At 37.5% G+C, this 144,179-nt stretch overlaps 1 protein-coding gene and 1 long non-coding RNA gene across 2 annotated transcripts; one reads left to right on the top strand and one right to left on the bottom strand.

Moving 5' to 3' along the window:
• Positions 1 to 45,869: 45,869 nt before the first annotated feature.
• On the bottom strand, positions 45,870 to 110,007 carry LOC121169728. The gene is made up of 4 exons (XR_005885909.1): positions 109,873 to 110,007; positions 71,402 to 71,531; positions 49,078 to 49,131; positions 45,870 to 46,091 (listed from the first exon to the last, which is right to left on the bottom strand). It is a non-coding gene; the product is annotated as an uncharacterized LOC121169728 (long non-coding RNA).
• Positions 110,008 to 110,164: 157 nt separating this feature from the next.
• On the top strand, positions 110,165 to 112,291 carry KIF2B (kinesin family member 2B). Its single transcript, XM_041001056.1, has one exon. The coding sequence runs from the start codon at positions 110,165 to 110,167 to the stop codon at positions 112,178 to 112,180; it is 2,016 nt and encodes a 671-aa protein (XP_040856990.1). The 3' UTR covers positions 112,181 to 112,291.
• Positions 112,292 to 144,179: the final 31,888 nt, after the last annotated feature.

Here is a 144,179-nt window from a genome sequence, read left to right as displayed (position 1 = left end):
AATTTCAATAAGGATGCAGTCCTAATTACTGTTTTGTTATAAGCAGTAGTCATATTTCATACCACTACATTATATACTATCTACCATATTATATGAGAGTAATAAAATATGAGGGAAACTCCAGCTCCAAGGTGAATACTGAATTCTATGTTATATTTGCTTCAGTTCTTGCTATCAGTTCTTGATGAGAGAGGGGACACATTTTGTCAATGACTCAAAAAGATAAACACAATAGATGTAAAAGAAAAAAGGCAGTGAAAACTTTCTCTAAAGTAAAAGCTGTAGAAGTATAGAAATATTTAGAAAATACAGTTTTGTCAGGTTGAATCAAGTGCATTTACTAAAATGATTCCTTAATTGCATATTGCATAGACATTGCTGAGGTAAGTTTAAAATTGTGTACTTGACATGTGTCTTATTTTCTTGAGAGCTGGAAAATAACATGCATATAAGGTGAAATGGAAGTAACAGAACTTCATTGACTAAAACATTCAAGAACTAAAATAGGAAACAATTGAACCAGTCTCATTCTGACTTTCCTGGGTTTCTTTTACATAAAGTGCCTTGATCTCCTGAAAGGAGAACCCATTGCCCTAAGTCACACCAAGCCAGCAGGTAAACCAGGATCCTCTGATGACGTGTAAAGGCAAACTTTTATCTAAGCATTAAAAAAAAAATCAAAACCGGGAGTAGAATAAACATAGAAAAAAAGAGACTATAATGTAACAAAACAAGAAAGTACAAGCAAACACAGAAATTGCTTAATCTAAAAGGATCCAAAAACTTCAGCCTCTTAGGAACAGTTCACGGATGCAATTATGGATTTTCTCACAAAGTCAGAGTAAACTTAGGTGGCAAGAAATACAGCCTTGCAAATTCCAATTTTCTTGTAGTTCAAAACTATTTCTAATATTTAATAATAAAAATAATTTATAAATATTTTAAAGCTTTTAACTCCAGGATCATAGAATGAATGAATATTGAAATAATGAATAAAGAAAATGATCAGGGGTTGGTTTTTTTCTTTTTCTGTTATACTGAATGCTGCTAGCAAAATGCCATGGATGCATTCATATTAGAAACATGTGGTAATATTTGCTTTATAAAATAGTGATTAGAATGGGTGTTTTGTGAGACATTCTTGCTTGATATTTTTAGCTCTAGGGACATTCTAAAAGCAGCTGAATGTTGTGTTATGATTCAAAGGCCTCATATCAGTGACAGATCAAAGTCATTCTGATAGCAAATTATTTTCATTCTGTGATAGAGCTAACAACTCTGAAGTGTCCACTGAGTTGACAACACATCTCTAAAAAGCTTGTCATATTCCTTCATCTAAATATTTTTTGATCTGCTGTTTTCAGTTTCAATGCACACACATTTGGTTCTGGCCATAGTTACATATTACATACTTTATGGAGCCAAAACAAATTTAGCCTTGATCAAATACTTCAGCAGGCAAGATAATCTGATTTCCTTGAAGGCAGAATTAGGCAAAAGAATGTTAGGATACCAACATATCAGGCTACTATAAAATGATATAATGTGTGTGGTCTATAACAATTTTTTTCTCTGTAGGAATTAATACTACACATGTGTCCAAATCTGGTAAGAAGGTCTTTAAAGGGAAATTGAAATCTACAAAATACATATCTCCATAAAATTTTATACCAACAAATTCAAGAGTACTTCTGTGAAAGCTGCTGCTACCTTGTATTATTTAACTCTTCCATCTCCTTTTAAAACCTAACCTCAATCATAAACCGTATATCAATTCTGTTTCTGTAATTTTACCATGAGGAAGCACAAAACTTATGTCCATTAATACACCCGAGGAATAAAAATTCAAGACAACATAAAAACTTGTTAATCAAAATATATTCCTTAGACTCTTACAGGGAGTGGCGCTCTGGTGTCTTGAGTTAAATCAACATTTGTAACCACAGAGCCCATATGAGCTCTAGTTGAAGTTCTGGCTGTCCCAAATCCAATTCGGCATTCTCGTAATGCACTTGGGACAGCAGTGAGAAATTACGCCGGGACTTAGGCCCCTGCACCTACACGGGAGACCTCGGAGAAGCTATGGCTTCGGACTGGCTCTTCCTACCCATGGCTGCTTTTTGAGGCATGAACAAATAGATGGAAAATATTTCCCTATTTGTAGCACTGCGTTTCAAACAAATAAATCTTTGGAAACATAGTATCATAAAGGGAGTCTAAAACTGGTAATTCCTGTGCTCCGTGATCACTAAAATACAAAGGTGTCTTTGGAACAAATCTGATGCTTGAAACTTAAAAACACATCTTGAGAGTTGCTTAACATTCTAAAATGTTTTGACCTAATATTCAAATATATAGGGATATGTTTAATATTTCCAAATATTTTCTAAATTTTAAATAATCTACTTCTAACTGTATGGCAGATAGCCATTCCTGATAGCCCTTATACTTGCATTGTGGAATGAGCTCCCATATGACTGAGCTGTGTTGCCACCTATAGCAAACAGGAAGAAAAAGACATTTGTATATTATTTCTCAAAAGTGTTTGGGAGGGATTATATCTTAAGTAGAGCAGCAATGACATGCAAATATTACATATACAAATACAAATATAGCATATTACAGAAACATAACATTTAAGCTATGACATTTTATTTGGTCCTTAAATTAGAATGAAAGCAATGATTCGTTTTGATAATACACCAAGGGAATCTGAGGTGTTCTTAGATGACCAAGCATAAATGAGAAGCTCAATGTTTAATTGAAATTATGGCACACACATACTCTTTCCCTCAACTTCTTAGTGTCAGGATGTATATTCCTTAATTGATCTTTTCTGAAAGAACATGGCAAAATTTCTCTCTACTCCTATCTTCTTCTTGCCTGATTAAATCTCTTTTATTGAGAAGTCTTCTGAATAGTATGTACACTTTTGAGTTCATACCACTAATTGGGTTTCTTTAGAATGTAAATTGAATCTTTGATTTCTATATCTATGTTATATTTGCTTGTGGAAAACTAAGTACAATGTGTAACTGATGACTTCCTTATAAGCATTAAATTAAATTAAATGTTTGGCTTTATCATGGAGAACTCCTAGCCAAACATGCACCTGTCAGGTTAAACAGATTTACCTTATTTTCCTTAGTAAGTGTGGTGAACTCAGAAAATAATGACTGATAGCATGAGATTTCTACCAACAATAATGATACTCTTGACATTATTGTAACTTTGTGATGAGTCTCATAAGTTATATTTTGGTGTTTTTTTTTCCTTAAGCATAATTCTGTTCTTGTAACACTTGACATGGCTAGCAAAGAATCAACTCCTTGAAAAAAAGGCCGCTCAAAAAGATGAATAGTTTCTTGTCGATCATTCCTGAACACTAAGTGGATATAGATGAAACAAGTCGATACAATAAATAAAACAGGTTAAATAGAGAAACTGGTAAATCTTACTCTGTCAGGGATAACAGTTGCAAAAGGACAATGTAAGTCACTATGTCAGGAGTTAAGGTGCATAACATACAGAACTGCCTTTGATGACACTGAACTCTTGTTGGCACACAGCTAAACAGCTACATTTAAACATAACTGGAGGTGTGCATTTATTCTTGCAAGATAAAGTCGTCTTCCAATATTAAGGAAAACTGAAATTTCCCCAAGATGGCTCTGTACACTCATGTTGTAAGAACAAGGTAGATGATACAGTAAATAAAACAAGACTCCTGCAATTAGAAGTGGAACAGAAAAAGGAAGCTAAACAGGAAGAAAAAAAAAAGTAGAGCTGTGCTCCAAGTCTTTTAGACTTTCAGCAGAGAAGATGATTCAAAGTTTGACTGCTAGAGAATAAAATGGACATAATTTAACTTTTGGAAGAAGCCGGTTAAATAAGAGCTGAGATCTGATCTTTCCATTTGTGACAGACACAGAAAAACACTCCTTTCTTTGTTTAGCAAGAAGAAGCAAGCATAACCTTTACTGAAGGAATGAAATAAAATGCCCCAAAACTTAATGACTAAATGGCTGAAATCTTTAGTCTGTCTCTTCACTGAGTCCACACTCCTCTTCAGTCAAGTCAAACAAGATGTGTATGGGGCAAGCAAGTTCACACAGCTAGATTGAGGCAGCAGATGTGTGTTGGTGAAGAGAGTGCAAGATCATAAACACGCCTTGTACAGGAACAAATCACAAAAGGGGAAGTAAACGTTACTTAGACTAAATGCTCAATGAGAAACAAAATCACGTCAAAATAGGAAGACTGAAAATCAAAACTTGTGAACAGACTGAGAGTTAGAAAACCGGTTGACAACTATTTCAATCTTTTTAAAGTGGTAAAGTGAAATGAGAGCAAGTGCTAAGCACACTCAAAAAAAAAAAAATCAATGAACACAATTTTTAAGTAGAATGAAAGTTAATTACAAAATAAAGGAGTAATTAAAGAAGTGGTTGATAACAAACAAAATGTATCTTCAATACCAGAAATTAAAACCACAATGGGATTCTTAAATTTAACTCACATTTTGGGACTGGACTTACAAAATCTTCAATAGGCACATCATGCAAAGCTTCTTGATATCACAAACAAACAAGCAAAAGTCATACTGACATACTTTAACAAAAACCACGGAAGTTATTATTAGAGATGGAAAATAATGGAAATTAAACATGTGAATTTTCTGCAATGCCACTAGAAAACACTTTATTTCATTATTATCCTATTTTTTTATACCACAAGAAGGGGTAACTAAACAGACAGAAAAAAAAAAGACAGAGGTCCTGAGAAATGTGTAAAGAAGCTCAGATGACATGATTTGTGAAAAGTAATGACAAGAAACAGAGCTTCAGAAATAGTTTGGCTACATATTATATACGAGCATAGTCAGACTCAGTGACACCAGATGATGTATATTATACAGGATATACCTATCAGTAAGCTGCGGGTGAAATACCTACCAGAGCTTTGGATGCAGCTGAAGCTTCCATTTCTCAACAATTAGATGGGAAGATCCGGGAAAGACCTGCCATATTCCGTGTAGACCACTGAAAGGCTACGGACCAGAGCAACGACCGACAATCTCTACACAAAGGGGAGAACAAGTCTCCAAAGATCTAAATGACCTACGAGCTATGCAGCAAGTTGTCAGAATATAGACCTATGTTCTTTATCAACTGGTCAACTGCATTTTCCAAAAATTTTTAAAGGAAAAATGGATAGGAAGTTACAAAGAGTTCTCATATATGCCTTCGGATGACCTCTTCTAGACACAGTTTTCCTAGTTATTGATAACTGCATGGGTGTATAATACTTGCATAAAGAGTCAATACTGATATGATTGGCTACTACAGGACGTAGCTTGCTTCAGGGTTCCTTATTTTCATGGTATACTCCACGGGATTTGACAAAAGTAACATGAATGTGTCTCCATCACTCCAGTATATTGCTATGGAAACCTCTAGTGTCCCGACACTGATATAATCTCCTTACCTCTCCATAATTCCTTTAATAAATGTTGGTCTTTTGACTCTCTTTATACCATTACCTTTTTTGTAGACTTCCTTTACACAGACTGGTTTTTCAGCCTCTACTTTTGGGGATAACCTAAGTGAAGTGTATGTGTTAAAATATTGAGGGCAACAAATTAGTTTTCAATGGCATATCTGACCCTTTACCTTTGCTGCTTTCCACTGCTGCATACAAATATTGCACTGTAAAACAGTGGCAAGATGATGAAAAACAAAATCATGCCTTTAAATTGAGAAAACAATACAATATAATTGACTTAGTAGAGAATGTAGGAAAGTAATTGAATACACAAAGTATCATGTTGGATATCACCTGGGATAATTCTCTTTAGAGTGTGGAACAAAGCATCTCTGTACTGTAGCAAAGAAAGAATAGTAGATGACCCAAATACAAAACTGAAATGGCATCTGAGTGAAGTAAATTATATTATTGAGAATCCCAGAATTATTCTTTACTCAGTTCTTGTAACCGTGACTAGCAAGCTTGTGCTATAGGCAAAATGCTTAGAGACAGAAAAATCTGAAACAAAACTCAATACACAAGTTATAAAATTTCACTTACACCATCTCTCAGAACCAAGGGAGAAGAGAATTGGGAAGTGAGGGAAAAAAAGAAATGTGGGAATTTAATTTAGGAGAAATGATGCCTTTAAAAATTAAATAGCGATGGGCTACTGCTGAAGTAAACCTCATGGAAAATTTCTGGCCAGTGGGAGAGAAGCAGCATGTTCCCCTCTAACAGGAGATCATTTAAAATCAGCTCTTTGTAGGAGAAGGAATAAAAGCTGCCCTACAGGCAGTAGCAAATAATTATGGACAATAGTAATGTCTCCAACTAAATACCATCCAAAACATGAGGAATGCTATCAAGTGTTCTTACAGAGGAAAAGACACATTTATCAAAACAGATTGAAACAGATAAACTCCCTAAGGAGGCAAAAGACAAACAGAAGAAACCTGAGAACATTGAGGAAAAACATGCAAAGGAAGAAACAATTAGACTGACCCCAGAAGAAAATAAGTATTTTATAGAATGCATACACACATATATGTCGATGTGTGTATGTATGTACCTATATGTATATGCACACTGCACTTAATATATGGACATATATATGTATGAATATATACACACATACTTATGCATACATGTAGCTACATAAAACATAATTTTTAAAAACCCGGTTACTCTTATCCTGGAACAGGTGTTTGGTGAAACAGCGAAAACACCTGCATTCCATATCCATGTGCTTGGGTTTGATACACAACCCTAGCTCCCAATTCTAGCTTCCCATCAAGGTAGACCAAAGTAGTGATGGTTCAAGTGATTGTGCCCCTGACACCCACTGGAAGACCCGGATTCGTTTCTGTTCCTGGCTTCAGCCAAGTGCTGTCTAGGACGATGCAGTTATTTGGTGATGAAGTTGTGGACTGGAACTATAGTATGTCTATCTCTGCCACTTAAATGCAAAACAAATCTCCTGCGGCATAGCAAGAGTTACAGAAAAGGATGGTGACTGGCAGTTAGTCTCATTTCATGATCACTGAAATTCTGCCATACATTTGAAATAGCTTATGCTTTGATAACACAATGTGATCATTTTAGGTTTGAACCTTATGGAATGAAGCAAAAGCATAAAATCAAGAGGCAGCTTTGATCTAATATCACATTGTACAGTAAATATAATGAAGATGATCATAAAAATTAGAAGCAACAGTACAGAAAAAAATCCTTTACCTTCCAGTCCTGTCATCTTTTCCTTACATGACGATGCTTGTCCTTTTAGACAATCACATCTTAACCATGACAACAGACTTGAGAAAGGGAAGTAAAACCCTACAACTGCTCAAAAAATTTAATGGTCTTTCACCACACATCCTAGGATGCACTGAAACCGGTGGCTCCTTCTCAATATTGTCATCCTGTGACATAGCTTGTATATCAGGTAGCATTCACTATTTGAAACTTTTTTTTAAAATGTCTAAATAACAAATATATCGCAACAACAGAACAATCCTTCACTGCTCACTTTGATGGATGCCTTCTTCCAAATTCACCAAGTAACTTCTTTGGCACTGAGATGATTTACCTGACACTGGCATGATTACTTATGCATTGAAATGAGAATCGGTGAATCACTGTTCAGGAAACAATGGCTCCCTCTTTTCACACATGCCCCAGCTACTTGATCAAGAACTACCCACAAATTTCATGAATACTGGATTACAAATGAACTTCAATGCATGGTATCTTTAAAATGCATCACTTTTATGACTTCATTTCAGGGAACAACTCCCCAGTGTCTTCTTCAACTGACTCCTTTACTTGATTAAAAAGGCAGTATCAGCACTTTACAGCATCTATTTAATCAATAGGCACCTAACTCTGATGTCTGCTCATTTTGTAAAATCCAAATTAAGATCTGTTCTTCAAAGGCACCTGTTTACACCTTCACATTTCTTGACGAAAGTATGACAGCTGAGTATGACCAAAAGCTGTTAAAATTCCTGGCACGCACATGATTTTGTTTTGTGGAATCAGAGAAATCAACAAAACAATGATCTTACATCAAGTCTCTCGTCTGCTTTAAAATCTACAGGGAGAAATGGCTTTATTTATTAGGATTCTAAAATTTCCAATGATAGAACTTGCAACCTTTGGCCATTCTCAGATCAAATGTATTAGTCATTTGAATAGAAAACTCTTATCTCCGTGTCTGGGTTGTTTATCTATCCTGTGGCTATTAATCATACCTAAACCATATAGAAAAGGTTTTCCTAAAGGGATAGTTGCTAAAAGGGCTAGTTTCTGCACACCTGTCCCCTCCTGCCTCCTGTTGTATCACGTTAGATTAGTTAACTATAGGAAAACTTTGGGCTCTGGTAACTCCCTGCCTACCTGAAACTTCATGCATGGCTCTCAATCTGATTGGAGGATGAGAGGTTAAAAACCCTTGACTTCTCACAACTCGGTGCAGCAGCTCTTGGCGTGTAGCAGGAGCTGTTGTCACCAAGCTTGGAAAATAGACTCCTCCTAACATCCTACATCCGGGTCCAATGTGATCTCTCTTGCACTCCGCAACATCCAACAGGATAAAGGCATAGGGATCTAAGTCATTTGCCATCAATTTCAGGGTTACAATGCCTACAGAAGAGAAAAGATCAGTATTGTCATTAGAATATACAGGGACTTTCTTGATAAAATGTGGGCAGTATTAGTCTGCTTCCTTACATATTTTACACCCTGAATTTCTGAGATCTGGGTCCACAGCCCTTGAACATGCAGGGGTGAAGCTTCTCCCATGCATTAGAGAGTGAACTGTTCTTCAACTGTAGATGTTTCTTTTGTCCCCAGCTAAAACTGAAGACTAACACCTGTCTGGATACTGTGTTTCACATCCCGCTCTTGTTAGTATCACTCTCCCTTACTTCTAAGTCTAAATTCCAACTGAGAAACTTTGCTTTTCGTATCCCTTTATGTGAGTAGGTTAACTTATATGTGCTTTCTATACAAGTATGTTAGAATGAAATAGTAAAAGCAGGAGACAACAATTAAAACCTTCCAGGTGAAAAAAGATAAGGTTGAGAGGCAAGTATAAACTTTTAAACAATATGTTGCAAACATATCTAGATGTCACTAATGGTTTCAGGTTAAGATACTATATACAGGGGGCAAGCCCCAGGATCTGGACTAAGTGACCCAAGACCGACTGATTAGTCATTCCAAGGGTTCAGGAACCTGGTCCCCACCACGCAGGTGAACCACTGTCCCTGGGACTCACGAACCCAGACCCCAATATATATTAACATATAATTTATACCAAGAAAAATAATGAATTTAAATCTCTTACTATAATGTAAAGAATTTTCAGAGGATGTTGATAAATTAGCTGCTAAATAATTTCCCTTATTGCCTTAGCTGGATCATTTAATGTGAAAATTAAGGAAAACTACATTTTGAGAATACTCAGATATTTACTATTTCACACAAACACATAAATGCTCTCAACCTAAGACATACTAGATATTTGTGGAATTTTCTGCATTTGTTTGACAATTGAGCCATTTTGTATTAAGTAATATAATTGGGGGTTAATGATGTGTAATCAGACCTAACATTTTTAGGGTTTCATTTTTTTTAAAAAAATCATAACAATATTATGTAGATTACAGGATTTTAAAACCAGTGTTTCAGATATTATTTTAGAGGATGATATACTAGACGTTGCTGTACATTCCTCTCTAAGGGAAATAAATCGCACAGGACATTATTGTTCATCAGCATCACAGAAATGGGTCATGGCAGATGCTTGCTTTTAATGCTAACTCTTCTACATGGAACAAATGTCACTTAGAATTTTATCAAATATACCATAAACACATTTCATATCAGTGTAAGTATGTAGTCTAACTGAAATGCATCGATAGGGTTTCCTATCACTTACTGAAACAGGATACTCTCAGGTCACTTGAATTACTTGTAGAACAGATCTACTCAATGATTTTCACAGATGCTAAGAATTGATTTTTCTTCCAAGCTTACAGCCCTTTGTGGTTTGATTATTACCACTCAATTCCACAAGCAACTCATTTATAAATATGCCACAATACTTCACTCTCTACACTATAATTTAAGTTCCCTACTTTGTACCTGTGTTAGCTTTTTTTTTTTTTTTTGGTCACATTAATCTCCAGTTTAATCTTTAGGTACCCATAAATTTTATTTAATCCAAAAGCATATGTGCTGTTGTTAGCTTTCACTTGTGCGTGTCAGGACTTAATTCTATTCACTTTATATCAACACTCATATTACAGTTCTTCAAAGCCCAGAGTTGCAGACTAGTCTTAGTCAATGTGATCATATATCCTAGAAAATTTAAATCTCTCCTATGCTAAGAAAAGAAAATCATGTAATAAATTTTGTGATAATAACTGTTTAAGCCTTTATTAGAAAATAAGCTCTATGTAATATAACCTTTTCTTAAAGCTGAATACAACTCTAGTTGAATACAACTCCAGTTCTTGGATTTTAGAGTATCCAATTGTATCACAAGCCTCAACAATGACACAATGTTCATGCGACAAGACCACACAGAGCCTTCCAGAGTCAGACAGCTGTGCTCTGCAGACACCTGCCTGGAAACCTGCCTGGACAAATGGCTACTGAAAGGCAAGTTACTGGCAACCTTTCCCAAAGCCTACTAATCCCTCTGATTGTCATATTCCTTCCAGAAGAGAGGGAGGCTTGCCCTTCTTTATTCTCCTCCATGTATGTGAACCACTATGTAAAGTCAATTTCTTATAGATATCCTGCTAATTAGTAAGTCTGTAATTTAAATAATAGAAATTATTTCTCATGCTATAATAATAGAAAAAAACATCTTGCTTTTAAGAAATAAAATGAAGGGACCCAGTGTGGTAGCCTAGTGACTGGTGTCTTTGCCTTGCACTTGCAGGGATCCCATGTGGGTATCGGTTCTGGTCCTGGCCCAGAGACTTGGGACCCTATACCCGTGTGGGAGACCAGTAGGAGGCTCCAGACTCCTGGCTTCAGATCAGCTCAACTCCGGCCATAATGGTCACTTGGAGAGTAAATTTACACATAGAGGATCTTCCTCTCTGTCTAGCCTCCTCTCTGTATATCTGACTTTGCAATAAAAATAAAATAAATCTTTTTAAAAAAGGAAATATTATGAACATGGAAGCTCTTAGCTGCCTCTAATGTAAAAGTTTTCTGACTTTTGGGCTGTGTGACATTTCTTGAGCTGTGAAGTTTGATTACAACATTCAAACAACCTAGATTTTAATGTAAATTGACTGATCCATTAACCCAGACGAACGATGGCATTTTAGAATGTTAAAGAACTTGGATTAGCTCATTTGCAAAGGATATTTATTCCAAATTATGTTTATTTCAATATTTAATTCACCTTCATCCAGGTTTCAAAGGAGATTAAACAAAATAATCTTAAACTATGGATTTCCAAATACACTGGATAAATAAAACAGCTCGAAGCAGAGACCAGTCAGTCTGATTATTTAATGTTTCCATTAAGCATAATTTCTTATTGGGTCTGTTAAGCCCTTTTCTTCAAAGAGGTAGAGACCAGATATGAGGATGGATTCTTGAAAAGTGTTACATGAAACAAATCTCATTCATAGTCATAATTTCAGGTTGTAAATGCTGATTGAGGACAATGAAAAGCTTCATTCAGCCCAACTTACACTTATAATTAATTCTTAGACAAGGCAAAGCACATTTCTTAGAGATGTTGTGCTGCATCATGACAAAAAAGCCAAGCATTTATTCTATTTAATAAGAAACTGATCAATCAATAGTTATTTTTGAAAGTATCGTTGTACATAGCTCTTAATGCATGTTGGGATATGCCCTCCCTTGCCTGTTACTCTTGTCTCATATCCACATTTATTAAATAAATCACGAGGTGTGCTTCTCACACCCCTTGGAAGACAATGTGTTGAGGCATCTCCACCTGGCCTGCTTGGAAGTGCATGTCTATGAAGCAGTCTATACGTTGACCATTATATTTGCAACTTTTTAGGTGAAGTCTTGTGGCTACAGATTCAATATCTACTCTAATGGAAATTTTAATTTCAAATTTTCTTTATCAGAAACTATCAATTGTATAGTTCCAAGAATATGCACATTTGAGAATTTTCAAATGGATGTTTTAAATTTATATTGTGGCATTTATATAATCTTGACTTTCTCTAATGTATTTTTTTTAATTCCTTAACAATCTTTTTAAAGAAAGATTGTTTATTTTTATTGGGAAGGCAGATACACAGAGAGGAAGATCTTCTTATTGTTCATTCCCCAAGTGGCTGCAAAGGCTGGAGCTGAGCTGATCTGAAGCCAGGAGCCAGGAACACCATCAGGATCTCCCATGTGGATGCAGCGTCCCAAGGTTTTGGGCCATCCTTGATTGCTTTTCTAGGACACAGGCAGGGAGCCAGATGGGGAGCAGGGCCGCTGGGATTAGAACCGGCGCCCATAAAGGATCCCATTGCATTTAAGGCAAGAACCTTAGCCACTATGCTATCACACTGGGCCCTATTCCTTAACAATCTTAACAGATATTTGACTATTTTATGTGTCTATTTAAATAATCAGATTTTGCTTTACTTGATAATACAAATAGTTTCATTCATTCCATTTTCTGAGTGTCTGATACTTGCTCCACTGTTTCTAATTTACCTCTGATTTTCTCTAATTTTCTTATGAAGGAGTAAGCTCATTATAAAGTGTCCACCTCTCAGTTTTTCCATTATATCAGTTAACAATTTCTCTACATGGACCACATCTTCCTAATACATGAGTATCTCAGATTGTTCAGTTATAAATATTTAATCTCATATCTTCCAAACCTTTTATTTTCATTTGTTTGTAGGGCAAAGAATTATTTAGAGCAAATATATGTATATACATGTACACAAACATGTGCACACAAACCACACACACGCACAGACATGCAAAGAGGGATCACTCATCCACTCAACAACTCCACACAAGCCATAAGACTCGTGACTGAACCAGCCTGAAGCCAGGAGCACACATCTCCACCTGAGCTTCTCTTGATGGCGTGGACTTCAGCTCTTGAATAATCACCTCTTACAATATTGTCACATGGTATTTAAATATTTGGATTCATTATCATAGGATTCAAATGCACTCAGCCTTAAAATTCTTGCCAATGTAACACCTTTCATTTAGTAAAATAAGTACTTAAATTACAAATTAGAAATGAAGAGTATTTAAGTTTCAAACAGCTAGCACTGGGTTTACTTTTATTATTTTACTATCTATTTACCTATTTCATTTTTTGTTTCTGTAAGTTTTAAAATGATCTATTCCAAGCAGCATGTATCAGATCTTATTTGTTTTAATATAGCTTGAGAATTTAGGCTTTTTAATTAGCATCTATTGTATAGTTACCTTAGTCTTGTGTTTTCATCTTCCTTTTCTCATTCCTGATTTATTATGCACCCTATTCTTTAATTTGTAAAAATTTTTCCATTTTATTGTTCTATTATTCTCCCAACATTTTATTGTGTAATATTTCTCTATTTTCTGTTACAGTTGTTAGCTATAGTTTTGTCACTGGTAGTTTTTTATAAATGTATTTATCTTAACTGAGTTAAAATTTAGTCACTAAATTCACCTTCTTTTTGTTACAGTAATGTATGCTAGTGAGTTTGAAATACAGACTTTTCAGAGCTTAGGCCTGTGGGTGCAGTAACTCTCCTGAAACAAAGGCATAAGAAGTTACTCTCTTTGCTATTGAAAGATCATTTCTGGCTATCTATGAGAGCTCTTAATTCCTACACCAAAACTCAAAATCCCATGGTTAGCCACAGTCCCTTCCAACCACACACACACACACACAAACACACACACACACACACACACACACACACACCTATTCTGCTGCCAGGCTTCTTAGAACACCTACTTGGCTAAATTTTATTGAAATTCATTATTTGGATTTTAAATAACATTTACAATATGTAAGTAATAATTTTATGTGTTAGCGAAGAATGATTTCATATTTTCTGTTAAACACAGAAGTTTCTGTCCAATATTGTTTCTGCCACACGGAGTTATTTATCCTTGCAAGGTTAATTACAACCTGTAAATTGTTCGACATGAATAGAATGAGTCTTTTCTCCTTTCCTGTGCTACCAACCTATTGACATCACTCAAGGCCTCTGCCTCTCATATGGGCTACTCCAGGCTGCTCTACTTCTGGTCTAGCTGCAAATGTAGAATTACCATATTCTCATTATCAATATGTTCTCTTTTCTGAGGCCAAATTCCTAACAACTCACTACATTTCTACCACAAAGGCTCTTTTCTCCATTCAATGTAGCATGCCCCTGTTCTGGTAAGTACTGTCACCATTGATTCAGTTGGTAAGCTGCAAATTTCACTTCCATACATGGCTTCTTTCTTATCTCTTCTGTTTTTAGATCACATGTGTCCACATCTGTTTTATTGTCTCCTAAGTCTATATTCCTCATTTATAGAAAAAGTATTTATAATAATAATCTTGCCTTCAAAATCATATTACCTATAGATGTAATAACTATAGGCATTTTAAAAACAGATAAATAGCATTGTAAAAGGATGCACACAGCAATAAGAAATTATAGAGAAAATAATCATTGAAGTTTTTTTTTATAAACAATATAAAATTATATCACCTGCTTGGTAACTAAAGCTAATTCTTTTTTTTTTTAAGCCAGAAGTACTGGAAAATTCTTCTTGGTAATTCAACTAAACTTCCATATGTTCCTAGCTCAACAGACTTAATCAACACACATAATAAAAGAAAACTTCCATTTTCACATGTGAATATTCATACTCATAATTCTAACTTTCCATACTTGGAAGGATTAGAACTACAGCTAGAAAATAATTACTTGGAAATAGAAATTGTGATTGGCTACACATGATGAAAACCTCCTGTGAGCCATGAAATTGAAGGAATTACAAGATCAAATGTTTTTTCAACACTTCAGTTACATCTAAAATAATCTAATCCACATCTAATAATGGCCTTGTGCATGTTAGAACTGAAAAGAGAATTTTTTTTACATTGTCTATAATGGTTTTTAATGGGAAATATTAATTTAAATTATCAACACCTTAATACATATTATAGTGCATGTCAGCATTAAATGACTACTGATTATTATGCAAAAATTAACTTCAGAAGTTGAAATATGTGACAGGTGTATTCAATCTGAGTGATACCAGAAGTGCTTATTTTGTAAGCACCAAAAATATTACATACTAAATATGCTATAGTTAGATTGATTCACTTAAAACTGTGAGCAAGTGTGGAGAATGGAATAGATGGATAGACAGACAGACAGACATATAGATTGACTGATAGCCTAACAAACAAGATCTGGAGGAGGGGACTAATAGTTCTTTGAGCATTGTACTTGACCTCTTTGTGCGTAGCAATAAAACTTGGAAAATCACTTTTATAAGCTGTTTTGTAAAATCTTTGTAATCACAGAAAATTTACACAAAATCTCTGCTTTTTATTCATTCCCTCCTTTAGGATAACTGCTGCCTTGTCACCTTAAATTATGTGACACCACCAATCTGCACTGCCCAGGATTTCTCCCATCTTCCTGGATGTTGTGTACCTGGCATTTACTTTTAACTCTGTTGGTTATACTGACAATTTCCTGGTCACTTGACTGATCTTTAGATAACTATGTTGTTGGAAATATTTTTAATTTCATTTTATTTGAAAGGCTTAGAGACGATTAGATCGCATTCCATATTCTTTAGTTAAATTTCCAAAATGCCATTAACAGCTAAGGCTAGGCTAGATAGAAGCCAGAATCCAGAACCTCAATTCAATTTTCTCCCATGATGAACAGGGACAGAGAGCTGAACAGAGAGCTGTTGCCTGCCAAGGTGTGTATTTGCAGGTATCTGGAGTCAGGAACACGGGAACACAGGTGGCACTTGAGCTCACACACTAAGACACTGAATGGTGTCTTAACTAACATGCCAAAAAACCTACCCCTGGGTTAGATATTTGAGAAGGATGGTAGAGAATTATCCACACAACCCACTCTGCTCAACTTAATCATGGGGAAGCAGTATGTACCCAAGAGATTTTCTAGAAATGCTTCACCAGTATACAGGGTTATATTACCTTGTCTTTGCTCATAAAAATAATACCAAGTCCTACCCTCTAGAGAAATCTGACTTGTCAGTAGCAGTCTCATCTCTCTGACACTTGCTCCTTTATAAGATAGAAGATTCAGCCTCTTTCTATTTCTCAAACGTGTTTTTTTCATTGGTAGCGCAATCCTGTTTTTCCTTCCTTCCTCCTTAAAACGTCATCTCATTTATACAATTATTCCTCCAAGAAACTGCCCCCCGAAAAATATCTAGTCAAAACAACATTGCCAATGTTTTCACCTTTTAGAATAATTGTATTTCATGATTTTGAGCAAAAATTGTCCCCCTTCCAACTTAATTACAAGCTTTTTCAGTCCTTAGCATAAAGACAACAATTCACAAGCTGAGCTATCCACAGTAAGTTTAATTACCCAATAGATAGTCAAATGTTGTCTTTATTATAATGAGCTGGGGGAGATGTATAAATCTATTAAATTATGTAAATTAGTAAATAATGGGATAATAAGTAAACTGAATGCAATTTTAACTGCCTTGTGTGTTGCCCAGTTGATGTAAAAGGCAGAAGTAATGTTTTTTAGAGAATATTATCAGTTTCATTCATAACAGCTTTAGTTACTATCTGAATCATTAAGGTGTATGAGCAGACCAGCTCATAAAGCTTGCATTGGAGATTCATAGTACAGAGTTTAAAACAATTACTGACCAGGAAAATATTCATGTTAGTCATTTTAAGTTACATTAGAACATTTGACAGTATGAAATGTTCTGTTTCCTTATGATGCAACCTAATCAATGAAATGTACAGAACTCTCATTTGTTGGTAAGAACCTTATGCATAGCGAGAAAATTTGGAAACTGGAACTCTAAGTAGCGCATAAATGTCATCTTGATTATGGCTTTTGCGACAGAATTGACTTAATTTACATAGATTATTTTCGATTCTAGTTCTATAAAATGAAGATAAAAAGATCCTATCTGCCCTATTTTGAATTCCACAAAATGGCAATATTTTTCTCCCCAAATATACACCTAATATGCTAAAACCCAAGATTCTTTTCTTTCAATCAGTTGCAGGTACTTCATATGAAATTACCATAACATTACAATATTTCAGTATAAATACATCTTCCAAACTTCCACCATAACTGGGTAAATCAGCAGGTTGTATCAATATTGTTCTCAAGAAAGTTTAGACAAGGTCTTGAAGTTGAGAATTCCCCTAATATGGTTTAGAGATAATTATGTTTTCATGCATTCTTCCAGATTTTTCGATGCAATGTGAATTTTTTCTTACATTTTAAAAATCAAAAAGTCTTTAAAAATTACATGCAATATATGGAAAACAGTGTCAGATTTAAAAAAAATGTATTGAACCAAAATAAACTCTTCCAGTTTCATTTTCCATAAACTAATCCAAATGCCATCAAGCATATATATTGTTTTATTTATTAGAAATTACTTATGGTTCTGGTGGCAAATTTCAATATCCATATACTACAAACACACAAAAGTCCAATGAAAAGACCATTATCTGAGAATAGCTTCCTTAACCTACAATTTCCTTATTCTCATTCATCTCAAGGATTCTAATGATTTACATGTTTAAATAACATATGACATTTTCTAAAACATTGTAGTGTAACCATTCTCCGGATTTTAAATCAGTTTTTAAAACGTAGCTTTGCATAAAAACGCTGAGTGGGTTTGTGTGTGTGTGTGTGTGTGTGTGTGACTGAATGAGGGAAGAGAGGCAGCAGCAAGCCAGGGTTCCATACCAAGGGTCTCGACATTGTTCAGCAACCTGGTATGGTGAGTGTCCCTAGCCCTTTATGAAGCTGAGAGGGGAATCTTCCCCACTCTACCCCAACCCATTATATAGGTCCATTATTACACTACGGAAGGAATTTCAAGAATCTCAGAAGCAGAAAAGTGGAGGGCCCACATATCAATCTAAACTTCTGGCAGACTAAGTTGCCAGTTCTTTGTTGAGATGCTTGTGTGGTCTGTCAGCTGGACTCTCTTCATTATTTCTTTTGATTAAACCTTGTACCAATCTTCAATGAACAAATCTAATCATTGTATATAGAAATGATTCTATGATCCCATCAAATACAGGATGGATTGTTTTTGGCATGTTAAAATATAAAACCTTGAGTAATTTGGAATTGCTGAAACGTTAAGTGATGTCCATAGATTAATAGAATCTGAACATTTACCCTGTTTATTATTATTATTATGATGATGATGATATTCTCTACTGCCATTTAGCATCACACTTTAAATTTTTCATAAGCCATTAAATAGCCTTTGAAAATATAATTTTAATGACCTCATATTTATCTACTATACCAGTCTCCCATACTTTATTCATGAGGCCTCTTTTTTTTAATCTATTAAATGTGGTTTTCTTGAAATTCATGCTTACCACCAGCTATTCTCTTAAAAACATATTTTTTTCTTACTAATCAGTGATACCACATCACACCATAATCCTAGGAGCTGACACTCATAATTACTCTAAAACGATTCTGTTTGTATGGTTGTACATTTTAATGATTTTTTTTTTAGAATACTTATATAAAGCTCAGGGGTAATTAGTTAAAATCTGAGGAATATTTAGTACTTGTGTCCCTTCATTGAGAATCCCTGGATGCTCATGCTAGCAGTCTTCAAAGATGACTGGGCCATCATGTATACGGATCTTTGGGGCCCAGATTCTACCATTTTAGATAGCTAGCATTTTTTCAATGCTTGAAGAAATGTTGCTTTTGATTTTTCAAGTCTTAAGTTTTATGTTAAATTCTGGAATAATAAGCAGATGTCATCCAGACTTCTTAATCTAAAGGACTGCTAATGCCTGGTCATCGCTACAACTGCCTGGAGATTGACACTGGCCCTTCAGGAAACATTCCCATGTTACTGTCTCTCTCATGCCTTGTGATTATTTCCAAACCACACTTACAAAAAGATCTGGAGATTTTTGCTGAATCACAATCATCCATTCGAATTTTCTGGTTTTTATTTTTTTCCATGACTGTTTCCTTTCTATAACCCCCGGAAAGCCATCTTCCTTTCCTTTCCCTTCTCTTGATACTTTATGTAACAAAGTCAATCATTGAGACTGTGTACCCACTGTGATACATAAGAATTGAAGGACCCTATGAAGGAGACACATTTCACAGGAGGCATTTCTCCTCCAGAATAAAGAGAGGATTGCCAGTGAAAGAGTTAAATATACCCTGACACTATGATACTGGATTTTCTATCATTATCTATACCTACAATTCCATGATGTATTTAAATGGAAGAATATTAAACTCATAACTGCTGTTAAAGGACAATTCTACAGTAATAATATAGGGTGAAATAATGGGAGGAGAAATAGAGAGCCACCAAAAGGAAGACAATGGGGGGAAATCTCTATATCTATCGAAATATATCATGGAAAATAATAATTTAAAAAATATTTAAGGAGTCCACCAAGGGGACAAGCTTTAGAATGGTAGACTTTTGGTGCAGACTCCCAACCATGATACTGAGCTTCCTTCACAAGAGGTCTCTACTTGGCTGATATCATGGACAGCCATCAGCCTAATACAGACCCTTGGCAGGACAAACCCTGAACATACACATAGCTATCACTTTGTTTTCCAACCTCCCTCTAATGCTACCCCAGTCCTTTAAACTCTCCTCCTGATTGCCTGTGAAGCCAGCAAGAATATATTTTGGATCAAAACATTTCTTTTGCTAAGTTGCAAACTTTTTAGGATAAATCGCTCCTAACCAGATTCATTTCTGGTGAATCGGCTCTGAAGGGGTAAGCTGCAAAAGCCTGATTGTTTGTCTGGCAGCATTTATATTTTTTTATATATTTAAATATATATATGTATATATTTCTTTTTCTTTAGAACACAGATTATATATTTCACAGATCTCAGTGCACAAGTAAACCACCTACTTTGCCTTTTTTTAAAAAAATAAATCTATAGCGCCTTATGATTTTAGGAAACCCTGTCAGAATTCTCTTTATTCAATATTCTATGTCATTGTTGACATCACTTATGATCACTTTTTAAACGTTTCTGATCATCAAAGACTAAGGATACCATGAGGAGAGGGGTGCAGGAAGTGAACTCTGTTCTCAGATCGAATATATTCAGGAACATTATGAAAGGGATTACTTATTGACATAGACCTTGTGAGGGAGTGTGTGGATTGTGAAGGTAATGCTAATCGGACAAGAAGGTTTGTAATTCTAGGCTTGGAATAAAGCACCAGTTACCAGACCTGATGCACACACCGAATGGCTCCTGACGTTACTCAGAGCAGCAGAAAGCGCACAGCATCCCCTCAGGGAGAGCGCCACGGTATAAGCAGCATATGGCCTTACAGGATAAAAATGTGAGCTTCACTAAAAAGAGAAAAAAACAGCAAGCTGACAAACAGCATGAAATAATTTTGTCACATCATACAATAATCACATGAAATGTCTGAATTGAAACCAAAAACACAAGCCATATGAGCAAGTCCAAATGGATTGAACTCATTGAAGACTGATTCATGAAAAGGGACCAAAAGTTAATTCTTCGTCACATCTAAAAAGCTGTGATTTAGAATACAAAATATCAAAACAAAGAAGATGAGAAGATGTACCAGAAAAATGCAATGAAATGTAAGGATTACACTTCTGACAACAAGCAATGCATCGGGTATCTCAAAGAAGCACTGCAGGATACAGCAAAAATAATCTTGAGTCTCAGGTAAACATTAAATATTTTAACATACTCATATCCTATGCAATACTCACAGTGATACATAAAAAGTACACTGTTTATATGAAACATAAATTTAGCTGGAGTTTCTGCATTTTATGTCACAACTCTATTCCCTGCCCACCAGCAATGTTTATCCTGAGGAAGTACCAGCTAAGCATGTGAGCCTAAAATCATTTTATTTTTGTATTTTTTTCTTAATTTTACTTATGTGAAAGCAGAAAAACACATACATAAATAGATGAAAGGGGAAGAGACTGAGAGAATGAGGCAGACGGGCAATGGGACCTCATCAGTTGATTCATTCCTAAATGCCCAGCAACAAGGAAGTCAATCCAGGTTCCCACAGGTGGGCAAGAAGATACAATACATGAGCCCAAATCCATCTCCCAGGTGTATGCTACCAGGAAACCGAGCTCAGGAGCAGAACTGGGTGTGCCCAAGCTCTGAGAGAGCAGTGCACCGAGTGCCATACCAAACGCCTCTGCACACTGTCCTTCCAATCGGATGTTTCACTTCACTTGATCTCTGCTCACTTTCTTTTACCTCCAAGGGTGATCTATTTGGATAGGAGCCAAGACGACCCTGTGTGTGAGTGTGGCTGAAATCTGTTCATACAAACACACATTCTTTGCCCCTATTAATTCTAGGAGGGTAGCCCCTGCATCTACCTATCTTTGCTTTGCCACCAAAATGCCCCATTCAACCCTTTAGGTTTTCTATTGGAAAATAGACACAATTTTTCTCTTTCTCTTAATGTTTCAAGGGATGCAGATTACATGTATGATCAATACATACTATAATTTTCATGCAGCCTTCAGTTTTTCACAATACTTCTTATACATTTACAATGTAAGAAATAATCTGAAATCTCTATATAAATCTTTTTAAAATATACACAAAAATGTAATAGAAAATATACAATAAATCAGAAGCAACCAAATGATTCAACTGAAAACTATAAGAGTTAAAGCAAGTAATAGCTTATAATATGGTTATATAATTTGAATCAATATTTCCAATCTTAAAGTCTTCAAAGTACTCATTACTTAGTCTTTCACTTTTTTTTTCTTGTGGGTAAAAATGAGATGAATTAACATTTTATGATATTTTGTAAAGTACCATCTTTTTTAAAAAAGCAAAATATGCTTATTATAGCAATATGGAAGCTACAGGGAGGGTTTTAGGCTTATGTGCTTGGTTTTAGAATTCTAAGGTTCAAAGAGAGAAGGCCTAATGGTTAAAGAAAAGGCTTTATTTTAGGGAGGACAGATGGGTGTAAGGTATAGAGAGAAAACAGGAGTAGGGCCTCCAGCATGCAGGCAGTTGGAACCTGACCTTCTTCCAGTATAGCAGCAAATAGTTGCTCCACTAGCTTTTAGATGGACATCCACTATCCACAGGTTACAAAGTAGTTTTGCTACCAAATAAATCCATTTTATTTCTATATTCCATGCACCTGTTATAGTCTGTTCATATTGCCCAAAAGTGTTCCAGTGATAATGCATAACTGTACTGCCCATAGTTATCAAGTGTACTTTTTGTACTATCCCCGCAATACTTGGCATGTCCAGTGAATAATGAACATTATTTTTTCTTTTTGTGATTGTACTGTATTGTATTATTTTTGTAATTTTATTTTTGATGATTTGTGTTTAATTGATTGGGGTAGAAAGGGTCAAGGATTAGGGGAAAGTGGGTGAGACCATTGTTCCCAAATTTTCTTTTCCTCCTTCCTGTAGCAGGCAAAGGGGGTAGATAAGGGGAGAAGTCACACCCAGCCTTCCAACTGCCTAAGTATGTAGGGATGGGGAATGGCCACCCAATGTCATCCCAGGGTTCCCGACGTAGAACATGCTCTGAGAGGTGTACTCAAGTGGTTTCAATAGTTCTGAAATGCTAACAATCTTGCCGATCCAAGGATGAGGAAATCCTTCCAAGGTTCATTGGCTGATAGTTGACTGTAGAGCATCCATTCACCCAGGTATTTGCTCTGACACTTGGCTGGGATAGTTGTCCAATTTATTCTGCCTCCTTCCTCTGCTATGGTACCAGATGTCTTCTGCAGGCTCCAATGGTCTGCCTTACCCTCCATGTGCACCTGGATATAAGGTCCACTGCTTTGTCTTTTCTACTAAAGAGGCCCAATTCTGACATATGCACTCTATGGTCAGTCCACTAATCCTGCAATTCTCCCATGGCTGGAGTTCTGAGTCCAGCGGTTCAGTTAGAGGTCTCCAAAGAAACCTTGTCTGAGGTGATCCCCAACTTGACTCTTTTGTGTGTGCTTGCCAGTATGGAGTTCAGGTGTTTGTGACCCACATCAGCCTACACACACACACTGGTAGCTGCAATTGCTAGGTCAGTTCTGTCTCCAGCTGCATCTCTTATACAAACCAATGGATGCTGCAGTTCAGACCAACCCATCCCATTATACACTTGTGGGAATTGAAGCCTCATTGGAGCGACTGGCTAATAACTCCCATCTGGCCCGCCCCCAGTCCTGGATCCTGTGCTGGCCAGTATGTGCAGCAGACAGGTCTAATCTGTTCCACATCTCAGTCAGCTCTTATACATGTCAATGGTTGTTGGATCTTCACTTAACACAACTGACCTCACTATCCAGCCCAGACTCATGGCAGCAGGTGCCACCACCTGTCTAGCCAGGACTGCCTGCAGCCCTGGTTCTCATGCTAACCATTGGAAGTTGCAACCCAACAGAGAGTTGCCCATATTTTCCCTACTGGACCCACTTCTACTCACAGATCTTCCACTCTCTAGGTGGTTTTGCAGTCTAGCTTGACAAGATTTGTCCCCCAGTCCCAGCCCTCTCCAGCTGATGCTGCAGCAAAGTTCAACCAGCCTGAGCTTACTCTGGCTCATGCAAACACCAGATGGTATAGTTGGTCTACCAACAAATCTAGCTCTCCCCATAACCCAGTTCACATGCCTGGCAACTAGTGTAGTAGCCCTTCCCAGCTTGATCCACCCTGTCTCAGTTCTCATGCTGCCAGTGGGAGCAGTGGCTCAGCAGGTGAGACTCCCCTACAGCCCACCCACTGGTTTTTCATACTCACCCACCCAGGTCTCATATGTGCAGGTACTATAATCTAGTGTGGCATGGACGACCTCATGTTGGCATTTGCTGGCAGGTTGTAAAGTCTTGGCCTGGTTTGTCCCAGTTCCAGCTCATGCTGGTGGGTACTACATCCTAGACCAACCCAGCTAGTCCCCAGTCTTAGCCCGAATGTGAACTGGCTGATGTTACGGCCCGACCCACTGAGTTTTGAAATGCTCACTTACCCATCCCTCCCAACCTCCCCCACGCCAAACACCTCAAGACACAAAGCTATAAAAGGCCCAATTTTCTGAAACACTGGACCACTGCCGTTTGTTACCTCCAGCTGCATGCCAGCATTTGACCACCCTCTTCAGATGTATTTCTAAGAAATTTGATTTGGCTGTAAATTCCTATCCAATCTCTTCCCCCTCTCTGTTCTATCTCTTAATAATAGGCTAATAGGCATCAGTACCACTTTTAACATACATACTCTGCATAAACTGATCACAACATATCTTTTCTCTATATTAAACCCCATGGTTTGTATCTGTATGCCTGATTTAGAAATTTTACATTTTTCGTTAAAGTTAAGATATCAGAAAGATAAGCCTAAATGCACTTATTCTGTTTTAATTCACAGGGTCTACTATTCATGGAAATGTTTTTCCTTCCTACTCTTCTGTAAATAATTAAACCATATATGTCTGAATGATGTAATCACATAAACTTCATACAAGTGCTCCTGTGGGTATGAAGTGGATCATTTAACATTGGGTACATTTAAAGATGACAGATTTTTCTAGAATTCAATATTTCTAGTGTTTACAATGTATTTGTTTTCTAATTTTATTACTCAACGTATCAACCAACCACTATTATTTTATGTATCACATTAGGGTGTTTAATTCATGAGCAAATAGATACAATTAACGTTTGGGGTAAGCTCAATTGTAGCAAGCATTCTTACTTCAGAGGAGTTATAACTAACAAGGCTAAAGATACACAAAAAATCTACCTTTTAACTAATTGCAACTAATTGGAGAAGGTATTCACAGGGTTTGAAAGATAATTTATCACTTCCTAAAAGAGACATTTGAGATCAGTATTTCTAATAATTGAGAGTGTATTATAGCACATTTGCTTCTGTTTCCTGTAAATATTAAGTAAGACTGTTGTCAGGTAGCCTTATTAAGGTGTTAATTGATTTCCTTCCCTCTGTTTCCTTTTCCAATTTCTTCATAATGCTAGTCTCTTAGCCATTTACGATTAAGAATATTTTGTCATTCAGTGCCAATACAATCTTTTTCTTTGATCTTGTTGTGATATTTATTCTTTTGTTTATATAGAAATTATGTATTCAGGTAATCATATTCAATTTTCTGGGAAAAAAAAAAATATGTCCAAGGAAAAACATATTAGAATAGAAAGGTGAAGACCAATACCTGATAGAACTTAAATAGCTCTCAATATTGTTCAGACATGAAGCGCCTTCTTTAAGGACAAAGAAATATGTTAATCATTAGGATATGTTAACTTGTCTTTTGTCAGTGTAAAAAGCAAAATTTGCACTCAGAATGTTCATTGCTACTGTTTTAATCTAATTAATGACATACACTGTGTTATCAAATTTTGTCTCCATGTTCACTTTCCCCCCTCATCTTCCCTTTTATTTATACATGAAAAATTTTCTTAATCTTTTTTAATCAGTTGCCTTCTTGCTTTCTTCCTGCGGTGGTCAAGGGGTTACTTAGTTTCTTCATTGTCTCTTACTGAGCAACAGTTTCTATTATTTAAGATTATTCTTAGGTTGAGTCTTTCTGAATCTGATGCCACATGACTTGGTTTCTTTTTATGCTTTCATTGTTCTACTTCATAACTATACACTTCTTCAGTCTATGTGCTCTCAATATTGCTTTTCTTTTGCACCAATTACTTAAAAGGAAGCATTTTCTCCTTTGCCTGTTAATTCTCAATAGGTAGTATATTTTTTTAACTAGAATAGAATCAAATATTTGTAATTATCTGTTCAAATAATTTCTGCACAAAAGAAAATTGCCAGTTTCAAAGGTTAACTTGAAGAATTACAGAATTAGTTGCACTGTGGTGAGAAACCAGGAAACAGGGTTCACTGACAAAACAATTTCTCCTTTCTACAGCTGTTTTTTAAATCATTGTTCCGTTTAGGAGAATCATTGAAGTGAAGTCAGCCTCCCTAATTCTCAGACCCACTCTCCTTTCCCATGAACTTCCTTTTCCTTACAATACCCTCTGAGCAACAGGGATGCCGGACATGCTGCCTGACCACAGCACCTGCTGTACTTCTGTGTCCTCCCATATAGGGTCACGCTTGGCTGCAGTAATTGCCTTATGACTTGCCAATACGTAATCCTTGTTAAAGTGGAAACTGTATGGGTTGGAGGAGAACAATCCAGATATATAACATATAATAAATATGCAGAAAAAACTAATACAGAAGAGTCAATGTGAGCTAAAATTTATTTATGACTAACTTTTGAGTGACAGTAAAATGTAACAGGAGCCCAGAATGTTTCTCATCTTGGTACAGTGATGAGTGATGCAATGCCACAGCTGCACACTGTCCCCACCACCACTACCTTTACTTATACTAATGTAGGCGGTTCTTGAATGAGAATCAGCACTGTGGTGTTACCACCCAGTGGATTTCCTGTTACAACTTCTGAGCTTAAAACTTACTATTTTCTGGGAAAGCGCAATGTTTAGAGGCTCAGATCGCAAAATCTGGCTATATATTAAAGGTCAAGCATGTTTGACTTTCACTTGATGCCCCAGTCTCTCAGCCAACATTAACACAGAACATCTATGACATTGCCATGTGAAAATCCTTCTGGCGATTTTAATTGTAGCCAAGGTTAAAAGCAATTCTACATTCTTAATATTGCTTTTACATTCCTAAGCAGTATAATCAAGTGATGCAATCCAGTAGTATAAAAAGCGGAGGGTAAGTATTCAGGGTGCCTATTACAGATAAAGTATCCAAAGTAGATTAGTACAGCTAAACAAGACTCCCTTTGTCAACTGTTGTGGCTACAATGTATGCAGACTGTATGAGATAAGTTCACCATCATTTTCACCCATGGGTTGCAATACAATATTACCAATTTGAACTTCACTCTTATCATCCAAGAAAGATGCTACATTGAAATCATTAAAATATTTTTTAAGAATTTATTTATTTGAAAGTCTGAGACAGAGACACGGAGACACACAGAAAGAAAAACTTCCCATGTGCTATTTATAATCCAGGTTGCCGCATTGGCCAGGACAAGGGCAGACTGAAGTTAGGAGACAGCAACTTCATATTCAAGCCTTACACATAAATAGTAGGTGCACCAACACGTGGGTCATCTCTTAGAGCTTTTCCTAGGCTATTTACAGGGAGCTTGAGCATGAATCTAAACCATGGGAGACATACTGTCATTGCAACAGCGTTACCGGCTCTGTCACGGCACTGGCACCTAAAATATCTTACAATTATTAATTTGTCTACTTTATAATAGTTGATTTACAAGGTAGAACCGAAAGGATCTGTGCTGGGGCAAATGATTGGAGTGCAGTTGATTGTCTGAGAAAATATTAGAGAATCTCTTTGAGAACCCAGGGAAAAACCATAGTGCATCAATATTCTACTTCTCAGAAATGTGCACGATTTCTTTTGAATATAGGTGTTTGGAGAGTAGATGAGATTTATGTGGGACCTTTAAAGAAGTGGAATAAAAGCCAATACATAGGAAACAGCGAATAAGACTCAAAATGTAGGGAGTTTATAGACGTCACTCAGAAACTTTCCGCTTCACAATACAGGTTGTATCCTCTTCCATCCCTAACTCTCCTTTCTTCACATTTAAAACCATAATTACTGTCATTGGAGCATATATATTTTCAAGGATATTGTGAGAAATGCAATCATACACGTGAAAATTATTTAGGAAGTATGAATATCTATAAATATCATCCATCACAAACGTTCTACAGAGTTTCCTGTTTTCAAAGACATGGCACAACATTTGTTCAAGAAAACAAAATTTTAAAAATAGGCTTTCATATAATAGGTAGGATGTGTTTTACTTCAACAAAGGTTATTTGCTTCATAAAAAATGTACATATTTTGACTTCAGTTTCCATAATATAATTGAATCCTCTTGGTCATCTTTAAAGCATTATGTATTATCTTAGTCCACAGGGTTCCTTCAAGCTGAAAACGCTGCTGTGCCAGTATCAAGGCAGACAGAAATATTCTGTTCTTTTCTCCATTTCTCTCATCTGCTCCTGCTAGTGAAGAAGTCTGAACAACCCAGCAGGATGAAACACCGTGCTGAGTTCCTTTAGAGTTTGCTTTTTATTTTACCTTCTCCCCCTCACATGGTAAGTCTCTACAACTTAAGGCTGAAAAAAAGTATGTGGGTTTTCTCTGTACTGCACCCTGGATTTCAGCATTATAACTCTACGTGCTTATCATTGCACCCTAATTATTAAACATAAGCAGCACAACAGCATGCACTAGCCACTTCAGACTTCCTTTCTGCGGAGAGAAATACCACTAACCCGTGGTTGACAACAACAAATATTTCTTTTTCATGAACTATGGCTCTATTTGGCTCTACTTGATCAAGTTGCATGCATTTTTCACTGAAAAGCTTCTGTCTAATGAATGTGTTGTTTTTGTGCCAGTGGTCAACAATGGGAAGAGCCTACGCATAAAGATGACAGCATAGCAGCTTCCACTGATCACAATATGTCCTATAACCAAACCAAAGGCAGGGAGCTGGGAATGCTTCATCTCCATGATATGCATGAAAATCACATGATGTTGGGCAGTGAGGTGTAATTTTAATGTAAGGGCAGGGTCAGTGGTTGCAGAAAATAATGCAATTTTATATTGGCTGGGTAATATTTGTCATTCTGTAGAGATTTTTTAGCAGTAATTTCAACTATCTTATTAGCTTCAAGTACAGGCACAGAGAAGAAAGTCTCTGACCACACATATGTGCTTTCACATAATCACATACTTACCTAAGTCTTTAAAATGCAAAAGATTCTTTGTATGGTCACATTATAAAAGATTTCGCAAGTGGGAACACAGTAATATGCTCACTCACATTTCTTATTTCTTTAACTGACCACAGACTACAAAAGATGTATGCTTCTCCATCCCTCTTATCCCAACTAGTATTCAACTCCAAAAAGTGTGTGAATAAACAATGCAAAGCACTAAAAGCAATTACTAAAAATACAAGCTATGTAGTCCTCAGCAGGTTACTCCCCAAAAGTCTGCAACAGCCTGGGGTCTGGACCAAACCGAGGCCAGTTCTGTGGTCTGATTTTTTATAATCTATTTTTTTTGTATTTAAAATGTATTAATTTGGCCATTTGGCTTTTCATCACATGGTTTATTAAAGTCATGTCAATTTTTCTGAATCAACCTATCATATGATATCAACTGCTATTTTATAAAATCTATTATTCAAAAATGGTATCCTGCAACTTATAAAAATAGGCAACATTGTCATTTTAAGTTGAGATATCTTATTACATAAAAAGATAAACTTAAAAAGTTGAAATATTTTGCAACTACATGAATATCTCCAAATCCAAGACCAAATCTACTGCTGAGTCTGCTGAGTACATCTCTCTTCTTCATACACTGACCTCTGTACTTTTCATTAGAAGATTAATAACATGTATCCTAGCAACCATACTGGGACCCAAAGCACTTGGGAAAGTCTTGGCAACATTCAAAGGAAAGATTCAGAGATGAGATTGAATGTCAAACTACATGCCACTTGGCTTCTAAAAGGTATTAATAAGGCTGTCTAGAAGGAATAAGAAAAATTAAGAAAATAAGATACAGAAGAAGACAGAAATGCAGAGGAGGAGGGGAAAGTCCCTAATTGGGTGGGTAAATGTTCAATTATCATAAAGTAGTATGATAAATTTGAGCAAACGTGAATACACATATAACAATCAGCTGCAATGTCTGTCAATACAAGGCAGATTTCAGACTCCTCTTGAAAGCTCAGGTGAAAAAATTTAAAGAGTAATTAGGAAGGAAAAGTAATGGTGATGTTTCTTCAATTTAAGGCTTTTCGTGTCTGCATAGATTTTGAGAGACACATCTATACAGCGTTTCATGTACAAAGAAACAGGAAGCTTTCAGGAAAGCAGACTGCTCTATGAAGTTCACAAGTTACCAACCCTAGATGTCTCATGGACAAATTTTAAGAAAGAAATGGGTACAAAGGGATTGGAAGAAATTATAAATTACTCTATCATTTTTATCCATTTGGACATTGGAGAATAATTCTGAAAAGTAGCTTTCAGTTCCTATTGGACGTAGACAATTCAGACGAGGCAGAATAAATTTGGTGAGACAAGCTCCAAATTTGAAAGTTGATCTGCAAAGTCCAATAAAGGGAACTAAGCAGACAATCTACAGAATGTTGCTGCTGAAATGGGACACATGGGCACACAATTTGTACTTTGAATTCCGAGGAATTTAAAATTTAGCAATCCAAGTTTTATCATTCTAATCAAGGGCAAAATTTAAAATTAAAGTAGCTTGCCATATACTTGTGTTTGATTTACACCCCCCGTGAATTACAGTATTATCTCAACTCACAATTTTGATCATTTTAGTCACATTCTGTGATTCAGAAAATTCTCAAAAGAAGTACAATTGAAACTTTTTCAAAAAGGTGCTTTTCAAAATATTAGATGTCAGAAGTTGAGTCATTGGCTCTCATAAAACATGAAAAAAATGAAAATGAAATCAAAAACATCAAAACACATGGAATGCAGCCAAAAAAAAAACAGTATGGAATGGGTTGTTGAAATTACAATTTGCATGATGGTTATTGTTGTTGTTCTAATTCATAGTGGTTGCTGACCTTATTTCATGGCTTCTCATTTAAGGGAATGTATAATGATGGAGTAATTAAGAGACTACCATATCCAGATGTGGAGATACAATGCAGTATGCATCCCTGCTTCCAAATCAAAGATGGACTCCCAGTGAAACTGTTGGAAATGAATAGACAATGGGATGCTGGACTGTCTGACATTGTCGGTACTAGTAATAGTGGGGCACATCTAAATAACAGACTGATGGAATCATGAATCCTTATGAAGGACTATACTATTGTAGCAACATGGGGAAAATCAGTTGGGGGGGATGGGAGTTTGAAGAATTCAAAAATTCAAAATAAAAATTTAACTAATAATATATATATGGGCACCAGTTCTATTCGCAGCAGCCCCGCTTCTCATCCAGCTCCCTACTTATGCTCTGTGAAAGCAGTTGAGAATGGTCCAAAGCCTTGGGACCCTGCACCCATGTGGGAGACCTGCAGGAGGTTCCTGATTCCTAGCTTTGGATCGGTGGGCACAGCAAAGCCACTGTGGTCACTTGGGGAGTGAATCACAGGAGGGAAGATCTTCCTCTCTGTCTCTCTTCCTCTCTGTAGATCTGACTTTGTAAATAAATAAATAAATATGTATATATAGCTTTAAAAATAAAAAAAAGGAAACTTTCACCTCTCCTATCATTTGTCTACAGTGGCAATTATAGAATGCTCCTCAAAAGTCCCTTCAAGGAAAGATTTACTTCCCAATGAGAGGAAAGCCATCACTGTGAGTTTGGGGGGGGGGGCGGGTCTGTCTTAGCTTTACATCTATGGTCATACTCTTGGGATCGACCACCTGCCAGTGGTAGCTGAGGGAAAGCTATCACAGAGACATCTGCCAGCTCATTTCTAAGCAAGTTTTTCTGCCCCAATGCTTTCTTTTACCTTGGGATTCTTTCATCACACAACATGCACTCTAAAGCACCCAGGGATTGGCAGAGATTTTCTAACTTTGCACTAAAATTTCACAGACCTCACCCATTTTCTCCTATTCTCTTTAATAGATTTATTCTTCACTAACAATAAACTGTAAGATTTTTTAAAATTTAAATAAGATTGAAAACAGCTGTTAAAAGTCTGCTTTAAATTTGAAAAGACACACTGCGTTGAAATCCCAGATATCTTCAACTCTCTGGTACTCAAATACACCATGTTCATACTCTATTACAAGATGCGGCATAGTGTAATTATACTGCTGTGTAACTCCCCTCTTTAAACCAAATTAATCAGATGAAATTTACTTTTTCCACTGATACCTCTACTGGATTTGTAGGACACATTTTTAGAAAGCAACACTCATTCCTCAAAGACACTTTGCCATTTCAGAAGAGCGGACTGCCAGAGCAGAGTGCTAAGGATGGGGAAAAGGTCTGACTGTTATAATCAGTCTCACGTGGACGAATGAGCCATCCTTTCCCTACATAAAGAGATGCTAATCACTTAAATGTAGAACTTTTGCTCAAATTCCAGCAGAGAAATTCATAAAAATATCAAACTCAGTGATATTTAGTACTTGGGTGAAGAATTTAAATTGGAAACCTTTCTTGAACGCTACATTTCAACAACCTCTCTCCATAAAAAAAAAATGGATAAAAATGCAAAATAGGATAAATCCAATGAGGGAATATAATTCTGAAAAACGGTACAAAAATGAGGCAGGCATTTTATAGAAAATTCCTGTAAGAATTACAAATGGTATAGGAAAGGGCAACCAATAAATCAGCTTTTTTGGTTGCGTTTTGGTTTCTGAAAGCTTCTGTAATGAGATTGATGGCTTTCTCTGGAAATAATGCGGGGTTATTGTGATACATAAAATACAAAAGAAACTTTCATGAAGAAGATAAAATTTACTGTATAATCCTAAATCTCCCAAAGATAAAAGCAAAAAATATACCATTTTGTAGGGAGGCATACTTTGCTATTTAAATCACATTTTAAGTAAAGCAGCTAATGAGACATCTTCCTTAAATACATACCATGGACTAAAAGAAGATGGAATTTATGAAGTTAAAGTGTATTTGTGGAGACTAGATACACTGTCATTTATGGACAAGCAATACGAATAGTGAAATGAGAACTTGTATTCCAACCTTTATATATTTCAGGAAAACAAGAGAGCCAAAAATATGAAGCAAACAGCAAACAAACTTATGGAAAATTTTGTCTTGTCTGGGCCATTATCACTGTTTATCCTTCCAGTATTACAACTACAGTCCGAGATTTGCAAATGAAAAAGGGCAACAATGGTGATCCACATGTGGCCATGCACACACACACACAGGTCCAGAAGATAGGAGCCTATCCCATCCAGAAGAGACAAATAAAAATGCAGGCAACACAATCAGAGGGCAAAACAGACACTGGTGAGAATCTGCCAGATGTGGCGATAACCATTGCATAAGAACTTCACGTTTGCCAATAGTACAAGTGAGACTGATGAATGATTTTCCAGGGTAGAAGTCTTAAATCTGAAGAAAACAAAGTAACAAATAAAGCTGAAATGAATGGGCATCCAGAAAAGAAGTCGAAGGAAGGAAATGGTACCCAATGAAACTTACTGGCACAAGGAGATGGCTGGGGTTTCTTTGGATAAACATTTCTATCTACAGTTTGTAAATTCCTGGAACGCAAGCAATGCTTATTCTGTAGAAAATTATGCGTGTCTGTTACCTTTATGAATTGCCAATAAGAATGATCAGTAAATATTAGCATTGTTTTTTCTTTTGTTTCTCAGAAATGAGAAACAAAATCATACACCTTAGGGACACACTAGACACACTAGGGAAGACTTGACAGAAAGACATCAGTGTTTCTAGAAATTTGTTGTCTTTCTGTCAGAGCTGATGCAGTTGGGAGCAAAGGTTTGTCCTAAGGAGGACAGCCAGGGCTCCCACCGGGGCACCAGGCTCATTTACTGGCTGGGATGCCGGATGCTGTCTCCCAGTTCCTGAAGACCGGGGGGCAGGGAGCGATGGCTCCGCTCGCTGGGTTTCTGTTCCTGTTTTCAAGCTTTGGCCTGGCAGCCCCAGATCCAGGCATTACAGTAACCTGGGGAATGAACGAGCAAATGAGAATGCTCTTCCACATTTCTGCTTCTTAAACAAGAAATATTTTTTTAAAAATAGAAAGATGGCAGCTTCTTCATTGTTGTTATAATTTCTACGAAATGTATATCTGAAAATGGACTGTTACTAGGCTTTTTAAAAAAAAGTTTATTCATGTATTTTATTTTTATTGGAAAGTGAGAGATACAGAGAGGAAGAGAGACAAAGAGGAAGGTGATTCACTCCCCAAGCGGCCACAACAGTCAGAGCTGTGCTTATCCAAAGCCAGGAGCCAGGAGCCTCATCCACATCCCCCCACGCAGGTGCAGGGTCCCAAGGCTTTGGTCCATCCTCTACTGCTTTCCCAGGCCACAAGCAGGGAGCGGGATGAGAAGCGGGTCTGCTGGGATTAGAATTGGTGCCTATATGGGATCCTGGTGCTGCGAGCTGAGGACTTTAGCCACTAAGCTACTGCGCTGGGCCCTATGTAGGCTTTTTAATGAGACTATTTTCTTACACCTGAGATGAAACGAACAATAAAGAGTTTCAAAAACATGTACTACGAGAAAACGGTGATATAAATGTATCATTATCAGATTTTGTCCAAAGATAATTCTTAAATACACTTGCATAGGATAATTTGTATTGCTTCTCTACAGATAATTTGACTGAAAAATTAAATTGCTGTGGTGTATTTGAATATTCCCATTCTGTCCATCTTTTTGTTTTAACATTGAACTTGTTACTTTAACCATTAATATTTATTTCTGTTTTAAAAACCAACATGGCCCTTTGCTTTTTCTCCTGCTTTGGGATTTCGGGAGTGCCAAGGCTTCAATCAATAGAGACATTAAATAGCAATTTTTACATTTTATCCTTTGCCTTATGAAATCAAATGTAAATGATATTACACTTAGTTGTATTACAGATGATCAAAAGAGGGCTCTATGGAATTTGTAATGTTTAATTAGCATACTTTTATACGTTCTATTATATTTTCATTATAAACTAGCTTCTAACTTTCTCTATATTATTACCAACTAATTCTAAGTATAGAAAGCACTTTAGTATTAAACTTCTAAAAACCCCAAAATAATTTCATGATTCCCTTCCAATATTTTATGGATGCATACATGGAAAAAATAAACTTTAGAGAAGAGAATCAGCAAGTACCTTTACATCAAAAGTTATCATATCATTATCACTCCTACATTGTTCAGGTCTGGAATTGAGATCTTTGCAGTCATTTTCATTCTATATAACAAGAATTATTTCATGTAGATAACTTCAACAACAGCCACAATATTCCAGCATCTCACAGGAACTATACCTTGTGTCAGGAATACAATGCAACCTGGTCTGAGGCATACTGGTTGCCTATGAAGGCAAGATCCTAAATACCCTGCTGGCCCTAGATTCAAGATTGCACCAGCATGGGTGCAATTATGCAAAAGTAAAGTTTAGACTTCCTTGTCAGCAGACATCTGGCAACTGCTATGGACTAAACCCAAGGCATACGAAATGGCTAAGCTAAGATCATCTACAGAGGAACTCTCCAGGTTACCCTCACCTGTGTGTGACCCAGCATCATGCATCTGTATCCATATCCTGACTTTAAGATGTTGCCATAATAAACATTTAGACATCAGGCAGTTTTTAACCTTTGATGATGACCACTCTAAGAAACTTCCCTAAAGAAGCTGGTTGACAAGGCTCACTTGCCCTGAATGTGATAGTTATTACCTGTCAGGAAAACAGAATGCACCTAAAGACAAGTTCATTTTGTTCCCTTCTAAGAGCTCATCACGTCCTCCTGGGATGCTCCGCATGCTGGTTTGATATGGACACACTGTAACTCTCAACCCTTTTTCAATTAGCCTTTGTAAAATAGTCTCTGGCATGTTTGTCTGCTCACTCTGTTATACATGAGGATAACTTTGTTTAAAGGACAATAGTTTGCAAGAATAAATAAGACTATATATATTTTACAATTGATTATCCATCATAATAACATTACAAATAAGTATCTGAAGGAAAGTTTAGCTTTTTATCCCATTTTTACAGGTAGTCCTCATATGCTCACGGATCGGTGACTTTGTTTCATATTACCTAGAAGATGATATGCTTGAAACATATCACCAGTGTTTCAAATAGTAGGAAAAGAATATGCTTTTTTAGCAATGTGCAAAGATATCTCAAGCATTTGCTTAGGGTAAAGGCAAAATAAGTAAACCTGGTATTTCATCTCATATAATGAAATGCACTTTTTCCTAGCCAATTCTCTGATTCTCCAATAGCAACAAGGAAGCTATAAATCAACTAATTCTTCCACTAACACCATGATTTACATTGAGATATCCCAGATTTAAGGGTTCAGATCTATAGGGTGTCGCCCCAAAGCATCATGTCCCATATACATCTGGGCTACAATATAGGGATTCCACAAACCCCCTAAAGTAGTATAGTTACCTTTCTAGAAAGACACAAACAAACAAAAAGTCTCACTTAGTTTCACACTACATGATAAAGGTTACAAATGGTATTTCAGGTGGAAAACTCCACAGGACCTTATCAAATGGGAATCTGAGCATAGGAACCTGTGTTCTGTGAGCCAAGCCCCTCATAACACCAAAGGATGTGAAAAAAAGACATCCTTTTGAAAGAAGACAAAGACATGGACAATTTGTCATTTTTACACCTTGGGTGAATTGGAAAAGGATGAGACTGCTGTGGAAAACAGAATGAAAGTAAGATTTACAATTTCAGACAATAGGTTAATACGAGGACTATACAAGGAAATCAAACAACTTAGCAAGAATAAACCAAACCAACCTCAGTTTGGAAATAAGGGAAGGTAGATATTTTGCACAGCAATTAAGAACTATGTCCATGTCGCCAAGTGCCTAGTGTTGAGACCTAGTTTGCTCCTGATTCCAGTTTCCTACTGATGGCAGGTCACAGCTCAAGTTTTTCAGTCCCTGCCACTCACATGGGAGACTAAGAGTGTTTCCAGCTTCTGCCTTCAGTGTACTTCAATCCTGGCTATTGCAAACTTTTGGGAACTCAATCAGCAAACAGGACATCTGTCTGTCTTAGTTTTTTGCCTTTAAAATAAGGAAATAACATGATAGATTAGAAAGGAAGATACAAAGAGGCCAACAAGCACAGGCCAAGATGCCCAGCCTCACCAATCATCAGTAAATCAAGTCTCCAAGCCCAGTGGATGGTCACCTGCTTCAATCAGCTTGTTGCGACTACCAACAAAAAGATGAAAGCACACAGGTGGCAGTAGGACTCAGAGACAAGAGAGGACTTGCACAGCTTTAGTGGTGGTATAAGCTATGACTAGCCCTCGAGGAAAACAGCATTAAGATTCCTTGAAAAGCTAAGACTAGAACACCCATGTTATTCATTCATGGGTTTTTATGTAAGGGAAATGAAATTACCCTGTGAGAAAACATCTGTACTTTTCATGTTATTTTGGCATAATAGTATCTAACCAGGCAATCAAAATAACCTGATTTTTAATCAATTGATGAGTAGATAGAGAAATCATATATAATAAACATAAAATCATACATTTCTGGTCCTATGTGGTAGCCTAGTGGATAAAGTGCTCGCCTTGCAAGCGATGGGATCCCAGATAGGTGCCAGTTTGTGTCCCAGCTGCTCTACTTCCCATCCAGTTCCTTGTTTATGGCCTGGAAAAGCAGTAGAAGATGGTCCAAAACCTTGGGACCTGCGCTCATGTGGGAGACTTAGGAGCTCCTGGCTTCAGATTAGCTCAGCTCTAGCCGCTGTAGCCACTTGGGAAGTGAACCCATGGATGGAAGATCTTCCTCTCTCTCTATAAATCTCACTTTCCAACAAAAATAAGTAGATTAAAAAAAAATAGATTTTATGTATACAATTCTAAGAAAATGATACTTCTTCCACATTTTTTGCCTCCTAGCTTTGTGATAACTTTCAATTCACTTTACAATCATGAGGCTAATTGTCCACACAACGAAGAATTTATGAAGTAGAGATTGTTGTTACTCCCCTCCACCAGCACGCACACACACTGGAACACTATCCACAATTTTAAAAGATAAAGCAGTGTCATATACACTAATGGGTGCATTTGAAGTCACTGTGGTAAGTGAAAAAGGCCAAGCACAGACACACAGATATGACAAATGATCTCATTCACAGGCACAATACATATGAGTAAGTTGGGCTTGCAGCCAGCATTTTGGTATAGAGTTAAGTCACTGCCAGAGACACCAGCACGCCATACAGGTGCTGGTTCACGTTCTGGTTTGTTCACTTCTGATCCAGCTCCCTGATGCAGTACCTAGAAAAGCTCTGGATTTTCCAGTCTAAGGGCCCCTGACACTGGAATAGGAGATCTCCCTGAGCTCCTGGCTTTGGCCCGCACCAGTCTTGCAGTTGGGACCATTTGGGAAGTCGGTTGAGGAGCATTCTCCCCCTATTTCCCTGAGTCTCTGTGACTCTGCCTTTCAAATATATTCCTCCCTTTAAAAACAAAAGTTAAATTCATAAAAATGAAGAGATTTACAGTGTTTATCAGAAAGAAAAGAGAGGAAAGGAGCAAAGTGGAAATGTAATTTATATGCACTAATTCATATTTAGATGTTAAGAAATTCTGGACTGTAACAAAGAGCAGGAACACTGCTGATATTGTTAATGCAATGTATGCTTTTCCAAAAACACTAGAAGAAAGGTATTTTGATTGTTTTGTTAACAGAAATACTAAATGCTTCAGTAAATGCATGTTTTCCTTAACTAGACATTGCAAAATATATCATGTATACATATATCATACAGTGCCCCATTTATATGCATCCTTTTAAAAAAGATGTGTCTTCATTTGAAAGATTTATGGAAAGAGAGAAGGATTTTTAATATGCTAGTTTACTTCCTAGAGGGTCACAACAGCCAGAACTGAGCTGACTGGAATCCAGGAGCTTCTTCCAGGTCCCCTACATGAATACAGCAGTCCAAGGGCTTGGGCCATCTTCAAACTGGAAAGGGAGCAGCCAAGACATAAACCGGCACCCATATGGAATGCCAGCACCTCGGTCATATGATAAGCATTCAAATCCACTGCACCGGTCCTAACATACATAATTTTTCTATATGAAACAAAATTTTCAAGAAAGAAATATGCAAAACTTGCAATATACATACATACAGTATCTTCTCTAAATTTTTTACATTTAATTCTAGTAAAAATAAATTTAAAAGAAAGCATGTTAAAGTTTAATGGCCATGTTATTACTCGTTACAAGACTTTGGATGGCTTTTATTCTATTACAGACAATTTCGCTTTTAAATTATTCCTGTCTACTGAGTTCAGTATTACGAAAGTTAAGAACTATGACTAAAAAGAGTATAATGTTTACAAGAGCTATGATGTTGTTCTTAACGTATCAACATCATTAGAGAAAGTTATCAATTATCTGTAACTTAAGCACAAACCATTTGCTGCTAGTGTGAGATACTTATTTGCAAAAAGACATGCTTGCAACTGAACAAGTAATCTGACTTAAGTGAACTTTTAGATAGTTTTGTTCTTGGAAAGAGGAGAATTGAAGATTTTTGTTTGTTTTTGGTCAAATACTTTGCTGTCTGGTACAGTAGGCAATGCATATTTGATCTTTTGGTTTCAAGGGTGGGATACTTCATAATGACTTCAAAACAGCAAAAATAAATAAATAAATAAATAAAGTATAATCCACATATTTTCTTTGAATAATAAATTCTCATAGATGGTCTATTTCTGTCATTGATATGGAGAGATACATATGCTGAAACCCGTTCTCTTCTAACCATATCATAAAATACCGGCATGAAATCAGCTCCTGGGCTCATCTACTTTTAAGGATTTTGTTTTCCTTCTTGTTTGAAAGGCATACTGTTAAAGAATGAAATTTTGAAATGGCCCCTACACACAGAGCCAGGTCAGCCCAGCTTCTGGAACTCCATCCTCAGCTCCCACCCGGGCATCAAGAGATCAAACACTGGGGCCATCATTCACTACTTTCCATGCACATAGCAGAGGGCTTAATTCTGTTAAAGTTCTTAATCATGCATAAAAAATTACAAAATTAAGTTCTGCCAATTTGCAGTTCACTGGAAGAGCTGTTTAATCTGGAGGGCATTTCAGTGTTTCTTCATCAGTTTAAGAAGGTTGTCTTTGCTGTTTATTTTCCTTATTATTTATTTGTCACAATGAAACAGTGCTCAGGTTGAAATCACTTGCTCTGCGACAGCAACTTATCTAGAGGTGTGAAGTCATGATTTCTGGTACATGTGTCAAGCAGAACACAGCTAAAGTACTTTCTCACCAGAAATCACCGACATTCAGCATGGTTATCCAATTTTCAAATGCGTGACAAATGTTAAAAATCTCAGGCTCCTTACGTAACAACTGAAAATCATACTTTGAAATGTAACAGCAATATCCAAACTAATCAGGTATGTCTGTCCCACTTTTTTTTTTTTTGTCACTAACTACTATCTACTATGAACTGAGACTATCAGAGACCAGCTCTGGCTGACTCGAGAGCTTGCAAAGGATGCATGGCTCGGCGAGAAGATAAGAAGGAAAGAGATGAGACGTGGACCACTATGGCATGATGCTCATGATGGACAACTCAGAAAAGTTGTCTTTTTTATGTATACACAGATCATCACAAGCTTTTGTGCAACATCCAATTGTTTCACTTTCACTTCATTATAAAAGAATGATTACAAAAGCAATCCTAAAAGGCATTGTTATCATTTTATTTCAGATAAAATATTTTCAACAAGCTCTTGCTCATTCAAACCTGCAGTGACCTGGCTGAAGCCAGGAAGTCCACAACTGGCAGCACATACGCTTACACAGCGACAAGTGGTTTACTTATATCGAAAATCAATTTTCACTAAACATAAACTAACATTGTTTAAATTACCAAGAATGCAGAATAAAAAGGAAAGCTCATAAATGAAAGGGATTTATAAAGGCATATGTCATAGATTCTTTATTAAATCTTATAATCAATCATGCATTAATTACCATTATCTTCACCTAGTACTGATTCAATTGTTTTTTGTTCTTTTATTAAAGGGCAGTGAAAGGGATCAGGGCAACCCAGCCTTTCTACAGAGGGCCTTTTGCAAGAAACTTCTTTTTATCTTTATAAACTGTTCTCTTTCCCTAAATATGAGTGCCAATATATGGTAGAAGTTTTAAGCCATTTTGGGGGGGGTCACAATATTTTGTTACCCTTAAAAGATTCCCCCTATACTTTCTGCTTTCCGTGGTAAGAAACCAAAATGCGTCCATTCATGTGTTGTAACAGTTCGAGGCTGCATGGTAAACAAACTGTATGTACCTCCATGACTGCCATCTGTTCCAAGATACCATCAAGCCATTTCTTAAGGCAAGCATTACTTATATTAGGGCAAGCTCCAGGACCAAGCTGGACACAGAACAGGATGTTTGAAGACACTGTGGGCTCAATTGTACTATTGTGTACTTTAGCTGTGTGTCATTGCCTTACGTTGCTAGAGACGCTTTTACCATAACATGATTGATCAGTTTGAAGTGTTACTCTAGTTACAGGAATAGTCTCACATTTGTAGAAAAACTGCAACACCCTCCTCAGGAGAATTCTATGAAATATCAGAGAGGCGATTGAGCATCCATACAATGGGGTGAGGCAGCAATGAGGTGACCAGAGACATTCTGCCGGGCCTAGCCACGCAGCCAGAAACTCCTCGTAGCCTTCCTAACTGAGGAGCGGTGCTAGTTACACCCTTGCTCCATCAGTTCCAACAGCACAGCTCCCCACAGAGACGGTGCTAAATGCTGTGGCTGCTTCAGTAATCAAGACAGACCTATTCGCAATTTAGTAAATGTCCAACTATAAAAATGTCAGTGGCCATGGAAGCGTATACTGAAGGCAACTAGAGAAGCTAATAAATAACAGTGGAAGTAAACCTGAATTTGGGAATTTGAAATAGGCAACAAAAAGGTCTCAATGTGACTGAAGTTAGCTAGAATATCTGCAAAGTTATATGCAACAAGGGTTTTTGAAGAATTAATATTGGAATAGGTAGGCAATCTACTAGTGACAGAAATCAAATGATTTCTGAAAAACATGACCAGAAATGTTCTAAAGATTCTGTTTGTGGCTATGTCACAAAACAAGCAATTATGATTGGCATAATCATAAAAATAATTTTTTAAAGTGTAATCAAAAAGAGTAAAAAAAAGCACAATTAAATAAAGTGTAGAAAAATTAAAGTGAAGGGCTAAGGGGTGACATTTTTAGTTATCAAATTTTTTTTAACTTAAAAAAGCTGTTATAGTTTAGGAACTAGAAGTCAAATAAGTATAAAAAAGAGAATAATTTGTGAAAGGGCTTACAAAAACAAAATAATTTGAAAAGCTAAAATAAGCCTAAATAACAACAGTGTGATGAGGGTGGGGGGAAAAAAAACTCAGTAAGCATAAGAGAATCAGTGAAAATATTTTAGGGTAGGAAAAGTACCCAGTCATTCTGGAAGCAAAATTGAATTATGATTATAATCTGATCCTAACTCTTAAACCCTGTTGGGGCTGGCACTATGGCCCCACAGGCTACTCCTTCACCTTCAAGCATCGGCATTCCATATTGTACGTTGGTCCTGGTTAGAGTCCCAGCTGCTCCACTTCCCATCCAGCTCCCTGTTAATGGCCTTGGACAGTAGCAGAGGATGGCATGGGTCCTTGGACCCCTGCACTGATATAGGAGACCCAGAAAAAGCTCCCAGCTCCCAGCTTTGGATCGGCTCAGCTCTAGCTGTTAGAACCATTTGGGGAGTGAACCAGCAGATGTAAGATCTTTCTCTGTCTACTCTGCCAGTCTTCATTTCAAATGAAAATGAATCTTAGGGAAAAAAAAAAAAACCTGTTGGTGAGGTTTAAGGCTCAGACTCTGGCAGAAGGATATTTAGTAATGTCAATAACTTATAACCATGTAGCCAAAGGCATATTCCACAGCTTTATTTTGTATATGGGAGAATTGTTTAATGCAAAACAATTTATTTCTTCAAATAAATAACATGTGCTTGTCTTTTTTAACAATTCAGCATTTACACATTAATCCATCAATACGATTAGTTTTATTTCCCATTAAGCTCCCTCATGTGGACATAAAAACCCATATTCTTACAAAATTGCTGCTTTAACTGGGCAGTGCAACACAAACTAGCTTCACTTTTCCCCATGTTTTACTGTTAATGAAATTCAAGTTGACTATATTATCGATACTTCTTAAAATTTGGTGGTCTCTGGGAGCATTACATAAATATCATGTCTTTTCCAATTTAATTACAAGTGGAAGTGTGATATGGCTACTAAGGAAAACATGAGCTTTGAAATTAAGAATGACCAGCCAGCAGAGGGGCGTTATGCTTGCTGTATATGCACAGTATCACACAGTGGAGTTGTAATAGAGAGTATGAGAATTATTCCAGAGTTTCAACAACATATAGTTGGGGTAGAAGCACCCTTCTGCTCAGTGGTTTAAAATTCAACGTGCAAGATGCTTGAGTCACCTCTACACTCAGATAGAAAAAAAGGAATTCATAAAAATTATAATCTAATTTCCCTGATTACCTACTTCAGTAAAAAGTTCAACAGCGGGCATTGAAGAGGTAATTAAAATCAAGATGTTCAGGGAATTAACTTCGATAGCATTAGAAGAGAAGACATAATACTCTAGGCTATATTGTGTTTAGTACAACATGTGTAATATGATTTTGAGGAAAGAATTGAAAAATTGAGAATAACAGACCTTGCTGTTCTACAGTATCTTGGCATTGTGACAGCCGACACATCTGGCATTATAAACCACTTTTACCTGTTTATTAATAGTCCATCAACCAAGTTCACACATTCATGCCCCACCATATTAGAGCTGGTTTTTCTAGGAAAAATGCCAAGTATAGGACATACGCATTTACATTTAAATATCATCTTCTTAAACCAAAGACGCTAGATCAGAAGCAGAGCAGCTGGGATACGAACCCATGCCAATGCGTGATGTTAGCTCCTTAGATAGAAGCTTGTATTCTTGCACTGTGGCATCGGCACCTAGAATGGTTGGTTTGTTTGAGACATTCTGTCTATATACTTATTGCTATGGTTCTGCTTCTTGGCTTCACTGACTTCATCCATTCCCTAAAGCCCAATTATCCTTCTGGTTTATAACCTCTTATTGGATTTGCTTATATCGTTCCTTTTTTATTGTAAGTGTCCCAGAAACGAGCTGATCTATTTAATAAACAGCTATGCAACCTTGAGAAAGCAACATCCTTGCTGAGAGTGATGCTAAAACCTGCCTCAGAGGGCTTGGAAAATTAAATAAATTCTTGTATGTAAAGTGCTTACTATGTAGTCATTTTACCATCATTATTATTGCCATACAAAGTGTGCAATCATAAGCCACAAGAGCCATCACAAAACTTGAGTACCTTCCTGAAAGCTAGCAGATATACCTACAAAATTCCACAGAGTCAAAGGATAAAAGCTCAGCAATTTTCCTTCACATATCCAACAGCCACCTTTCAAATCAACCTCTCAACATGACACTTGATCTTGGTGGAGCAATACGTGGAATTAATTTACAATACCTGCTTCTCAGCTATACTTTCTCCTGTTGACACTTACCAACCAATTATCTTTACTGGCCTAGCTTTATCCACCCTCACCCTACAGAATCCATTCAAATCATATTTTCAAGACATTGAAATTAACATTTTTCAGTTGTAGTGGACTCCCTCAACAGCAAGTCTCTGTCATAATATATTTTCTGTGACTATGTAAAAATCAGGGAAATGACATCTTGGTTTGACTCTTCAATTCAGTAATTAGCCAAGTCATCCCAGGAAAAAAATTTAAACGTTACATGGCAGAATATATGATCAGATTGTCAACAGCCTCATTATTAGCCAATCACTCAATTGTGTACTTTTAGGATCTCTTGTCACTAGGTAATATATTACCAAATTAAAAAAAAAAATCAACTACAAAGGCAGTAAGATGTTGCTTCATTCAGTATATGTTTTGCACTTCTTTAATTCCATGGTCCTTTTCACGTGGCATTTCAATCTAGTGGTCAATTTGAATGCATGGAAGAATTTTTTTCTCATAAAAATAATCAAGACCTTTGAGACAGTGAGTGAAGTTGAAGAGCAAATTATGACCAAAGGTTTCTGCTGGCAGGTATGAGACTCTGACCTTATCCTTTCTTTCTCTTCCCTACAGTACAGCTACATACAATTGGGAATACTCTTGTAGGAATCAGAGAAAGCATTTGCCGTGCAGTGTTTTGTATTAGAGTTCATTGTACTTGGCCCAACTAGCATCTTTATGGCTCAACTACAAGAAATCCCATCTAGCGCTCAGATACACTTGCTGCTGGGAAAAGACAAAGGGGGAAATTTTTGCTCAGCAGCCCAACTGTGATGTCTGTGAATACCAAGAGACAGTGCTTTGGGTTGCTATTTTACTTGGCAAAAGACCTTTTTATTACACAGAGATCAATAGCTTACATTCGCAAACAATCTGATTGTGATAGCTCAGAGTCAAAACCTGTTTAGTGCAGGTTTCTTTAAAACTGACATGTTTTACAAAGAGAGAAAAAGGAGACAGCTATATTTTTTAAGAAAAAGAAACAAACTATATTAATTACTGACCCGTCATCCCTTCATAACTGCTTTCAACTTCATGTCTATATAGATTTTTACTTCAGAGCACAGGCCATTTTCCTGGCTATGAACTTCAGCTAGCAAAGCATTTTCATCAGGTCTAAACAAGCAAAGAATGCATCGCTTTGAAGGCATTATCCTGTACTCGACAGGTTATGGACAGCCTTCACCTTTCTGTTTGAAGATTCATACAGTGCTATTATCTGCAGAATGCCAAAAATATCAGTACGTGTTTATTTCAGGTGCTCACAGCAAATTAAAGATGGCAAATGATTCCAAGGTTTTCATACAGCAAAAATAGCAGTGCCTTACAAAATTAAGATGCAAGAGAAAACGGGTCAAATGTGGACATACACATTGCACAATGGCTAACACATAGCTCAATAAATGTTAAATGGTGACAAAACATTTTTATTATTAAAGAGAGTAGTATGTTCATTGAAGTTTGTCATTCTTCTTCTTTACTTTTTCCCCTTCTCTTTAAATAGTCCCAGTCCTTTCAATATTACTCCACAATGGCTTAGCCTGAGGAGGCTGTCTGAAATAAATTCTATCCATTATCAGTCATACATTCTTAATTTAATTGTAATATTATGGAGTTTAATATACCAGCCATGAATTTCAGGACCTTTCCGGCCCATCCCTCCTTCGCTGTTATAATCACACCCAATGCACCTGCCATTCACTGTCCTGGACCCCTACTGAGCAAAGACATCATTCTCTGTCTCCTCATTGGAGTGCTACTATCATTTTTCCCAGGACAATTACCAGATGTGACTGTTTCATTCTTGCAGGTCATGGAGCAGTTCAGTTCCTATAGCCCCCAAACACCAATAGCAAACCAGTTTTGAGGACCACCTACAAAATTTTCAGACATTTTACAACAATCCATTTGGATGTCACCCTTTCCCACCTTATTCGTCCTGCCTGATTTCTCTGTGATATCTGACTGTCTTGCACTAGTCAGCCTCCGTGTGTAACACATTTCCACATTTTAGCACCATGTATCGTGTCAAAGTTTGTGTCCCAAACTTTGGGTCCATGACTTCAGGATCTCTTTGGGTATCAGTAAAGGCTGAGCTCCAATTACTTCACCTATGGCAAAAACATCCTAAAAATCTGTTACCTGAGTCTCTCAACTGCTTTCCAGATGTACACGAAACTGACTAAGCAAATCCAATGTGAACCTCATTATACCATCTCTAGGCACCTCTCATCTGCCAACCTAGAAATAGGATCAACACCCTTAGATATCTCCACTCTTTTCTGTTCTGGATCATCAAAACTGGAAACCTGGGAGCCTGCCTAGATCCCTTCCACATTGCAAGCTGCCAGCGAGTCCTGAAGTCCTTTCACTTCTGCTTATAGCCTCTATCAAGAGCATCATTTCATTACAATTCTCACAGCCGTCACTGAATGAGTGATGGTAAAGGTATATAGATGGAGGAGCGCATGGACATCCAGGAAGTAGAGACACAAAACTAGACAGAATTTGCTTATCCGTCTGAAGCTCTCATGAGAAATGCCTTCTGAAGTCTCATTACCACAGACTTAAAAATCTCTCACTAAGCCTACCTCATGCATATCATAATCAGTTCACCTTCACTGTTAATCATTAACTTTAGAAATCAGTCACCTATCTGTGGCTTTTGGAAGGCATCCAATTATCATCCAAACCATAACATTTCCCTCATGGCACCCAAACATTCATTCCCCTCTTACAGTGCAATATGTCTTCCTTCTATTTCCAAGAATCCCGGTGTCTTAATGTTGCAGCATTTTTCAAAAGTGCAAATTCTTATGTTAGAGTCAAAGCAATCAAGACAATCGAAATCAAATGGCATTCTTCCAAGATACAATAGCAGGACTGCCACAAAAAATGCATTGCCATTCCAAACAAGGAAGGTAAGAAAATAAAGAACAAAGCAAGCCAAAGCCAGACTAAAACAACAAACAAAAACAGAAAGGCAAATATTCATTCCTAAAGATCTAAGTATGGCATCCCCAGGTACATTGTGTTGGGCACTGGACAACCCCAAAGCTTTGACATCTAACCATACCTACAACCTTATTGCTGCAGCTAAAGCTTCATTTCTCATCACTCATGTCCATAGCATCAGTAAGAACTGACTCTTAGACATCTAGGTGAATCAGCCCATGTCTTTGTTGGTTTATGGACTCTGCATTGGTCTCTACCGCGTTCCTGATCTCCTACCTGCCATTTTCCAGAATGTATCTCATATGGCTGCTATCACTACCTTTGTAGGGCTTCACCTGTGGCTTCACAGTCAGGCTCCAATGCAGTGGCTCAACTCCACCTGGCCTTTCAGGCTTTTCATGACCAGATTTCATGACGCCCAAGCTTCTACATGACACACGTGCCGCACCAGCATCACAGAAACACCACAAGCACTGTTGCCAGCAGGGACCTTGCTGGTTCCGGTTTAAACCCACAGAGTGCATGTCAGAGGCAATCCTGAGGTGGTCACGTGCTGGCTCACTTACAGCACCCTGTGGACTCAGGACAGAATTGTGCCTTTGCAGGCTTCTGCGTTTGTGATGGGAAGGGCAGTTTTGAAGATCAGGGAAATGCCTCTCAGGACGTTTCTCCACTACATTGCTCATCAACATACGGCCTTGTGTTATGGATTCTCAGTCTTACTTTCTTTCCCCAAAGCTTTCTCTTCCTTCTTTCCCTGGCTAGGCTGCAAATTTTGCAGAATTTCCCCTCTGCACTTGTTTTCCACTCCTGGTGTTCTCTGCAACACTTAAGGAAAACAGCCACTGCACATCCATGGTGCAAACTGAACGCTTTGCTGCACTCACATTTCCGCCATGAATGAAACCAGTCCAGCACATTTCATCCCAGCCTCTCAGAAACACTGAACACAAGAATAGAAACAAAGCCAGTTTTTATTTACCACATGTAAACAGGGGTGACCTTCAACCCTATTCACAATAAAATGAACCATTTACAACTTCACCAGCATGACCTTCTCTGTCCATATTTAAACCCTCATTTGGGTCTTAGGCGTTCTCCTCAGAACTACTGACACAGCATTCTAATAATCTTCCAGGCCTTCTCTAGCTTGGCCCACCAGACTCTTCCAACCTTTAATATTAAGCCTGTTTATTACCCATTCCAGACTCTTCCACATCTGCAAACATGGTTAGAAGTGTTGACTCAATTCTTTAATGTCAGTTTTCTGTATTAGTTAATGTATTGTCACAATGACTAAAATATTTGAAAGGACCTTTTTAAGAAAGAAAAAAAAAAGTACATTTCAACTCACAGTTTGGAGGTCCAGAAAGATCTGCTGCCTGATTGTTTTAGGCGTCTAGGGAAGCTAGAGAATGGCAGAAGGAGAAACACATGATGAGACTGTGGCAAAGAGAGACAACAAGCTAGCTAAGCTTGTATAAAAAGCTACCTTCCAAAGGCAAGATTCCCGGTTGTCTCGAGGCATCTCACAGGGTGCCCTCCTGGATATCACACATCCAATCAAGTATCCACCCGTAACCCATTAACGCATTAAGGAATAACACATGACTTTGGGTACAAAGAATCCAGAACATGAGCATTAGGGAATGGGGGAAGGCATCCAAACTATTATGCAATCATAATAGGTATCCTGCTCAGAAAAATAGCAACCAATCTTATAAAAGGCAATGAAGATATAGAATTTTCTTCCATTGTCTTTCTTCTCCACTCTTTCAATTTTTTTTACAGTTTTTCCTGCTGGGATTTTGTCTTTTTTTTCTTGCATAGATTTTTGCATAATTTTCTTTGCAGTGCTTATTGGCAAATGCGTCATTTAAAACTCAGTATTTTTGTGGAAAAATATAATCTGAGTATATTTCCTGGGATTCGTGATTTTTTTTTGGCTGTCCATTCAACTTTGCTTTAACTTTCTAATTCAGTATTTCACTGGATTGAAAACATTTAATTATTTTTCTTTACTACTTTCAAAATTACATAATCTTTGCCATTTCTGCTGGTTTCTCTTAAATTGAAAATAAACACATTTTTCAAACTTATCAGAACTCTGAAACAAGACAAAAGCTTTAATCCATTTGCATTTACTATCCAATTTTTCTGTTTTTAAAACTTGAGGACTATTAATCTCTGTCATTTGGTTTTTCACAATAACTTCCTTGTCTTTGGGATTACATCTTTTTTCTCCTAAATCAATTTTTAACACATTACATGTCTGAAAACTATATTAACTTTCTTCGCTAATATAAATGTCAATGTAAAACAATATGTCAATATATATCAACACCCCTTATCTTTGCAGACATTGCAGTATTTTTACTTACTGTATGTCATGAGTAAAATTACAAAGTTGGAACGTCCCATTTCACAGCAGGTAAAATGTTTTTATTTATTTCTAATGAAATTTCACAGGAACTTTATTGCAAAATTGAGATGCAAAGGTTTTTCCTAATTACATTTTCATATGTTTATCTGTTTTACTTTTCTTACTCGGGCTCAGTAGGTGGGTCCATTTACTATGAAAACTGAAGCCTTCACCAAGAGCCTGGGAAATTATGCATCAGCTGAAGAGATCAAAGATCTAAACATTTTCCCTCAAGAAATTAGCAGACACCTAGTTGTTTGTAATTAAAATCTCCTTAACATTCCCCTCTCTTTGTATTCTAGCAAATGCTGCAGTTACTCATGACTTTTCTGGCATGTGCCAGTGTATTGTGCCATGAAGCCAAAGAAAGCATTGGTTTTTATGTTTCTTCAATTCCACAGGATCCTTTCCCTTGTCAGATGAGTGATGGCTTCTCCTTTCTGTGTGGTTCCCTACTGAAAAGCCCACTAGTCAGTAGCCTGTCTACTGCTCAATCCATCACCTTCATTAATTCATAAAATTCACCAAGCACTTATTTTGTATAAACCCCTTGTTGGTTTAGAAGTAAGTCCACCATGAATTCCAAGTAGTGTGAGGAAGTCTAAGCCACTTTAGAATGCTGTCATCAAAACCATATGGGGCACTTGTTTCTCTCTGATTCTATAGATATTAAATCATCATTTGACCTGAGTGTTTTATCTAGTTTTTTTTTCGCAGTTGTCTGTACCCTCTTTGGTCTGATTTTCATTATAAGAACACCTCTATCCACATCTATTTCTTCCTTTTGTGTATTTGCTGCTCCTTGGGAGATTTCTGACTGCCGGAATCATTTGCTCTGGCTGCATAAATGGGTGAACTGAAGCTGCAGATATGGAGCTGTCCCAGCTTCACTCTCAGGTTATAAATGATGCTGTCCGGCTGGAGGACACTGCATTAATGGGCATTATGGATAGGCCTGCTCTATTTCAGAACTGTGATTTTCAAGCCAATCACTTGTGTCTGAGACAGGAGAGATGTCGAAGGCCGAGGGACAAAGAAGTTACTCCTTTTTTAGAAGAGAAATAAATTTAAAACAGTACATCAACTGAATAGATAATAGTCAGCACATAATGTTAGATATCCTTGCAAAATTAATCCACACAGAATTATTTCTCTGTTGAGGGAATAAATGAAAATGCACCAAGTAGGATAAGCTTCAAATAGAATTTAAGGTTAAAAGTTTTTTAAAAAGGACAAGATGAGATCATTATTCAACATGAGACAGAGAAGCTGCTCATGAAGCTTCAGCATGAGGCACACAGCTGTCCAAAAGATGAGTGAAGGACAATAGGTAATTCCCTAAGTCAATGTCTTTTATGGATGCATTTTATCATCATTTCCTCAGGGCTATATTATGGAGACAAAAGTCTACCTCAAAAAAAAAAAAAAAGGTGGTATTAATAGCCAAGTAAGGGAACAAGCTGAAATAACAGCTACAGATTTAGGGTTCAGGGTATCATTGGGATTGTCTCATGTTCTTACGTTGAACTCCTATGTGATCTTTTTTTTAAATTTTTTTATTATATTTTTGACAGTCTTTACATAGGAACTCCTATGTGATCTTAAGCATTCACTTTTATGGATTACATACTCTTTATCTGAAAAGGAATCTGACACTGGCTATCCTGTAGTGGTACTGAGAGAGAAATCCAACTATTTTTATTAGCACCAAGCACAAGGCCTAGCACATTCTAGGTGATGAATAAGTATCTTCTCTAATCTTATCAAAAAGCAGCTTAAGGCAGGATATGATAACTGAACCTGACCTTCTACTTGAGTTACAGGGAAGCAAATACTTCAGGCATTCCTGGGGGTTAGGGGAGGGATGTGGAAGCAGAAACCAAGTCAGCCTGGTAAGTGTTATGGTTGACAAGCGACACCCCGATGTCTGGTCAAATGTCTTTCCCATCTTTACTTTCTGAATGCCTCTCATCCATTTTTTTTGTCTCCTAGTGCCTTTCTTTATAAAATGCTCCATGCAGAGTATTTTTGTTTAGTTTAGGCTCATTTTGTTTTCATTGCAATCACCACTTAAGATTCAGCATCTATCCTTTCAATTCAGTCTACCCTCCCCCACCTCAACATAAACACGGTTGGGTAAGCCTAAGTACAAGTCTGGTATTATAAACCAGTTTACCACGCATTAACCCAATCCATGTAATGTTGAGGGGGGAAAAAAAGTTACAGAGCCACTTTTACCCTGGCATTTTCTAAGGTACCACTACTAAAGTTAAAATATCTGAGAATTCAGATCATTTGAAGTTAATGATGTTCAGTAATGTCCTCAATTTAGAGCCTTTTACAAAGTACCAGTTATATCTCACACTTCAGAGAGGGTAACAAATCAACCATACACCTGAATCCAGACAATTTTCTATAAGAGAATAAAATGCCTAGGGACCTGGAGCTTCATGTAATTCTCATTGTTACTGTTTAAGCAAAAGCTCAGAGGCTGAAATTCAACTTAATCAGTGAAGAGCTTCTTGGCTTCAGATTTGGTAAGTAACTTTAAAATTCTTGAGAAAAAAAGCAAAAGAATAGCAAAAACATCTTGATGGTAAGGTTTTTTTTTAAAGCAACAAAACTGTAAACATTTAGGTCACTGGAACATGAGCAGTTCCTCAGTAGATTTCTACCATTTCCTAAAATTAGTCTATTCCTAATTTTTTCCTGATAACACGGGTGTAGGTGTGTGATTTATGATTATGAATGAAGTGCTGAAGCCTCTTTAACCGAAGACCAGGTGCTCAGCCCTTGCCTGGAAATGATGGTTCATAGGTCATAGCCAAAATACTACTCAAGCAATTAATAGAGTCAGAAATGATTGAGTTAAATGTTCTACCCTCCAGCCTACTGATGGCCAATTTGTTAAGTAGAACAAGTCTTTGTGCTGTTTCTTAGTCTAACTAATTCCTCCAAATCTGAAGTCAGGGCATACTTATTTATGAATAATTTTTTTTCTGAGGCAAAATCATTCAGTGACACAACAGAAGTGACAGTTCTGAGCTGCTTCAACCTGCTGTTAGGAGATGATGTGGTCAGTGGATATTTTCCAGCCAGAACCAACCCCAGACACCAAACACCAAGGTCAAGTGACTGTTTTCACTGAGTCTCAATAGTTTTTTTGGCTCCATAGTCAGCATAATAGCTCCCTACTAATCCTCAAACAGACTTCACAATTTCTCATGATTTCTCACTGACAGGACCACAGGACAACCTCATGTTAAAAATACACTGGATGCAAGTATATTAACTTGCAGATGTTCCATAACTAGTATTTATGAAGACCTTGTTATCCCTGTTATTTTCTTGATTATTTTGCAATGTAATGTATACCACAGAATGAGATTAAGAGGAGTTATGGCAGGCATACTCTTTTATGATACGTTTGTTCTGAGTAGTCAACTCAGAAACGCAAAGATGTTATGTTTATTTTTTTTAAAACACTGGGCTCATTCTATAACAAGCTTATCAAGTACCTAACCTGTTCTTTATTGATTTGTTGACTTATTCTTTCTACTTTTTGCCTTTCTGCCTTCATTCCTTAATACTTTTCTTTAAAAAATCCACTTATTTAGAAGTCATGCCTACTGGAAGCCAAGGAAATAATGGCAATAATAATATTGCCTGACATATCCTTGATAATTTTTAAGTTTTGTTATAACAATGGTACATTAAGACAATAATATATTAGTGAACTATATTATTTTTAATAGTATAGACATAATATATTATAAAGTAATACGATGATAACATTAACTATGCTTATTTATATTATACATAGTAATACTGCATAAAGAAATTTTAAGGCACTGCTAAGTGCAGCAATACAGTTCTGGGTTCAGAGTCCCTTTTTTCAAGTAATCTAAGCTAGTTAAGAATGAATTGTGTACAGAAATGTAAAGCCAAATAATGATAGCCACTGATACATACCAAGAAACACCAGGAAAGTTTTGACAGAGAAAATTTCAGTGTATCCCTTACTTAGAAACCCAAATAGAGATTAGTTTGAACCTTGAAGAATGTGTAAAATTTTCCAGAGAAAATAGAGGCTTAAAAATTAAGAATACAGAGAGGGTAAGGGAATATGGAGATGTGGGACTGACTGGCAAATTTTTAAACATTTTTAAGGAACACTAAATAAAAATCCAAGTAGAAGAGATCAAGACGGCCTATGCATCTAGTCATCAGAGGCTGGCTGCTCAGTCTTATTTGATTGGAACACAGAAGCAAAGTACTTTTGGGGGGGTTAGGGGCTTCCAAACAAGTGTGGTTTATTTCAGTCATGATTTTATTTTTTTAATTGTACTTCTGTTTATTATTATCATTTTATGATATAGTTCCACAGGCCCTGGGATTTCCCTTACTCTCTCCCCAACTCCCTGCCCCCTCACTGGGTTTCCCTATTACATTACTATAGTACAGTTCTTCATACACAGCCACATGTCCATCATCATGGGTATGGGCAGTGGCAGAGAGTCCAGCGTTCTGTTGTTAACATAGAGTAACCAGATTCATTGGGAGTCCATCTTTGTCTGGAAGTAGAGATGCATACTGCAGTGTATCCTCACCTCTGCATAGGATAGTCTCCATTACACAGTTACTATACATCCCCTTAAGTAAAAAGCCACAAAGCAAAAACAACAACAGGAAGAAAAAAAATTAACACCACCATGAAGTTGAAAACCCATCCGTTTTTTGCCTACAGGAGACACATTTTACCAACAAAGATCAGCGGAAACTGTATCTCATGGATTTTAATTGTTTCATCTCTTCAAAGCACTTTCTTCTCATTAAATTCTTCAATGACTCATAGATCATACAGTAGCATCGTTTTCTTCAAGTAGATTCTGGATTTTCTTTTGCATTTCTTCAGCGACACACTAGTCATCCTTTCAAGTTTCATGTCACGCTTCTTCCTTTGGGAAGATACTGTTCCAACTTCATGGTCAGCGTCATCAGTTGGAGATACTCTATGAAAAGCCTTAATTCCCCTGCTATCCTTTAAATAGCTATGATATCCCTGTTTCTGTTTTTTGCAACACTGCCAACATTTTACTGGCATTTTGTTGTCAGACTTTGAGATGGCAGGCTACATCCTGGAGCATGTTCCATTCTGCCCACCAGCACAATGGTCAGGCTAAGAGAGGGAGCCTAGGAAAGAAAGCATGCTCTAAAGAGGATTTGGCATTCTTTAAGCCAGCAAAAGGAATTCTAAAACTCCCTGTTGCTTAGCAAAAGAAGTATCTAATGCACTTTCAATTTATTTGGTAAGTAAGAAACAGACTGGAAAATTAGAGTACAATTTTTAAGAAACGAAATGTTGTCTAAAAGCAGAATACAGTTAAATAATGTCTGATTTTTTTCTAACAGTGTTAATGTTTTATACTCTGTAGTTTTTCTTTCATATCAAATATGCAAGTAAAATATTTTATATTCTGTATGTCTCCCCTCCATTTCACTCACCGTGTGTGTGAGAGAGAGAGAGACATGAAGTACACAGTGAATTTTGCTCAGTTCCACCAGGAAAATTCCAATGTAATTCATTAACTCTATAATAAAATGAGTTTTAGGTGGATACATTCAGATTTGACTTATAGGGAAAAAGAAAGTCATTTTTTGGGCTTTGCTTCAATGCCTGAAAACAAATTTTAAAACATGCAAAATTTACAAGATATAAGAATATCAGTAATACAGTTTACAAAAACTGGTTTTTTTGGTTTTTTGTTTTTTTTTTTTTTTTTTTTTTTGCCTCAGCAGTGGAGAAAAATCTATGATGGTGTCATGGTCACTTAGCAATCCTTAAGCCGAAAAAGCCATTCAAGTGTTAATTCATTAAATTATCCATTCTATATATATATATATATATATATCTTGAGTGATTTCTCTAAGCCAGACAACATTGAAGGTTCTTATAATCCATCTGAGAACAGTGCAAACATGGCCCATCCCTCTTAAAACATCCTTTCTAGCAGGGAAGATATCAGGTACTTGCAATTGTTGCAAAGAAAAAAAAATACAAGGAGAGAAAATATCAGGCGTGTAGGATCTGCTGCAGGCACAGTAGCCATGGAGGCGTTCCTCGAGTTCTTTTTAAAAAGTAGAAACCTTTATGGCAAGAGGAGGCACCTTTGAAAAGATCTGGGGTAATCTAACAGTAAGAACTCTGATGCAGTAAGTAATCGGTATAGATAGGGAACAGAAAGAGAACCTACTACAGCAGGGTGGGTTGGGCACTGCATGCACAGATGGCTTCTCATTAGTTTCTACTACATAAAGTTGAATGTCGTTCTCTATTCAGTGAGAAAAACATCCAGAGATTTTAAGCAAAAGTGAGTCAAAATGTGAACTAATATTACCTTTAACTTACTGTTAATTCTATACCAGCATGGGAATTAAAGTGGATTTTAAATCCAAGTATTGAGCCCAAGACGTAATAACCTAGTGGCTAAAGTCCTCACCTCATGTGCCAGGAACCCATATGGACACTGGTTCATATCCTGGCTGCTCTATTTCCCATTCAACTCCCTGCTTGTGGCCTGGGAAAGCAGTCAAGGATGGCCCAAAGCCTTGGAACACTCTAGCCACACATGGGAGACCCAGAAGAAACTCCTGGCTCCTGGCTTTGGATCAGCTCAGCTCTAGCCAATGCGGACACCTGGAGAGTGAACCAGCAGATGGAAGATCGCTGACTCTCCTTATCTCTGTAAATCTGACTTCCCAATAAAAATAAATAAATCTTTTTAAAAAATCCAAATCTGAGTTTTATAGCTCAAGAGACACAATGGAGCACAAGTGATTGGAATGGGAAGAAAACCCATTTTTGCAGATAAATAACACTTGGGAACTTGGAACTTAGGACAATGACAGGCGTCTCAGCCAATTCATTGATTTATGCAGAGGAATGCAAGAGGATAAAATCAGGTCAAGTTGTAGAGGTAAAATGACAACCACGCTTTTTTTTTTCGATCAACTGTGGTAATTTGAAGTTCTCTGTCTGAGGAAAGATAGTAAAGCTAGCAATTAGATGGGATGGCCTGAAATTAAGGGATGAAAATATGGCTGTAGAAGAAAACTGAAGAGACCCTAAGCATATTTACCCAATGAAGGTGGAGCCACAGCAAAATAAAAGCAGCTCCATTTCCCAACACTGTGTTCTACCCCCCACCCCGCTTCCTGTTGCATCAGACAAGCATATGACATGTCTAGATGTCTGCTCATAGCCTTATACTGCAGTGACAAAATCAAGAGCCCTAAATGAAGAGGCCAGGGCTGTCTCATATCAAGCTATTCCTCTTACTGGAACTATTATACAAATTCCGCAATTTAGATTGCAATGGTATTCCTTGCTTCCTCACTGTTTTTGACCAGTCCAACTATTTTCAGTTATTGAAGTCTTATTTTGGTAAGGCAATTTTAGAAACTGATTATTTCACAGCATGAATTCGGAATTCTTTCTTTAAAAAGAGTGATTTGCATGCACGATTCCTGATTAAGATGGTATGAGACTGTTAAATGGAGAATTGGAGAAATTTCTTACTGCTTTTAGGTAGAATCAGAGTCTAAGAGCTTCACTTTTTCCTGCCAGAATTATCAGCTTCTTATTAGGGAGAAAAGTAGCAGGTGGAAATCAGAGTGCTTTTTCAACTACCACAAATCCTACAAAAAGTAAAATGACAAACCTATCCAGTTTGATTCATGACGAATGTCAGGTGATTGTGTACAAATGGGTTATCATGAAGAAGGTCACAGAAAACCGGGAGGTTTACTCCGCTAGTACTGTCCCTGGTCTGCTCTGCAGTTCTCTCTGACCACGTGCAGAACACAGCTAAGACTACAATAACTGACCAGTTGCTTTCTGTATGTACCTAAAAAGGAACAAGAGGCCAAAGATCATGCCCGAAATTTAGACTCCTTCATGCAAAGTCCTCATCATAACGGTAATCCTAATATATTTTTAAATTGTAGCTAGCAAAATACTGACTGTATAAAATTATTTTACAGATTTGGTTATTTATAAGCTAAATTAAAGTCTGAGATCTTTTTATTTTTAAAAATTGATTCAAAATTCCAATGTTACTAGGGAAGTTGCTCCGAAAAGCCTTCCATCACCGTCACCCCGAATCACTATAGAGATACACTGCATCATCAGCATGTCTTGTGTACCTGCAGAAACACTGGGACGGGATGAATGCTGTGGCACAGGTTTGGCCTTTCTTTGGTTCTGCCATCCCATCCAGGTGCCAGGTTGAGTCCCAGCCATTCCATTTCTGGTACAGCTCCCTGCTAACGGCCTTGCAAGGCAGCAGAACATGGCCACGATTCCCGTGCTTCTCCCCAGCTCATTTCTCCGTCTCTCATAAATTGCTTCTCTGTTCACAATGGCATTGATTCACATGAGTCTATTCTTTCCATCTCTTTGACCCAAAGAATATAAGCATTTATCAAAGCTCTTTTGTTTTTAAAAATCTGGGAACATCATCTCACTTTACAGCTCCTCAGCTGAATGATAGCCTTTGAGATTAGGACAAAACAAACGGCGCTGTATGATCTGAAATTCAGGGAGAATTCATTTTGCCTCAGCGATGCCATGTGTCTTCTGCTTTTTTATGATTATAACCAGTAAGCAGTTTGATTCTCCAATAGTAGTGGCCTTCTCCATACCTCATCTTTATGGAAGTTTGAAGTATACAGAAAGCAGAAATCACTGTACATGGAATCTGCCAATATCCAAAATATCAACAATAGTATGTTTAGTGAAATAAATAACAATAATATGTGTAGTGAAATAAACTGCCCCCCAAAAAATAAACTGATTTTTTTATTGTGCTAATATTAAGAGTACTAAAGATGTAATGTATATGAGTAAAACTGACATTTCTGTGTCCATTTTTCAGTGTATCATTTCAGTATTTTGGAAGAAGTTTGAAATAATCATGACATATAAATAAAATTAGAAAGTGTTTATACAGCAGAGGCTACACATTCATACATTTTATAAATCTGTTAGTGCAGAAAGTAAGGAAAAGAAATGGGACTCATTTGTAATTATTTTCCCGAGTGTCACAAATATTACTATGATGGGATTTTAATGTGTTTTGAAATCAATGGTAAAATTATTTAAAGACATCATATTAGAGAAAAACTGCGCCATAACACCATCCTTGGAGCAGGATTGTTAAAACCAACATCCCATTCATGTTCACAGTCTTAATAGACTCCAAAAAAGTTCTCACATAGGAAGCGATACCAGAGAGCTGCACAAATTAAGCAATGAGCTTCTTGAATATCTCCAAGTAAGCACCTTTCTCTCATTAAAGGTTAAGTCAGGATTAACATGAGAATTGTCCTTAACCATTTATTTTAGCACAGTCCAGACATCATAATGTGCTATTTTTAGTTTGTCAGTTGAGGACTTTTGATTGTAAATAGAAATGGGCTTTGCTTATTTTAATAAAATCACAACTCATGAAAGGATAATGAGGTAATCTAAGACCCAAACAAAAGCTGAGCTGCCTTTTGGGAGTACAAGAACTCTTAAAAGGTAGGGTGGTTTTGAGAGATTCCACAACAGGTCAAGAATCATCTTCCCAGGGCTCTGCCTCATGAACATGCTTCAACTACAGTCCTTATTTCCATTCAACACATTTAAGTCTGGAATAATAGAGTTCAGTAAATCTGGATCTGTGGTCTCGGCTTCAGGAGGATATCTTTGGGGCCTGAGAAGCCAGAATTTGACTCAGAATATTCCTTCTCTGTGCTACTGTTTTAAGTTGTGGCTTAAGCCACCACCTGGAATTCTTCCATCTACTTTCATCCATGTACCTGGCCTACACCCAAATTTAAAATTTCTAAAATAAAATATGAAAGAGAATTTTCTATGACTCCATCTCTTTTCTAAATGATTTTCACCTAGAAGGTAGTTTTCTCCATTTGACAGGCATGAACACTGAGGCATAGTGTATAGCCCTTTCTTAAAGTCAAATTACAACGTAAAGTGCTAGGATATTTTTAACTGAGCTATTGCTGAACATTGTTCCTAGCTGTTAATTCATGTACTTTGATAAATGCATGTTGAACTCTTGCTATTGTAATCATTATGCTTCTTTCTTTTTAAAGCATGCTTATTCATTGAGAAGAGTCCAAAGTTCTAATGTTCACCCTCTTCCTTCACCTCAGCTCATCTAAGTGAAATCACTTCGATTCCCTCTCTGGAGAAGCAGCTCGGTGCCATGGAGAGAATGCTGGTGTGTCTCCATCTGCTAACGTGATCCCTCCAGAAACATTCCTCTCTTCTCAATCATCAATCCTTTTTTCTTTCTCCCCTGAGCATGGGTATGGGCATGCCATAACACACCAAACATCTCAACTATATTTCCCCACTAGCTGTCAACTTGTTTTTCAGTTCCCCTTTGGAGAAAATTCCTGCATAGACGATTTAGTGTTCATTCTATGTCTTGAATTGCCTATGCTCGTTATCTCTTAAAGTCTCTAGTGAAGTGTGCCAATCAGTCACTGATAGTGCCCTAGTTAAGGTCACCTGTGACACCCTTTGCAGAAAGTCAAGGACAATTACAGGCCTTCATTTCCACATAACATTGATCAACGTTTCCTTCTCAGAAAAGCTTCCCCTGCCCTCTGTACCTCACATTCCTCCTACTCGCTTACTACATTATTGCCTATTTATTTTCTGTCTCCACAGTCAATTTTCTTTTTATCTTCTTGATCTTCTAGTATGGAGTGACCCCAATTTTGCCTCTTGGGCCTCTTGACACCTTTACACATTTTTTCATCATGTATCTAGGTGACTACCATATGGAATTCTATGGTTGCTGCAGCCTGGCCTACCCCCACCCACCCCTTCTCCCAGCCCTCACTCCTGTGAACAACAGGTGGGTTCCAATCAGGTGAGTGTCTTCATCATACCTAGTTCAGCCCATCACCACCCCAGCTCTCCCCTTAATCCAGCAGATGCTGCAGTTGCCCAGAGGCAAGCCCATAATTCCCCTACAAAATCTGCCCCCAGATCTGATTCTCTTGCATTCTGGTGGATTCTAGAGCTAAGCGTGATGTGGTCCACCCCCTACTCTGATACTCTTGGGCAAGTACTGTGGTCTAGCCCAGCTAGCCAAGTCTTTAGCTCCAGGTCTGTGAGCATCAGCAGGTGATTATATTTAGCCCAGCCCAAGACTTCCATGTGGATGTGTGCCTTGTCCTGATCCAAATATGCCCACCAGCTTCCCTCCTCTAAACCACTGTCTCAGCTCACTTGCCTACCTATGAGTGCAGTGGTCCAGTCTGTGGAAGACCCCAGAAATCATTCCTCTCCTGTCAATCGCTCCCTCAGCTGTTCCCACTCCAATACATCCCCATATCCCTTTCCCTGGGCAATCCGCAACACCCCAGCCTGGAGGTTGGGTGGCATGCTCTGGCTCAGAGTTCACCACCTTCCCCACTTATCTTAAAAATGATGAATAAGAAACTATGCTGCCACACTGGTAAAACTGACACAAATTCAGCATTAACTAGGCCCAGAATGTCCACCACCAATGGCTGCTTCCCCCCAACCACCTAAGCAGTTGCTCACACTGGGGTCACATGCTAGTGTTATATCAATGTAAAATTCTGATATCCATCTATTATACTTTTTTTTACCTCAACATTCCAGTATGACTCATCTTATTGAGAATAATCAGATAGAGAATGAATTACAAATCATAGGGCCCAACTAGAACCCATCATCTTTTCATTGTTTAACTTCATTTTCTGCCACATAACCCTTTCCCCACTGTATTAGTCTGCTGGGATGCTGTAACAAAGAGGCACGGGTTGGGACGCTTCAACAACAGAAAATTATCTTCTTGCAGTTTTGAGAGCTAAAAGCCTGGGGTCTGAGTTTCTCTGGGCCTATTTGTACAGCAGCCTCTCTCTCTGTCTCTCTCTCTCTGGCTTCTAGAGGTCCACTGACTCCCCTCCATCACGTGATCATTCTTTGCTCTGTAGTTGTGTTTAAATTTCCTCTAACAAGGACCACAGTTGGGTAGCCTTAAGGATCAACCCTATGACCTCATTTTAATGGACTCACCCCTTGCAGATCTTAACTCCAAATGCAGTGGCATTTCGAGGTAGTAGGCAAGAGCATCAGTAGATTAATTTGGGAGGGCCACATTTCAGCCATTCATTCTGCATTGGCCCACCAGCCTCTACACACATGCCACAGCATAAGCCTAGCCAGAGCATTCCTGCCTCTGGCCCAGAACTCACAGCTGATTTTTACGTGAACAATATTCCCTCAAGCCTCCAAGGTTCTACTTTCCCATTACTAAAACTTAATCAATATGCCACCTTCCCAGTAAGAATTTGATTTCCCAATATACCTAAAATTGCATGAACTGAGCCCAACACATCTGTCACCCTCCCCTATTTTTTCTATATACAAGACTTTTTGTTTTTTTTTTTTTTCTCCCACAACTAGAGTACAGGCATCTAGTTGGATCTAGTTGGATCATAAGATCCTTGAATTATTGAGTCTCAAGGGTCTATCATTGCACATAGCATAAAGTAAGCATTCAGAAAGTGTTTGTTAAGAATTAATCAATGTCCAAAAAGTTTGCATGAGTATTACCTCGTTGTAGAAAAATCATTCATGTTCCAATCCAGTGAAAGATACACTGTTGATTTGGACATTGAGCCTAGCATTTAAGGTATCAGTATTCCTTGTATCATCGTACCTAGGTTTGTTCGTGACTCCAGCTTCCCGCTATACGGGAAGCAAGAAAGATAACTCAAGTTGCTGGATTCCTGCCATTCAGAGAGAACTTCATTGAGCTTCTAGTCCTCAACTTTGGACTCCCTACTAAAAGTGAGTAAGCCAGAAGATCAGAGTTCTCCCTCTTCCTCATGTTTTAGAAAGGCAAAAAGACAAATATATCTGATTTGCTGGTTCCCAAACTGAAGGTCTACAGTAGAATGGCTGGGTAAGGCCAAAAGCAGAAGTCCACCTGAGCCTTCCACATGGGTGACCAGGACCTAAGTAGTTCATTGATTCCTAGCTGCCTTCACCAGTGTACGTTGATGAGAAATGGGAATTAGAAGCAAACAGACTGGAAGCCAACCACTTTGTTATGAAATATGGGCATCTCATCACTATACCAGTTGCCTGCTCCTCTGGCCCAATTCTTTTTAATAATCATTAATAAAAGTCTGAATTCACATAGAAGCAATAGCCATTGATAGAAAATGAATGAGTTTAAAGGTAGAAATGAATAGTAATAAAACAGCGACAAATGAAAGTCACTACTACATTTCCTCTTTACAAGCTAATTTTATAGGGATTTTTATAAAGGTAAACATGGATTTCAGTTATCATCATCTCACTTTTAAATAGATTTTTCTCTCCCAAAGAATACATTCAGGAAATGACAGAGACTTACTGAAAAGAGTCAAGCATATAGTTCAGGCACTAAAATAGAGCTGGGAACCCCAAATCAAATTTTTCTGTCACCTCTATGCTGGAACCAGAAAGCAGGCACTGCTAGAACAGGCGTAGCCCAGAGTCCCGCCAATGGCAACTGCAGAGGCATTTTTCCTGTTGAGTTCTGCTTCTGCCTTATGCTTCCCAGAAGCAGAGTGTTGTTGCTAATTCATCAGACTGACTGGGGACTACAAAGAGGAGGAAGAGCTGGAGCACTACTCAGTAAATACTTTAAAGTGTCCAGGGACTGAGAGAAGTGCCTGGAGGGTATGAGACTGTTTACCCAACAAAGCTTATATTATCACATTTCATATTTTGCTTCACTCCAACTATGTGAATCACATAAAAATGCATTCGTCTGTGGCATTCCCTTGCTTCATTGGCTTTAATTAAACTTGCTTTGTGCTTAGGAAATTAGCAAACTCTCTGCAGCTGAGGGGAGAGAAACACGGGTTATTCACATGGGTAGATTTTTCTTCCCTTTAACTGAAACAGCTCAGATGCTTTGTCATATTTAGTGACTCTGGTGGCCACAGCACAGTGCCAAAATCCATGAACAGAATCTGCTCACTCTGCTTGTAGAAGGGTTTTGCTGTCCAATGCCACTGTCCATGATCGATAGCATCAGACAAGGAGGTAACTGTATTCCTGGCCCTCAATAGAGATGTGTCAGTCTGTAAAAAGTCCCCATGGCATTGAATAAAAGGGATGTGGGTCCCTTTGTTGAATCTGTAGAGGCAGAGCTGTGGGGGACTCCTGGTCTTCAGTACTGTACAGAATTTCATCTGGGAATAACTGGTTGGTTTCAGAGAACTGAACTCATACAAATGATCTTTCATTTGTTACAAAGAAATAACATTATCTGCTAAGTTATCAAGCATGAAAAGTTAAATCTGGGGTGGCAGAAGTGTTTATCATTTGAGTTTAGAAGTAAGGGAATGTGGGAATGAAAACAGAACAAAGCTCTTGCTTGCAGTCATTTAAGTGGAAAGTACAATGCTGGCAAAAAGAGATTAAGGCACATACCACAACTAGCTGTACAGAATAAATCTGAAACTCCAGAAACCTTAAGTCTAGTTGATGCCAAAGAGAACCTGATGACATTATTTTCTGATGTGAAACTCAGGATTGAGAAATACTCCTTAGTACAGGTCACCATTATACACAACCACCTGAGCCCATCGCCAACTTAAATGCCAAATTTACACATAAGGTGACCATTCCTAAAATATTCGCTTTGTCCATATACTGCTTTTTGCATTCCTTGAATAATATTTGTTATCCCCCATGCTCCAGTCTCCTTGTCCTGCCTTCTTTGCTTTGTTTGCACTGCTTCTCAAAGAAAATTTCCCAAACTAAGTGGCTATTTCTGTTGGTAGAATTGGAGGTTTTAAGTGAAGATCATTCTTTATTCATTCATATGACTGCAGCAAATACTTGAAAAAAATCACAGACCCACTTTACTAACTTGTCATACTGCTCATCTTGGAGTTTTGTGGATTTGCACCTGAGGTTTACGGACCAGTGTCCAATTCCTAGCATCCCAGTTTGAATTCTTCACGTACCTCGAGGTGTAATGCCTTACTCTTTGACCTATTCATGTCTTTACATCTAGAAGTTAGTCCAGTTCCTCAACAGATGATGCCTTGCATTCTCCATTTTTCACAGATGGCTGCTGGTTTGATATGGATGGAAGTGCCTCTGTCCACAGAAAGGACTGATTACCATAGACACGTGGCAAAAAGGAGTGATACAAGCTGATATTCGTATTTCAGCAGGCCCTCCTCCAAACCTTGCCATGCCCTCAAGCTGGTTCTCCAACTTTCACACCTTCCTTAGCCTAAGAAGTATCTACAACTCCTTTGATTCACAGCCTGAATATAACTTCCTCAAAATAGCATTCTTTGCCCATGGAGTCAAGTGGAAATTTCATCTTACAGCATTTTGCCTTATCTGAATTTTCCCCCTTGCGTGCCTTTTTTGAAAACAGTTTCCACTGTGTATTTTCAATAGTTCACACAGGCAAAATTTTTAGCGTCTTGTCCACAACTGTGTTCCTCCACCAATCACAGTGGCTTGCTATGACAATCAAATAGTGTTTGTGGAATGAATACACTATCAAAACTTCAAACTATTTGTAAACTGTTTGTAGAGAAGAGCATGTATATATTCAAAAAGTAGCACTTTCCTAAAAGTATGTTGGCAGAAGGATGCATCAGCTCTTGCCTGGGGAACAAGAATTATGCAGCCTGCGACTCCAGTTTCTACACGTTAACTATGCAACATCACGAGTTAATTGTTTACTCCATATTCTACTCACTTATCAGAATTGTTATAAAACTGGCATCAGTTAATGCTTGGGAACTTACAGTACAAATGCGTTATCAGTAATTATCAGGACATATTTTTTTCTTTTCCAGGCTCTCCACAAAGTGTCAAGGGATGAATGATTAGCCCCCAAACAAGGGTTACAGGTGTGAAAGACACATAAAGGACTGCAAGGTCAAACGTACATTGTCAAAGTGTCCTTCTCCTCGACTGTCGATACGTGAGAGCTTGTTTTAAAGGGCGAAGGGCTCAGTGCATCACAGCAGATAGGGGAATACATCACTGAAAGGGGTCGAAGCTGCTGTCCCAACGGAAGCAGTTCTGAAGCAGTGAGGGCGTTCAGAGTTTAACCGTAAAACCTTGGAAAGATGAACAGGAAAGCTCACAATCAAAATTGAGGATCTGATAAAAATAATCCATCAGAAGGCAGTGGGATGGCAATCAACTTTTAAAGCATCTCTGGTGTGCTGCAGAGTTTTCTGAGGCATGTGTTTCAAAGTGATATTACTGAAATTTCAGGCACCTGGCCTGGCTTGCACAGTGTTGGCCCAGTATTAAAGAAGCTCAAAAATCTTCACATTAACTTTCTGTATTTTGGCTATCTTAGAATATACATAAGGATAGAAAAAAACAAAAATGTATAGTGATGCCCAGTTTTTCTATCTATCTTCAAGTTAAACATATAATTCACTCTTTAAAAAAAAAAAAAAAAAGATTTATTTATTTTATTGGAAAGGCAGATGTACAGAGAGGAGGAGACCGCAACAGCTGGAGCTGAACCAATTCGAAGCCAGGAGCTCTTCCAGGTCTCCCATGCGGTGAAGGGTCCCAAGGTTTTGGACCATCCTTGACTGCTTTCCCAGGCCACAAGCAGGGAGCTAAATGGGAAGCAGGGATTAGAACCGGCGACCATATGGGATCCTGGTGTGTTCAAGGCATAGACCTTAACCATTACGCTATTGCACTAGGCCCCTAACTCACTCTTAAACTAGTTTTCAGATTATGGCTACAGAATCCATTCTTGCTTTCTCAAACCAAGCTTTGAAACCATATAGAATAGGATAACCTCTTACTCTTTAAGAAAGGGTAATACAAGTCTAATAGTTCAAGGTTACCTCGAAAGATTGGAACACAGCTTCATTAAATAACTTAGGTCTTTATCAGGCATCCTTGGTGAACGGAGTTAAGGCTCTGCAAACAATCCATTCAATTATTTATGAGCCAAGAACTTGCCAAAGGAATTTTTCAAGAGACTCATGTTTCTTCCCATTATCGTTCACACTGGCATTTCTGCAATGAGTGGGAGAAAATACACTCCTCTATATGCTAATTTAGGATAATTAGTGAAAACATATGCAATTAAATACGGTATAATATGTATAAGGGAAATTAATTCTTGCTGGAAGAAAGGAGCATTATGGTTCCATCTCGTTGTTGTTGTTGTTTTTTAATTGCAATTCATATCCTTCTTACTAGAAAGGAAAAAAAAAAGAGAGAGCTGCCTTAATGACCCTTGCATTGCCACAAGGCTTACCCAAAGCTACTTAGGAGGAACAAGGGTCGGTTTTGGCTTACAGTTATTTTGATTCACAGCTGCATGTCAGGCACTCCGCTGAGGGGAGAGGGTGTTGCTCCCCAAACTTCCCTGCGGAAGTCATGGGCGGAGCCTGGAAACTCAAGGCAACTTGGCTCATATAAACAGCGGTCCTGTGAGACCCGCCCTCTGAAGGCCTTCAGTCACACAAGGACCACCTCCTAGCCCCACCACCTAAACACAGTCGAATTCAATTTCCATCCGCAGAGTGCTTCCACCACATGAACTGGAGGGCAAATTTCTCCCAGAGTTCAGGAATCAAATAATTTTTAAGTGAATGCAAAGGTTTCTCATTCAATACATTTTTCGATGAAAAGATAAATTATCCATCCTAGTTTATTCCTCCCTTTAGTATTCCTAATGCTGACAATTAAGAAAGTCCAGTTGTCTTTAAAATCTTCAGAGGAGTTGTTACTGCAGACTCACCTATCGCATGCTGTCTGCAGATTTCATACTTCATATATATCACACATGTGATTTTAAATTGTAAAATGTTACTTCCCACCCACCCTCCTCCTCTCTCTGTTGTTTTTCTTCAAATTTCACTTTTTGCAATGATCTGCCCTCAGTGCTTTATAATCACAAACTCAATCAGGTGCTGAATTACAGTTCATCCTGCTAGTATTTCTCAACACAAATGGCAAGGACCCCAAAGCATCAAAGTCTAAAAATTAAATTCTGAGACAAAACAAAAGTTAAGATTTGTTGTCTCTGGGATACTTTCTGGGAGGCAGAGGGTTGCAATAATGGAGAGTGAGAAATGTGGAATTAGATAAACCTAAATCCTATTGTTACTACTGCTTTCATTTTCAAATTTACAAATTCTTGGAAACCTCAGAAATCTGAAAAAAAATGAAAATAGTAATGATTATCTTATAAATTATTTGTAAAAATCGGGCCCGGCGCGGTGGCGCAAGTGGTTAAAGGTCCTCTCCTTGCACGCCCGGGATCCCATATGGGCACCGGTTCTAATCCCGGCAGCCCCACTTCCCTTCCAGCTCCCTGCCTGTGGCCCGGGAAAGCAGTCGAGGACGGCCCAAAGCTTTGGGACCCTGCACCCGCGTGGGAGACCCGGAAGAGGCTCCTGGCTTCGGATCGGCATAGTATCGGCCCGTTGCGCTCACTTGGGGAGTGAATCATCGGATGGAAGATCTTCCTCTCTGTCTCTCTTCTCTGTATATCCGCCTTTCCAATGAAAAAATAATAAAAATAAATCTTAAAAAAAAAATAATAAATTATTTGTAAAAATCAAATGAGACAAATATAATAGTCCCACTGATTCAATCACTTTCTTCCTACTATATTGAGTAAGGACACACCTTAGAGACCCCTCCAAGTCTTGCTTAAAGGAAATAGTATCTGAGGGATTTAGGAGGGGAGTTTAATAGCATGCATCCTCCATTTACCATTTTATCCAATGAAAAGAAAATCCGCTGAGAAGAGCTGCAAGTGCCACTAAGGAATGTCCAGCCAACCAGATTAGGAGTCAAGCAGGCTAATGGAGGAATCTCAGGCTTTGGGGAAGACTCATGTTATGCTGAAACCATCTGATGATGCTTTATCTTCATTAAATATTTCAATCATTTGTAAAATTGTTTAACCATGACTGCTTGCTGGGTCATTCAGTAGGTACAGCAGTGTGCAGTCAAATCCTACAGAGGCCAGAGTGAGCCAAGATGTAGTCTGGATGGTGAAGGTGATCTCCATCAGCGTCCCAGGCAATATTACTTGTCCAGTGATCCATGACCTCAAACTAGGAAATCTCCTCCATAGGCAAATAAACAAAAATCTAAGACAGGGTAGAAGCAGGTGAGCTTTATGTCCATATGGAAAAGTAATAGTGACATCACTGTTTGCCTTCCCATATACATGTATAATATCAAATATGGGAATGTATGACACACCGTCTATTCATGAACAATTAAATCTGTGGACTATTATCAGGTGTTGTTCAATTTGGATCAAGTGTTCTTTGACTTTCAATGTGATTGGCAACCACAAGCCAATCTATATCGTTTGAACCTTGCTAGAAAATGAAAAATCCACAAGCAAAATTAGACTTGTGGAACTGCCAGCTCAGAGTCAACTAAGATATTGTTCCTGAGATTCAGTCCTAAGATTGACTCACTGAGCAAACTCGAAGTTTGATTTTTCAGTTTTTCGATTAACAGGAAAAACAGAGATCACAATGTTGGCTGTTCTAGGAAGAGCTACAGCTTTGTTACAGTCCTGGTGGGGGAATGCAGGGGCCACTCCAGGGACAAATCAAAGAATATCTGGACGGCTTAAGGCAAGAGTGGGCTATCACGTGGACCTGACAATGTCTAGGGGGATAACAGTCAATGAGTTATTTTATTCAAAGACATGTAATAAGCAAGAGTTTTGCAGGGAAACTAAAGGTGCTGTAACAAAGGTGAAGATTCAAGAAGACCTCGACCAGTTTAAAGTTCAACTTCCGGCAGGATTAGGTCAACCAGCAAATAAGCAGGTAACTGCAACAGCTGGGATGTTCTGGGAACCTGGGAGACCTGGAGAAAGCTCCTGGCTTTGGATTGACCCCACTCTGGCCTTTGTAGCCCTTTGGGAAGTGAATCAGCAGATGGAAGATTCTCTCTCTCTCTCTCTCTCACTTTTCTGTATGTATGTATATGTCTCTTCCTCTCTGCAAATGATGCCTTTTGAAGAAAAAAAAAAACTCCTTCAAAATATTCTTTTTTTCTTTTTTTAATTCCAAAGTGTGACAGAGAGAAGAGAAAAATGCATACAGACAAATTTTCCATCTGCTGGCTCATTCTCCAAATGGCCAGAATAGACAAGGCTAAGCCAGGCTGAAAACAAATTTGAGAAACCCACCCCATCCTCCCACATGGGTGTCAGAAGCCCAAGTAGTTGAACCATCCTTTGCTATCTTTCCAGATGCAGAAGCAGGTAGCTGGACCAGATGCAAAATAGCTAACACTTAGATATAAAATGCTGGTATGTGATACCGAACATCAGGTCTCATAGATATAGTTTCTTTATTTACTACATTTTTGGAATTGGTATATTTTAACCCTTTGTTAAGACTTGGAGATTGTATTAAATTGTCATCTGAATTGAGGTAGACCTTAATGATATCCTATATGTCAGAACTTAGATCTCTCACGATGAATGTATTTTCAAAACCAAATATTTCATTTATTATTATCTGCAATTGAAGGACAAAGATTGTGTAACATTCTGTGATTTTGTTAAAAGGGTCGTTTGTACTACATGTTTTTGTTATTTTGCAAGGTATTCTTTATATTTCACATGCATTATGTAAACCTCACAATAATTGCAATCAAGCAACCACAAATTACACCTGCTTTTCTATGAAGACCAGTGAAAATAGAGTCAGACAATTTATATATGGAAAAATAGCACGTGACAAGTTAGAATTTGACCTACTTTCTCTATGTTTTCAAAATGTCTCTTGTCACCTTGCCATGCAAATTAAACTTAATCATGAAAATATCAAATAAGTGGACTTTGCCATTTCTGAACTCAGGTTAACAGGGTAGATTAGTAAAGGCCAAATGCAAGAGAAGAGTAAAATATAAATGGAGACTCATCAAAGAGAGAATCATTTCACAATAATTTTGCACATTTTGCATAATCTTTAATGGCCATTTTAAATCACAGTGTGCCCCAGACTTTATGAATATAAAACACACTCAACTTCAATGTTTCTTAATGTGCTTGTAGCTCATACTTGGAATTGCATTCCACTATGATTTGTTCCCATTTTCATTAAATCTTTGGCTTTTAAAAAGTTTTATTTCTTTCTCCTGTACACTCACCCATAAAATATGTTGAGGAATCATATTTCCTCTAGAGGCCTTTTTTCCAGGTAGTGTATATTTCAAAATGATGGCCCAGAGGTGGAATAGAGATTAAGTAGAAGAAGATGCATTGAGAGGGAGACTGCATCTGCATTTAAAAGAATAAAGCAGAGAGAGATCTGAAGAGGAAATGGGTTCTTGGCTTAAAGTATCAGCCTTTCTTAATATGGGAAAGGACTGGTATTTTTCACCGGAGCAGAATTTTCCTGAAACGGTACATTTATTCACAGTTCTTAAAGCTTGGAAAGCAAGGACTCAGCTAAAAAGTTTGAAAATTTAATAAAATTCTGATTTCTCAAGAAGTTTTCCGGACTGAGTATATACAAGATTGCAAAGGTGTTTAGTCGAGGCTTAAACAGTGTTTCTGAGGTTAGTGATAGTGTTACAATAACTGTTTACAAGATTAAGACAGAATGAAATACTCAAAATACAACTGTGCCTAGTTATCAAGGAGGAGAGTGGTAACCCTTAAAAACGAAATACCAACTATTATGATAGTGGTAAATCAAAAATATGTCTATTAATTCTTTCTACTAGATAGTTACTTCTTGAAAATAAAAGCTGCCCAAAGAATGATACATGGGGATATAAATGAATGTAAAAATACAGAAAAACAAAAACAAGAATTTTTTGTTTATTACAGTGTAAGTTGTTTGAATATATGCAATATGTCCTCTTTTTCTTCTGACATCACTTTCACCCTGAGATCTTCAAAAAAAAAGGTTAATCCATTATTTGTGGTTCAACAACTATAACAAAATAGACTATCTTTCATTAATTTGTATTATAACATGGAAAAACACCCTAGGTGCTTGAATTCAAACTATGTAACTCCTACTGGTTACCATTTGTTAGCACTGACTCTAGAAAAGCAAAATATAATACAGAATTGTGATATTTTTTAAAGTATAAGCCAAATTATACCACTGGATTATGAATAGTTTAATATCTGGTTAAATAACTTCATAGGACCAAGTAACACAGGATATATGTATAAAATTGGATATTATATATATGATATAAATTTATATATATATATATAAATTGGATATATATAAATTGAATATATATAATAGGATATAAAATCATATATATATATATAAATTGGATATATATATATTCCTAGCCAGATCATAAATACTATTAAAATGAGAATAAAACATGATAAAACAGAGCATAAGATATATCACTTAATGTTAAATATCAAAATAAATATACGTCTTATGAAAAGACACTGGTACCCATTTCAAAAATATTTCAAAAATCTTATGAGATTAAATTTGGTTTCCAATTCATACAGAATGGTAATGCACAGCTCATTTACTTTATTAGGCAAAGGTATCATCTCTGTCTGAAACCTTTGTAAAACAGGACATTCTTATGTTGAATTATCCAAGATGCAGAGCAGGAGCCAAGGCTGTGAGTGTTTAAGATTTACAAGATAAATAACCCTAGAAGAAACTGGTTAGGGAGTAGCAGACTGTGGGATGGAAAACAGAAATAAGCTAGGCAAGAATGGAATTTCACAGTTCCAGCCTCAGCAGGAACCTACAGGGAACTATGGGTATATATTACATCTCAACATGTGTAGCCCCAGGAGGTGTGGGAACACGCATTAGTCACTGGCTGCTGGCAGCAGTTCTAGGGTACCTGTGGGGGAGAGTGTGACTCAGCAGGAGGCAGAAGTACACTGTCTATTTCACAGTTGATTATCTGCCTGTTTGAATCGAGGACCATTCTGTCACACATAAGAGAATACCTCAAGCTGCTTTAAGCAAATAGAAATTCATTAAACCATTATCAGAGTATGTCACAAAATACTGGACAGGACTAATAGCTTGATCACACCAGGGATTGAATCTGGAGATGAGAAAGCCGACAGGAACGGAAATACCCTTCATCCTCTTTCCCAATGTATCTGTTGACTGTTTTGTTTCTGAAAACTCTCTTTCTGTTGGCCATCGGCGTACTGGGAGCTAAAAGATGACCATCATAAACTTTTCCCTCTAAGGAAAATGTGAACCTGCACTAACATTCTGAATCTCCCAGTTCAAGGTGATGTAAAAGGAAATGTGACTGGGCCAGATGCCAATCTATTCCCTCAATCTCCCACTGGGGAGAATGCCAAATAATAAAACACCTTGGTAAACCCATCCAGCAGCACACAGAGAATGAGGGTGGACTCCACAGGGATCCCAAAGCATTTCAATTGTACCACACCATGCATAATTCCACTCTATGTAAAAGAATGTGCTGAAATTAGAAATTAAATGTTGAGATTTCAGGTGGATTTATTTTAAAGACTTGGTGTGACACAAAAGCAAATTATGAGATATGTTGACTAAGGTTTTAATCATCCCCTAATTCCAATAATGTCAATAAAAGCTGGAAATTCAGAAACGCATCACATAGCATACCATATGTTTATCATTAAAAATTATAGAGAAAATAGAAAATAATGTAAATATGCTTCATAAACAGTATCAAAATACATTGTTGAGATATTCAAATTGTGGTCATGTAGATTATTAAACATCATGGATAAAAGGCTTATTCATTCCAAAGTGAAAAATCAGAATACAATACTAGATAGGAACTCATAAAACAAGCAGGGTAAAAAGAAAAAACAGAAAATAAATCACACAACAGTATTCATGATTGAATCAGAATCGTGAAATCAATAAGCATTTGTTTGAACTACATACAATGTATTTTTCTTTCTTTTTCTAACATACACTACAGTTTAGAAAATTGCTGAAGTGTTATCCCTACCTTCCGTATTGCATGTAGTTTGTATTCGCTAGAGCTATTTCTTACCACTATTTGATGGGCTACTAGCTCTCTTGAAACCTATTACTTTCTGAAAGGATTTTATAAGTTAAAGACTGTATCACTAAGTACTTGGAAACTACTGAGAGGAAAATAGAAAAAGCCAGCTTAAGTAACTACTGTGAAAAATATTTAGATGGGTCTGGGGAAGTGGCTCTGTTGAAAAAAAAATACTGGAAGTAGAAAGAGCCATAAATCCTTACAAGTATCTAAAACTGTCTAATACAAAGCAGCAGTGAGGCAGGAGAGTCATGGCATTTAGTGTATCTCCTCTGAAGCATTCAGAATAGCTATACAAAAGATGGCATTGTGCGCATGCTCAAGCACCCATCAGTCATGTACATTCTTTATCCAACTTAACTGTTAGCTTGATTCTCCCAACTATTCACAGGGAATGTTATTAAATTATAAAAATGAAAAAGATAGTACAAAATGGCAAAGAAATCTAACAATTTATATTCAACATGCTCATAATAATTAATTGAAAAACGGCTTTTTTTGTTTGAAACTGTTAGATACAAAATGGCACCAAAACAGAGGGACTACCAAGACCAGAATGATGGTAAAACCAAGTTTATTGAAATGTGCTCCCGGGCAAGGTTCATAGGACTGCAGGATAGCTAAGGTCCACTGGCTGCTGAAATCCTGTCTGCACTGAGCCACGCACTCCCTAAGGAATGGTGATGACGGGGCTTGATGTAAAGGTATGTGTTGTCTTCTGATTGGTCAGCTCTATTAAAATGGGAATGGGGCAGCAGCTGTTCTCGGCGGGAACTTTTGGTGCCACCTAGGGATTTCCCGCTTGCCCCCAGGTTCTCCAGGCTAACAGAAACTATTTTGAGAAAATGGTGTTATCCGTAAATTATGTCTGCACAAATATTGTTGAAGAGAAAGAGGGTAAAAGGAGAGTGAGGTTTGTAGGATTGTCTCGTTGGAATTATATCTATGGCATGTATAAAATCTGTTCTCTTTATATAAATAAAAAGAGATGAAAGGAAAGGAGTAATGTCATTATCATGGTTATAACATGCAAAGTAACACTTTACCAAACTGTGTTCTGTAGAAAAACAGATCCCCAAAGATATTTCTCCGAGAAAACAAATTGGAGTGAAATCTATCCTACAGCACTGAACATGTGATGTTGGCAATGAGCAATATAATCCGAAAGAGTACTGCAAAAAGGAAAAACATTTTATTAAATTTTTATTAACATTTCCAAACTTAACACCCATTTTAACCTTTGAGGTAATTTAGCTTTTTAAAATTTTTATTATTGTTTCTCTTCAAAAATAATTAGCTTCATCCAATTAAAAATAAATGGAATACTCCATGAATAAAGTCTTAGACTGAAAACAGTAGCATCAACATTGACCATTAGAATGGTCAATGCTATTGAATGCTTTTGACCATTAGAATGAGTCTTACATTTTTGGTAAAGAATTTAAAGAGCAATTAATGATAGATAATTAGAGACTACACAATAAAAAGGAAATTACTAGCTCCAGGAAAAACAAGAAAGAATAAACAGGTAATTTTAATACACACTAAAAACCAACTGTATATAATGTCTTCTTACTAAAGTGAGTATGGATTAAACCATAAGCTGTCCAGAATATTGATGAAATGCAGGAAGGGAATTTTCTGTGTATGAGTAATAGTAATGTCTATGTGTATGATAAACTCTTCCATGGAATAATGGCAAGAGATTCTGTCTATAACTTTCAAAAGAAAAAAAAATAAATTTATCATGTAGAACATACAAACCTAGGGACTGGCATGGTGGTATAATAAGCTAATCCTTCACCTGCAAATACCAGCATCCCACATGTGTGCCAATTTGCAGCCCAGCTGCTCCACTTCCAATCCAGCTCCCTCCTCATGACCTGAGAAAGTGGTGAATGGCTAAGTTCTTGGGACCATGGATCTATGTATAGGGGACCCAGATAAAGCTCCTGATTCTGGTTTTGGCTCAGATTGGCTCAGCTCTGGCTATTGTGTCCGTTCAAGGAATGAACCAGTAAATGGAAGACTTCTATGTCATGTCTTCTTTGCAAAAGATGTCTTTCAATTACAAATAAACAAGTATTTTTTTTAAAAAAACCAATGTATTAAAAAGTAATTTTTATATATTAGAAACGTTTGAATGAAAATGTCAAAAAGAAATACTTGGTAACATAAATATTCCTTGTGTGTGTGTTTTTTTCTCTCTTGTGAATTGAAAGACTACTTATAGGCAAAAAAAACCAAACCTAATATAATTACCTACATACTCAATGACTTACAAAGATTCCAGCCATTCAGATTTTCAAACACAGGCTCTAACACTGTAACTTGATGTTGACACCAAGGTAAATTTCTTTGTTTCATTTACAATAAAGTTCAATATTCTATAGGGTACAGAATTTCACTGGTCTACCAAGGCTTTGGGCTGTCCTTGACTGCTTTCCTAGGTCACAAGCTGGGAGCTGGATGGGAAGCAGGGCTGCCAGGATGAGAACCAGCGCCCATATGGGATCTCTGCACATACATCTTGTATGTATGTAAGCAGTTAAAAGGCAGCACAAGATGATTTGAGTGGCTTATCCACATAGGAAACCTGACTGATGGGCATTTAAGAAAGAGTGGAGGATGGAAACTTTCTCTGTGGATCCGTGTCAAAGAAAGAAAGAAAGAAAGAAAGAGAGAGAGAGAGAGAGAGAAAGGAAGGAAGGAAGGAAGGAAGGAAGGAAGGAAGGAAGGAAGGAAGGAAGGAAGGAAGGAAGAAAGAAAGAAAGAAAGAAAGAAAGAAAGAAAGAAAGAAAGAAAGAAAGAAAGAAAGAAAGGAAGGAAGGAAGGAAGGAAGGAAGGAAGGAAGGAAGGAAGGAAGAAAGAAAGGAAGAAAGAAAGGAAGAAAGAAAGAGGGAAGTAAAGAAAAGAAAGAAAAAAGAAAGAAATGTTTTCTGCTTAGTAAATGGCATTCTTCAGATTTGATGCCAGGTGCATCTACCCACACAACCCTACTGCTGCTCTCAGCGTTTGGTTTCTGTCAATTTTATCATAGCTCCCTTAAAAGGCAGATATATGATTTTCTGCCTCTAAAATAGTTTCTCTTTATATTCTGCCCACCACTGTCTTAAATAGATGCGATAACGAGGTATTATACTACACGACTTTGAAAAGCAGTGCTACGTTGGACAGCGATCATCATTCGTCAGCATTTGACAAACACAAGCTCTGCATTGGGACACCCCTAAACAGGGCACCATCACTACAAACCCTGCCAGCAGAGCTTCTCAAGGCATTTCCTTCTGAATTCCAGCAATGATGCATTTACATTTATAGAAGTAATTACTTCTATAATTACAGGAGGTTCTACTCACTGTCTTCCAAATCTCCCCTCTTCTCAGAAAACCTGGTCCATTTTTCTTTCTTAAATTTTACCCCTTCCCATCTAGTGGTATGATATAAGAATATATGGCAATTCATGCATAATTCATGTCAGCATATCAGAGAGACTTCTGAAAAATTTACCAAAAAAAAAAAATTGTACCAATACAAAGTTGTCTTTTAATTCCACCTTTTGCAAACTTTTTACAATCCCCTTGGACAGGTTTGTAGAAAAATTCAGTTACAATGTAGTTCTATAAATTCACAACTTAAATTATGCACATTAAAATTCTTATTTACTTAAAATGTATCACCTTGACATAGTTTTAGAAAGTAAAAATTATCCACAATGTAACCTTTCACAAATATCTGGTTGTGAGTCTAAGTCCAGTCAAACCTCATTATTTGGGAGTTTGATATTTCCAGCTTTTCAAAATTTGTGATCCTAATGTTAACAGGATGGTTCCCTGACATGTGAAATGGAAAAACTACAGCAATTCATGCAACCTGAGATTCAAGCTCCCAGCATGGCTCACATGTGGCAAAGCTGTGTTTTTTATCAACCACATGGTAAGCTAATATCCTCTTAGAAATTTACTGCCATATTTTTCTCAGTTTTTTCTTATATCCTGTGATCTCACTGCTTCAGCTAATCTACAAGCATTGTGCTTAAGAGCTGCTTGCTATTCATAAACAGAAACCCGGAGAGTGGCTTCATAGTTCCAGTCAGAAGAAAAAAATAGATTATGCATTATATATTATAATGTATTATAATATATAATGATAAGCTTTGTTTTGGCACAAATGATATTGCTTTTGGTTATGAATTTAACTATATTGAACAAAGAAGATATATTAAATAAGATATTCTTAACCAGAAACACACAAAACAAGAATATAAATCAGTCCATTGTTGAAAATGCCATGATCAAAGTGCCCAGGAACCTAACCACATCCTTCACCTGGGCACAGTGATTGGCACTGGCTACTCTGGTTTCTGGCTGTCTTCTGGCCCAGTCCTGGCTGCTTGCTGGTTGAAGCCATTTAGTAAGTGAAAACGTGGGTGGGAAAATAGCTTTCCCTCTCCACTTTCTCCCTTTCTTTTTGCTGTAAGCAAAGTTTGATCAGAAATCTAATCCAAGAAAAAGAGAAATCTAATCCATGCTATCAAGCAAGATTTGATGGAGTTTGATGGTCCTAACTAAATTATCATCTATCATTAAAAAATACACATAAAAATCAACTTAGAAAAGATGGGTGTTTGATCTGGTGGTTAATACACCAGGTAAGATAACCACACCCCATACTGAAATTAAACTGACTAGCTTGTTACCAGCAAGGACACACTGGAAAGCATCCAGAAATGGTTCATGTAATTTGATTCATTTCACTCACATGTGAGTCTGGATTGAATTTCCTACTTCGGGGTTTTGCTCAACTTAGTCTTATCCATCATGAACACGTAGAGAGTAAACTAATGGATAGAAGCTTGCTTATTCTCTTTCTGCCTCTCAAATAAAAGGCTTTAAAAATATACTCTCAGCCAACTCTGTTCTGGGACAGGTTCAGTGAAAAATAAAGGTTTGTTTTCATAAGGTTTAAATGCAGCAATGTCATCAGCACCACGGCAAGTGCATTTTCCACATGTTCTACACTTTTTTTCTCAGACATGCACTTTTTATTTCCAGCAGCAATTTTAATGACAGCAATATTGTCATTAAAATAAATATACTTTGTGCTTAAGTTTTGAGTTGTTCCTCTCTAAGCAGAGGTATATGTTGTAGACACAGTACTTGAAAGGCATAGGCAGAGATCCCGTCAGGAATTAAAATCAATATGATACTCTGTTAAACAAAGAAATACAAATAAAATTTAAACAAACAAAAAAACTATGAAAGAGATTCCCCAATAATCTGATGGATTGCATTCATTATATTTTCCAAAGAAGTCAGTAATAACTTGAAGACTAGTTCACCTTAAAGGAAACCACATAAAGATGCTATTGTCGGCAGTAGATGTACCCAGGACAGTAAAGGTAACAAGATGCTATTGTCTGTGTCCTCCTCTACCCAGGAAAAAGTCATGTCTGGTTCTGTGCTCTACTGAAAGGACTTTGGGTGGTAATGAAGTTGTTAGTATGGATCTTCATAAATGGGATATATATCCAAAAAAGAGAAGAAGTGAAGGAATCTGTCTCTGCTGTCTTCCATGGGACAACGCAGTGAGAACATGGCGATCTATTAGCCAGGAAGGGAGCCCTCACCAGGAACCTGACATGTTGGCATTTTGAGCTTAGAATTCTTAGCATTCGAAACTATTATAAATAACTCTGTGTCATTTAGCAAACTACCAGGTATGTCATAATTTGTCATAGCAGCCTGAACTAATGAAAGCGCCCAAGACATTTTTAGTGAGATGAGTATAATAAGCTATTAAACAGTTATTAAAATATTTGATTGCCTTTAATGACTATTTGAACATAATTCATTTTACGTAGTGTCTACAGTGATAGAATGTGAAAATGACATAGACCAAATTGCTTCTGAACTTTGAACATCTTTTTTACCCACTTCAATGTATGCATTTTTATTACATCTTTATAGGGTCATCTGATAAACTCAGCTTAACGTGGATATTTGTCTGAGAAGTAAGTCTACTACTTATGGAAAAACACAATTTGATTTATGAGCCAAAATATCTTAAAGACAAACGATATATCCACCAACATGTCTTGTCCTTTCCTAAGTACACCACATATTCCATTTTGATGAACAGTATTCACTTTTTCACATCTGTGAGTTGCCAGGGTAAGATGGTCAAAGACGATATTTCATTAATTCATGTTTACGATATCTTGTTTTGTCTTATGTAACAAAGGGCCAAGCTATACAACTTTGCTTGCTAGCTGCTTCTCTAAAACAAGAACTATATCTAAACTTAGAGGCATTCCTTTAACATTTGTTAAGTGGCTGGTGTTGTGGCTAGCAGGTCCTACCGCCTGAGACACTGGTATCCCATGTGGGCATCTGGCTTATGTCCTGACTGCTTCTCTTTTGCTCTAAATCCCTGCTAATTACCCGGGAGAGGTAGGGAAATATGGTCCAAGTCTTGGAACATCTACCATTCATATGGGAGACTTGGATGAATCTCCTTGCTTTTGGCTTCTATTTGGCTCTATACTGATCATTCCAACCATCTGGGAAGTAAAGCAACAAGTGGAAGGTCACTCTCTCTTTCTCTCCATTCCTGTGACTCTGAGTTTAAACAAACAGGTAAATATTTTAAAAATGTATCGGTATGGATAAACTAATACAACATGGATGTACCTTCAAGCATTATTACATCAGAAAGTAGCAAAACACAAAAGGCCACATGCTGTCAGATCTGAGTTATGTGAAATGTTCAAAGTGGACAAATCCACAGAATGAGTAAGTTATATAATATTTGTAAGAGTCTAGAGGAAGAAAGCGTAATAGGGATGAAAAGTGGCATCTAATGTGTACAGGGATTTGGGGAGTGGGATGGAGGATGGGGCATGCCAAGAAAGTGCTGTGAAATTACACAGAAATCATTGCTGCATATTCTTATGAATGCACTGAGAAAAAAAAAACAGCAAGTTGTATACTTAAAGGGCTAAGCTTCTCTGTATCTAAGATATAACTACAAATAATAATAAAAAATGTACTAGGGCTGTAACAGGAACATTGGGCTTTAAGAGATTTTGTATTACTTTAAAAAAAATGTCCACAGATCATTTATTTATAACAGTCAATCAAAAATTAACAACATAAACATTTTAAATTAATCTGGAGTACACTAATTATAAATCAGGACAAAGTTTCCAGTGTGGATATCTGATCAATTCTGTACATGGCACAAAAGAGTGAAATATGAAAATTCCAGTTAACATCAGGTGCTATTGACTAGTTTCAAGAATACACAAAGCACAGAGGTGTACAAATCCTTGACCTATTTCCCACATGGTATGATATATGCTGGCAATCAGAGACTAACTTTAAGCACTCCTTATGTCATCCAATCATTTAATGAATATTTCTCAACCAGCTTCTGTGGAACAACTTTAAGATTTACAGAGATATAAGACAGTATGAACAATCAATATGGTCTTTCTCCAACTGCTCCTTACAGTGAGGGTCACAAATAATTATCTTTTTATATAGTCCATAAAATTGATATATCAAAGTATTTAATGAAATATTCATCTTCAATGCACACGCAAGAAAAAGGGAAGATTTCTTGTTCTTTTTTTGGGGGAAATAAACTCTTGGTTAAACACTAACCTACTTGCATTGAGAGAGAGACCTTCAGTGAAAAGTTGTTGTGTTATTCACAAAAGTCACAATGTTAGTGTGAATGTGTTAACTGTGTTCTGAACCTTATTGATATTATCTCACAAAGTTGGCAGAAGCGGTGAAGCCAACAATCTATATCAGTGAATGTTCCACACAGAACTTTGAACTTGCAGAACTTTCTTGAAAATCAGATTGTTTCACCTCCGCTTTTTCTTACAAAAGGAAAATGGATAGAGACAAAAGTGATTTAAACATTTATGGACTCCAGGAGTTGGTAGCTTTCTTGAAAATCACTGATCAATTTCTGAGGTTTCAGGAATGATAGATGAGCAACATAATAAAAATATACATTGAATCAGTTACTACATGTAAAACACTTAGAACATTATAAGAATCAATAACAGATCATTTAATGTTTATGTAGTACATTGAGTATCTTATACACTAGGAAACTTCTCACTTGCTAAACAGCTAACATTTTTGCTGTTTATCATAGGCTAGTAATATATTTAATTCAATACTTCTAATTACACTGTATATCTATTGCATAACATACATATACTGTGTTTATATATAGTAGTATATATAGTATATATTTTATATATCTAGCTCTACTTATAATAGATACATATTATATAGTGTATTTGTGTATATATACACTATATATTACATATACACTACAATATAGATACTGTTATATACTATATCGTGTATGTACATTATATAACCATATATATTATATAGTGCTGGCATAGTATAAGTGCAGTATATATACTGTATAGTGTATATGGTGTGTGTTTAGCATATATACACTATATACCATATATAGTATATATGCACTATATATATATATAGTAACTATTTTGATGCTTATTGACATACAGATGAAGAAACTGAATGTGGACATTTAGCCTATCAGCTGAGATACCTGTGCAGATTCTTGAATTTCATATCAGAGTCCCCTGGGTTCAACACCTGGTTTGGCTCCTGTCTCTAGCTGTCTCCTAACACACATACTGCGAGGTTTAAGTAAATGGGTTCTTGCCATCCCTAGCAGAGACCTAAACTGAGTTCTAGCTCCTGCTTTTGGTCCAGACTAACCTTAGTTGCTATGGGCTTTTGGAGAACAAACCAAAGAATAGGAAATCTCCATTTCTCTCTCTTTTTAATGAAAATACAGTTGTGTTGCCCAGTGTTAGTAGAATTTATATTCGAACTAAATACTTCACTATCAGAACTATTTAACTTCACTCATAGTAGAAACATGGAAGGGAATGTACAGAAACATTACTTCTGTTTCCAGAAACCAGTCTTTGATTCACCAGCCTATGCCACTATTAATTGGTTTCACTCAGCCTACTAAAAATATATCTAGCACAATTTACTTAGTGTTATATTATACAATATTTATATGTAATGTGTATGTATATTCATATATACAAAACATATCCTATATGTGGTAAACATTATATACCTTATACCATAAGAAGAATATATAGTCAATATCAACTCATAAAGTCTAAAACAAAAGGTAAACCATAAAGTTGTTATAAATGTCAAATATTTGCATTGGTGGTGTACTTAAACTGCTACATTTTAATGAACTCAAAAAAATATAAATTACCATAAATTTTGTGTGTCAAGTGAACTTTATCTTATTCACCTCACTAGATAAGGCTGAGCAATTCAATTCCTATAACTTTAAGAGTTCTAGGACACATTTAAAAGGTTACACAGTTTGAATGAAATGAGGCCATGCACATTGCTTTGCCATAATATAAGTCAAAGGTGTCATAGACTAAAAAATTCTATGCTAAATTTCAGAGTTTGGCTCACATATTAAAGATCTGGAGGGATGCTTTGCACTGATGGATTCCTCAAAAGTCAAGAGAGGTTGATAAAACTTGTCTAAAGAGGTGTTTTAAAAAATGCTCCTTAAATGAAAAGGTACTTGAATCTTAAATGTTGAGCTATAGGAAGAAGAGGAGGAGGACAAAATGGAGAGGAGAAGGAAGGAGAGAAGCCACATTTCACAAATCCACACTGAATTTTAGAAGAGGCCAACAATTCATGCAAGTATGGTCTTTTATGCAACTATTTCAGATACAATAATGAAACTAAAGTACCAATAGAAAGTAAAAATATATTTTAGTAATTATAATCTCCAGAGATCATAAAAATTAAGTTTTGGATTGGGGGGGGGTGCGGTAAGGAAGGAATAGAATCTTACCTGTTGAGATTTTATTAAACCAAACAATATCAATGGAACTGCAAATCAGCCAAATCAGCAAATCATTGCTCTTTTTCTATTCTACCAGACATTACATGTTTAGGCAGTTGTTCATTTGAATAGCAGATAGATAAAGTTCATCAGGATCAGGGGGTTTAAATGTGATGAGATGACTAGGGAGATGCCTGTTGGATGTGTCGTACAGTGGGAGAAGCAAGACATTAAATAAGGAAACAGGGAAGCCACATGTTGGAACCCTTCCAGTTACACACATTTCTCTAGCTGTAGAAAGGTGCCTGGCACTAGAGAGGGAGGCAAGCAGGTGATATACCTCATAATATCAATTCCCCAAGCACCCTTCCCCTGGCTTACTGACCCTTCCACTCCGACTTACATGATGGGCAGAGCCTGGACTAGACTGCAAAGGCATGGGAGACCACTGGGTTCATTTCCCAGACCATTTTGTTTGAGCAAGTTACCCCCACCTTCCCTCCAAAAGCAATTCTAGTTACCAAAGATCTCAGAGACTGAGACAGAGATATAAGTTGTTCTAGAAATAAAGAGCTGAGAGCGTCCCAGAAGAAGACGTACTTCTGCACCTTTCCTCCCAAGCAGCTTCCATGGCAGCTTGCTGTGCTTCAGATGGATCTCAAACATGGTCACTTACATATGCCCAGGACCCGTGCGGCATCAGGAAGACATGTGCTGCAGCTGGCCACAGAAATATCAATTTCTATGAATTTTATGATAGTTAAAAATCGCTGTCCATATAGTACATGATACGTGTATGAATACAAATAAACTTTTGTTCTTCATGAGGACCCATGCTTTCATTGAATCAAGTAGAAGTATACATAGCAGATGCTCTAAAGAATTGTTCACCACAAAATCTGAAGAACTTTCCAGATAGCCATCCTGCATGCCACACATAAGACACACTCTGGAGTAAAAAAACCATTTCTTCATCTAGCTAGAACTTTACCAGGGGGCATGACCCTGGGATTTGAAATCTGCTTGCCCCAAGCAAAACGGCATCTCAAGACTACAGACACTGGAAAGAAATTTGCATCCAAGAGAAATAAAATGAGTCCAGGCAAATATCCCTACAAGAAATTCTTCCAACAGGTTAAAACAATAACAATAATAAAGAAACAAAAGCAAACGTGAAATCTTCTGGCAAACTGTAGGACTAGCTTTGCATAATCCTAGAATTTAGAGTGCAGGTGGATACCAGTACAGCTTTTTCTATGGTGAATATTTCTCATATACTGAATATTTTCCACAAACTGAATGAGAAAAAATATTATTTCAAGCTTTGATAAAAATGTATAGAACAGAGCCTGGCATGGTACCCTACCAGCTAAAATCTTTGACTTGCACTCACCAGGATCCCATATGGGTGCTGGTTCTAATCCTGGCAGCTCCACTTCCCATCCAGCTCCCTGCTCCCTGCTTGTGGCCTGGGAAAGCAGTTAAGGACAGCCCAAAGCCTTGTGACCCTGCACCCACATGTGATACCCAGAAGAAGCTCCTGGCTCCTGGCTTCATGTCAGCTCAGCTCCAGCCATTGCAGCCACTTGGGTAGTGAGTCAACGGCTGTCTCTCCTCTCTGTATATCTGCCTTTCCAATAAAAATAAATATTTTTTAAAAATATATAGAGCAAATATAAGGGCTATATTGGGAATGAAATATAATAATATTCAACCATAAATTTGCATATGGGAAGAAAACGTAAATAGAGTGTATAGTTTATAAGCAAAAATATGTAGACATCTTGCTTACACCTATTCTGACACTGTGATTATTTTTGTTTCATTTCGTTTTAATTAACAAATAACAATTATGTTCATTTATGAAGTAGTATGTGACATGTCCATACATGTATACACTAAGCAGTGGTCAAATCAGGCTGCCTTGTATACTCATCATCTTGAATCCTTATGATTTTTGTGATGACAACATTCAAATGTCATTATTTTAGTTATTTTGAATTATACTTTTTTAGCCACCACCATGCTGTGTAAAAGTCCTTGTACCTGAAATTTTACACATTTGCTAAACTCCTTTTCCCTATCCTTAACTTCACCTCCTAGCTGTATTTAGATGTGAAATTCTCCATTCAAAACCACCAACAAGTGCCTTTTTAGAACACAGCAGCCCTGTCATTCTTGCAATCACTAAAGCAACAGAAGTTAGCCATCCTGACTACAGAAGAACTGATTGTGGAGACATTGCCATGAATAATTAAAATAAAGATGTAATTAAATCTTCTTCTAAATTTTCTGGAAAGAAGAACCAGAACCGTAAATCTAATTACTTGCAAGAAAGTGGATTTCAGATAAATACAGGGTAGAGCTGCAGTAAGAGATGTCTGAAAAGGCAACCAAGTTCCAACTGGGAACCGGTGAGGTACCTGGTGGGTGTAGTGTGATGAGCTAGGTTATCGCTAGCTTCCAGGCATGAGAAAATGTAGCAGCTACAGCGACTAGCTGGTCATTGAACTTGGCCTTAAACCTTAAAGAAGAAAGTAAATCAAACCCTTTTTTCGAAATGGTCAGATTTCCTGTCTTTTTTGATGACTTGGTAGTGGAGAATCAGTGACATTGGTTTTCTTTTGTACATGGCAATGCCTACAGCCACATGAATTTAATATTTATGAGGTCTTGGTAGCTATCCCAAAGTGTTGAGACAAGAGCTTTGGATTCAATTGCTCATCCACTGAAAAGGAAACCCACAATAGCAAAGTACCAGGCAATGTAAATTCTAAATTCACAACTCTTTTTTTTTTCTGTCTTCAAAGAGATGTTCAGTTCTGTCCTGGATGGGATATATTATATATACTAATAGTATATTAGTATATATAGTATTCCACTTCTTTAAAACAAAAATTCACAGCCAACATCTTCACAAGAAGCCTTTTGTTCAATCTACTTTAACTATAAATAAACTCTTTGCTTGCTACAACTTCTTTGCTGCCAACTCTGAAAATATTACCGCAGCAGCTGCTTTCCTCTTTAGCTTCGGATCACCTCTTTCTGACACCCTTGGTGTTTTCTCCTTTCTCAAGCTATTTCCATTATATTCTTTTCATAAAAGCAATAAAGGGAAAATGGGGAGAATGATAAAGGAAGAAAGAAAAGTTTGAGTCATTATCAATTTTAAGATAAATTTTAATGTTGAAATTTATACAAGTGTATTCCTTTGGATGAGGTCTTATTAGTTTTGCATAAATTAATAAAATTAATAGATTTAATAGGTTAAAACAGATTCATATAATTAATAGATTGAGTTACTTCCTGTTCTTATGCAAACAAATTCGGTGCTTCATCTATCACCAACCAACTCTCTTAACTAGATGCTTATTAACTAATATTCAATGACCACAGACCTGTAAGGGCCAATCCTTCCATTAATTCAATCTATACATATACTAAGTTCTCTTTATTCACATATGAAAGACTATGAATACAGAACTGGCCAAGGATCCTGCCGTTACAGGAACTACCTTTTAGTGGGCAGGTGCCCTGGTTGCGCTTCATTGCACATGGCATCAGTGTCAATGCAGGGTGGGGAATACGAACTGTAAAGAACTCCTGACTTTTAGGTTATATTACACAGAGTTGGAATGATATCCACGCATTCTGCTTCTTTGTTTTATGCTCGTATCATCACATCTTATGGAGAGAAAGTACATTGTAGTTGAAAAAAAATTAAGTGGAATTAGATGAACTTGAGTTTTAATTTTGTTTTTAACGTTTAATAGCTGTTGATCCAGTACTCAATTGCCCTCTTCCTGTAAGTGGGGATAATAATAGATGCTCCACACAGTGATGAGGATTTAATGAGACAACTTATGTAGAGTGTCTTCTATAGTAGGTGGTTAATAAATATTGCTTCTCATTTATCTTAACCTTTCCTCTTTGTTCCTTTATTCTCCCTTGTCACCATAAAAGGCAGGCAGATGGATAATACTAAGCATTGAAGGCAGGGTAATTTAATGTTCTTTTTTTTTTTGGCATCGTCAAAATGTACAGATCGTAAAGTACACAGGAGGCACAAGAGCAAGCAACAAATTGATTATTTTTAAGGTATTTTGTTCAAGAGATTCCCTCCCCCTTAGGTTAAAGGGTTTTGTCTGTTTTCCACTTTGAAGAGCTCTAAATTTGCTCATGTCTGCATACTTTATGGCATTACCAAAGTGAATCACTAGAAGATCTGGTACCCTAGGAAAAACAGGATGGTACCTGCAAATTTTTGATGATTAAGAATCTATATTTTGGGACCAGTGTGACTGCCTAGTGGCTAAATTCTTGCCTTGCACGCACCAGAATCCCATATGGATGCCAGTGTATGTCGCAGCTGCTATACTTCTCATCCAGCTCCCTGCTTGTGGCCTGAGAAAGCAGTAGAGGATGGCCCAAGCCTCAGTTCCCTGCAACTGTGTGTGAGACCCAGAGGAAGCTCATGGCTCCTGGCTTTAGATCAGCATTTTTCTGGCCATTGTGGCCATGAGGGGAGTGAACCAGCAGACAGATTATTTTCTCTGTCTGTCTTTCTCTCTTTCTGTAAGATCTGCCCTTCATTGAAAATAAATAAATCTTTCAACACAATTTTAATATACATATATCAAACATATATTAATATATATAGCATGTATAGTAATATGTAATCCATATATAAATATACATTTAATATATATATATGTATAGATAGATTTTTATAAAAAGTATAGAGTGTGTTGGGTTGTAGAGAGCCACTGGACTCAGGTCAAACATATAGTTGTGGGCATCATGAATCCAATGGCTGGTCAATGTGAAAGCATACAGGCATTGTTCTGTAGCTGGAAACCCATCCTAGGTGGCGTTAGTGGAGGCCAGGGTATGACTGCATCTGGGCTCAAGTTCTCCTCTGCTTCATGCTGCTTCTTCTTCCCCTCAACAGGTATTGTGGGAAACAACACAATCCATTAATCTCCCAATAGAGATGTTCCTCAACTTCCAATGGGGTTACATCACAATAAAATCATGGTAAGCTGAAAGTATTGTTACTCAAAATATACTAAATCCTCTCACACACTTCACAGTTTAGTGACACAAAACACAGTAGGATATCAGTTGTTAAGCCTTGGAAATAGCTAACTGTTTGCTGCTGCCTGTCATGGAAAGAGAGTATCATGTTGCATATTCCTAGCCTTGGGAAAGATCGGATTTTAAAACTGGGAGCATGGTTTCAGCTGAATTTCATTTTGCACCATTGTAAAGGTGAAGAACTGTAATTCAAATTGTAAGTTAGGGTTATCTGTAGTGCTCTTGGCACATCAGAGGCTGCTTTTAGGGGAGGCAAATGTCAATGATGAATCAGTTCCTGGTTGCTTTCGTTCATCGACATCAAGTGCACTGTTCATAGTCAGTGTCAGCTTTTCAATTTTTTTAAAAAATATGTTTATTTTTATTGGAAAGTGAGAATTATAGAGGGGAGATCCTCCGTCTGCTGATTTACTCCTGAAGTGGCTGCAGTGCTGGAGCTGAGCCGATCTGAAGCCAGGAGATAGGAGCCTCTTCTAGGTCTCCCTCACAGGTTCAGAGTTCCAAGGTTTTGAGCCATCCTCTACTGTTTTCCCAGCACAAAACCAGGAAGCTGGATGGGAAGCGGAGCAGCTAGGACATGAACTGATGGTCATATGCGATCCCACTGCATGCAAGGCAAGGATTTTAGTCACTAAGCTATTGTGTCGGGCCCTGGTGTCATCATCTTAACCCAGAACCCTCTGTCAGTATATTTCTGCAATTGTATATCTTACAACAATACAAATAAACGAGTGATTTTTCTGCCAGGAAATAACCTATATGAATCTCTTTGATTTATTATTGACCAGCTAGACGTAAAAAAATTATGTCTTCATATTAAACAGGGAAAGTTCTTGTTATGGGAAAACCTAAAGGGTTAGAATACTTTAAAGGCTAGGAGGGAAAATGGAGGGGAGTTCAATGTTTTGGTAAGGTTCTTGATGTATGTGCTGGCTACATGATCATGTTTACTTATCAAAGCTCATCAGACTATATACATACAATTTCTCTATATTTCTATAGGTATTTGCTATTCCAGTAAAATACATATTGAATAGTTGAAGTCCATTTTGATAAGCTAGTCTTTGGAAAAATTACCACTCAAGCCTTAAGGATATTCAGAAATTCTAAGCAGCCTAGAAATAGAACATTCTTTCTACTTAATCATAAGGCAGGCAAAAACCACCCTCCTCCTCCCCCCCCCAATAAAAAAGACAAGTATTCAGTATTCCGTGTATTCAGAGGACACTTTTCTCTATACACTGTGAATAATTTAAAAGTTTTCTCCTTCTTTATGAAGAAAAATTATCATGGGCCTGGCAGGTGATTGCTGCTGAAATAATTAGAAGGCACTTAAGATGGAGAAGAACTCAGCAAACATCATTTGGAATTGACTGAAAAATCTCTGTCTGGAGAACAGAGAAATAAAATGGGCAATTGATGGCAATTTATGGTAAGACAAAATCAATTAGCTTGCTGGTGGCTCAGCTTGCTTTTAGAATGAATGAGTTGAAGATAATAACATATTCTGTTAACTCTTTTGAATTGTTCCAGAATGGCAAATGGATTATCATACATCGTGGGACTCCATGAAAGCAAAGGTTGCAGCCAGCATTGTCTTCAGATACTTATATAGAAAAAAAATTAATAACCTACTAAAAGACACATTAAGTGTGATAATTGTGATGTAATATATACATGTTTGATCTTGTTCCCCAGTTCCTGGTCAGAGCTCCTAAATCTCATGTATTTATCTGTGTCCAAGATGGGAAAGGATCAGCTTTTGTTGTTTACAAAACCCTCTTTCAACCATACTTAAGGGATGGCTTTTAGAAAGGCCCTAAAGATGGAGAGCTGGTTGCAAGATGAATCCCAAGCATTCTAAAACAGAGTTGGAATTCTGGCCCCACTGCCCAACCTCCAGAGAGAGAAAGACTACAGACTGAGTTCATTGCTAACACCCGATATTCTAGTACATTATTAATCCATCTTCTGTTTAGAAAACTCTTCCTTCCTTAGGGGGATCTGGAGAGCTCCTGGTAGCTGAACTCCCTGCAGCACTGGGAACATGCACTCAGAACAGCCATGGACACACCAGACTCCCCCAATGCATGGACACACCAGACTCGCTCAATGCATCTCTTTTCCATCTGGCTCTTCCTGAGCTGAATCATCTACAACAAACCAGTAAGTGTAAGGAAATGTTTACCTACAAGGTAGGTATTAATAGTTGCAATAATGCATTATTCTGGGAATGGCAAGAAAAATGATCTGCATATATTCAGATGTTATATTTCCCTAAATATTTTTACCCAGGGATGGCGTAATCCACAATTGTGGAACACGCAGATTCAGTCTTATCAGTATAACTGACAAAAATACCTACTGAAATTGTTTTTGATGGGCAATTAAACAAAGAGAGTGATAGAGGCACATAGACATGAAGCTCCCACATTCTCTAACAGCTAGTGTTGTTGGGTGGAACAGAATCAGCAACTGGGAATGAAATCCACTTTTCCATGTGGGTAGCAGACATCCAATTGTTTGAGCCATTCCCCTGCTTCCCAGGGTCTGAATGCATAAGCAGCTGGAATCAGAAACTGGACCTGGGAATTGATCCCAAACACAGATATGATATGGCAAGCACTAAGCTCAAGTTCTCAGATATTTTTTTAAAAGATTTATTTATTTTTATTGGAAAGGTAGATATACAGAGAGGAGGAGAGACAGAGAGGAAGATCTTCCGTCCAATGGTTCACTCCCCAAGTGACCGCCAACGGCTGCAACTGAGTCAATCCGAAGCCAAGAGCCAGGAGCTAGCAGCTAGGAGCTCTCCTGGGTCTCCCATGCGGGTGCAGGGTCCCAAGGCCCCTGGCCGTCCTCGACAGCTTCCCCAGGCCACAAGCAAGGAACTGGATGGGAAGCAGGACCACTGGGATCAGAACCAACGACCACGGAGACCACATGAGATCTCAGCACGTGCAAGGCGAGGACCCTAACCACTGCACTGTCATGCTGGGCCCCTCAGATTTTTTATTGTTATTAAAACTTGACTCTCTTAGAGTTGGGAAAGCATGCCGGAATCTTCACTCATTCACTACGCTTCTTTGTGCCTCATTATCTCCTATTTTTCTGTTCCTTGCTCATTTTTAAAAGTTTTTTTCTTACAAGTCCACAAATAAACCGTACGTACAAACTATACTTGTATCCTATTATTTAGTTTTGTGTGTCTGTTTCTATAAGTTCAACTAAAAAATCAATAAAATGAGAACTTTAGTGACTCCTTTCCACTGTTGAGTCTCTTAAAAAGCTTGTATGGTAGTTTTCAATGGATGTGGAGACACTTCAGGAAGCTCATGAAAAACTGAATGAATACATTTATTTTGGTGTAAAAATATTTTGAAATCTGTGTGTCTTTTAATGTATACATGCTTTAAAGATCCTTCATATTTTCTGAATAAATAAATGTTTGATAGAAAACCATCTTAGTGGTTATATTTTCTTTTTAAAGTTGCTGTATTTTCTATGTGGAAATAGAAAAAAGCTATCACCTAGACACTTATTACCTTCTAAATCAAGTTAACTAATATCAAGTTTTCAAATACCAATGATAACATTGTTTCCATTTCCAGAGAGATGGAGCACAGGTCTCTCCATGGACCTTTATAATCTGTTGGTTTCCCACAAAGGCACAAAGAACTTCCCTGCAACAATTTTTTAAGCCAGGGGCAACATCCAATTTTCTTCAATAAGACAGCAAACCTCTCCTCACTCACAGATTCCTTTTGAGGCAAAACTCAGACTACCCTGAAGATCCTCTCAGGAACCCCCAGAAGCAGTGTTGTTCATTCTCAGGGTATAGAACTGCTGGAAAGAATTAGAAACTACCACCTCAAAGAATAAGGAAAAGCCATACAGCACACTCTCTAAGTTTCCAAACTTAAAGAAAATCTATTTCTTCTGGGTACCTACTTTTCAAAGTTGGCCCCAGTGCATCACATCTGTGCCCATATGGATGTCATCTGTAAAACTGAATTTTTGCACCGAATGCAGTCAAACTCTCATTTTTCCAGTTTAAGAGCTAACAAGGTTGGAGAGCTATTCCCCTTGTCCTCTTGGAAGTCTTTTATTTCTATGGTAGAAATCCAGAAAACATGCGAATGGAAGTATAAGGGTAAGACTTGGGCACTGTGCTAAGAGAAGAGTTGGAGGAAGACCTTTCTATCCTAGAGACTTGGCCTATCTGGGCCCAGCCTTATTTTCAAAACTGCAACAGTCAAGTGAATGAACCACCCTGGATACTTTATCACCCAGTTGAACCTGCAGATCTTTGCTGCCCCCAGTGTATACTACATGCAGCAGACAGAGCTGCCCATCCAAACCTACTCAATACATAGAATCTTGAGAAATAATGAGATAGGATGAGCTGGTTGTCACATTTTGTTGTTTAGCTTATAAGTGAATTGTAATAAAGCAACAGATACTTTAAAACTTTTCAAACTACTATTACATTATCCAAGTTTCTGGCCTAATACCCAAAATGCTGTTGAGGAGACTCACATTCAGCCGGAATGCAGTCCTGGCTTTGCTCTCCATTGTAACTTCCTCCTGGAGCATATGTGGAGTAGCAGCAAGTGACGGGTCAAGTAGTTGGGTCCCTGCCACCCATGGGGGAGACCAGGATAGAGCTGCTGGCTTGCGCCTTTAGCCTGGCCTAACATAGCAGTTATGGGCATTCAGTGAGTTAATGTTCTGCTGGGAATGCTATTGGTATCTCTCTGTCTCAAAAATAAGATAAAATCGATGACAATTTTTATAACTCTTTAAAGAACATTCGGGATGATGAAATTTTTGTAATCCCACTTCTTGTGTTAGCTTTGAAGAGGTACTGGTAAGTGAAAACAGGCGAGACTGTGGCTCCCTCCGTGATGATCATCCCAAGGCATTAATCTTTTAACAGAATGAAGATTATGAATGGTATTCATGGATGACCTAGTCCTGTACAACTCTAGTGCTGACTACATATCATGGCCCAGTTGGAGATGAAAGAAAGTGAAAACTGTAAGCCTGGGGAGGCAAAGAAATATCATTAACATCTTGCTGTCCTTCTGCCACACCTCTTCAAATCAGGCAAATGTTGGACCATACATTTCTGAAGTGACAACCCTACTGACCTACTGCTTTCCCTAATTCTTATACAACGGAGTTGACCCTATATTCTAATCATGATAACAAAGCGCCAATAGATTATATCATCAGCACATTTAAGTGAAATGCAGAGAAAAAAGGAAGCTATTTGATGTTTTAATGAAAGAATTGAGAAATATCAGAATTAGAGACTTCACTTACTATGATTTCCTAAGCCAACATCATTAAAGATGAGTCTAAGTAACAATCAAGGAATCAGAATCTCTCTCTCATATTTGTGTATGCTTCCCTTTATTTTATTGCTATTCTAAAGGCTCTGAAATAGCTCTTCAAGTGGATTTTGTCTTAAAGAAATCTGACAATATAAACTGCTCACATTCAAATTTAAATGCACTGACAAAGCTCTTGATAAAAAGATGTGTTAAATAATTCAATGAGCAGATTACTATTATAATGAATTTAAAAAATGGATGTAGTATAGCCCTAATACCCTCATGTAAATCCTGTTTAAATTCTAAAATCCTGTTTTAATTCTACAATAAGAATGCAACATTCTTAAATGAGCACTGTTAACTTACACTTTTCCTGTTCTGTTTAGAAACTTAACAGTTGCGAGACATTTATTAAGAAAACATCAACTCTATTTGCACATTCTTTAGAAGAATATTAGAAAAAATTCTGAATTTTAATTTTCATGTATAAAATTTGCTAATATAATTAGAATGGAATAAGATTAGGTACTTTCAGATCTTTCAGTGTTAATTAAAAAAGCTAATAACTTGAATGGTTATAAATGCCGAGTTAATGGGATAATCCTTAGAGAAGTTAATCCTCTATTTGTCGTTCATAGGAAATCACTTAACTGGGATATCATTTTAGTTCATGTATATCTTCCCAATCAAACTTCTTAAGGTCCCTAAATCTTAACCAGAACATTGATTTCCCAAGTTTGAACAGCTACTGTCTTTAACTTAATCCACTAAGAAATTTTAATATCAGTGTTCCCTTGCCTTCTTAAACCACAGTAGTGATTCTAAAGTCTTAGAGAAAGGAGATGTAGCTCTTTTAGAAAAATAAAATCAATGGTTCCTATTAAGATTTATTAATACTGGTTTTAACTAGGAATAGTATGTTAAAAGTAGTCAATATGAGTATCTAAGCGATTAATATCAGCAATTGTGGGAAGTGCAAACCATATCCACTCCTTTTAACAAGGATGAAAACCCACGAGTGAATAACACTTAAAATAAAATCTGATTAGTCAGGTGTGGGCTGCTAGAAAATTTACTCACTATTCTTAAAACTTGCAAATGAAGCAAAGTGAAACAACTTTTTCAAAAATGACTTAAATTTACAGATAGTACCTCAGAGTAGACTGTAGACAACATACAGGCCTTTAGGGTAGTGGATTTTTGTGTTGTTTACTCTCTTTTTTTTACTTAAACATACATTGTTGATAAATAAAAGACAGAAGGACAACCTACAGATTAAAATATATTAATAGATATCTTAGAGAAATGTAATGTGTAATTACTTTGCATAATAGTTAGAACAACTCAAATAGAAAGCATTAACCTACACAGCAAAATTTCAACAACTGCTTAATCATTGATAGTAAACAGTGTTAATTTTGTTAACATAATAATCATATGGTGTGGTTTTCATATAACATTATCTCACATAAATATCTATAAATATTTGAGATTGAAATGAGAAGTACTTAATATATTTTTAGAATCATAAGTCAAAAGAAAGAGTATAGAAATTCCCATTCCTTGAGTTTTTTCAGTTGTCCATAAGCAAACTCAAGAGAAGAAATACTTGATATTTTATTTTGATTCATTTAATTATAAACAAGACTTAATGTAGCTAAGAAGGGGTTGCTTTTGAGGAAGTGGTCTTTTGTTTAATTCCTCTAATTTATGTGTTATTCAAAGGTCAAAAAATTTGGCTCATTTTGATAAGACAGTGGGGGAACATGAATATCTTTCCCCATGCAATTTAAATCCAGAAGTTTAGACTTTCCCAGTGCATGCTTGTTTATAATAATAAAGACAAAAAAGCAGTTCATGCAAACAGGAAACTTTACTTAGTTGATATTTCCTGGGTAAACAAAATCTCCTCTAATCCTTTGGCAACTGCAAACCATTATGTTGCATAAGCCAAAGGAAACCGAACTGCTGATGGATTCTATTCATGTTTTCATAAGAGAATGAGAATTTGCTTATTTTACAGAGAAAACATCAATTTTATTTGAGATTCTGATAAAAATGGCAACATACTTTTTGGAAGCCACAAAGCAAATGAAATTTCAAAAGCACTGGCATTTAAAAGACAACAATTTGTGGAGTTTCATCTTTCCCACAAGATATAGGCAATGGTTAATGTCTGTGTGACATTTTAACCCAAAGCTATTTACCAGAAGGAAATCATTAATTCTTCCCAGTGTTTTAGAATAATAACATTATGATGAGCTAACAAAAAAGCACTCCGAGGAAATAATGATCACAAGTGCCTGGCTAAATTGTCTGATGTTTGTCAAACTTGAATTGCATTTGAAGAGTACAACACTAGTAATGGATTTCCAGTCCTATTTCCACATGGGCAAGGTTTTGAGTCATTGCAAGCTGCAGTTTACTACCCTGCACTAAGTATGAGATGATTTTTCTGAGAAAATATACCAACACAAAGGAGGGAAATACAAGAAAGTAATTTCTTTTATTGCTTAATATATAGTTGTTAGAAATAATTTGAAAATTGTTCAGTTTATTTTGGGAAATTCTTTGATCTCCTAAGGACTGATTGTTTTCTGTGCTGTTACTAAATAATTTGACTAAAGCTAAGATGGGCATGAATTCCTAAGGGAGTGACCTCTAGTTGTAGAATAACAGTAAAATGTTACCTAAGGGAATTAGATTTGGAATAAAAAGATCTTCAAGGCCTGGAACAATGATTAGCTGTCTGCAACCTTGGTCATAAAATTTAATTTTCCTGGGTTTCACTTTAGAACCAGAAATACCACAGGCTGCCGTACATAACTGTAGTGAAGATTAACTGAGCTAGCCCAGTGATTACTAAACAGACGTATGGTCAGGCCTGGCACAGCTCTGCTTCTGGTTCAACAGCTCTGAGATGGAATCTGGCTTGGAAACATCTGCCTGATCTTTGACTCTTGAACTGTGGTTGAATTCAAATAGGAACTAATACATGTAGATTTCATAAACAGAGAAGCACTGTTGGGCTTAAAAGTTTAACAGGATAAACTTGTTTAGTAGAATTTTTTTTTAGATTCTTGATACTGTTTTATCAAACGACTCATTGTGTCATCTTATTAATGCACAGAAGGTATATCAAAACTGAAATGCTCCCATTTAACCTAGCTGTAGAGAGAATTATGTAGAATCTTCTTAAATAAGTTTTGGAGCTACAAAACACGAAATTCTTTATGTATGTTATATATATATATCAAAAATGCATATACAAATTAGTTCAGTCTATATATCTTTACATATTGTGCATCACATTTATAAATTATCTATAACATATGTAGTACCATATGCTATATAAAAATACGCATATACATACATAAAATCTTGTCATAGCAAAGTGAGCAACTACACAAAGTGCTAAACAAAAGCCGCATTACTTTTCCCAAACAACTTTGACTCGCAGCCACACAAACTGTAATTAACATGCAAATGAGCAGAAGCAGAAGGAATGTGTATGTTCTTTCCGGTTTTGGCACATGGTTGCCACTTCGAATCCAAAGCACTCTCAAATCTGGCCAATATTTCTCCAACACTTTGAATCATTTCCTTTTAGCCAGATAGTTACTCTAAGAATTTCTAAGCCAAGAGAGAAGGTTTTGTTTACAAATTCAGGAGAGAGAAAAATCAAAATCCGGGCATCATCAGAGAATATTCTGTACCCTTAACTCTATACAGAGTTACACTTCAAACTTGAACATGAGAGCTGGATACAAGCTGTGAGAGCTGAAACAGTTGCACACAGAGAGAACACATTTCGGGGACCAGTGAATGCATTCTTCAGCTATGCTTTGCTCAGAAACCTCGAAACACACTCTGAGGATGTATGCATGAAACACATTAGCTACAAACACAGAAAAGCTGAAAACTATGGGGACCCACCAAGGGTACATGAAAACCAAGGTCAAGTAGAGCTATTGTCCTGTCTCATCCTTTCTCGGGACTTCCAAACCTAAAACGCAGTTTCAGCCCACATTGATAAATCCTCTCTCATTTATAATATGCTGAAATGCTAGCTGCTGACAGTTTTGGAGAGTTGTGTGACCCCAGTGAAATATTGTCCTGTTGCAAGATTATCATCTCAGAGTATGCAATATTCTGCTTTCTCTCATACCTTTTCATTGCAGAATAGTTTACCATGACAGCATTTAGGCCACAAACTGGTGACAATACAGTCAGGCAAAGTTAGAGAGGGGAAGAGGCAGAAAAGCAGGAGGGAGAGAGAGAGAGAAGAGAGAAATAGAGAGAGAGAGACCTTATACATTTAAACAGGTGCCATGGACAGAGCTGGTTCAGTGCAAAGTCAGGAATCAGGAATTTCTTTTCGGTCTCCAACGTGGTGCAGGGATCCAAGCAGACGTACCGTGCTCCACTGCTTTTCCAGACACGTCAGCAGAGAATTGGATCCGAAGTGGAGCAATTGGGACTTGAACTGGTGCCCATAGAGGTGGATGACATTGTGGGAGGAGATTTAAAGTGCTATACCACAATGCCAGCCCCAGAATTACCATTTCTGACCCTCATACATCCCATCAACTAAAGACAGCAATGTCTCACAAATTATAGATATGTAAACATTTAAACAGAATTATAGATGCATGTAATATCTAGTATATAAACGACAGAATTATATACAATTTTATATAAAATATGTAGGTTGTTATAACATTACTTGTGTGTTTAGAGAAGAGACAGAAACAGAGAGAGGGAGAAATATTTATATATGCAAGCGTTTCCAAGGAAATTTTCTGACAGATATAGAAAGCCTTTCAATATATGTTCTCTCCACAAAGATTAGTTACTCCTCACTAGGGTATTGAAGATTTCTCTGCACGCCCCTCCTTAAAACTGTTCTGCACCTAAACTGTTGACATATGTCTGGTTAGAGTTATAAGCCAGTCTAGACTTCCCGAAAAAAAAAAAAAGCCAGGTTCAGCAAAATTACGCTTCAACGCTATGAAAAACTAAATACAATGATGAAAATAGACATGAGACAGCTGAATAGTAATCCAAAACCATTTTAAGGTGTATAGAACTGGGCTGTATATAAACTAAAATCAAAATGTCAATGAAGAAGTCACAGGATGTGGTTAAGAACTTGCATTTTTTTAACATATTGGTTACTCAATACTATGTCATTTAATTCCATAATATTATAAATTGTTGCTGATGTTACGTTGGGGCTTTTAATTGATCGGGATGATACTCTGCCGGCTCTACCTTCAGACCAGAGATGGTTTCCCCAACAAGCCGTTGAACTTATCCTGGCAATAAGATACTGGACTCTATGCTTGTTATATGCTTGCAATGAAGAATCTCAACTGAACTTGAACTGTGGTAATGCAACAAAGTGGAGGAAGCTACCATGCAGGGAGAGTTTGGGGAGGGGTGGGGGGAATCCCAGTACCTATAAAACTGTGTCACATAATGCAATGTAATTAATAAAATATATATATATAGTCTTCTCTCCAAACCCATCTCTCTTTCTCAAATGTATATATTGGTTCTATTTTCATGAGTCAATATTTAATAAAATCAACATTTAAATCAAGGTTGTGATTTTTTTCCCACTCCCCTCCAAAACCCCAGCTCATAAAGATTCTTTAAACCAACCACAGAACTGACAGAGTTAATCAAGGTCTATTTGTTTATATACATTTTACTTACAAGAGATATTATAATTTAAAAACATATCTATGAAGCATACATCCCACAAACACCTTTTGGAATAAATGCATGTCACTTGCAAGATTATAGCTTTCATGGTACGACCAATGTTGTGGTTGCTACATAACAAATACTCCATCAATGCATTCTGATGAACAATCACCCCTCAGTTTCATTAATCAGAGAAGTTCCAAAACTTCATTTGTTTTCCATTTTAAACCTAAAAAGATCTGACTGACGCACTATTTGATGCATATTCCAAAACATGATAAAATGATAAGCAATATGAATTAGGAGGTCGTCTTAAGTTTAAAATTTCATTGACTTTACTGAGAGAACTAGTAAGAACGGTGTGGGATTTCAGACTTTTTTTTTTTCTTTTTTCTTTTTTTTATTTTTTTACGATGAACCCAGAAAATGAGAACCTATCAAAACATATTATCGTTGAAGTTTATAGATGTCTCAACAGCTCACATCCGCTGTGTCAAGATCATTTTTTATTGCTCCCGAACATCTCCCATTTCTTTTATCTTTTTAAGATATGTGCATCGTGTTTGACAAGTCCTGGCATAAAACTGTAGTATCTGTGATTATGCATTGCCCTCGCCACAACATGGCAAACATCAGCAACCATCCGTATTTTTATATATACAAAATAATCATACAGTAAACGAGACAGTAACTTGTCCAAAGTTCCTATTTCACTGCGGAGATTCTTGAACCGCATGGGTGAAAGGTTTTTCTCTCTGTGCATGTATATAACTGATAGGTTAGAATGTTAAACATACAAATACGTATCTGTGCCCTTGTCCCATTTCATTGATTTTTACAAATACCAAGTCAAAAATGTTTCCTATTGGTTTTAGGTTTTTTTATTAGTAAGATATGATCATTAATATCTACACTGTTTACTTCAATGGACTGAGAAGAAATTTAAAATAATAGCTATGTGCATGAGCTCTAGTAATAGCAGAAAAATAGTTACACATATAAGAAACTATGCTAATGTTATCACTCACAGATGGAAATGAATAGTAAGTTGTAGTCTGAATTAATAGAATCTGCATGATTAGTAATTAATAGGGATAATGTTAAATGCAGGTTTTTGTCTTGTAATATTTAATTTTTACATATAGAAATAATAAAAATGAATTATAACTCATTAAAGCATCAAATAGATAATATAGTACTTTCAGGTCTGAGTGAATTAGTATAATGGATACATTTTATTGGATTGATAATTTCACCCATTAATTAATGAGACTGGTAATTATAACTCAGAATAAAATTAAACTTTTCTCCTATTCTATTTGAGAAAGTTCTTTTTATAATTTCTCTTTTTTTATAATCCCACTGACTGACATAACGAAAAACAAAGTCAATTTAAGTGCCTATTTTATAACACAGAAGTATTTAAGACAGTGTCACACGATTCCACATATTTTCAACTTCTGAATATTCTCTTTCCAGGAAAAATTCTCAACAAAATGGAAAATGTAACTTACTTGAAATGTTTAATGATGCGTCTCTAGCATTTGGTTAGCAGTTTGACCACAAGATGTTCCTCACAGTGTGCAGAAGAAAACTGCAAGGGTAGATTGACACTGGCACATAATCACACACTGCACTACAACAGCACGGATGGAACAGAAACCTTACAGAGACATCCAACACTCTCATCCTGGAGAAATAAAAAACAGATCCTAGACCCAAATGCACAGTGAAATAAAAACTACCCATTTGTCAGATGACCACAAAGCCGTCCTCAAAGCTTCCTTGAAACTTTCACCTATACGTAAGCATCTGTTAATAATGCATTAAATCCATGCATCTTGTCAATCCTGTATCATAATTTCCTAACAAATTAACCAAGAATTTTTAATACTCATCAGGTAAACCAAAATATTCTTTTCAAAAATCTTTCACATTTTGTATGATGCTTAACTCCTTTATAATCTAAAGACTCATACTTAAGTGACAACAATTGTGAGACTTGTTCAAATGTTTGTATGTGTGTGTACGTGAGTGTGGCAAAAAGATGGAATTTCAGAAAAGTGACACTGCTTTCTTAAGATCACAGGCAAATCGCTGGTTCATGTTATAAACCTCAGCCTTTTATCTCTGTGAGTAACACTGCTACTTTTATTCATGTGTTGGATGTAAAAGACATGCAGAACGATACCGAGAGGTGTTTCATCAGCTGGTTCACTCCCTAAAGGCCCACAACATTCTGGAGCACAATGCAGTGCTCTCACACGGTTGACAGAAGCAGGTACTTGAGCCATCGCCTGCCATCGTCCAGAATACCCACTAGTAGAAAGCTGAGCCAACACAGAAGTTGACACCATCTTAAACACTGTACTAAATGTTTGCATCTTCCTTCTGTGCATATAACAGGAGAGGCAGAGAAGTAAAATAAAAACAAATAAATACTGGAAGCACAAAATATGGCAATAAAAAGCAATATATACCAAGTGCTTCTTGTGTACCAGACACTATTCTAAGTAGTCTTCACACATTTTGAAATGCATCTCTCTCGTACTCCAAAGAGCTATGCTCTTGTGTGTTTCAGTCATGAAAAGCATGAGAAGCAAGACCGAGTAGCTTGTTAGAGTCCACAAAACTAGGAAACAGTGAGGTCAGGAATCTACCCGCCAAATGACAAAACACATAGCTATACACTGGATGACAAGGACCTAGTCCAAAGAAAAGCAGAAAAACTGAGAGTAAACTGATGTGGCTACACACACACACACACACACACACACACACACACACACACACACACACACATTTATATTTGAGTGCCACAGAGTTTCATTAATGTACTTAAGCCAACTGAACTCATTACAGTAAGCCCACATAAATTAATAATCTCTAGACAACAGTGAGCCTAAAATTTATGAGGCAGAAATAGGGGTTTGTGCTGTGATCACTCCTGAGGCTGCAGCGTCCCACAAGGGCACTGGTTCAAGTCCCCGTCTGGTCCATTCCCAATGTACCTCCATGTTAACATGCCCGGGAAGGCCATAAAAAACTCTCCAGATGGTTGGGCCTCTGCATCCCTGTGGGAGACCCAGAAGGAACTCCTGGCTTCTAGCTTCACACCCACCAGCTCTGGCCATTGCAGCCATTTGGGGAGTGAATCAGCAGATGGAGACTCTGTGTGTGTGTCTAACTGTGCCTTTCAAATAAAATACTTAGAAAAGCTAGAAATAATAGAAATATATCTCATCTTTAACATTTCACATTGAAGAATTCATAAATGAAAATTTAAAAATGCAGAAATAATGATACTTGAAGTACCAAGGATTTTAATATCTGACACAATGGATATCATATTCTGAATATGCAAGTTTAAAAATGGAGAATACAATCAAATTGTATATAAGCAAGAAGATATAATTTCACATACTTACTTCATGATCAAAACACTTGGTAGCTTTTAAACAAAATGAAACATGACACTACGTAAACAAAGTATTTTTAAGTGTCATCCCAGTTATCACACTGACACCATTATTGAGCTTGTACAATACTAAGTGAACATAGCTAAAATAGAAAATAATCAACTGTTTATCACCATTAATTTAATCTAGTTAGCAACAAATTTTTCTTCTGAGAATAAACTAGTTATTGTGTCATCATGTCTTATTTTTTAGGATTTTAGCCTTCTTGCTTCATATGTTTCCAGGTAAGAACATAAAAACAGTAGTAAAATAGTAAGTCTATGTTACTCTGACAGGCAGAGATCAGATCCTGACAATAATAATAAATAGCTTCCATAATATTACCTACTGAGATCATACTGAGACATAATAAAGCTGAGAATTTTCAGTGTTGGTGTAGCTTTCATCTTACACACTAAGAAAATAAGCAAGAGCAACCAAAAATACAGGTACTTTGAAAAAGCATATACTTATCTGATACTACCCAACAGTTCAATCACATAAACATTTATAAAATACATGTTATATGGGACATGCCATTTGAAAGCACTGTAGGAGATATATCTCCTACATAGCATATAAATTATATACTCCCGTGATTAAAAAGATCTTTTCATGGCTTAATGCCTAGATATCATGCAATCATATTTTGTGTTGTTAGACAATAACAAAAGATTATATTTGCAACAGACCTTCTTAAAAAATGCGCATACAACTTTCCAAGGAAAATTGCTTTGTATCTCACTTGTTGAAGCAGCAGTATCTCCAAACATTCAAAACACTAAAAATAGGTATTTCAGTAGCCCCAGGTGTACCAAAGGAGCATCTTTTTATTTTTTGAACCGCAGAATCATAAAAATCTCTGAGCTGAAAGAGACCTGGAGGGCATGCAGTCCAATACCTTCCAGCTTCCTAGCAACCTAAGAAGCAGCTCAGGTGCATATACAGTAGTATAATTTCCCAGACACCTACCCCTAGGGATTGATTCAGCAAGTGTAGAAAGACTCTGGCAACCCAGACTTTATATAAGTATATATATATATGTATTTCAGACATCTATCCAGGATCGAGAACACAAACCTAGACCACCTTCTGAACCTGTAATGTACATATGTGCTTTACCACCTTAACAAACAGATGTTTAGTGTCTAATAAGGATCCTGACACTCAGAGAGCTGGGATATCATCTCTATTCTGAATGGATCTCTCTGTGTATAAAAAGACACATATTATTCTCTTAATAACTATTTCTGAAAATGACACTGTAAGTTTTAGGAAGGTAGCTATTAACAAGACAATTATTAACCTTTGCTGAATGAAGGTCTTGTTAGTTTGGTTAAGTCTGTCTGAAATTTCCATCTATATTGTCAGTCCTAATGCAATAATAACAGTCCTAATGTATAGAATGTTATTTGCATTCTAAATTGATTTTCTCTTGTTTTCTAAAGGTATTCACTTAGAAAGATACCTCCCCACTGTTCAAAAAAAGTTTCTTTTTTTAAGATTTATTTATTTTATTGGAAAGGCAGATTACAGAGAGGAGGAGAGAGAGGAAGATCTTCCATCTGATGATTCACTCCCCAAGTAGCCACAATGGCTGGAGCTGCGCCAATCTGAAGCCAGGAGCCAGGACCTTCTTTCTGGGTCTCCCACGTGGGTGCAGGGTCCCAAGGCTTTGGACCATCCTCAACTGCTTTCCCAGGCCACAAGCAGGGAGCTGGATGGGAAGTGGAACTGCCGGGATTAGAACCGGCACCCATATGGGGTCCTGGCACGTTCAAGGCAAGAACCTTAACCACTACGCTATCGCGCTGGGCCTCCCCAAAAGTTTTTAACTTGAGATGATGCATTCCATTTCTTCAAAGGGATTTGGGAAAATCTACTGATGCCTCCAAAGAACTAGATGGACCCCAGGGTACAGCCATGCAGCAGAGGAGTGCAGACACCCAAGGGGATTAAACAAGCCACACTACTATGTGTCCATTGACACAGTGTTAGAAAGGTGGGTTTCCGATAGATTTCACCAGATGGACGTGTCTCTAAAATCAGACCACTAATCATATTTTCTCCAAGGAAGCAACACTCCCAAGCTCCTAGTACAGATGCAATCTGCAATTAATAAGGGAAAATTACTAAGCACACTTTCCAGGCTTATGTCTACTCTCTTCTTCATGGCTGTGTCTCATACTACTTAGGATTTGGGAAAAAAGAGATCTGTAATAACGAAGGACTATCACTCAGTTATTTGCCAAGACATGAACTTTTTCAGTAGTTACACAGAACAAAATAGGTAACTGGTAAACTCCTGCAGGACAGGAGTCCTTTCACATAGGAAATAGCACACGATGAGCATCATGCTTGCATTTGCATTTGCTTATTGCTTTGCTACATTCATTCAGAAAACTTGTCGGTGCCTTTGGTCTCTGAAGGAATTTTTTGTCTTCCAAATAGCTATCCACATTATGGGCAAAGATGATACCTTAACTTGTATCTAGGCATGCACCATTCAACAAATGCTGTGTTTATCCCAATAGTGAAGACTTACGGTGTTTTCTTAGGTGGACATGCCCCTCAAAATAAATTTCATTAATCAAAAGAGGCAGATATTTTCTGAATTTTGAGTATTTATTAGTAGATACTAAGAAGCATGGCAGCAAACAAAATTTCTGATTTTTTACATTGGAGGAACACCCAAATATCTCTGTAGAACTAGTCCTGTTGTCTTCACAAATGAGACCAGAGTTGGATCTTGAGTCACTCTGAGCAACCAAATTAAACCAGTAATAGGTATTACTTCCTCCTAAGGCATGCCTCCACTAATGCTATTTTGCCTGATCATATTAACAAGATCAAAGAAACTAGTATAGGAGTAATGATACTTGCGGTAGGCACTAAAAAGGTGCAGAAAATGGCGAGAAAAGAGAGAGACTATTCGGTCCGAAGCAAAACTAGTAAATCTAAAAGCACTGCTTCAGCCCTACAGCACCAGCACCATCTGAGTCAGAAACTGTAGGCTGGGTTCTAGTAATCTATATTTTAACAAACTCAGCAAGTGACTTAAAAAAAGAAAGATGTACTTATTTATTTGAAGGAGAGAGAGGGAGAGAATACTTTCCAAGTATTGTTCCTCTCCACAAATGCCCATGGAAACAGGGCTGGACCAAGCTGAAGCCAACAGCTTCATCCGGGTCTTCCATGTGGGTGCAGGGGCCCAAGTGTTTAGACCACCTTTTTCTGCTCTCCCTGATACATTAGCAGCAGTACCAGGAATGAAACAGCCAAGGCTTGAACTGGTCCCCAGGTGGGATGCTGGTACTACACGTGGTAGTTTAACCACAGCTCTGACCTCTCTGCAAGTGATTTTTATGTACGTTAAAAATAAAAATCTCTGAACTATAAACAGAAATATGAAAAGCAACCATGTGTTTAAAACCCTTTAGTATTTATTGCTCAACCATAGACTAAAAAACAGGTAATGGCAAATTTAATAATAAAAAATAATAAGCATATGCCACATATGCCTTCATGGTAGATTTTGAATTCTATCAGCATAAGAGGGAATAACTTAAGCACAGACAATGAATAAGGAAGAACTTATTGAAATAGTCGTGAAGACAAAGAACCAAGGTCCAGTTTCCTGATTGGATTATATTTGATTGGATGATTCGCTGTCACGATGGTGACAGAAGAATACTGGGAGCCAGTAAAGAACTTTCCATGTTAGGACTGACAGAGAGAGATGTACATGACATTTCTGAGAAGGTGTCGATGTTGAACCCATGAAAGCCATTAAAAATGCCTAAGGTAGTATCATTTCAGGTAGAAAATAACCAGTTTTGGCATAGTTGTGACACTCTAAGGTCTCAGAATTGTAGTCAGTATCAATCTTTTCATTTAGCTATCTGGTTAGTAATATGTGAAAATAAACTGTAGAGATCAAAAACTGAATTAAAGACATCTGAAAAAAAAAATCCCTGAAATATTGTATAAAAATCCATGCAGAGAAACTAAGATGACAAAAACATGAGTCAAATTGTGACAGACAGCAATAAGAGAAGCTAATAGAGGCAATGCAATGAGGAGTATCTCTTATCACTACCTCAAATCATTTGTTTTTGAAGTGGAAAGCTTCTGAAATGAAATATTAAAAGCAAACAAACAAGCAAACAACAACAAAAAGAAAACCAATCCATAATCTAACTTGATGACAAATGGAGGGGAAAATATAATTGCACTTAAAACCTAAGGGGGTAGGGCCCTGCACAATAGCCTAGCTGCTAAAGTCCTCACTTTGAACACACCAGATCCCATATGGGTGCTGATTCTAACCCTTGTGGTCCTGCTTCCCATCCAGCTCCCTGCTTGTGACCTGGGAAAGCAGTTGAGGACAGCCCAAAGCTTTGGAACCCTGCACCCACATGTGAGACCTGGAAGAAGCTCCTGGCTCCTGGCTTCAGATTGGCTCAGCTCCAGCCACTGCAGCCACTTGAGGAACGAATCATCAGTAAAAAGATCTTCCTCTCTGTCTCTCCTCCTCTCTGTATATCTGCCTTTCCAATAAAAATCAATCTTAAAAAAAAAACCTTTTAAGCATAAATTTAAATACTAATAATTTGGGTAAAAATTTTAAAAGATTGATCAATTTATCAGAAAAGTAGAGTTACAGAGAGATTGTAAGAGAGAGAAAGAAATATTCTGTCCAATGGTTCACTCCCCAAATGGTCGCAAAGGTTGGAGCTGGGCCACTCAGAAGCCAGGAGTTTGGAATTTCTTCTGTGTCTCCCGCATGGATGCAGGGGCGCAAGGACTTAGGCCATTCCCTGCTGCTTTCCCAAGCACACTGGGAGTGAACTGGACTGGAAGTAGAGCAGTTCAGATAGGAACATGCGCGCATGTATGATACTGGCTATACCTGCTACAACACAGCACTGACCTTAATTTGGGCAATGTTTTTAATGGTAATCACATAAATACAATTGCCTAAAGCCCTCTCTCTGCACAGGTATTCCACATCCCAAGTGGGATGAACCATGCATACCTCTGAAGCTTCTCTAGTACTCCTTCACCTCCATCTCTTCAAAATTAAAGGCTTCGTAAATATACTGGTACTTTTCTATCAAACACTCATTTATTTTTTTTAAAAAAATGTTCATGGTGTTTCATGGCACTAGGGAAAGATTAAAAGACACCTTACTACTTCAAGTTATTTTGAAGCTGTAAATGAAATAATTCTATTCACAACCCAAACGACAAAGTGATATCTGACATGGAAAAAAATGGAGCTGTGTATAAGTTGGCCATTTTATCCTTGTCTTGGCCCATCTGGAAGTTTTTCATTTGGTTGGTTCTTGCAAGGAAATCATCTTATAGAAAAATGTGGAAATTTTGTCAAGATGTAGTTTTGCTTCTCACAGTCTCATCCTTTCCCACCCTAACTCATTCTTAAAAACTTCTTTGGGACACCCCACTCGCCAAGTCCACACACACACACACACACACACACACACACACACACACACATTTTAGAGTGGGGAGGGATGGATTCTCTTTTTTAGCAAAATGTCTCTCTTCCTTCTCCAAATGATGGATAATGAGGCTGTAGTGTAATTACTGAAGAAGTTTGGAATAGTAATTACTGAGCCAATTTCAGAATTGGAGGTACCTGCAGACCAACCACACACACTTGATACCTGGCACAGCATCTTGGGAAGAGATGAACATCTCGCGATTGCAAACTCACATGCTGTACCAAGGCAGTTCTGCATTAGCAAATTACAGGATGACCTGCCACTTTTCAACTCCTTCAGATTTTGTAATGAGAAATCCCATTAAGATGGAATAATTTTAAGCCGTGGCTGGTAAACACGTTTGGGAAAAGAGTGGGAGAATAAAGAAAGACAGCAGATTTAAGGAGGCTTTGTGGGGGTCCTGTTGAATTTCTAATGGGGAGGCATGCGATCGGTAAACAACTCTATCTCCTCTTTTCCTGCTGAAGTGGAAATTTCACGGAACTTCTTAGCGATTCTCAAATTCAATCAAGAGTGCGGAAAAGCAATGTCTCCAAAGCTTAGGCCCCAACGCCACGACTTCTCACCTTCATTGGCAGCGAACAGTTTCTATTCCAACTGACTGCGTCCTCCTCCAGCACAGCCCACAGTTTTCTTGCTACTGTCTCTCACATAGTGGCCCTAGACTCCACCATGCCTTCACCCCATCCTTTTGTGACGCCAGTAGCCTGGGTGCCAGCATGCTCAGCTCACAAAGGCAGGTGGAAACCACTAACACGCTCAAAGCTCCCTGCGCTCAAGCTGGCTGAGGGGCTCGGGTCCTGCTCCTCCAACCCCAAGGGCCCCTGGCGGCGAGCCCTGAAATCTCCACCGCTCATCATGGCCAGCCAGTTCTGCCTTCCTGTTGCCCCGAACCCCTCGTCCTTGAAACTCTTGAAGTCACACCTTCAGGAGATCCAGGTGGGCCTCCGAGTCGCAATCCAGCGCAGTGACAAGCGAATCCATCTGGCTGTGGTCACAGAGATCAACAAGGAGAACTCGTGGGTCACGGTAGAGTGGGTGGAGAAAGGGGTCAAGAAAGGCAAGAAAGTTGAGCTGGAGACCATCTTCCTTCTGAACCCAACTCTAGCCTCTGCAGAACACCCCAAAGCACCCACGCCCTTGAGCCTCGCTTCCCTGGTGCCTTCTTCGGCCACTGGAGACCAGCGCACAGCCACTCGGTGGATCGCAAGGATCTCGAAGAAAAGTGAAACACCCTCAGGGGACAGCCCAGCTGTAGGGGTGCCCGGCCACCCTTGTTTGATGAAGCAAAAAAAGTCTCCCTGCTTAAGGGAAATTGAGAAACTGCAGAAGCAGCGGGAGCAGCGTCAGCGGCTCCATCTGGAAATCCGATCTAAGCGTGCCCTGGATGTCAACAAGGGAAACCGGAACCATGAGATCATGTGCATGATCGAGGAGTACCGCAGGCGCCTGGATAAAAACCTGCTGTGCAGCTGTGAGCCCCCAGAAGACCACCGAATCTGCGTCTGCGTGAGGAAGCGGCCCCTCAACCAGCAGGAGACCACCATGAAAGACCTGGATATCATCACCATCCCCTCGGACAAAGTGGTAATGGTGCACGAGTCCAAGCAAAAGGTGGACCTCACGCGCTACCTGGAGAACCAGATATTCTGCTTTGACCATGCCTTTGATGACACTGCCTCCAATGAACTAGTGTACCAGTTCACAGCGCAGCCGCTGGTGGAGTCTATCTTTCGCAAGGGCATGGCCACCTGCTTTGCCTATGGGCAGACAGGTAGCGGGAAAACACACACCATGGGAGGAGCTTTCTCTGGAAAGGCACAGGACTGTTCCAAAGGTATTTATGCCTTGGTCGCACAGGATGTCTTTCTCTTGCTCAAAAACCCCACTTATGAGAAGTTCAACCTTAAAGTCTACGGGACGTTCTTTGAGATTTACGGGGGCAAGGTGTATGACCTGTTGAACTGGAAGAAGAAACTGCAAGTCCTGGAGGACGGCCGTCAGCAAATCCAAGTGGTGGGACTGCAGGAGCGGGAGGTGTGCTGCGTGGAGGAAGTGTTGAGCGTGGTTGAGCTGGGGAACAGCTGTCGGACTTCAGGGCAGACCTCAGTCAATGCCCAGTCCTCCAGGAGCCACGCAGTGTTCCAGATCATCCTGAAGTCAAGAGGGAAGCTGCATGGCAAGTTCTCTTTGGTTGACTTGGCTGGGAATGAAAGGGGAGCAGACACAGCCAGGGCCAATCGGAAGAGACAGCTGGAAGGGGCAGAGATTAATAAGAGTCTCCTAGCTCTCAAAGAGTGCATCAGGGCTTTGGGGAAGAACAAGCCTCACACACCATTCAGAGCCAGCAAACTCACACAGGTGCTCAGGGACTCCTTCATAGGCCAGAACTCCTCCACCTGCATGATCGCCACCATCTCCCCAGGGATGACCTCCTGCGAGAACACCCTCAACACCCTGAGATACGCACACAGGGTGAAAGCGCTCACCCTGGATATGAGGTGTTGTCCTCGTAGTCTCTATCCCGTGGGACACGAGGCTCCACAGATGTCGGAAAAACAGATCAGGAATTCAGACATGTCCCTCCAGAGGCACGGATTTATGAAAACACCTTGCATAGAGAACGATGAGGATAAACAGAGTAAAGACGCTGAAACATTGCCCACCAACCTAGCGAAACCAGCAACCCAGAAGGAGTCTCGCGAGTGGTGGCAGAACATCCAGGAGGCAGCTGAGGGCGTCAATTACGACGTTGACTTCTGCATTGCCCAATCATTGTCCATTTTGGAACAGAAAATTGGTGTGCTGACTGAGATTCAAAAGAAACTGAAGTTTCTACGTGATGACTTCCAAAAGAAGAACCGAGTCCAGTGAAGGTTAAAGGAAGATGCTGCGACTGAGGCAATGGATGCCCTACTGCAGTGCCTACTTCTTTTGTACAGGGAACTATTCCAAAATGCCTAAATATAAAGATCCTCCTAAAATGCTTAAAACATCTTGAAATGTGCTCGTTAGAGATGGACTCTTCATTCTTGCTTTGTGTTGCTATGATTCGTTCTCATTCTAGGAAAGTGGTTCTTAACTAGGAGCTCTTGTCCTTCCTTTCACGCCCCCTCCCCGGCTCCCCTTACCCCAGGACAGTTGCAATAGGTCTGGAAGCCTTTTTCAGTTGTCAGAGCTAGAAGTGGAGGGGGGATGTTGACACATAATGAACGAACCAACGGAGACCAGAGACACTGCCAAGTACCCACTAAATAATGAAGTAACCTTACACCACAAAGTGGAGGAAGTAGCAATAGTACTAATGTTAGGAAACCTGTTTGTAGAAGTTATGCTGAAACCAGATGCTCTAATTTTACATTTGGGAAAGCAGACACCAGTTCCTTTAATTCACAGTGTTTTGTAAGGAGTAGGTGATGGAGTCAATATGACACCCAGGCATGAATCTTCCTCTGATCTGTTGTTATGGAGATTCAAATGGTTTCCAAGATCCCCTACACCGGGAGAAGAAAAAAGCAGGGATTTTCTCTGACACCATGTGTGAACACCTAGAACTAAAGGGTTATTTCGCAATACTTGAGTTGAACTTGCAAACTCCCTTGTTAGTTACTCGGGAGTAATTCAATAAAGTATCTGTGTGTTTTGCGAATCTTTAAACTTTTTTCCCCTTACACCACATTTTATACTAATATAATTCACACACACACACAAATTTTCCTATTCTGTTTATGGGATCAAAATGTGTTTTCCCCCCCAAAAAAGATTAGTTTGATATTTAAATATAAATGTAATATATAACCTAGCAAACCTAGCCAACTATCCTAATAGCAAATATATTTACTAAGTGCTGCAACAAATAAAATGGGTCTTTCATACAAAAATTTATTTATCGGAAAGGCAAAGGCAGAAAAAGCAGAGATGAAATCTTTCATCATCTACTGATTCACTCCCAAAATGCTTGTATCAGCTGAGGCAAGGCCATTCCAAACCCGAAATATCAGCCCTGCCTCTGACAGGGGCCTAAAAGCATCTGAACATCATCTGCTTCCTCCCCAGGCAGGTGTTAGTAGGAAGCTAGAAAGGAGGCAGGGAAGCCAAAATTGGAATCAGCACTCCTATATGGAATGTGGGCATTTCAAAGGATTGCTTCACCCACTGTGCCACAATGCCTGACCCAAAAGACATCATCAATCCAAAACTCATTCTCAAAGAATTCAGGTGCAATGATTCCCAAAGAAAGTACATGATAGATTGTGTAAATGTGGGAACCCAGAAAACAGGCAGTTTTCAAATTCTATCGTCACTTAAACAGTTTTGATCTATCTCCAAATTGATCTAGTTCCAAATTTACCTGTAAGAAAGACTTCACTGGACTTTTGTAGGGATCATCATGAATACCTGATCAGTACTTAATAATCAATACTTTAGTTTCTTTCTCCCACTCTGTGGCCTGATCTATGCAGTCAACATTCTATTAATAAAGAAAACCGTAGTCCTCTTGCAAAAGATATCGATCAATATGTGATTTTTTTCTTAACTGATTGCAATTGTAATCAGTAAGTAATCAGCAGAGAAAAATATCTACTGATATTTTGTAATCATTAGAGAAAACAAAATGCATGGGCTAAAAATACAGCTTGAGTTTTGGCACCAGTCCCATTGCATAGAAACTTGTAATTTTAACCCAGTAATTGTCACTTCTGCGATGTTTATGAAAAAGGATAATTTGTAACTATATCAAAGGTTTTATTTTGTCCTCCTCTCCCCTTTTTAAAACATTCTTGTCTATTTTTTTTCAAAGGTGAATGGGAAGGAGGGGAAGATAGAGAAGGGGAGAGGGAGAGAGAGAGAGAGGAACAGAAACACTTCTATTCCCCACTTGGCACCCCAATTTCCAACAAGATCTGAGCAGGATCAACAGGAAGCTGGGAACTGAACGCTGGTCACACGTGGGTAGCAAGAAAAGTGGCTACTGGAGCTTCCTGCTTGGGTGTATGCCCACAAGCAGCAGCAGCTAAAGCAGAACACCATGAGTCCAGGCAGTGACCTGGGGTGTGCGCCTCCCAAGTGCCGTTTGAACTTCTAAAAAAGACAGCTACATGTCCATCCTCTGTTTTATGGCAATTCATTCATTCTTAGTTTATCTTGTGATTGCAACTGACTGTGTTTTACTGCAATTTCCATCATCTTTGCCACCTATGATTTTTGGGTCCTACTTGCAATCTCTACATTGTGAGCATTTCTAGATTAAAAAAAAGGATGTCTTTGTATTGCAAAGTCAGATATACAGAGAGGAGGAGAGATAGAGAGGAAGATCTTCTTTCTAATGATTCACTCCCCAAGTGACTGCAATGGCCAGAGCTGTGCCGATCCGAAGCCTGGGGCCAGGAACTTCTGGGTCTCCCATGCAGGTGCAGGGCCCCAAGGCCTTGGGCCAACCTCAATTGCTCTGAGACCACAAGCAGGGATCTGGATGGGAAACAAGGCTGCCAGGATTGGAACTGGATCCCACATAGGATCCCAGCATGTTCAAGGTAAGGACTTTAGCCACTAGGCCACCAAGCTGGGCCTTAGATATTTTTAATTTGAAATTTCATTGGAGTATAAAATGAAGTACACAAATCTCAGCCTTACAATTCCCTGAACATTTACAATGAAACCAGCACATGTATAAGTTACAGAATTTTAATAAATGTCCTCAAATCTTTATTCCTGCTTCATTTGGTCATTATTGCAAACATCAAAGAAAAGTACTGTGCTGAGTAAAATTATATTGTTTGCATCCATTACTTTTACGTAAACTGGATCATACAATAGATAAAAGTTGCATAACTTTCCTGCTTCTTTCTATAGAAATCATCCATGATTTCTCCTTTTACTTTTAACTTACATTTTTATCACATGCATTTGGCTTACAATTTTACTCTTGATGTATAAAGGGAGGTACATTAGGAATCCTGCTAAAATGGCAACAAGAAAAAAAAAAACCTTCAAATTTGCCATAAAGCTCTGGTAGAAGAATGGTAAAATAATTAATTTATGGAAAAAATTATGGGAACCAGAACCTAAGTAAATAAAGTTTGCAATCCATTTTAAAAAGGGATGAGTTGATGCTGAAAATGAAGCCTGCAGCAATAGGCTGTTCACTTTGTTCAGGAAAAATGTCTTGCTTATATCTTTTTTTTAAAAGAACTATTTATTTTTATTGAAAAGGCAGATTTATAGAGAGGACAGACAAATTTCCATCCACTGATTCAATCCCCAAATGACTGCAATAGCTGGAGATGAGCCAATCTGAGGCCAGGAACCAACATGCATCTTCCACATAGGCACAGGGTCCCAAGGCTTTGGGCCTTCCTCCTCTGGTTTCTCAGGCCACAAGCAGGAACTGGATTGGAACTGCAACAACTGGGACAAAAATAAGTGCCCACATGGAATGGCAGTGCTTACAAGTGGAGGATTGTTAGCCAGTTGAACCATCCTGTTAGCCCCTTTGCTCATGACTTAACTGAAGAACAGCAGTATTTCATATCAAAAACAATCACTAATACCATGTACATCTCAAAGAGTTTCACCTGAATAACTATACTTGAAAAACTAAAATGAACAAACTTTTCACTAGACGGGTGTCAAAACGACTGCACATATGCATTGTAAAAAACAATTGATCCTCAAGGACTATTTTCCATAAGTAGCGTGAGGAAGTACAGGATCTCAAATAATTGCAATGGCTTAAAACCTGTCCTTGTGTATTTCTGAAGACAAAACACAACAGAAATAATGGTTACCAAGGGCCAAAGTGATTCAGCCCACACAAAAACAAACCAGTCAGGATAGAAGATGAGGCACAGTCTATTTTCTAAGAGCATTTTCAGCAGGTTAGCCAAAGGTTTGGTAGAAAGGTCTTGGGAAAACTATCCACATGCTTCTCAACTAGTGACAGCTTTGTAAAAGTTTCCAGCAGGAAATCATTAGAAACCCAGCTGCTATTCTTGATGCACCTCCTTGCAACATTTTTTTGTTGTTGTTCCTAGATAAAAAAAAAATATTTCCTTTAAAGGGCTTCCACTTTTCTTTAGTTGATTATGTGAAAAATGAATGCATTGATGAGGATCTACTCCCAGGATCCTGTGGGTCCATCAGGCTCTTTAGAGTTGGACAAAACAGATGAAGCTTACATGCAGAAATATAAAATATGTATCAACGCCATTTTCCATGATCTTTTGCATGTCTCATTGTATTCTTCAGTCCATTGTTTATTGATGTTCATCGGGAAATAGCACATGACTATGTACAATTTGACATTTTAAGAAGTATTGGCTATTCATGGTTATTAAAAAAAAATTTTCACTTGTTTTTTACAGGTTAAAAATTTTTAAATGGTGGAAAATGCTGAAGAAAATTCACCTATAGATTTTCTTCTCTTTTTTTCAAAAGAGCTGCACAATCCTAGTTGTGTGTGTTTATATGTGATATCTGCATAATTGATGTGTAAATATATATATATATATGTTTTCAAAAAGATTCTAGCATCTATGCCTATAGAACACAGGTTCAATTATTTCTTTACTACGGTATTTCTTGCTTCCTAACTAGTGTTAAAATCTCTACTTCTGTTAAGTTATAATTTTGCCTGTGTACATGTGTAATATTTACAACGATGCTAAGATTTTTCTTGAGACCATAATTGGTCCTTCAAATGGTGTGAAAAACACAAAGCACAGAATGTATATGGACAGCAGAAAATAAAATACTCCATAAATTAAAACACTCAGAAGACAAATTAGAGTCCACTAAAAAAAAAATAATAGTTGACAGTTTGCACACATGTCCTGAAGTTAAAAAGAAGATGGTAAATTAGTACTTTAACAAGACTGCAGAGAAAATGCCAGAGCTTCTAAAGTTAGCAAAATAAATACTTCCTCTACTTTGAAAGCATCTCTTCACACAAAAAAACCTGACATGCTAATTATATGCTATGCTTATCAACTAATTAAAGTCGATTTTCTCCATTCCTGTATTGGACAAACTTATTTCAAGTCGCTACATGAACTTGCAATTAGTAAAACTGCTTTTAAAAAAGCCAAACTTAAAGTTTCATAATTGCAAATTTTTCTCCCCACAATCTGTGATAGGTAAGTATATTTTATTACTTCTTATTCAGGAAAATTATTTGTTTAGCAATAACGGTATGACAGACGTTGATAACTACTTGCTGGTTAAATTAATGAAAGTTTTATTTTTTGTTTGAAACCTGATTGGAGATTGAAAGTATTCTAATAGAAATACAGCTTCTAACATTGTGCTACTTAAGGAAAAAGATGTCAAAATTGTAGGATATTATCTTCAAAGCAAACCTGTCATTTATGAAGCATCTGTGCAATTCTTTTTATTCTTGTTTGCTGATATCAGTCCTTAACACATCATTTTTCCAAAATGTGATTTCTTTCCTTTTACAAAGCACTATTTTAAACTAATGTGATATCAAAAAAAAAACATAGGAAAAGATGAAAAATTTTAATAGCTTCGACCAGATACAGAGTCAAATCAATAATTGAACATGAAAATAGGACAAGCAGAGGCAGTGTTCTATATTTCTGCGTTTGAGGAACTCTATGAATGCAGCTGTCTACAAGCAAACACTAGAACATGAGGATTTGAACGGTGGTAGCAAGGAAGAATATTATCACTGGGAGGATGACAGTCAATGCAATTCCAAAAATACTGACTGATTAGCATAGCAAGTAACTCTGGGGAGTAATCTACCAGTCATTTTGGAGATAAAGATTTTATTGATAATCTCCTATGCACCAGGTAGCAAAGAGAGAGCACAGAAACACTTGTATTATTGTTCCTTAGAATCTAACTGAGAATGACCAAGCTTTGCAATCACTGCTATTCTGGTGGCCTAGTGGCTAAAGTTCTCAACTTGAACGCGCCAGGATCACATATGGGTGCCGGTTCTAATCCCAGCAGCCCCACTTCCCATCCAGCTCCCTGCTTGTAGCCTGGGAAAGCAGTTGAGGACAGCCCAAATCTATGGGATCCTGCGCCCGTGTGGGAGACCTGGAGGAAGTGCCTGGCTCCTAGCTTCAGCGCTGCACTGGCCATTGCGGTCACTTGGGGAGTAAATCATCAGATGGAAGATCTTCCTCTCTATTTCTCCTCCTGTCTGTATATCTGACTTTGCAATACAAATAAATAAATCTTCTTTTTTAAAAAGTGCTATTCTGATGCACAAAATATAGGGAAAAATAAAAGTTAACCCAGCCACAGAGGTTGGGGGGAGATTTCACAAAACAATCTAGACTTACCTCCAGAATGGTGAAGCACAAATCTGGTCACTGAAAAGGAGAGCAAGGACATTGAAGGGCACAAGCAGAATTCCTTATGTGAGAACAAGAAACTGGTTCCAAGGCCACTTGCTCAATAAAATTTAGGCTGCCTGAAGAAAAGAACCACCATGTTCTGACTCAGTTTATAATACTAATGCTTGGCACGGATCCTTGCAATTCTGTATATGTCCTAACCAACAACTGGAGGTTAAATATATGTTCATCAGTTGCACTTAACTCGAGTATGTGGGAAAGAATAACTTTGTTACAAAAGTGGCTATTTTGGTGAATTATTCTTTCAGCCATAGAGAGGGAAAAGGTTATGTTGGCATATGAAACAAGTGGATGTTTAACCATCACTATTTCCTTACACTAATAAAAAGCTGGTCTTAACAAAGGATTTTATGTCTACCCTGGCACTCGGCCTCACATTTCCAACTCAACCCCCCAACAAGAAACTTATATAGTAAATTTGTCCATGCTACCCCTTGTCCTAACTGTGGGCTCCTGCTTGTCCTTCAGCATCTGCCGTGCCATGTATGGTATATATTATATATAGTTTAATCCTCTGTAGCTTTGGCCTCAGCCTTCGCTCACATGCATGCAGCTCTCTGCATTTGGAGAGGATCCAAGCAGAGGTGACTTCACTTTGTGGACACTTGGAAACCAAAGCAAGGTTATACAATCACCTTAGTGCATGGCCCAAACGGAAAAGGACACAAAGTGACACATATCTTTCAAATAACTAAATAACTGTCTTTTATTTTCTTACATTCAGTAACTTTTGAAATCTTATTTTGGTAGTCAGGCAAGAAAATCCAAATGGTATAAATCCTTTGGCATTATTCATACAGAAGACCACTTTAGTGGACCCATAACTTACTGTTTCGGATTTTTAAAAGCCTTTTCTCTAAGACTGTAGCCACCATTGTCAGTTCCAAAAGTCTATGCTAACAATCAAAACATAGAAAGTCCACCCCTTTTTCCCCATTAACTTCTAGATTCACAGTCCTGTATTATAAGGTATAATTATATAATTTTACAGCTTCTAGGGGAGGAATTAATAGCACAAGCTGTATGTTTGATGGGGATAACAGCATAGGAAAATGTGTAAATACAGTGGTCAATAATTCAATATATTCACACCTAAGTCCTTCTCACCGTAACTGCGGATGTACCAACAGATGGAATCATGCTATTCTTACTGACATTAGTGTCCTCAGCATATAGAGGAAGGAAGTTCGGCACATAGCAGAAAATGAGTATTTGTTGAATGAGGACTTGCATGTAGACTCAAACACTCTTCACCAACAGGATAACTCTGAAGAGTATTCAGAGAAAAAGGTCAAGAGGGCAGAAACCTTAGAACAACAACAAAAAATGTGGAAGAGATGGGATTTGTGAAAAAAAAGTCCATGAAGAGGAGGGGATAAGAAGCGGAGATCTTGGAGTACTCCGCAGTCAGCAACAAAAACAGAATCCTGTCTTTCACAATACAATGGATGATGTTGGAGAACATTAGCCTAGGAAAATAAACCCTTACCAAAAACCCAAATATTATGTTTTCTCTGATTTCTGATAACTAATATAGAGAGCACAAAAGATATTTAAGAGTGAAATTGACATCTAAAGATTTGATCATTTTTTACTGACCCTGCCTACGCTGCTGTAGGACAGCAGTGATTCCACTTTCTGCTCTTTGAATTCTGCATTTAGTGTTGGGTTAAGCTTGCAATTATAAAATAAGTTGAAAGCCTGTCATTGTGAGGCTGGTGCTATGGTGTAACCAGCTAAGCTTCTCTCTTCAGCACTGGCATCCCATATGGGTATCGGTTCACGTCCCAGCTGCTCCACTTCTGAACCAGCTCCCTGTTTATGGCTTGGGAAAGCAAAAGAGGCTCAAGTCCTTAGGCCCCTGTATCCATGTAGGAGTTTGGGACAAGGTTCCTGGCTCCTGGATTCCAATCAACTTGTTTCAGGCCATTGTGGCTATTTGGGGAGCAAACCAGAGGAGAGAAGGGTGTTCTCTCTTTCTCTTCTTCTTTCTGTAACTCTGCTTTTCAAATAAAAGCAAAGTAAAGCTTTCTTTTTTATGTGTCCCAGTACAAAAAAATTAAGAAAAGTAAGAAAGGGAGAAGGAGATGCAAGTGAGGGATGGTTGGGGAGAGGGAGAAAAAAGTGTAGGGATGGAAGTACCACCATGTTCTTGAAATTGTATCTAGGAAATCTGCTCCCTTTATATAAGAAAAGATGAATGAAAAATTAAGGAGACGTCAGAAATATAGAGGAACAGACAGGAGAAAACTGGAAAGCAAAATTGTTGCCAAAGGTAAAGGGAATTTGAAGGAAAGGGAATAAGCCATGTTTGGAAGAAAGAGGAAGAATCAATGCTTAGAAAAAAGATTCAGGAGCAGGTCAGTGGTTTTGAAAACTTTTAAGTCATTAACAACTTTTGAGCCATCAATCTGAGTGAAATAGTTGGTCCAGGACTTCAGACTGAAATGGGTTGAAGAATCTGAAGCAGTCAGTATAATGAGTTGAAAGTGCTTCATATATCTCAATGACTTCACAAACACAATGAGGATATACATCTTGTTAGATTCAGGGTTTAGCTGCTGCTCATTCCATAAGCTTTATGAATTCATTATTTTTCTTTGCATCAAGCACACAGCTAAGGCTTTAGCATTGCTTTATAATCAATGGAGGATTTAAAAACATGTTCCTTAATAATAATGTTGTTCCTTATCCTCACATTCCTCCACAACAGGCTCCAGTGTTTAAAAATAAACAATCATTGAACAACGTCCGAATAAAGCATTACCTTTGCTTCTCTCAAGTCATCTTCCTGCTTCCAACAGCTTAACAACTTGATCTCAGCTATGGGGCAAATTCTGATCTGTTTTGTCAATCCTGGTATACATTTGAATATGGCTTTGACTTCAGTCGTGACTTCCAGAATACAATTTAATACCTGACCATTCCTGAGAGTAGACCTCAATTGCATTACTTGCAAAACCTCTTTTTCCTTGGCTTTCCTACTCCTGATTTGCATTTTTTATAGATTCTCTGTCAATGAAGCCAGCCTACTGGACATTGCATGGACTTAAAGCTGTAATTAATTATACTCTAAAATGCACTTACACTGTCTGAAGCCCATCATTCTCAAATAATCTCACTTTAACTCTCCTTGAAATGACACCTAATCGTCAAAACATTAACATAAAGGAAAAAATGAGCAATTTTAAGTTAGTTTTTTAAAAATGAGTTAGGAAGGAATGGATTGAGTATATTAATTAGGTACTCAGAGAAAACACTGGTAGTCATTAATATTTAGAATATGCCACCATCATTTGAGATTCAGAGGTTTGTAACTTATCTGTTCAGCACAAAAAAAATTGTTTATATAAAAAAAATCAATCAAATAAAGTAATTTCATCGTTATTTTTATTGGCAAAACAGTGACATCTATTGTTCAATGTTATATAAAATGAATTATAAGATAGAAAGTAAGATCATATTTTTTTGTGATTGGCTCTAGGAAAATGACAATTATCTTAAATATATTATTAAAATAATATGTAACAGTCACTCATTTTTTAAAAAATAAAGTCAAATCTATTTTAATAACAATCCTGAGTTGTTATTCACAAACCTCTTTACCTAATGAGGTGCTAAGAATAGAGAGGGAAGAGTAACACAAGTAAAAATATGAAATAAAATCCCTAAAAGTGGCTTCTTTCTCCTTATTAGTCACTCAAAAAACATTATTGCTATAAATGGAAACACCAGCCGAGCTCTGAATTCACAGCAGAGTTCTGTTCACTTCTTAAATTTTATGACTAACAAAATCCAAAAATGTGTCTAAACTGGCACACTTCCTCTGGGAAGTAATTGCAAACATCTTGTCAATTTAAAGATGGGCATATCCCGTTATTCCATTATTCCATTTGAGTAAACACTCTGCTTTAAATTCCCACACATGTAACCATGGGAACATTTTGCAAAACAACATCATTGCAACATTAAAAAAAAAAAGCCTAAACACTTTATTCTAGAAGAATGGATAGTCGTGTATGCGTACCAACTTACATGCTTTACAGCAAAAACAGAAAATGATCGAACTGTACAAGCATCTCTCAACATGGGCAAATTTCAATGAAGTAATAGAATAAAAGATGCATGTTCCAGAATGAATTTCACCAAGTAATTCTATATTTCATGGGGAGAACACTCAGTACGTTTCTATTCATTGATTATGGACAAACTGCATAATACCATCAGAGGAGCAGTACCCACTAAATTCAGGATAGTGGTCATTTATATAAAATGCAGTGCAGGTATTCAGGGATGGATACATAGATGGAACCCCATCTCAAACATTTTTCTTATTGACAAAAACAAAAAGAAATGAGTGTGAAATAGAATAATAATAAAAAAGAATAAAAATAATGAATAACAGGCAAATTGATTCTCTTAGATTATTATTACTATGTAAATTAGAAATTTGTGAGGTCTTTTAAAAGTTTGCTAACAATATAGAGTGAAAAAATTACACATGGGGTTTAAAATGTTTTGCATCAAACTTGTCTTGTACATTAGTTATATTTTCCATGAAATTATAATTTTCTCTGTCATCACAACCCATAATGTTAATAAGCAAGGTTAAGATTCTCAAACTAAACTTCATAGAAAAGTAAATTTCTAAATTTGTCTTTCTTTAGACAGAACCAAAGTAGGCTATCAGCAGTATTTAGGAGGAGAGTTCAACTTTATGAGAAAGTTGTTGATTAAATATGATTGTTCTCTTTTTATAACATTGATCAGTTTCAAGAAAATGATATATTTTTGCTCATAAATGGATGTAGTACTAGCATTAGTGTCACTTGTCACCAAGAAACAACAAAAGAAGCAAGAATTGCAGAATATGGGCTTGTAAGGAAATGTGAACATGACATTATTAGTATTTTCCACGATGTGATAAAGCAGATAATGGTTCTACTAGAAGCCCAACCCTAATGTGACTTCAAAGAGCTCCTGAGCAGTGTTCAATCAAGATTGTAAGATGCTGTTTTTTGAAAAGCAATGGGGATTGTTAATGGAGAAAGAAAGAAATAGATGATGCCCAATGTTTCCTAGAGTATCACACCCTAAAAGCAGTATTTTTTCTGCCACAAACATATTGCACTTTCAAATAAATTTCTAAAATCACAAAAATTATCAACCTGGTTATGTTTTTCCTTTCTAAGGAAAAAATGAATCCTTAAAAGTATAATCTCAGAAAATTAACAACAAAATCTATTCTTTGGGGGAGTGGTTAGGTTCACGGATCTCTCTTTTAAATTAAAACATGTGAAACCTATGCATTCATTTGTTCAACAAGTATTTTTAGCTCTTCATATGCCATCACTTGGTGCTGTGTTTATTGGCTCCATGGTGCTCTCTTTGCAGGTATAACGGAATCAGCTAGACTGATTATCACTGGATGGAGACTAGAGGCGACAAGGGGAGATGAGTGTGTGACTGAGTGGACAAGGAGCACATGTGCAGCCCTCTGAGTTTCTTTCTGGATATTCAACCTCATTCTAAGCCCCACCCACCCATGGCCACATCGCCGCACCAGGCCTTTACTCTAGTAAGAAGGGCAGTTGTTGCTTCCTTTCCATATAAAGGTACTTTTAAAGTTCACAGGAAATGGAATTTAAATATAAATTGTGTGTCGAACATTTAAAAACACAAGTGAAGAATTTTCATACGGTGTTTTATCCTAAACTTTCTATGTGTGAATACATACTCCAAGGTTATTCTTTCTAACTCACAGAATCATATAGAGCATCTCAAGAAGTCTTTTTACACTCGTCTGAAGCATTAAATTGTGCAAATAACCATAAAATACAAATTACAAAGGCTTGAATGTCAGATTTTCACCAACATGTGGCTAGACAGCACCTGAGATACAAAGAATGCTTACAGTTCATCCCAGGGTTGACGTAGTTGTGGTTTCTTCTCTCTTATCCTATCACACCCAAATAACTTCTGCTCGAAATTTGCTATTTACGTTTGCCTGTGTAATATAACTTATATAAGCAAAACGTATCATAAGTATGAACTTTTTATTACTCATACAATCTGCTCCGATACATTTAGTGGCTTAAGACACCGACCAATTAATTACTTTGCACTTCTGTAGAGCAGGGCGGACACGGGAGTGTTTGCAGAGCTGTGACTCTGAGGACTTCAACGTTTTCGAGTGTTTTTTCCAATTTCTAGAAGCCATCCGAATTCTTGGGATTAAAGCCTCCTTCCCCTTTCTATAAGGACAACAAAATTTCCTCTCCCTGATATCACTTTAAGATTAATTAATCTCTTTAAGATTAAACGCAGAGGGAGAGAAGGAGAAAGAACGAGCCCTCCATATATGGCTTCATTCCTCAAGTTAATTCAATGACCAGGGCTGGGCCACACAGAATCCAGGAACTTCGTTTTGGCCTCCCACGTAGATTCAGGGACACAAACATCCGGGCTGCACGTCATTGTGTTTCCAGGTGCATCAGGAGGGAGTTGGATTGGAAGTGGACCAGCCGGAACTGGACTGGCACACATGTGGGATGCTGGCATCAAAGACCATGGTTTAATCCACTTCACCACAACTCTGGTCCCTCTGATGTTTCTTTCATCTCTGCATCTGTCTCTTCCACTGCAACAGGAACATTCCCTGTGCTTTTGAGGGCTTACGTGACTACACTGAGACTAACCAGAAAATGCAAGGATGATCTTTCCATTTCAGTGATATAGACTTCAATCACATTTGTAAAATTCCTTTTTCATGGAAGGTAGCATACCCAGGTGTGAGGAATCAGTTGTCAACATCTTAGGGACAATTATTTTGGTATATATAAAAGAATAGATGGGTAGAAATATACCTAACTAGCTAGAGCCAACCATTTCTTATCTAAAAATTTAGAAACATTAATTTTTCAAATCCTCAAAATAACTCCTAAAAATGTGATGGTATTATCTGTTATCAGCAGATAAAGTCATGTGGTTTCTGAGAAGTTAAAGGGTTTATATGAAATCCTACAGTTATGAGTATTCATACAGGATACAAATGCAACCTGCATTCTGTTACCAAGGCCTACTTAAACATAACAAGTACATTTACAGGAAGTCATATTAGTAACACACAAAATGCTAAAATCACATTTGGCTTAAAATACTTGTATTTAAAAATATGATCAGGGTTGGTGCTGCGGTATAGTAAGCTAAGCCTCAGCCTGTGTCCGTTTGCATGAAAAACCTCAGTATCTTTCCAGCCCCACCATTCACATTCTAGTCATCAACTTATCCTCCCATCTTTTCTTACCTAACTCTCCATTTCGTCCATTACTGCTACCACTCCACTAGCACGCATGAGACCATCTCATGGCTGATTTGAAATGTCCTGATTCCCGTGTCACACTTGCCATCTTTTTCCCTTACTGAAGAATGGGCTGTTTAAATGTCTATGCTCCTTGTAAGCTCTCTTGTTTAAGGGCTTCAAAATATTCTCTATTCTCCCTATTGCTTTTTGATGTTTAATTTAGAATTTTTAAATTCTATGGTACAATTCCATAGGGTCTGGGATTCTCCCCCTCCAGGTCCCCACCCCCTGACCGATTTTCCCCATGTTGTTGCAGTAGTATAGATCTTCATAAGGAGTTGTACTTACATCTGGCTAATACCCCCACACAGTTGCTTCCTGCATTCTCTGTTATAACTATCTAATAGATCATTCATACATTTTTGTGTTCCACTGACTTTCTTCCCAGCACACACACACACACACAAACACGCATGTTCCTCTCTGATTTTCTGCTTTTTGAGCCTTTGGAAGGCTCTCACCTGAAATCTTCTTCATGTGGATGCTTTCTGCCACCCTTTTAAAAGCCTCTGCAATTCCAACTCTGAATGGCTGACTCCCAGGCAAGCTCTCAGTGCATCCCATGTACTGCAACACGGGTGCCCTGTAGTTTGTTTTTCCTTTGCCAGCACTACACCTCACCCTGGACACCAGGAGTTATGATTTAAATACTTGCATTTTAGTTGTGAATTCATTTTTATTCTGATTGTAAATAATGCTATACGGTTCTTACAATAATTTCTGAATATATTTGCAAGTTTAAAGCTAATAAAATGTAAAGATTACTTTTCACACTGTTTAACAATCATAAAATTACACCTACTTATTATGCACTACCTGATATGTTATTACAGATAGACCTTGGGTTATATCCTGTTAGGGTAACTATATTTATCCATTCAAGCATCTAATACTTCATCATAGCTAATACATCCAACATACTTCTTATAGCTAATACATCCCATATTGTCTTTTCTAGTTTTTTTCAGACACAGTTACATACAGTACATTCAAAATTTTCACACGGCTAAAAAAGTAGTACAGGTAAGAACAGAAATTACTGGTTTTATAATAAATGTATGCTTCAAATCTGGTAAATTTTAGTTTGAATATCTAAATGCATGGTACAACTAAATGTATAGAATGTCCTAAGTTCATATTTTTAGTGTATATTTGTATAATCAATAACTTCAAAATCACTGTACACATAGATTTTCCATAGATGAATATGAAGATGTTTTTATTCAAGAATGTGAATAATTGAAAGTTGCTCTCACATATATCTATGACAAAACTGGATTCTGAAATCATTGAAAATGAGTATTTTGGGCTAATTCAATTGCTTTCAGGAGAGACAGGAAAACATTTCTAATCCTGACCACACTATTTAGTTTTTTACTTTTTTTTTTAATGTAGACAAGCTAGAGAGAGGGGAAATTATTGAACCAATATTTTATACTAAAATTAGTTTCCTAAAACATGCAACTTATTCAATAGATTGAAAACATCATTCAGTATCAGAAAAAGCAGGGTATATACTGAATGCTTTGTATTTTAATTGTTTGTTTTTGAAAAATGAAATACATGCTGGTTGACCATGATAACAGTGAAACTAACAAAATAGTTGCAAATGTTAGTTTTAGAACTAACCTGTCTTTCAGCCTATTTAAATTTGAATGTGTTGGAGAACTGAATGTTTTGTTTCACAATTTTGCCAATAAAGTAGATTCAAAGCTTGATGTTGATTGAACATTGTAATGAAGCAAACTTATGGCTTACAGGTATGTGCACAAGCATGATAAAAAGACAATACTGGCTATGCAGTGAATGGACAAGATGTATAATTACCTATTTAACAGTTCTGGTGCTGTTGCTATGCCAATATTTTCAGAATAAATATGAGAAAAAAAGTTTTTATTAAAACAAAAGCCAAACAGGCCTGGCATGATAGCCTAGTAGCTAAAGTCCTCTTCTGGCATGCGGTGGGATCCCATATGAGCACCGGTTCTAATCCCAGTAGCCCTGCTTCCCACCCAGCTCTCTGCTTGTGGCCTGGGAAAGCAGTCGAGTATGTCCCAAGGCCTTGGGACCCTGCACCTGCGTGGGAGACCCGGAAGAGGCTCTGGGCTCCTGGCTTCGGATTGGCTCAGCTTTGCCCATTGCAGCCTTTTGGGGAGTAAATCAACGGATGGAAGATCTTCCTCTCTGTCTCTTCTCCTCTCTGTATATCTGACTTCACAGTCAAAATAAATAAATCTTAAAAAATAAGAAACAAGAGAAGGCAAAGCAAGAAGAAACTTTAATGCCACATAATTCCTCATTGTTGACAGAGGGTCCAACACAACTGATCACAAAACTATTAGTGTCACACACACACACACACAAATTGTGACTTTGGTGGTATGGAACAGATGTGGATAGCTTATTTTCATGACACTTTCTAGTGCACTGATTCTTTCATTAAGTTTTTGGCAGGGGAAAATCTTAGAATCCTGTCTTGAAAATTTTGAAGCACTTTGTAAGAAAATCATATGGAAATACTGCTTTGAAAATTTCATTTTTATCCACTATATTTTTGCTTCTCCTAAGGAGGGTAGTCAGAGTTCATTTAAGTTTTCCCAGAATCACACTCTGAGCTGATGTTTTGTATACAAAATAAAATAGAAAGATCCCATCCCAGGTTTTGAAAGGAGAGGAGGGCAAGCGAGGTTGATACAGCCCCCAAACAAGAATACCACACAGCTTTAGTCTTGTCTGCAGAGAAAGTCTAGGGCACCTGTCACACTACAGTTACCGACCCGAGATGGGGGAGCTCAGCTTTCATGTTCATACTGCCTTCAGCCACTGGCTGGGCAGCTCCAAGGAAAACACAGCCCCAGGTTTTCAGATAACTCTTTCTTCCTATTTCTGAGCACAAACATGTTTCACTCTCTCAAAGCTAATCTTTTTCTAGCTGTTGGAAACAATAGTACACAGAACCTGAAAAGAATTAGAAAAGATTTATACAAAGAAAAAATACGCAGGAAAAAAAAAGATCGGATTGGAAGGGAACTGAGCAGGGCACCGACAGTGTGCCTGACCACTAGGCTGCACGTTTTTAGTTTCTAAGATGGACAGAAGGAGACTAAGAAAATATGATGCTTATATACTCAAACACAAAGATGTATACATAACAATGGTATTATGACCATGGCTGTAGACCCTATGATGGCGTTTCTGTCTTCCTCATTATATCAAATCATGTTACTATGATCTAATAATTACTTTATGACCTTAAAATAGAATTGCACACACATCTGAAGGCTGTGTGCAGTCCACTAATATGTGATTCTATTATTATTTAAGAAGATTTGCTTATTTTTGGAAAGACAGAGCGATAGAAAGAGAGGATGAAAGAGAGAGAAATCATCTATCAACTGATTCAAACCACAAGTAACTATAGCAGTCAGTGTTACATCAGGCTGACCCAGCAGCCAGGAGTTCCAGCCCGGCCTCCACTGTGGGTAGCAGCAGTCTGAGTGTATGGGGCATATTCTGCTGCCTTTCTAGACACGAGAGCAGGAAACTTGAACAGAAACTGTGCTGAGTGTGTTCAGAGAGATGGATAATCCTATGTGCCACAGCACAGACCCCTCTCCTGATTTTTACATATTAGTAGTTCACTCAGTTTGTTTTTTAATACTAGGAGCCAATTTTGTTTAAGTAACACCCAGACATACACACACACACACACATATCTGGGATAGAAGAACTGCTGCGGGGCACCTGAAGTATAGCTCAGCATGAACAATGCAAGTTAAAGTATCTATCTCCACTTGATGACAGGAAAGCAATTCGGTATTAGTCCAAAATTATACTGAACAAAGTTTGGGATCTCTGAGCCATGTTAATGCACCCATGGACTCTAAATTGTATTCAGTGCAATTACAAGTAGCATATTATCTTCAAAGAAAATGAGGTGAAGCCAGTGTTGTGGCCCTGCAAGCCACTGCTTGCAACACTGACATTTGCTATGTCCACTGGATCGAGTCCTGGCTGCTACTCCTTCCATCCAACTTTCTGATAATTATCTGGGAAACCAGTGGAGCACAGCCCACCTGCTTGGGGCCCTGTGTATCCATGTGGGAGCCCCGGAAGAAACTCCTGGATTCTGGTGTTGGTCTGGCCCAGCCCTAACCCATATGGCCATTTGGGGAGTGAATCCAGCAAATGTTTCTATCTCTCTTTTTCTCTGGCTGTCTCCCCACACCACTTTGTAATTCTGCCTTTCAAATAAAGGCATAAATCCTTAGAAAATAACAACAGCCAAACAAACAATAAGTGAACAAGTCTTTTTTTTTTTTTTTTAAGTTTTGAGTCTTACACTGAGCCATATGAAAAAGTGATGTGAAAAGTCCTTGAAACCAGTGTCTCACAACCTCATGATACCCAATGCTCTCTGGAATGAAATTTACTAGAATTAAAAATACTTCTATCACTTTAGGATAAAAATCATAAAATATGAACCGATTACCAATACACATAAATTCTAATAAAAATCAACCTAAAATTCAAACGATAACCTACAGAGGGACAGTCAAAAGGACTAAACAGCCAACAGCTGTGTTTCAATACTTAGATATGACTACCAGAAAATGAATCACATGCTTTCTCTGATTATTGCATGTATATATGCACACACACACATATACACACATTTATGTATATATACATATACATGATATACACACATATATATTTATATGTATGTATCTGTGCCAGTTAGACATGAAAAAGATTGACAACTTTGATACTGATGACTGGAATTTCACAACTGCACTAGTCTAAATTAAATATCCAAACTGGAAAATAATCCACAGTATAAATTTTCAAAAATACAAATTAAGCACACTCTTCCCTTCACTTGCACAAATGTTGAGGGTCACAAAAATGTATCAGACACAAAAATCAGGCCAAAAAAAAAAAAAACCCCTTGAAATGTACATGTAAAATGAGGTAGGTTTGGGACCCATATAGTTATTAAAAGTTTTTAATCTATAAGAGTTGTCATTGAGACATTTAGAAGTATTACATAACATAAAAAAATTCTTCATTTTGCTGACTAAAGACCTCTTTGCATTGAAAATGTTCTAAGTGCAGAAACATCCCGATTATTGTAGTGGTACCATGTGTTCCAAATCCCTCACAAACGGGAAACATGTTCCAACTGAGAATCTGTATTCTGAAGTCCTCATCGCAACAGAAATCTACTGGTTCAACAGGCACATGGATGTAGAATGAACCAATGCAACAGATCTCATTTCTTTCCAATGGAACCAACATGGTACCTGGGAGAGAGTAGATTTGAAAACAGTAAAGTCTGGGATACCACAAGCAAAGGGGAAAGTAATGATTTCTTATCCATGAAATGTTCTGTCAAGCACTCCAGTCAGACAAAGCACAAGCCAAAACAATCTGTACATTTGTGGACATTGTATGATATGTGTGAGTTGTATTCAAAAGGACAGGAGGAGTTAGGCCAATGCCTTCTAATTACTCGAGCACTTTGACTCATATCTCTGGCATATGCTGCTTTCTTTGATCCAGAGATTGCCAAGTAACCTCTATAATTAATTTGCAATGCTGTAAGGGAAGAGGTGGATTTTTAGAGAGCAGAACACTTTAATGTTAAGGCTTGTGGAGAGATTAAGCAGAGCAAATGACATCAATCTACATGTACACACAAGACTAGAGACCAAATGGAGCTCAGATTGCTAAACAACTTCCAAATCACAGCTGTGATTTGCTATCTTATTAGGGAAAAGTTAAATAAAAGATTATTTATGTCAATTTTCTATCATAATTTTGTTTGAGGAAACAAGAAATAAATGTCATTCCAAAAGGCATTGTGATAGGATCTGAAGCACAAAAGCAAGATTTATGATTGGATTATTTCTGTTGTAAATGCAACGAAATGTAATCGTGATGTAAGCCAAGAAAAGCGCAGGACAGATCAGAAAAAGAAAATAAGAATGATTTCATAAGTCTTATAAGATGCTATGTAAAAATACAAAACGTTCTCAATTACATTGCTAACAGAAACAGATGATGTTCAAATAAAGTCATAAAACTTACAATAGCTTACAGACACTCCCAAAACCTCTTTTAGCATTACTATTGGGCTAATAAAGCACACCAGTCATAGAACCTCAAAGACAAGAATTCCACCAAAAGAATTTTGTGGTCATTTAAAATGACTTTGTAATCTTCTGATTACAGCAAGGGAAGAATATGATGCCACGGTAAAAATTTAATATAGGACCAAATATTGTTATTTTCCTTTGCAACTGGTATACACATTTTCCATTTTCTCTCTTATTTACTGAAAAATGTTCATACAAAGTGTTGAAATACTACCTCTTACACATAAATAAAATTCCCTTTTCCTCTCTAGCAAGCATAGCTGATTTCCTAAATCACTGAAAAAGCTTTCACTAAACTCAATGAATACGACAGGCAATTGACTAGAGAGAAACATAATCAGATTTTCAAAAGGCCTTTCAAATTATTAAGTAAATATTATAATATACATTTCATATGGCTAAGCATGAATAAAGTAAGGCAGCACAGATCAAATGTCACTGAGAACCATAATGCACAAAGGTAGCTTTATTAAAGTTTTTATTTATTTATTTGTTTTAAGTTTATTTAAAAGGTGCAGAAACACAGGCTGCCTCCTGGGGTACGTAGCAGGCGGAAGCCGAGTCTGGAAGTGGAACCTAGTTGGAATCCGCGTGGTCCAAAACAAGCCTGCACCTTCACTGATATGACAAATGCTGCCCCAGAAGGCAGTTCTTTTGGCTGAAGGAATTATAGGTGATTTTCTTAAGGAGTTGGACTTAACAAAATGAATGGCATGAGAGATGTCTGCAAGATTAGTGCATTGTGGAAAGTATTTCTTCCAGAAGGAATCGCTTTGCGTAAGACGATACAGAAAGTAACAGGAGTTTATGTGTTAGTGTAGAGAGGAAGATGCTATGGTATAAGGTTATAAAAAGCAAAGTGTGAAAGAATCCCTCAGGGCAATACTAGAATGATAGAAGACAAATTTGAATCTTGTACATTAATCCAAAAGCAAAAAAAAAAAAGATGCTGGATAGGATTGTTAAAGAACAGTATGATCATATTGGGGAAGGCTGTCATTTTAGGACTATAATAAAAAAAATGCAAAGGATTGGGCCCAGTGTGATAGCCTAGTGGCTAAAGTCCTCACCTTCCATGCTTCAGGATCCCATATCGGCACCAGTTCTAATCCTGGCAGCCTCGCTTCCCATCCAGCTCCCTGCTTGTTGCCTGGGAAAGCAGTCAAGGACAGCCCAAGCCTTGGGACCCTGCACTAGCAAGAGAGACACAGAAGAGGCTCTTGGCTTTGGATCAGCGCAACTCTGGCTGTTGCAGCCATTTGGTGAGTGAATCAATGGATAGAAGATTTTCCTCTCTCTCCTTTTCTCTGTATATCTGACTTTCTGATAAAAATAAAATCCCTTTTTAAAAAACAGCAAAGGATTTATTGACACAGGTCCTCTGAAATTCCCGGTGGAGGGTGGCAAAGAGAATTTTCGAAGAACCCAAAGGCACAATGTAACTTGCAAACACTGACTATTATGTTCAACATTTACAAATTCTAAAATCTGGATTTCTTCCCTATACAAAATAGAACAACTCCCGTCCTGCTGCCTCTCCCCAAAGTCCCTGGAAAATGCCCCTCTTACTTCAGAAGCGGAAATCCTCCCTCTATGTGCTTCCTGTAGAAGATATATGAGTTTTGCATTTGTTTATCCAATTTTTCTTGAGTTTAATCTGAGTAGCCATCTAATTTATTCTCTGAGGAAAGAGTAAAACAGCTTGTCTCTTTTCAGAAAGTGTGTGGACTGAATTATTTATTTCTAACTTCTTAAGAAGCTTATAAAATGCAGGATGAAAGGTCAGGATTAATTAAGAAAAATGGTGTGAATTCCAACCGAAGAAATGTATGTTAATTGGCCAAAAATCCTGCTGTAGCAGTTATCCTATTGATATTCAGAAAAAATTAACTGGACTGGAAACGATGCCTTACTTTTAGCAAGTTGTATGTTGTGATAATGTTGATTTCAGTGTTGAGGCAGACATAATTTTTGAATAAGATGGTTCCTCAAGGGTAGTCCTGACTCTCAGCTATTTTCCTCATTGCTCAAAGTCAAGTCACTCAAGAGTCTGACGGATCCATTCAGGTCAGATGGAAGGGGCTGCATGGAGTATGACGGCATTAGGAAGCTGTAGCCATACCCGTAACAGCATGCATTAATGATGACATCACTTAGGCTCATGAGAATTCAACATGACTTCCCATGTGTTTAGAAGCATTTGTGTTCACTTCTGCTCACTAGGCTAATACATGTGGGAGTGACAGAGGGCAGATCTGGGAATCAGAAATAAGAGATCATTTCCTCTTCTCTATGTGCACGCAATAAGCATTTTGATTTTGGATGCGTTATTTCACTACTCCAGACCAATAACCCAAACACACTTTGCTGCAAAGATGATTGCTTCCCTCTAATTTCCAAAGCACTTACTACATTTGAATAAAGACGCATTTGCCAAATATTGTCCCAGAGTTAGAGCAACAAAGACAAACATGCAGATGAGTTGTGCCCAGAGAGCTCATGGCCAAAATATTGGAGAGCATGCGCACACCGCCCCCCCACACACACACATACGAGGATGCAATTCATTAAGGTTTAATGGTTTATATGATTTGACAGAATTGTGTAGGATGGTTTTAATGCTCCCAGTGCTTCAAATCCCACTTTGGACTGTCAATTTCAGTAATTCTCCCTGTAATGATCCATTTCCCTTCATTATAATGAACATCAGCTCTAAGAAAACAAGCATGGTGTTTGAACATGGTAAGTATTCAATAAATAGTAAATAAAATAATTGGTTACTCAAATAGATATTAGAACCTCATCAGCACTGGAGCAAATATTTGTGAAATAATCAAAATGCTCTCTTTTCCAGCCAATTCTATGGAAATGAGTTGTTGCCTTCGACTTGCACTGTTAGAGAACATCCCTATTCATAGCTTCTCCTTTACCCAACACGCAGCGACTGTTACCAAGCCTGTTGTCATGAAACAACTAGCACCTAATACAGATGTTGACATGATTTTATCTAAGAAAAAACTTACACAGTAATTACTTGCAATGTTGCAATTCAAGTGGTGTCTTTTGTTGCTTTTCCACTCTGCTAATTTAATGTGATAGTAATTAAATCCAAAAATGTTAACAAATGAACAAGGTAGGTGGTATCCCAATAAATCTGCAAAAACAGCCAGCGCGGTATGGGGATGCCTGCTTTCATGACTACTCTGGAGTTCACAGAGGAATTCCATAAACTTGATTTTGCTAGATAAGTATAGTAACATGGTGACTTTGTGTACCTATTCAACAAATAACAGTTGTTTTCCATTTTTCTGTAGAAGGAATTAAGTTGTGTCTAAGAGATGGGAAGTTAGTAAATCGAAATTCCTCTCCTAGTAGAACTTGTAGAGCAGTCCAAAGCTGTAAAATAGTAGTAGCCACACAGTGACAAAAATACTATATTAGTCACACATATCGAATGCTATGACAGCAGATATTAGAGGCTATCTTGTCTTTTTTTTTTTTTTGGTTTGATTTACTATCAAAATTCTCAACGAACAGAAAACACATTTTGTTAAACTATCTAGATTTTTTTTAAAAAAAAATCAGTGTTCAAATGTTCCCAAGGTTCAGGTTATAATCACACCTGTGGAATTCTATTAGGCTAGATCTGGTGGAGACACCTTGCCTACAATCCCATTACTTCAATACATACATGGTAGAAGAAATCCATGCTTGCCTTTTGGCAGAAAGCACATACTCTGACTGCTGAATAACCAAGGGTGGCACAGAGTAAACTCTGAATCAGAGAGACTTGGATTCAAATGCAGACCCCCATCAGTTACTAACACAGTGAGGCCAAGGAAACATTTTTCATCTTCAGCTATTTCACCTAAAGATGGTGCTGCTTATGACAGAGGGACTGATGGGAACTGAATAAAACGAAAGTGTAAAGTGTCTATTGTTTAAAAAAAAATTGAATGTATTTATTGTATTTGAAAAACAGGGAGACAGAGATGAAGAAAAAGATCTGCTCACTCCTGCAGAGATTTGCCATTTATTAGTTTCCTTCGAAATGTATGCAGACAACTGAGTTTAGATCAGGCTGAAATCAGGAGTCAGGAACCCAAACCAGTTCTACAAGGATAGCAAGAACCCAACCATTTGAATCATCTTTTGCCGCCTCCCAGGCTGCACATTAGCAGGAAACTAGAAAGAACAGCTGAGCCACACACTCAAGCCTCATCTGACAAATGACAGCCCAAGCGGAGGCTTCATTGTAAGGTCAAACATGTCCCAAGTTCTTGGATGTTTCTAGATATGTTGTACCTGATTCTCGGTTTTACCTATTACATAAACAAGCCCCACTTTGTCTCTGTTCTTGTTCCAGATGCTATTCCTGTAAGCTGCTGCTGACCAACTAGTAAGCCAGGATTTCAGTGGCTATGTTCCCAGACTATCTTCCGATTGCTTATCCACGTCTAGGACAAAATAAAAGCAATTATAGAGGTCTAAAATATAACTTTCTTGTACAAGGCAGAAAATAATGTAAGAAAATAATAAAAATGATATAAATGTTGGTAGGGATGCTAATGCTCACTTGTGCTTATTAGATTCTGGGAATTGTGCTCAATAATTACTAATTATCTCATTTTATCATCACAGTAATTGCATCAAAAAACCCACTATTGATCCTAATATTCTAATTTTAAAGATGAAGAATTTGAACTTTTGGGAAGTTCAAAGTCTTGACTCCACAAGGTTCGATTTCACAGGTAGTCATTCCCCAAATCATTCTCAAACAACTTACACGTCATCTGTCATTCCTTAGTTAAAGGTCTGTAGCCAGTTAATCCAAGTATTAAGTCAGTAGCTTGCTCTAACTTTATATATAAATTTTGAACGACTACTCAAGATATCATACATGATCATGAATTCTACATAACTTTTAAAGCTTTATCGTTTTATAAATATTTATTCATGCATGCATTTTCCTTTATGTTGAATAATAATATTTGTCACAATCCTCAAAAATGATGCACTATTAAAACATTCACTGGTTACTAAGCCTAAGGGTTTTCTTCAAACTGTATGCTCTGCGTTCTCTTTTATTACATTAATGTTTTGTTACTTTAACCTGTTTTATGAGAGAACTGGAGTATTCTTCAGAGCTATTCATTTTCTCCAAACATTTGTAATCTGCTTCAAAATCTCTCTCTCTCTCTCTCTCTCTCTCTCACACACACACACACACACACACACACACACACCCCAAGTGATTTTATCAGAGTTTAAATTTTTAGGAGCCATTGTTTTTCGTGTGGCATTTTAACCCGCTGCTTGCAGAAACCTGTATGCCATAAAGGCGCCAGTTCCTGTTCTGGCTGTGCCCCTTTGATCCACCTCCTTTTCCTGTGTCTGGAAAGCAGTAAAAGTCCAAACAAGTACTTTGACTCCTAAAAGAAGTTCCTGGCTTCGGTTAGACCAGCCATGGTTGCTGGAACCATCTGGGGGCGGGAGGGTGTAAACTAACAATTCCAAGACTTCCGTCTCTCTCCCTGCAACTCCTACTATCAAATAAACACATCTTTAAAAATTTTTAATGCATTCAAAGACCGGATTCATTTTAGAGAAAGTGGAATACGATCAATTTCTGTGTTGAACATTTTATTCTAAATATCAGTTCCAGTTTGATAACAAGTAGCAACTGGCAGCACTGTCCCCCTGTTTGCTCACTGATGAGGAGATAATTGGAATTCTGAGAGAGCAAGCCAAATTTGTAGGTTTTTCTTGTTTTTTTTTTTTTTGCCTTGGTTTCTAATTGGAGTTCTATAGGGAGGTTTTATTATGTCTAATCTTTTTATTGTGAGAAATATGCGCACGTACAGAATAATACAGCATATTCCCATGGAAACTTTACCTTTTGAAAAAATATTATATTTCAAACTGTGGTCCAATAACACCCTAGGATATTGACACCCACACAGCTAAAACACAGGCAAAATTTATCACATGAGAATATTTCTCATGTTCTTATTAGAATCTTATGCACTATGCTTATATGTTCACCACCCTCTCCTCACTTCACAGAAAGCATGAATCTGGTCTTCATTTCTTCAGTTTCATATACTGTACAATTGCCTTCCCCCATAGGATTATCTGTAGATTCATCAAAGTTGATCATTTCTGTATAAATCACTAGCTCATATATATATATATATATATATATACACTATATTCCATAATATTCAAAGATACAACTTGATTAATCTTTTGACCACTGTTGAACATTTGTATTATTTCCAGCTTGAGCTTCATAAGTAGAATTGATGGCTATGCCTAGGTATATAGAAATTTTTTCAACTGTAAGTTTTTTTAGGGTTTATTTATTTTTATTGGAGAGTCAGACATATATAAGAGGAGGAGAGACAGAGGGGAGGATCTTCTGTCCATTGATTTCACTCCCCAAGTGGCTTTAAACGCCAGAGCTGAGCTGATCCAAAGCCAGGAACCAGGAGCCTCTTCTGGATCTCCCAAGTGGGTACAGCATCCCAAGGCTTTGGGCCATCTTCAACTGCTTTTTCCAGGCGACAAGCAAGGAACTGGATTAGAAGCATGGCCACTGAGATACAAACTGGCACCCACATGGGAAACAGAAAGGAAACAGAAATTGAAGCCTTTTCTGATAGCAGTTTTAGGAGTGGTGACCAGTGGTTCAAGCAGGCCTGACCCTTAGACATTCAACTCCTTTATCCTTATTAAGCAGAAATTTCTTCCCCAAGTTCCTCATTGCTTGAGCTCCTGGGTGGCAGGAACATTCTAAACGTAACACAATGACTAACATGGCAGGGTAAGGGGAGGCAGTGTGGTCTTGGAAAAGTCCTTGTATTCCAACCAGTTCCAAGAACTGACATGCGAGTGTTTACATAGTTGGAACTTTAAAGTAAGAAGTTTGATATTGGCACATATGTGCACAAGAGGCCCAAATGAAAGAAACAAAAACTTCTCAAATATGCAATGTAAAAGGCCTTACAAGTACACCTTACAAGCAGCACAGTATTTCACACCATAAAGTCCTGTCCTAATGCTAATAGTTGGCAAGTAGTCCCAGACTTCTTGCAAAGGAAAGTCTGCTAGGCAAATCTCTTTGGGTGAAAGTTTATTGCACTATAAAACATTCTCACAAGGAACACGCCCTGGGAGAAATACTTCTGCCTACAGTGCAGGAGGTTCTCAGTCTGATCCCACTAGATGGTAAATCCTTGGGAGGAATTTTGGCCAATTCACACTCAGCAAATACTTCGTCCAGAAGAAGCAGGAGGGGGCGAAGAAACGTAAGGAAAAATTGGATTCCATTCTCTTAGAAACATCAACCTAGGGGCTCAGCACAATGGCTCATTGGATAAATCCTCACCTTGCAACTGCCAGGTACCAATTCATGTGCCAGTTCATGTACCAGTTTCTCCACTTCCCATCCAGTCCCTTAGGAAAGCAGCAGAGGATGGACCCAGCCATGGGACCCTGCACCCACATGGCAGAGGATGGACCCAGCCATGGGACCCTGCACCCACATGGCAGAGGATGGACCCCAGCCGTGGGACCCTGCGCCCACATGGCAGAGGATGGACCCCAGCCAAGGGACCCTGCACCCACATGGCAGACCCAGAAGAAGCTCCTGGCTCCCAGCTCAACCCCTGCCATTACAACCATTTGGGAGTGAATCAGCAGATGGAAGATTTTTCTATCTTTCTTTCTAATATAAATAAATAAATTTTAAAAACAAAAAGAAAGATCCAAAGGCAAACCAGGCCTTCTCTTTCAGATTTCGTCTCCAAGAGGCACCCACCCATTCTGAAAAATGCCACACTTCCTTCAACCTTGATACCGCACTTACCACTCCTCTGTCTCTAGTCTCAATTCTATTACGTTTGAAGAATCTTTTTTGACTCATATCCACTAAGCAAGCTCATCAGCTAATCTGTTTCTGGCTTTTTTTTTTCATCACATAGCATCCTTTGCAATGGGGACTAGGCCCTGGCATTACAGCTGTACTTAGCCTAAATTTTTATGAAAATACACCACTGATTTACTTCTAACAACACTACTACAAGAGGTAAGATAAAAAAAATGCTTTGACAGATACAAATATAATATTTTTACTTCTGTTGACAGTTTAAATTCTCGTGTATAACAATTATATTAAAAAATTACAAAATTGCAAAATCATATCTGAAAACAATATGGGTTAAAATAGGTAAAGGGCGAATGGACAGGCAACTGAAAGAACATCATAAACAATGTGAGTGGGTATAAGATAATGTAGAAAACAGTTTTCGTTGAAGTATCAATAATAAAGATTATTAAGAGCAATGATATAGAAATAAACCTCAAATTTGCAAAAGCATGAAAACATTTCAAAGGAAAAAAATCTATGAGATATGAGAAATATCTATGAGAAAATGACTAAGAGAATAATATATATGAGATATGAGAAAATAATAGATATGTAATAATAAAATATGATGTCTTATATATCATATACTGTATATAATATATATTAAATGATATAACCATGTAAATATATGTAATGTATGTAATATATAATGTATATTAACATAATGTATATCACATACAATGTATATAAAATAATGTACCTATAGCATATGTATAATAATATCTAATACTATATATAAGAAAATATGAGAAAAGAAATTTATAAGAAAACCTATGACATTTCTAAAAAACATATGAAGACATTTTGCATTGAAATAGAACTTTATGACCTGACCTGGGTCCTCGGTCTGCATGCATGGTGTGAGCTGGGCTCATAAGCCCTGAAAGGGGCCCAACAAGGACCCAGCCATTTGGCCTGGTTCTTTGGCTAGTGTGCATAGTGGAAGCAGGGTCCCTGAGATTTGGAACGAGTAGGGAGTGGTCTGGGTCACCAATGACACCAGGCAAAGCCCACGGGCTGCCCAGAGGATGCTCATGGAGGCAAAGGGGTGTGGGCTTGCAAGAAGCCTGTGGATGGCACTGGTGGGAGTATGCACGAGCTCTGAGGGACTTCACTGACAAGGTTCCTGCAGATCTGAGCATCCTCACTGGCTTCGGCAGAGCGGGAGATGGCATACACATTTCTGACATCTCTTACAACATGAGACTATCTGATTGCACTGGTTCCAACTTTCTGTACTTTAAGAAGTGATGAATTGTGTAACTACCTCCCTGTTTGGATGAAAGCTATGCTTTTCAAGAGCCTAAATGTGTTTGCTGCTGCATTCACTGAATTACTTCTCTGGCCATCCTTTCTATGCATTCATCATCCAGCTTTAGTAAATGGGAAACAATCAAGGAAAAGAATTCATTGTCTAAATGTAGAGCTTAGCAAAAACCCTGGCGGTAACAGTGCACTACGTCTCAGGTGGAACAGGAGTCAGAAGACTTAGCGGCCATTTAAAACAATAATGCCTAAAACATGGAAGGAGGCATAGAAATGAATGGGCTTGAATTGAAAAAAACAAAAAAACAAAACAAAAAACTTGGAAATGGAATTTAAAAATTTAGTCTAGATGACGGGTTTATAGTAGGAAATAACACATGCAATTATTATTTCCGGAATGTACAGCTTCCCTATCCATTAGTAAGATGCAATCCCTCCCTCCCCCTCCTCTCTCTCTGGATCTATGTGTTTGTTGGTCTACAATCTATCTACAGATCTATCACACATTTCAGGACTAATGAAGGAAATGTAAGTCTGGATTTCAGAGCACTATTTCAGAGCACTACTTGTACATAAGATTTCTAAGTAGAATATCAAATACAAAGCTGAATATGTAAGTCTGTAATTTTGACAGCAGTCTTCATTGAGAATAATGAATTTCTAAGTTATTAACTTATGGGTAGTGCCAAAACCAATACCTTAAGAAGAAAATTATTCGTGTTAATTGAAGGTAGGTAAGTTCTTTCAAAGTAAGTTGAGGAAATTGAAATCGGCTGCTAATGGAAGAAAACGTTGGATACAGGACAGAAGAAACTACAAAGTAGAAGTTGTATGAAGAAAGGAAGGTCCCACAAAGGCAACTTTCTAAACTAACTACAGTGTACGATGTAACACTGGTTTTTATGTTTTAATGATGAAAAATTAAGTACACTGAAACATCACCTCCAATGATTTTATAACACCTGACATAAATACAGTTTTTTAGTAAAGTGGAAATGAGTATGGGATTATATCATTAAGTAGAACTGGTTCTATTTTGAAATCTCTAAATTTTCAAATGTATACCCTAGGTTTAATGATCTTACTGAATCATTAAACAAATTGATCATATAAATGTCATTTGGCACTTATTTTATAAACAGAAGATTCAGATTGCCGGCAAGGGTTTGTTGGTGTCTGATTACTCTGACTAGATATACGGTACTATAATTATCTTCGAAAATAATCTCAGACTTGTATTTAAGGGCTGAATTAATTCTCTCATAATTGTACAGAGTAGATTATTTAAGACGTAGATGGTAGAATTTTATAGCCACTAGGAGTTACAGAGGGTACACGGAATCCAGGGACCTTAGGTTTGCAGTTCATTTGCACAATGGGTAAATACACAAATAAATAAAGCTGTAAAACACATCTGCTGCCAACGTATAGATGATTTACTGGTAGAAATACCATTATACTCTGTGTCAAAATCCACCGCTGTGTAATTAGTGAATTTTTGGACTGTGTGCTTATCAAAGTCTCTCCTATCAATTCCAACTCCCTTCATGGTGATTTGACAACAACCTCTGGTGATTCCTTCATTTTATATGTATATTTTTCAGTCATGAGGTCACAGGTCTTTCATATTGTTCATCCTCTCCTTCTATACACTAATGTTCTATTAAACATAAGTGCAAAATTGAAATGAGTGTATCTTTTTCAATATAGTTAGCAAGACACTTAACAGTCTTTCATGTAAACAGAAATAATGGCTTAAAAATTCCCTAAGAGATCATTAACCATCATCCTCTAGACTAGTTGCAGAGGTTCTTCCACAACATTTTATATAACCACTCTTTATTATGTCACTTATCTATGCATTTATTATGCAAATTACACAATATAAATATAAAATAAGACATACACAAAATGTAACCGGATATTATTCATTTATGAAGACACCAGCAACTCTACCATATTTCAAGACCAGAAACAGTGGAGAAGTCAATCACCCCAATTACTATGCATCTGTCCAGGTTGTGGTGCAGTGGATTAAGCCTCTGTCAGTAACAGTGCATACCCTATCAGTGTGCCACTTCAAAACCCAGATGCTCTGCTTCCAATCCAGCTTCCTGCTGACACACATGGGGGATCAATGGGATATGACCCAAGAGCCTGGAACCCTAACAGCCACATGGGAAACATGTATGGAGTTCCTGGCTTGTGCCTTTGACCTAGCTCCAGCTTTTACAGTCACTTAGGCAATGAACTAACAGAAAGAAGATTTCTTTGTCTCTCTCTGTCTCCCTCTCTTCCTCTTTCCCTCCTTTCTTACTCCCTCCCACTATTTCTAATAAAGTATATATTCTTATAAAAACAAAACAAATGATAAATATATAGATAACCGGCATGAAGAATCAGAAAGTCATGCCACGCGCAGAGGCCCTGAAGTCAGCTCCAATAATGAAACCTACAGCAATAGAAAGCACTCACCACCTGATGTTTCAACTCAGAAAAATAAAAAGAACTAAGCCCAAGTCATAAGGAGGAAAATAATACATATTAGGAAAGAAATAAATAACATGAAAATTTTAAACAGAAAAATCAGCAATTCTATTATTTTATGTATTGAAAAGACAAGAATTAACTATTCTTATCCAGATTAGTTAGTAAAAAATACATATGGTGGAAACATGTAAAATCAGAAATGGAAGAAAGGCCATATCATCAATGTCACTGAAATTTTGAAAAAAAAAATACAATGGACATGAAGAACAATTAC

This window comes from Ochotona curzoniae, unplaced genomic scaffold (assembly GCF_017591425.1).
Source record: "Ochotona curzoniae isolate NIBS_2020 unplaced genomic scaffold, NIBS_Ocur_1.0 scaffold_2453, whole genome shotgun sequence".
NCBI lineage: Eukaryota > Metazoa > Chordata > Mammalia > Lagomorpha > Ochotonidae > Ochotona > Ochotona curzoniae.
The sequence above is the reverse complement of the archived record's forward strand: the minus strand, read 5'-3'. Positions and strand labels throughout refer to the sequence as shown.

Excerpts from the sequence above, each read along its gene's own strand:
- KIF2B (XM_041001056.1), top strand. The coding sequence starts at position 110,165 with ATGGCCAGCCAGTTCTGCCTTCCTGTTGCCCCGAACCCCTCGTCCTTG.